Consider the following 144,179-nt stretch of genomic DNA (forward strand, 5'->3'; position numbering starts at 1 on the left):
ACATTTGGCATTCAAAGTGGTTTTTCAGAGGAAAAAGATCTGACATTTTTTTACTAATATTTTGTTTGCATTTTGCCATTTGTAACTCCATAATAAATTAAAGAAGCCTGATCTAAGCGAATTCACATGAGTCATGACACTACCTATCTTTTTTTCTTCTTTTTTACTTATAGTTGTGAAGACTACATTCGCCAACGTGTGCAAATCTATGAATTTAATAATAGTAGCATTTTAATATCTGATAATTAAATCATAGCGGTTGGATTTTTTAACAGGGTGTGGAGGTTGTGGACAACGAGTACTTTATCACACCTGACAACGTTGGCATGCTCAAGCTGGCAAAGGAAGCAAACACAATCCTGGTACGTAACCAGAGATCCTTTGTTCGAAATTGGAGTAATTAATTAATGGATTTTACCGAACACTGTCAATTAAAAAATAAAATAAAAAATTGTAAGTAAATGATAAGAGAATTAAAAAAAATTATGAGAAACATAATTTTGTATCTTTCAATAAAAAATTACGTTTAATTTCTCAATTAATTTAGAAATGAAGTGTAGATACTTTTTTTATAGTACTTTGGTGTATTTGTTAGTATTTTTTTAACTAATATATAAGAAAAAATATTTTTATTCAATGATATCATTTTAAAATATTTATGATTTAATTCTAATTTTATTTTTAATGATTTTTTTGTCACGTGTGTGATGATGATGCAGTTTGATTACCGAATCCCAACATCGGGGTACGAGACGTGCGGATCCGGTGTGGAGAGTCCACTGCAAATGAATGGACTCCCAATAAGCGTGTACGCGCCCGAAACCGTTGGGTGCGTGGTGGTTGACCGGGAGGGCCGGTGCGCGGCAGCAACATCCACGGGAGGGCTGATGAACAAAATGACCGGGCGCATCGGTGATTCGCCGCTGATAGGCGCCGGGACCTACGCGTGCGACGTGTGCGGCGTATCGTGCACGGGTGAAGGCGAGGCCATCATACGTGGCACGCTGGCGCGTGAGGTGGCAGCGGTGATGGAATACAAAGGCTTGAAGCTTCAAGAAGCCGTGGATTTTGTGATCAAGCACCGTCTCGATGAAGGGATGGCTGGTCTCATTGCTGTGTCCAACGCTGGGGAAGTGGCTTATGGTTTCAATTGCAATGGCATGTTTAGGGGCTGTGCCACTGAAAATGGCTTCATGGAGGTCGGAATCTGGGAATAGCTTCATTATTTTCCTTCATGGTTGTTTCGATGCAACTTTTGGATTTCTGTACCATGTTCCACTGTAGTGTAGGGTCTTTCTGCTGGTGCCCGATTTAGATAAAAAATGGTAACCTTGTTTCTAAGAATTAGAAAAAAATGTGAAATAATAATATGGTAACTTTGTTGTCTTTCTCTTAAATAAAGACTTGTGGTAGACCCTCAACAAACCCGTGTACCTTTTTACTATCACTTACTTAACTTCCTTCTCTTTTTCTTCAATTCTTATATTATTTGCAAGGATCTTAATGTGTACAAATTGTTAATAATTAGTAGCATTTTATTAATCAGTTTCTTTGAATATTAATTAAAGAATTAAAAGAAAAAAATAATTATTGAGATGATATTTATTATTGAGATTATAGGATAACATAAAATAAATCATAAATAATATAATTTTATGCATCACAGTAAAAATATTTCTTGTTTTTTGTTTTTTAACTAACTAATGCTATAAGGATATTTTAATATTTATCTTATTATTATTGAGACTTGTGAGTTGACTATTGAGAGGTTCTTATGTGTTGTGTCCAACCTAACTACCGAAGGTTCTAGCTAGTAATGCATGGGCATGCCATAGCAAAGAGACAGAAATAAAGAGACTAAAGACAAATTGGTAAAAAAATATGATAAATGATACAACGTGGTAAAAGAAAAAAAGTATATAAAAAATAAAAGATGTCAAATAAGTATTTGTAAAAATATTTATAATCATGTAATTCTTAATAAATTTTAATTAATAATAGAAATGTGTTAAAAAAACTTATTACTATAATAGCCTTCGATTATAAAGTAACACGAGTGTCTGTATATCATTCTTCCTTGTAAATTTCTTAAAAGCTTATAATAGGGTGCCAATAAAATAAAATACTGACTTGGTGGTGTTGTACCAAGAAAAACCTAATAAATGTAATAGGTGTTGGGGTTAAGCTGACGATGACTGGCGTTCAAAGAACATGACAAATATATAGCCAAATTCTAATATACTGCTGATATAAGAAGGTACTAATATACTATCAAGAAAAATGCTAGAGTACAATAATTAAAAAAATTTGGAGTGATTGACCCTTTTGGTGATCTAGGAATATGGGTCTGTTTTAAAATAGATAATTATATGGGTCTGTTTTTTTTTTTTCCATCAAAGAACAGGTGAATCGTTAATTTTGGGTAACTGTTTTATTTTCATAAAGAGATGGAGAATGTGACATTCATGTAAGCAAATAATTTCATTTTTTGTATTTTTCAATTGTACCAATTTCATTAATAAAGCTGCAATTATTTGACAACAAGAACCTCGTATTTGAACTGGTGTTAAGAACAGCTAAATGCAGTTACTGCGTCTGACGGAAGCAACAAAATGAAATTGTTGTATCATCTCGCCTAGGAATTCTTACTTAGAATCCATTTTATGTTGGAAAAGTTTAAAGCCTTTACTTCTTTCCAAATTAATTTTATTTACCACAATTAATTTTAAGAATCCAAACTCTAATCGACGTGATTATTTTGGAATCCAATTATTTTATCAAAACTGTTTTAATGGAAACAAATATATATTCGGCAATCGAAAGATACACAAGATTTGTTTTAAATAAGTTGAATTAAGCACATATCTTTTCATTTTATAAATATTTTTAAGATTTATGTAAAATCATTTTATAGCCTTTTCCCTCAAATTACTTTCTTTATAAATTTATTTAAATACAAAACAAGCTAATAAAATTTATTTAATATATGTTATGGACACAAAAGTTTATTTTTATGAAGTATCACATGACATTCTATTGCAAGTTTGCAACATGCAAGAGAAAGAAAAGTAGTTGAACTAATAATTCTTTTTTGTTGGTTCTTGTTGTGCGACGAAACTGCTGATTGACATGACATTTTATCGCACAAAATTGATGAGCCGACAATTTGCTTTTGTTGGTTCCTACTATGATGCTAATGTGGAAAGATATGTTATCAAATTTTTAGTATAATCTGATTTTTGATCAAAACAGGGATCCATGCTGATAATCAATTTTATAATAAACACATTTTAAAAATAAATTTGTAAAAAAGATCCAAAAGAGTCGATCACTAAAAAGAAATGACAGCATTAGCAGCTTGTTTGACCCCACGGAAATACAAGAGAAAAGAAGAAACAATGAACGAATCAAGTATACATTTCATTCAACTTATAAAATTGATTCAGGAAATCAGGAAAACTAAATGATTAAAATTAGTGGTATTAAATTAATGTTTTATACATAAAAAATTGAATAATAATGTTATCTCTTTTAATTTGAGATGTATTTTGAAATGTGTATAAAAAAATAATAAAAATGAAAATATAAAATATTGTGTATGATACTTCGGGTGTATATCAAGAGAAACTATATTACTGTGTAAGAGAATTACCACAGTTAAAAAAGTCAAATCACTATATTTTAACTAATGCACATACTGCCAACTTTTTAAAACATTGCCAAAGTAAAATATATATATATATATATATATATATATATATATATATATATTAACAGATAAATTTTCTAAGTTATTGTTCAAATATCATTTAACAAAGAGCAAATATTAAATATACTATTTATCTAAATTATTTTTTAATACTATCGCATCACAAAAAAGTATTTTTATGCCCTAAAAAAATGTTGTATTGTAAATATATTAATTTTTATAAAAATTATGCTTATCATAATTTTAATTAGTTCACAGTGAATTTGTTTACACTTAGAGCGAATAAAAAATAAACTTTTTAAACATAATTACACTCCGATGTATGGGCAAAACTCAAAGGTGTTAATGAAAAATCCATTCTCTTTAACAAAAATGTTTTTGGAAATACTTTTAAGAGAAAAAGAGATTTGGAAGTCCGTTTAAAAGGAGTTCATCGGCAATATTGGAAAATTCTCAAACTTCTGATGTTATTTAGTTTGAGAAACAACTGCAGATTCAATATGATGAGGTGCTTGCCTAAGAGGAGATTTTGTGATTCCATTTACAATCTAGTGAGCAAGAAACCAAAGTACCCATCACAGACTTGAAAGCAGTGACAGAATCAGAATGTGCCTTCCATTTGTGCAAGATCAAGTCTTCCATGGCCTCCTCCAAGGAAGCCCTAATAACAGTTTTCTACAACATCTTTATACGTCGCATTAATTCCTTTCTGCAAAGGCATCATATCCTTCATCAATTGTAATAAATTAAAATAAATTATGACTATCTACTCTTTATATTTTTGTTGTTCTTATAAATTAAAATAAATTACTTTTTTCATATTTTCATTGTCGGGGTTAATTTTAATACAGAGCTAACTAGTTACCTATGGGACGTCGGGAGATAAGTTTTTATACTTGGGTGAACTTTATGCCATTGGCCTTCTTTGGCAACTTTTGAGTGATAGTAAGGTTATATTTAAAGGTTTAAGGAAAGTCTAATAATAGAGACAATTACACAAACGATCATTCTAAGTTCTAACTACTCATTTATTTATGTATGATATTTGACTTGATTTTAGTTTGTGAGATGACACGAGAAAGAGATATTTTTGGTAAACTTGCGTTTAAAGAGATGTTTCAAATGTAAAGAAAATTTTCCTATGTGGGTGAAGACATCAATCAATTGCGTTCAAACACTCACATTTTTTTTCTTCTGAAATATTCACATTCTTTACTTAAAAAAATTAATAACATTTGTATAATGAATATTTATATAATTATATATAAAAATATATATCATATTTTTTATATATATATATATATATATATATATATATTTAAGAAAATTTTATTTATTGTGAAATATTTATTTATTATATATTATATGATATTATTCATTTTTAATTTTTGAAGAAATTTCGATGTGGACTAGCATATTTTTTCTTAGGGAAACCTAAAAACTGTTACTGGTATAATGAGAAAAAAAGCACGCCTCCTCTTTATGCAATTAAAAAAGATAATTCAACATTGTCGTATTTGGCCTTACAAGATCTTGGAGGGCATGTTTTTGTAAATAAAATAACTTGTAATTAAATTATACTAGCCGATTGGGAAAGCCTTCTTAAAAGTAAATTTTTAGTCCCATCAGCAGATATTTAAAACGCTATTTAAGCATATGCTTAAATTTCTAATTTGATTTTCTTTGTCTTCAAAAAGACGCACTTTTTCATGCTGTACGATTCAATTTAAAAAATGGGGACCGAAGTTGGTGTACATGCACCTTTGAGTTTTAATTATCATTGGACCGTATCCAGTCCATTACCAACTATCATTAGAATAAACATGATTTAAGCTTTTTTCGAAGGCAATAGCATTATTTAAGCTTGAAACTTTATTTGTTAGATAATATGTAACATCACTGGTTGTAATTGTTTATCAAATCTTAGAATAAAGAGAATATTCCATTTCCTTAATTTTTAAAATGAAAAAGTTCTAACTATTTTTTTTTATTGTTATTAGTAAGAAGTTTTTTTAATCTTTACTGAGATTTTTTTGTTTCAATCAATTTTTTTATTTATTTATAAAATTTTAATTCAAAATATTGTTTAAGAAAATTAAGTCGTATCACTTGGATTCACAATTTGTTGGTAAAATTTTAATTTTTTTTTACTAAAAACAAATATTTTTATGGTTGAAAGTTATTAAACTAATCCAAAAAACTTTTAAAAAAATTAAAAGAGAATTGTGTTCAAAATAAATAATGTGGGTCAGGAGCAAATTTAACCCCTGGGCAAGAAAATTGTACATACTACATACGAACTTGTTTACAAGTTCATTCCCTCTCACCAAAAACTTGAAATCGGACTCATTTTGATTGAAAAATGTTTGTCGGAGCATCATCTCCACCAAATGCTTCACGTTCTTTGTTGGAGCTACTTTACTTTCCCGTCAAAATCACCGGCCTTGACATTATTATCGGAGCATTATTATATTAGAAAATTAAAATAAAATAAAAGAAATAAATGAGAAAAAAATGTAAAGCCTTCAACTAAATAATAAAACAACAATAATAAATAACATGAATCAACCATATAATATATCATACAATAAGTGTTAGAATAAAAAGGAGAAAATAGCAAAACTACTTGTTTATTAAATTACTGAACGTTGGCTTATATAGCCTTACCAGATAAGAATGAAATGGTGCAGCCCACGTCTGAAAACGTGGTAACAGTTACAAGTAAATCAAATCCTATCCTACTTAATGGGTCCTAACAAATAGGAACTAACTGAACACAACTAAGTCAAATAATAAATCCTAATAATTCCTAACAATTCCTCCCCTAAACTGATTGCTGTATGCATTCAGTTTAAATTTGGAACCTCACGAACTCCAAGCTGGACTCTTAATTTCAGGAACACATCAAGTTTCAATGATTTGGTCATAATATCAGCTACTTGATTGCTTGTGCCACAATGAATGAGCTTCACCACTTCCTTTTTTGTTAGATCCCTCAAGAAATGAAACCTTACATCTATATGTTTGCATCTTCCATGCATGACTGGATTTTTGGACAATTTAATTGTTGAGCTGTTGTCACACATAATAACAGAGCACTTGCTTTGTGAGAGCCCAATCTTCTCCAACACCTTTCTCATCCACACACATTGACAAGCACAAACAGCAGCTGCCACATACTCTGCCTCAGTGGTGGACAATGTTACTACCGGTTGCTTCTTTGATGCCCATGAGACTGCTCCACCACTCAGTAAAAATACATATCCGGATGTGCTCCTTCTATCATCAATATCTCCAGCATAATCACTATCAGTGTAAGCCACCAAGTCTTTAACATCTCCTCTCTTATAAAACACACCTAACTCCACAGTTCCCTTTAAATAACGAAGAACCCTCTTTGCTGCATGCATATGCAATTCATTGGGGCTGGCCATATACCTACTCAAGAGACATACCACATACATTAAATCAGGCCTTGTTACAGTAATGTACATGAGACTCCCAATTAATTGCTTGTAGGCAGTAGCATCAATCCTAGCACCTTCTCCTTTCTTTGACAACTTAGAACCAGGCACTATAGGATTCTTTACTGAATTGCAATTTTGCAGCCCAAACTTCTCAAGTAATTCACAAGCATATTTCTTCTGACTTAAGTAGATGCCTTCTGAATTTTGCTGAATTTCTACACCAAGGAAATATTTCATCTTCCCTAAATCTGTCATATCAAACTCAATCTTCATGGACTTCTTAAAGCTTTCAAACATGCATGCATCATTCCCAGTGAAAATTAAGTCATCAACATACAAACTCACAATTAAAATTCTTTTACCTCCTCCTGTTTTGACAAAGAGAGTGTGCTCATGATCGCATCGTTCAAATCCCTCCTTCACAAAATAGGCTTCAATTTTGCTATACCAAGCACGTGGTGCTTGCTTTAACCCATATAAAGCTTTCTTAAGCTTGTAGACCTTCTCTTCTTCACCCTTTCGAACATAACCCGGTGGTTGTTCCACATACACGTCCTCTGTCAATTCTCCGTGAAGAAATGCGCTTTTGACATCTAGTTGATACACATTCCATCCCTTTTGTGCTGCTTGAGCTAAAACCATCCGGATTGTGTCCCACCTTGCTACCGGGGCAAACACTTCGTTGTAGTCAATCCCTTGTTGCTGAGCATAGCCTTTAGCTACTAGTCGGGCTTTGAGCTTATCAACTTCACCATTCTCATTTAACTTGGTTCTAAAAACCATTTCACTCCAATCTTCTTAGCACCTTTGGGCAAAGTTGTAAGCTGCCAGGTTTCATTCTTTTTGATTGCTTCAATCTCCAAATCCATTGCCTTTCTCCATTTCTCATCTCTTTCAGCTTCTTCAAATGAGCTTGGATCTTCATGAGAGGTAAACATTGCAAAATAATCTTCATCATCAGAGATAAACATTGCAAAATAATCTTCATCTTCAGATAATCCTTCACCAGTTTCATAATCCTGCAAGTAGTTGGGTGCTCTTTGACTCCTTCCTTCAGCTGTAGCATGTACAGATGCATCTTCATTAGATGAATCACTTGATGTAGAGGTTGTTGCTTCTGCATCTTGGTCTATAACTCCTGCTGTTTCAGTACCTTCCACAACAGCTTCTTCTTCATTTTCAGAGGAGGCATCCTCACTATCATTACTACCTTCCCAAATCAACACGTCATGCTTCACTTCTTCTGCAGTCCTCCCCCAATTCCAGCCCTTATCCTCTTCAAAACTCACATCTCTGCTGACTATAATTTTTCTTGCAACTGGATCGAACAATCTATAAGCTTTAGATTCATCACTTACCCCAAGCAATACACACTGCAGGCTCTTGTCATCCAGCTTTGTTCTTTTCTGATCAGGTACATGGACATGAGTTAGGCACCCAAATACTTTAAAGTAATCTACTTTAGGTTTGATTCCACTCCACATCTCTTCTGGAGTTTTATCTTTCACTGTCAATGTAGGACTCCTGTTGAGAACATGAACTGTCCATTTTGCAGCTTCTGGCCAAAAAACCTTTGGTACTTGTTTGTCACAAAGCATGCACCGGACCATATTCATAATGGTTCGATTTTTACGCTCCGCTACGCCGTTTTGTTGTGGAGTGTAAGATGTTGTGAGTTGCCTTTTGTTGCTATTGGAGTTGGGAGTAATGGGTCCACAAATGTCAGCATGTACAAGCTGTAATTTATGGGAAGCTCTCCATTGACTCTTCTTTGGAATGACATCTCTATGTTGCTTTCCTACAAAGCATCCAGGGCAACTTTTACTTGAATCTTTGAAAAATGGAAGACCTTTCACCATCTGTTTGTGTTGCAAAGTCCTCAAACCTTTGTAACTCAAGTGTCCAAATCTACGGTGCCACAATTGTGAACTATCTTCAGTAGCTAGTTGTAGAAATGTTGAAGTCTCTTCAAGCACTACACTAGCCAGCAGCACAAACATCCGATTTGCTGTCATTTCTGTTTGCATTATCAATCCTCTTCTAGGGTGGTACAACTTGCATTTCCCATCTTGTATAAGTAAAGCTAGTCCTCTTTCTTGAAGTTGGCCTACACTCAGTAAATTATTTTTCAAATCTGGGACATAGTAAACATCAGTGACTACATGAATTGCACCATTGATCTGAAGTCTGATGTTCCCTTTGCCCAGTACTTCCATTTTTGAATCGTTGCCAAGCTTTACCGAGTGTCTGAAAGCCTCATCAATGGTAGAGAACCACTCCCTATTTCCACACATGTGATTGCTACAACCGGAGTCGAGAAACCAAGTCTCTTCTTGTTGCAAGTTGTCAGCTTCGACAAGAGACATGAGCAGCATCTCTTCTTCTTCATAAATCTCAGCATAGTTTGCACTCTCCTTCCATCTTGGGCATTCGTATTGGAAGTGTCCTAGTTTGTGGCACTTAAAGCACTCCACTGTGGCTTTGTTTGGAGACTGCCTTCCTCTGCCTCTGCCTCGACCCCGACCAAAGCCTCTACCTCTGCCTCTACCTCCATTCTGTTCTTCATGTGAGACCTTCAATGCTTGCTCATCCCTTGTGTCACCACCATGAGAATTCATTCTTTGTTCATGAACCAAAAGGCTGCTTTGAAGCTCATCTACTGTCAGTGAATCCAAGTTGTTGGACTCCTATACTGAGCACACAACATAGTCAAATCTTGAGGTCATAGATCTCAAGATCTTTTCTACAATCATAACTTGAGTTATGTTCTCACCATAAATCTTCATCTTGTTCACAATTGTAAGTGTCCGAGCAAAGTACTCTTCCACTTTTTCTCCTCCTTTCATTTGAAGGACTTCAAATTCCTTCCTCAATGCTTGTAGTTGTGCTCTCTTCACTCTGCTGGTCCCTTGATATTTCTGTTTCATTGAGTCCCAAATGCTCTTTGAACTTCCCTTGTCAAGAATAGTCTCCATGATGTTTCTATCTATGGCCTGGAAGAGATAGTTTTTCGCCTTCAGGTCTTTCAGTTTGTGATCTTCAATTGACTTCCTCTGGGCCTCTGTTGATTGAATCCCCTCAGCTACTGTAGGAATGCCTGTTTCCACCAAATGCCAATACTCTTTTAACCGAAGAAAATTCTCCATGAGCATAGCCCAATGGTCATAATGACCATCAAACTTGGGTATTGCTGGCTGCACAAAGTTGCTACTTTCAGCCGACATTTCTCAGTTTCTCACCGTCTATTTTCTCTCTTTAGGAAGCTGTAGTTCCTATTCTCACTTTATCAGGCCCCTTAATAAAGCTCTGATACCAATTTGTTAGAATAAAAAGGAGAAAATAGCAAAACTACTTGTTTATTAAATTACTGAACGTTGGCTTATATAGCCTTACAAGATAAGAATGAAATGGTGCAGCCCACGTCTGAAAACGTGGTAACAGTTACAAGTAAATCAAATCCTATCCTACTTAATGGGTCCTAACAAATAGGAACTAACTGAACACAACTAAGTCAAATAATAAATCCTAATAATTCCTAACAATAAGCACAAAGGAAAGGAAAATAATTTAAGGGAGAAATTTTTAATTAACCTGGGTTGAAGCGCATAAATACTATCTTTACAGAGAAAACGCTCCTACGAAAATTTGATTGTACTCCTCTCCCAAGATATGACAACCCATTGGTTTCAATCATGTTCAACTAAAGGATTCACGAACCTTTTGAACATAAATGCTCTTGCATATATAGACACAAATCCCGTATGCAACACCGTTGAAAATTAACTTATAAATATCAAAATAAAACATAACAAATTGAATTGATCAATTACAAAAATCTTAAAAAAATAAAAAATCTAATTTTACGTAACAAATTCTAAAATAAATAATTTATTCTATAAAATAAAATTAATATAAATAACATATTTATAAATTTTAAATTATAAAACATATATTTACTAACATATCCTTCTTCTCGTACTGCTTCTCTCCGCTAGACATTGATCCAGTTACTTCACAGAAACACAAGTTAAAGAAAATATCAAACAGAGTCACATATATGCCTTACCATAGAAGCCCAGAAAAAGTTTTTTTTCCCCTTTCTTGTATGATAAAAATTAAGCTCAGTACCTTGCTGTTTATTAATGATTTGGAGAGGGTGTGATTATGATTTCACTATCGTCCTAATTGTATACAAATTGGGTAATAATGAAGTTTTTAATTTTTTTTAATGGTATCACATTTATTCCGAACATTATTTTTTTTATAAAAGCCACTGGTATCCAATGCAGACAATCTGTTCAAACAATGTAAAATAACAATTATAAGTAATAAAGTTCTTCCTTTACTTCATCCATCCACGCATCTGGTAGTTTTACACACAAACAAATAACCTAATTTTATATATTTCCAATTATAAATTTAATATGGTACAACATGACTGAAAATGCAATATCAAATTTCAAACATAACCGCAAAATGCAAAAATTTATCCTTTTTTATATGGTCTGAGAGTTGCTGACTGGGCTCCATAACACCCTGTTTATCTTTAATTATGTGATGCATATACGGTCTAAGCCATGCTGAGCTATGATTATCCAAACAAATTACTAGTGTCGAAATTGCATTAATGCTGTCCATAAATAGCACGTCACTGTACGGTCCCGCCCAAAGTGGGCTCTTATGTCTCTCATCGTCATTTCCATTTTTATAAGAATCAACAAAGAAATGAAGACATCTCATCATAGAGTTGATAGAAAAAAGAAATATGTTCAGGCCTTGGGAAAATGTATTTTTAAAATTTTCAAATATTTTTAAAAATAATTGTCTTTGAAGTAAGTAAATCCAAAAACTCCTTAATGCTCTTAGAATGATATTTTAAGAGTCATGGGTAACATGGTTTGGTGAGGAAGGTTTTGTGTGTTATTATTATTATTATATAGAGGTAGTTAAGAGTTTTCTTAAGAAACTATGCATCAGTCACAAAATTTGTTTTTTAATATTTGATGTAATTACATATTCAAAATTTAAACTTAAAAAAATAATCTTAATCATCTCTTGATCTATATACTCAATAGTGATAATAATGTCATTTGAATCTAAAGTCTTGTGCAAATTATCCAATTTCTTACTATTAAATGAACCCGTGTGGGGGGGGGGGCACTACCCTAAATTATTAGACCCTGAGACATTCATTAGAGGTTGCAACTTGTAAATGGTGTAGGATTTTTCACTAAATGATTTTTTTTACAATTTCAATGCTTCCAAAGATATCCGAAAGATGAAACTTTAAAGAAATTAACTCTATTCTTATATATGTTCCGAATTAGCTTAATGAGCCATGCTTAATCCAAACAAGGGCTACTATAGATGAGAAAACCAAAGCCTTCTCTCACATTGTAGCTTTCAAGAGGAGCCACGCTTTCTTTGCCTACAGCCAAATATACAAAAATGCATTCTCAACAAGCTAAAACTTGCGTATGATTAATGTTAAAATTAAATTGGTAGTGATGGTGGGTGGTGGAATCGAGATAGGCACGTGCTAACCGAATGCCCAATTGAACCTGAGACATGGTGGTAAGGTGAAGTTTATCTGGCTTCAGACGCAGTCCCTTTGCATCCACACACTTGACGTTAGGTAATGTTATTCCCATTTGAGCACGCCTCACCTTCTCTATAAACTTGCCTTCCCCTGATGCAAGTGCTACCTATGTAACAATATTTTACATCCCCACAGTTATTTGTTTAATCTCCTTCATCCATCAACATACCAAACTTGGCAATGAGCATATATGATTGATATTCATGTCAAATCATAGTTTTTCAATTTGTGCATTAAAAGACATATATAGAAAAAAAAGTATGAGAGCAAATTAACCTCTGTTTCAATTTTTATTTTATCCATAAGAATAAAAAATAATTATCAGGAGATTTACAAGTATGTGTTTCATATGCTATTTGTTACCTGTGTCCAGTCTTATTTTAATATTTCATATTTTGACAGCTCATTTCGATATTGAAAAGATTAAAGACCAGTAAATTGTTTTAATGTTTTGTACAATTAAACGAACTGGTATGGATTTTTTTTTGGGTCCATAAAATGGTACGGATTATAAAAAAGTTGTTGCAAGTTGGAGCGATGGCCCATTTACTGAACTGTTGGTTGTCATGATAATTGGCGAATCATTTAAACGAACGGTCATAAATATTTCCTTTGGTATTTATAGTGTGAATATTCATTATACGTATTATTAAAATGGAACTGTAATTCAGATTAAAATACTTCAAAAATTATTTATCCATAAATATGTGTGGTGAAACAGGCTAACGGCTAAAAATTTGAATAGAATGCCTCAGGCCCTAGACTATAGGTAATCACGTTTGTTTGAAATTCGAAGAGGTGTGTCCCCTTTTTGTGTTTTCTAAGGAATTAGGTTAGCTCATAAAAAGACATAAGTGCTATCGCTCGGAATAAAAGAAATTAATCTTTTCTAATATGAATTTTTACGTGACAAATATTATTTGCTCCTGTAAAATAAATTTTGAGCTTATTGTTTAGCATTTATACTTTTTTTTTAAAAAAAATTCACATTATCTTAATATCTTATCATATGAAAGATTTACATGACAAAATCTATTGCTGACAACAAAGTCGTATATATTTGAAAGCATAAAGATGCATCACAAATTGACATGTGTGGCTATAGTTTTTTAAGGATAATAGTTATTTTAAAAATTTTCTATAAAAAAAGTAATAAAAAGGATTAATTTTTTTAGAAAAATTGCATTTAGCTTCCTAAAGCTTTTTTTTTTAATTATATAACATTCACATCTTTAATCTATTATCTATTACTCCATGTGGTTGTTATTATTATAAGACACTTTAAACATTAATCACACAAATAAATAAAAAATAATTAATTCAGCTGATTTTTTTAAAAATATTACTAATATATCAATTACATCCCTATTAATAATCATGAACTTATTATGAGTAATATGAAAATATTAAAGTCCAAGAATATTATGCATTATTATCAATAAAAAAAATACAAATACTTACAATATTTAATAAGCACAACTAATAAAAAAATATTCTATAGAAATTAAAAAGGACCATCAATCCATTTTAAAGTATTGTATCTCTTATAATAAAAACTCGAGAGAGTATTAAATGATTCACAGAAATTCTAAAATATGTTATAAAAAAAATGTCCAACCACGTATCAATTGTACAATGCTTCACTTTTTTTTTTCTTTCATTTGTTGTTCAAAATGCACGGGACCACTCTTAATTTTTTTTAGAAACACAGACATATCCTATATAACAGCAAAGGAGTATGTAGATGAAATGAAAGAAGGAGTATGTATAACTTTATTAAATCCACAAAAGGAATGAGAATAGGAGTAAAAATAGTGTGAATTTCATTTAAAAAGGCATAGAATTCTTCTTAAAAAGAAGTAATTGAATGAAAGGAGAGTTTAATTACCTGGATAACAAGGAGAGAGGGAAGGTTGAGATCGGATCGAAGGTCCATAATAAACCTCTCCATCTTATCCTTATAACCCTCAGCATCTTTTTTTCTCACCGTGTCACTTTCCCCCTGATACCAAAGCACTGCTCGAATCGTGCCACCTCCAATCGCCTGCATCGCGCGTTGTACCAACTCATCGTACAACCTCGTCCCTCGACTCCACTGTCCAATCTTGGTCCCACCCACGGCACAAGGGACAAGGCCCACCAGCCCACCAGCTCCACGGGCTTTGACAACCTCGTTCGCAAATGCCATTCCGGGCCCAACGCCACATGTCTTGCCCACATCGATGTCCGCATGCAGTGGCTCACGCGCCTCCTCCCACTCCAGGCCCGCGCTCAGCCTGAAAACCCACGGGCTGGGCCTGCACTCCTCTGGGACATCACCGTCCCATTTTCCCCCGAAAACCCCTCCTCGTCCTGCCATGTTGCTCTGTCCTGCCAGAATAAATATGTCCCTAGAAACTGCCCCTAAACCTCCACGGGCAGCTACTACCAAAACGCACAAAAACCATGACAAGACCACAATTGAATCCATCTATTTCTTCACAATGCTACACTAATTTATCAACTTATAAAACAAAATAAAAAAATTCTTCTTCGGCTCTCATCTATGCTTGATGAGTGTGGGATAAAAAATCACTCCTAATTAGGTTTCTCGCGTGCTTCATGTGGGGCCCGCATGGAACAAAGCAAGTAATGGTGGATCATAATGTAGGCAACGGAAAATTAATTGATGTCTCCGGAGTTAGTGATGAGTGCATCTAACGTCGCTCTAATTGAGGTGTTACTTTAATTAACTTTAAATAAATCTCTGTCTTGTTGCGATTTCATAGAAGAATTTTTTTTTTTTTTGGCTACTGTGTATACAAGATAAATAGAAATGGGTACATTGTATTAGTCTATTAGATTTAGATCTTGTGTTACTGCCGTGTGTTCGTCTAACATCTGACAATCGAAGTGAATTTTCATCAGATTAGATGTAATTAGTGAGAGTGATGTACGGTTTATTATGATATTAAAAATATATAATTTAAATATATGAAAAATATGTTCAATTGACGTTTTTATTAGTTTATAGTTTATTAAAATGATTTTTTGTAAGTATATTTGTTATAATATAACAAAAATAATCACAACACTTTTGATAATATGGGCTTTACTATTCACCGTTTTTATCTTGGGTTTATCTATTTGATTTGGGCTAGGCCTGCCAACAACCCATCCACACTCTAGCCCTTTTGCTGGCAAATACATGCCCGTAGTCAGATTCCGACACTATGCTAATTGCAGCTGTTTTATCTTTCAATGAATTTGATTTTATTCCCCCATATTTGATGTTATTATTTGTTGAATTAGTATTTTTTTTATCCATATAAATCAAAAACAAGTATTGAAGTAGACGGGTTGATCCCGACATTTTATGGACCCTAGGAAAAATAATAAACAAGAGACCCTTACATGTAAGTATTTAAAATTACAAATGTATTTCGCATAAAAAAATAGACAGATAATTTTATTAAAATTGACGCAATTTAATATACTAAATTTTAGTTTAAATTTTTTTTTATAATTTAAGTTGTTTGTGTTTCTTATCTTGTTAAAAATAAATATTTGAGTTATTATAATAGATTCATGACAATGTTAATATCTTTAAAAAGGTGTGTCAGAGCGTGGTCTACTTAAAAACTCGTTTAAAATAAATTTATGAATATAACATTTTTGGAAAAAACACACTAAATCTCATACTTTTTAATCACATTTCATATTTAGTTTGATTAAGAAGACATAAAACCAGATAACAATCACAACTTATTTATAAAAAAAACATAAATAATATAAAAATTCATTACATGATTATTATTATATTAGGGGCGCGACGGCCCAGGGCCGGCACTAGACCTCCTTATTTTTATTTTTTTTGTTGAATTTGTGTAAATATTAAATAATTGTGCTATTAAGATACCATTCTATTTTATTACTTTTCTACGAGCATTTTATTTTAGTAGTTGATTTCACTGTTAGCATGTCATACTAATAATGTGCTCACATTAGACGAGCCCTTTAAGCCCAATAACAAAGCAAGGCCCAGGATCCTCATGCTATCCTCCCCCAGATTTATAAGCTACAAAAATCATATAAGATCCACACGAACGTTACATTTTTCACAGTCGTTACACACTCTAAATATTGGACTAATCTCACCCAATTGTGACAATCAAAGACAATAACTCTTATAAATCTAACTAACATCGTTATGGATGTATTTAAGATTGTATAAGGGTGATTTAGTGGGAAAATAATATGAAGAGATCAAAATAAATTAGTTTTTTTTACCGTAAGATTAGTGTGAAATATCTATCAGTTTTGTTTATGACTGATCTCTGTTGAGAAACTTCATTGGTAATCTTTTAGTGGAGTTTTTTTTTCAATCACATTTTTTCATTATAAAATTAGAATTTGAGACCTTCTTAAAAGAATCGAGTTTAAAATCACTCAAACTAAATTAATTTTATTTGTTTTTACTGAGTAAAGCTCAAGGAATAAAGATATGGCTAAACTGAGAGAAGTTCAAATGCCAAGAAAGGGATAGTAAGTGAAACTACCGTACAAAATCCTATGACCCTTTGATTTATAAGAGAAAACAAGATGGGTCTACTTCTTCCACAGTCACTGAAAATCGATCAGATTCAACCAAGATTGTAAAACAGATAGTGTCGACCAAAAGTCAATCAGATACATCAAGCAACCCTCAAACTGTTACTAAAGATGTTCCTGCTAGTTTTATCTCGCGTGACGCAAGAGGAGTAGGATCAAATACTCGCGCCACCAGGATGAAGTTGAACACGATGGAGCTAAATGAATGCTTATGGAGAATGGAGCAACTCAATAATTAGAAGAAAAAAAAAAAGTTGTCATGGGTTGGCCTACACGAGATTGACGAGGGCCTTAGATGGTTATTTTTGTCAAGGTAAGAAAAAACAACGGGCTTCATTGCTTTTTCTCGTCCATTTGATTATTTTTATTTTTTATTTTTTATTCTCATTTTTGGGATGCATATTCTGTCATGTGGTGTCCACATTTTAAAAAAATTATCTTACTTTCTCCTCTAACAAAAAGATATGTTTTTCATTTTTTATTTTTTTTCCGCTTTCAAACTTTTTTCTTTCATGTCAACCAAACAAAGGGTATTTTTTTTTTTTTTACTTTCAAACTTTTTTCTTTCATGCCAATCAAACAAAGTCTAAGAAAAATCTTACCTACTAAAATAGGTTGGAGTTGGACAATTACTTATAGACTTAGGTTTATTTATCATACTTATACTTATTAACACATTTTTGGACATATTTTTTAATGATGAAAATTTAGTTAAAATTGGACATATCAATTTAACCAATCGAACTGGAAATCAATCAAATGAATGATGTGGAAACTCAAAAAAAGCATAGCATTTCAAAATCGATAGAAAATGGTCAAGAATCAAATATACCGGTATAAAACCAACCAAAATAAGTGTAGAATCAACCTTTTATAATTTTTTATTTTTTTAAGATAAAAAATACATTCTTAAATATTTCACACAAATATCAACTATTTTCTCAACTATTACTAATTTTTATCTTATGAAACATATAATTTAATCCTTTATACTAATTAATAATTGTTTAGATCTTATTTTTATAATTTTATTGCTTAAAATACTATATAATATTAAAAAATTTAAAATCAATTCAACGTTTGAACCATTAAATCTTACATTAGTGTTTTTATTATTTCAATTTTAAAAATATTAATTAAAAATCATAAAAAAAATATAATGATACTTTTTAGTTAAGAATCTCAATCATTATTTCCAATTTCTTCTAAATTTTAACTATAACAAAGATAACGTGTAAGAAAGTATACTGTTAAATACTTCTTTATTTTAAAAAAAAAACTAGGAAAATAATATCCTTACTTTTCAAATTAAAAAATTGTTAAAAAAATTTAATTCATTTAATTAAATAAAGATGCCTAAGCCTTTGATACTATAATCCATCGTCACAAATAAAAAAAAAACTTAAAAATTCTAATTTGTACTGTAGAAAAGTCAAAATCACGTGATACGCACGATTTGTTTGAAGTCCGATGAAGGGGACGATCAGATCATAGGATGAGTTAGTTGGACACAAAAATAGTACGGGCAAAGGATGTACGTACGCATCCAATCCAAGTTCTCTGTATGATTTATTTATTTATGTTTTAAAAAATGAAATGGTTTGTGGCACGTGAGAAATTAATCGCAAAAAATTGTGAGGGTAAGTCACATGCAGCTGTTTCGCTTTGAAAAAAATGTCCACTTCAGATTTTATTTTATTTAAATACTTCAACACTTTAATGTTATTATTATTTTTTCTCTTTCGGTGGATAACAACATTTTAAAGGTTACAAGTTGAGTTTCTTTTTTCCTTAAATACTTTTTTTTTTCTTGTAATTTAATATTATTTTTGTAATTTTTTTAATTTTATTTTTACAAAATACGTTATTTTTGTTTTTTATTCTTAAAGCGTTTTAAATAATGTTCTTAACAATGAAAAATACTTTAAATAACATAAAAATACTATCTAAAATGTTTTAATAATAAAAAATAAAACAAATATATTTTAAAAAACAAATTTGTAAGGAACAAAATGAAAATAAAATCACTAATTCGTGCTCCACAAAACATGCATGACTCATAGTCAATGTCATAATTCGTGCTCACGCACATTATTGCCTACGCGCCGATTATACCTCCTGGTAATTTTTCTTTTGCTACGTATAAATGGAACATTTCTTCAAAAATTACGGTCAAGGTATTCCCCAATTACATCGATCGATTTGATCTCTTTTTCAAAGCACATATTATAAGAGATATATGCTGACGACTCTTATATAAAATTAATTGTATCCTATTCATTTTTCAATTATAAAAACAATTTATATAAACACTTATTAAATAAATATTTAATTAAATTGTTTACACAAAATTTCTAATTATTTTATGTATATACTCTCATAATACCCCATTACCACTCATATCGCACGGCCAAATTAATTGTATCCTATATGGCTTTGTTGCTTATTCAATATGCATGTATAATGTATTATCATGGACAGCTGTTATTGCTTTTGTTTTTTAATCGTGTGTGTATGGTATACGATAAAAGAAGACCTACTATCTTATTATGACCACTTTAAAATTTATGATTGAAAAATTAAAATTTTTAATATTATTAATATATTTTTCCATGATTTTCTTAAAAAGGATTATTAATTCTTTAATTGTTTCCCTTTTAATATATGTTTTTTTTTTTGTAGTTTTGTCTTCTTATTCTATTTTTCTAATTTCTTTCTTTCAACTTTTTCTCAACGGTTATTTCATTAATGGTAAGACTATGTACATTTAAGGGAACCTCTCTCCCAGGCTAAATTAAGGCCAAAATAAGTGTGTATCTAGTTAGATAATTGATTTTGGATTGGAAATGATTTTAAATATATTTTAAATGTTTCATTTCATTTTTCAAAAACCTTAAAATTAATTTCAAACTGAGATAACTTTGAATAGTTTCTGTCTTAAATTATCTTATAATGAAAGCATCCAAATATAAATCATATCATTTTTAAATCAATTTTAATCAAATTAAATTCACAAAATCAATTTGATTTAAAATAAATTTTAAGAAGACTCACTAAAACATGTACTAAATCACTAGCAGCTTTGATTTGTCACCCCCGACGAGCCACATAACCCTAACACGACTGCCATCAACATACACCACAACTGCAGGAGAAGATGGGAAGATGCACTTAGCAATCCCCATGCCATCATTTCGAGCCTCCACCCCATATTTTATAAAGAAAACAAATATCTTTTACGTTAATTATTTAGAGCAAAAAATTACATCAGTAAAAATATTTCATTATTGACCTAGCAAAATCTAATCATTTTAATTAGGGAAAGAGCTTTTCATTATTTGTTTATGGATCGTGATAAAAGGTTATAAATAAAATTTTGTTTGAGAAAGCTATTATATTTACTCCAACACGCACTTTCTCCTGTCTCACTTATTAAAAATAAATAAATTTCATTAAATTATATTAATTTCAAAAACAAAAATATTTCTTCTTCTAAACTACCTTTCACTAAAATTTGATACCAAGCATAAAAAAATCTTTAACCTTATTAAATAAAAAATATTTTTAAAAAAATTATTAAATAAGATAAAATTAGTTAAATTTTACTTATATTTAAGGGAAAAAAATAATTTTTGTTGTTGATAAATGATTCTAGAGGAGTAATATATAACAAATTCAAAAAATGAAAAATTATTTAATGGTTATTTTCAAAAAACATTTAGTCTAATATATATAATATTAATATTTTTTATAATGAAAAAAAACCCGTAATATAATGCTTACATGTTCCTAGATAAATTTAAGAAATCCACATAATTTTAAAGGTTAATAAAACAAGAACTGCAAAGTGAGGGTAATGTGGGGGAAGAAGGGTGTTAGGAGTGTGACTTTTGGGTTATGACAGGCTGGATTTTAGTGACAGGATATTAGTAGCGTTCATCCCCAGATTGTGCTACTTCAACAGTTCAACTTGTCCTTTTCTAAGACAGCTCATGGCTTACCTTTCTCTCTCTTTCTTGTTACATGTTTTTAGAAATGTCTTCTCTTTTAGTAACTTGTTTTTAACATAATTTTTAATTCATTTTAGTACAACTTTAAAAAATTAAATAAAACGAAATTTTTGAATATTACGAATTTTTTATTTAATCTTCCATTCTTAAAACTTGTTGTTAATATGTAAAAATATATGAAAATAAAAAAGTAATGTTTGATTTATAGAATTAATAAAAACGTAACAGAGGAACTGTATGAAAAATGAAAAGAATTATAAAATACTTAAATTGTTTTTTGTTACAACGAGAAATCAAATGAGAGACATAATAATTTATCTAATTTTAATGAGAAAAACAAGAATTTATATTCTTTGAAAAATGAAAACAATAGAATAAAAAAATTTAGTTAGAATTACCGATGATGTGAAATTTTGTATATTATGATTCAATTTTAAATTAATATGAATCTTAAGTTTATAATTTTTTATAATAATAATTATAAAAATTATACTTAAAATGATCAGTAATTAAAAACATTTAAACTACTACTCAAAATATAATCATTAAATTATTGAGGGTTCCTTTATAGATCCATTCCCTACTACGGAAAATGCTTCTGACTTTCTCGGTGGGTTCCTTCCTAGTTCTCAAACCTGAAAGGAGTCAAAGGACCATATCCTCAAGACAAGTTGGTATTTACACTAGTACTTCTGTTTTTTTTTCTTCTTCTTCCTGTTTTATTTGTGAGTTTAAGAAGATAATATACAGATTAAAAAGTATATTAGTATTTTATGTATGTTAAAAATTAATTTTAATTTCTCAAGATAATTTTATTATCATTATTATATTATGATAAATGTGTAAAATATTAATAAAAACTAAGTAATATTTAATAGTTTTTAATTTTTAAGTGGTAAATAAATATGAATAAAATCTTATGTCAAAGAGACATTTCCTTAAAGAATTACTTAATACATACTAGTATGAATATTTTTTACAATTCTTATGTACTTTGTATTAAAAAAAAAAAGGTAAAATTGTAAATTTGATCCCTTAGTTGTTTTTAATTTTGATTTTAGTTCTCCTTTAAATTTATTCATAGATTTAATCCCCTTTTATATCCAATCACGCCATTTTTGTCCTCCAGTCCGAATTTGGACGTTGACCGTTACAAACGAATATTGATTATCACGTGTTACGTTCTAATTCGTCCGTATATGGATGCGTCATTTTAAAGAAAATTACTTCATCCCCTCCGACACCTAGGTTCTGGAGGCTACGTTGACTCGGGACATTCGGTTCTTTGACACCGAGGTTCAGACATCCGACGTGGTTTTCGCCATCAATACCATTGTTGTCATGGTCTAGAATGCCATTGGTGAGAAAGAGCAATACCATATTCAATAAGTTCTTTTTTTTTTTTTCTGTTACTAGATTTGGACTAGTTTTTCACAATTTTCATTTTTTTTATGGTTCTTTTGCAGTTGGGGAATTTCATTCACTACATGTCCATCTTTTTTTCTGGCTTTGTTGTGGGTTTCATTGTTGTGTGGCAATTGGCTTTGGGGACTCTTGTTGTTGTCCTTATGATAGTTGTGATTTGAGGCATTCACACTGCCACCTTGGCTAAGCTCTCTGGCAAGAGCTAGGAAGCTCTTTCTCAAGCTGGCAACGTTGTGGAACATGTGAGACTTTAGAGTATAACAAAGTTAAGAAACTTTGTTAATTGCATTTTATTTGAATTGGCATTGCATTACCTATCTCATTGTTTGTGCATTGTAGACGGTTGCGCAAATCCGGGTAGTGTTAGCCTTTGTTGGGAAGTTCAGAGCATTGCAGTCTTATTCAATAGCCTTGAGGATCGCACAAAAGATTGGCTACAAAACTGAGCTTGCAAAGGGAATGAGATTGGGTGCTACTTACCTTGTTGTTTTCTGTTGTTACACATTTCTGCTATGGTATGAAGCCTATCTGGTTAGGCACCACGCCACCAACGATGTCGGAGGGGATGAAGAAATCATTTGGTTTATAAATGTAATTTTTTTTAAAATGATATATCTGTATAAAAACAAATTAAAACGTAATACATGACAGTCAACTTTCATTTTTAATGATCAACGTCCAAATCTGAGGTGGAGACAAAAAATTATGTGCCTGAATATAAAAGAGGGATTAAAATTAAAATAGGAGACAATTAGAGGATCAAATTTGTAATTTTGCAAAAAAAAAATTACTATTATAATTATATACTTTTGGAGACAATTATATATGTGGAGGATCGACTCACCCCAAAGCATTGAGCCGCAAGACTTAATGCATGAAGAGCTATATGCCATTTGGTGAGATATCGTTTTATTGAGATTGACTAACATTAAAGAATAATAGATTGATCATAGTATAATAGTTGAGTATGAGACCTTGGCTCTAGTCACATTTGATAAATAAGGATAATTCCTTTTTATCATCTTACGTTCGCACAATTTAGAATTTTGTGATGCTTTTAAAATATTTGACTGGAATCCAAACATGAATGATAACTAAATTTTTTATTTAGGAAATACTGAGCCTATGTTGGAATCTATAATTGATTAATGATTCCATTAGGTGTTAATCTTTAAACAAATTCAATCACCTACCATAAAGAGTTTGCACTCGCGGGGGTAACAAACTTACATTCAAATTTCAATCCGTGTAACTTTGATTAAATACTTTGAATAAGGTCAACAAATCATGCATAAATACTTTGGATTAATTTGAGAAAGGTCATTATTATTTTATATACTATCTCTTAACTTCGATATATACTGACCAGGACATTGAAGCTCTTGTACGTAACATCCCTGACTTAGACATTGAAATTTTTGTAGGTAAACACTCAACCATTAATGAACACAGAACACCACCATACAAAAATCAACTCATCTTTTAAAACTACAAGGTACGATATCATTTCCCTTAAGCTAACAAAGAACATATTTTAAACCTCTGACATTTATTGCTTTCTTTCAAATTTGCAAATCTAATAAACATTTATAAGACTAATTATTAAATAAGAATTGTTTCTTATGAGAAAATTGTTTTCTCTAACTAATAGTTATACATTCTTTTGTGTTATTTAAGGTATTTCCAGCCAATAATTAAAGACTATAATCTTTTCACTAATACAAAGCTCGTTGAAATAAATTTTATCTCTTTCAACAAAGCTTTTCTGTCTACGTAATTATTAATTAAACACTAATCTGCATGTTTGAAAACTCAACTATTTAATTATTTTGAGCTTTATTGGTTAGCAATATGCTCTATTTTGTGTGTGAATGTTAATTAGCAACATGCTCTTAATACACACACTTTTATTATTACCCGAAATTTATTAGATGTTACAATTATGAATTACACCCGTTTAACAAAAAGTGAGGCTTACATAAGTTTTTTTTTTGGTAGATAGACTTACATAAGTTAATCAGCCTAAATAAATTTGAGTTAATAATGATTAAGCATTTCATATTTCCTTTTTAACATACAAAATATCAACCTTCAGGGTTAATTTTAAACAATTAAAATTAATAAAAAAATCCAATACATCTCAAAGGGGAAAGTATAATAACTATTTCTTAACAATTTTCCGACTTTTAATAATGAAAATCAGTCTTAGGCATTAATATTAACGATTTCTTATTGTATTTTAACACAAAAAAAATCTAAAAGCGGCCAATTAACTTAATGTTTAATTTTAGATTTCATCTGTAACTATAAGTAGTTATCTTCCAGCAAAAACCGTCGAGTTTTAAAAGTAAAAATTTGATCTGATCACCGAAAAAAACGAACTAACTTCATTTATTTTAAAAAACTAAACAATCATTAATAATTTTTTAGAACCTAAATTGGTATGTATTTATCTTTTAAAACTAATCATATATACTTTAAAAATAGAAACAATGACTGAATAATAAAAAATATTTCCTGTTTAGTGTATAACTCTAGGAGGTTATTTAATCTAAATCAACCCGTATAATTTTTTATGCAATAAGTGAACAAAACCAATCTAGATGTCTACTCTGTTCCCTATGTCTATTTATTTTCTCTCGTCCGTTTCTTAGTACTACTCCTTGGTACTTAGTAGTACCATCATGGTTTTAAGATTCATTCATTAGTTTTTTTATTTTTTATTATCAAGGTACTGCTGGAAAATGGAGTTACCGTTCTTGTCTCGGATTTAATTAAAGATAAGATTAGATTCAGCAACGGTTCAACTAACTGTCATAGTCAATAAAGAGGAGATATTCGTTAATGGATGCGTGGATTCTCTTAGCTATTGGTTGCCTTCTTTCTTAAGATTTAAATATGTTTTTTTTTTCGGATAGGTAAGTTAATGTTTTTTGTATTTTCAAATTTTATAAATTCATTTTTTTTTATTTTAGTTTTTTAAGTTTGTATTTGTTAAAATTTGATCTTATAGGATATTTTGTTTATTTTTATGTCTGTAAATTTATATATTTTTTTTAATTTTGATTCTTATAAACATAAGTTTTTATGAACTAAAAATAAAAAATTAAAATTTTTGAAGCACTAAAACCAACAAAGATTAAAAAAAAAACTTACAAAAGCATCAAAATTAGAAAAAGTCAACTTAACGATACTAAAATTAAAAAAATAAAATAAAAATGAAAAAAATACTAATAATAGAAAACATATCATAATAATTTTAATTTAATACTATCTAATCTAATGGAGTTTAATTATAGCAACCAGCGGAAGAGGATTAGTTAATTAGTTACTGCTTTATCGATAATAATAACTAACACAGCACCGTTTGCGTGATCTTACGTGTAACCGTCAAGAGCCTCCAACTCCCACGCGTGTTGGTTTGCCAGCTGTATGCTAGTAAGTAACTGCTTCGCCAACCGGTCACATCCACCGGTCCATCCAGTCATCCTTATCGCCTTTCACATTTTTTTTATTTCTCTCCCCACTCCTCATTCTCAGAGTCATAACCAAACCACAAAACAACACACCTCGCTCACTTCTTCTTCTTCCTCCTCCTCCCTCTCTCACAATTTTTATTTTTTAATGATACTATTTTGTTATTGTTATTGATGGTATCATCATCGGGAAAAAGCAGAGAAATGGATAGGGTGAAGGGTCCATGGAGCCCAGAAGAGGACGAGGCCCTGCGGGCGCTGGTTCAGGCCCACGGGCCTCGAAACTGGTCGGTGATAAGCAAGTCCATTCCGGGGAGATCCGGGAAATCGTGCCGCTTACGGTGGTGCAACCAGCTCTCGCCGCAGGTGGCCCATCGCCCCTTCTCGCAGGAGGAGGACGAGGCCATCATCATGGCCCACGCCAAGTTCGGCAACAAGTGGGCCACCATAGCTCGCCTGCTCAACGGCCGCACCGATAACGCCGTCAAAAACCACTGGAATTCCACTCTCAAGAGAAAATCCTCCGCCGTTAGTGACGACGACGTCGTCACGCATCGTCAGCCTCTTAAAAGATCCAACAGCGTCGGCCCGGCCCACTTGAACCCTGCCAGCCCATCAGTCTCCGATTTGAGCGATCCGGGCCTTCCCGCTCTGTCAAACCCCTCACCTTCGGCCCATTACATGCCCAATCTCATGGAAACTGCTTCTTCCGCTCCCGATCCAGCCACGTCACTTAGTTTGTCTCTCCCTGGGTTCACTGTACCTCAACCAGTGTCTCCGCCGCCGCCGCCACTGCCACTGCCGGCGGAGACGGTGGAGGAGCGAGGGAAGCAAATGTTCAACGCGGAGTTCTTGAGAGTGATGCAAGAGATGATAAAAAAGGAAGTGAGGAGTTACATGTCAGGGATGGAAGAACAGAAGAATGGGTTCAGAATGCAAACCGAAGCGATTGGGAACGCGGTGGTGAAGCGCATGGGAATTAGCAACATCGAGTGAAGAAAAAGAAAACGGTGTCGTTTCGAGATTCGAATCAAGCCAACTGGCACATGAATGATGATGAATCACAAGAGTAGGAGAAAAGTGAGAACCGAGAATGGGAAACGGTGTTTTTTTTTTTTCAATTTTTTATTTTATTTTGTAGTTAACTTTAAATTTTAAGTTTAATTTCCCTTTACTTAAGGGTAAAAAATAGGTAATAATTTTGGCACTGTACAGAACCTCAGAACAGAAGTAAAGGATGATAATCAATCAAATAGTGCTTTTTCCTGTTAAACAGTAGTAATCTATATCTTCTTAGTAACAAAAGAACTACCACTTGTGCACACGTTACGCTTTCTCGAATTTTTATCAATAAAATAATCAATTTTCCTTTTGGTTTTGCGTTTCACCTTTTTGGTCTTCTTTCTTTCAGAATTCTTCCTCTTGCTCTTAGCTTTTCACATTTCGCACGGGTGCTTGTGCGTCCAATTGCACGTGCTTTCGTCCACTTTTTTTTTTTTTTTTTCAAAATCCTGAATTTACGTTTTCTTCTTCCCGCGCTACCTATACTAGCCCTACAAGTCTGAGCTACCTAGACTATGAGGTCAGACTTTCTGTGATATTTACAAATGTTACAAGAATTAACACTCATTACCTTAAACTGCTCCTTAGCATAACCAAATAGACAGCTGGTGGTGTGTAAATGGAGAGATTTCTAGCAGGTAGAAAGCAGAATGTTTATATAGGGAGGGTGTAGTGTCCTGTGAGAAGCTGTGGAGAGGGGAAGTTTTCAGGGTAAAGATGGTGGTGGCCTTTGGCCAGGGTGGAGATTGTTTATTGCAGTCCCTTAATATCTTTCTTTCTTTTCATCTTTATGTTACTGAATGTTTGTGCTAGAGGATTTTTCCTGTTGTAAGGAAATAAACATTTTCAGTTCTTATCAAACTATAAGGAAATAATATGATAAATTGTTAAATAATCTATAATGGAAGCAAATTAGAAAGATATTAGATAAAGAGATAGATTGCCTTTTCTTTTTTGTTTATTTTCTTTAACAAGGATGTAACTTAATTTATAAACAGCATGGAAGATGCTGTGGAAAAAGCATGTGACAGCAGGATCAGTGTTATTACAGAATCAGGTGGGAGTATCAGAGACCAGGATGTCATAGATTGTTGTAAAAAGTATGGTGTTTCGCTACTCTTTACCAATGTGAAGCACTATAGACACTTAGTTTTTTGCTTCGGAATAACTTCCTGCTTCCGTTATCCAAGCGGTATTGCTGAAACTTGTGCTTCCAATAGGAACCACTGAAACCTGTTTTTGAAATCAAGTGACCGTATGAGTAAGATTGTACTATCCAATTTATATAGAAAAATAAAAATTGATGTTCTGCTACTTTCTAATGTCTTATGTACATTAGGATAACGTGATGGAATAGTCTTTTGCAATGAAATGAATCAAATTAGACATTCATGTTGTAACTATTCAATTGTGCTCAGATGGAAGAAAAAAACATGTAGGGATTTTGAATGTGAGAAAGTCTATCCTTAGATTCTGTTTGGATAAGTTTCTCATAAGTGCTTACAAGGGAATAAAACAACAAGAAACAAAATAAAATAAGCTTCTTCCATAAGCTAAAACTAGCTTGTGCATATAATCTTCAAATTTTATTTTCTTGTCCTAGTGTGTATGGAAGAACTTATCCAAATAGGACCTCTTAAAGTGCTTCCTGATTTGAGAGATAGGCACATGTCAACCAGATTTGATCAGTTTGAAATGCTTCCTGATAATGTTGTGATAGATGATGGTGATCTAATTCACTTTGCTTTACTTGCTGATATTGAACTTGTAGACTTCAAAGAAGCTACTAGAGAACAAACCTGGAAACAAACTATGATTGAAGAGCTACAATCAATAGAGAAGAATCATACATGGGAACTGACAGAATTACCTCCAAAGAAGAAACCAATTGAGGTGAATTGGATCTTCTAGCTCAAACTAAACTCGAATGGATTAGTGGTCAGGCACAAAGCCAGGTTAGTGGCTAAAGGATTTCTGCTAAAGGCTAGAATAGATTACAAAGAAGTTTTTGCACCGGTGGCCAGAATTGAAACAATCAGACTATCTATGGCTCTAGCTAGCAAAAGAAATTGGTTTGTGTATCACTTAGATGTGAAATCTGCTTTCCTGAATGGATCTCTTAATGAAGATGTATATGTTACTCAACTACCTGGGTTTGAAATAAAAAGGAAAGAGAAGCTAGTCTTCAAGCTAAATAAGGCTATATATGGCCTAAAGCAAGCACCTAGATGTTGGAATCAGAAAATCAATTCATTTCTGATCAAGCATGGATTCAAACAGTGCCCAATTGAATATGGAGTGTACTACAAGGAAGAGTTTGAATCAAATTGAGTACTGATTTGCCTTTATGTAGATGACCTATTGGTGAGTGGAAGTGACTCCAAGTGGGGTTGGAAGATTCAAGGAGTTGATGAAGAACAAGTTTGAAATGACTGACCTTGGGATATTGACATATTTCCTTGGCTTGGAATTTTTGTACACTGATAAGGGAATCCTTATGCATCAAAGGAAGTATACCACTTATATGCTAAAGTGGTTCAAAATGATGGACTACAATCACACAATTACTCCTTTTGAATTAAACTTTAGGAAGGAAGACACTGAAGATGAAGAAAGGGTGAATCCTACCCACTACAAGCAACTCATTGGCTCACTAAGGTACCTTTGCAATTCAAGACTTGACCTTAGCTTTGTAGTAGGAGTAACTAGCAAGCATATGCACGAACCAAGGAAGTCACACCTCATACTTTTGATTTGTATAAAAGGAATTGTGTTGTAACACTTGATATAGAGATTTTTTTAATAATACACTACACTCTTATTAATCTCTCTTTCTCTCCAAAAACAACATTTTCTTTCATTCCTCTGTTAAAGTACAAATTGCTATTAGCCATTTCCTTCAATTGGTTCTTACACGATTGAGCAGATTAGGCCATAAAAAATCATACACAAGTTTTTGAAATCAAGAACACAAATTTTTTTGAGTTGTAATACTTTGTATGCTTTGTTTGTTTTTTTATGTTGGAAGAACATTTGTTTCAGCGTCTGGGAGTTCAGTGTGTGTTGGGTGAACCTTTACAAATTGATTTTGAATTTTTTTTGGTTAAAATTGCTTTTCACGTGAATTAATTTATGTTTAGATAATTTTTATCGATAAACTTTATTTAGTTTTTGTCACTTGTAGTTAAATTAAGATCTAGAGCAAAAATTAATTTTATCTAACAGTAAAAATATATGTATCTTTTCTAAAATCACATTTGATGGGAGAAAAATTAATTATAATACTTCATGCAATGAAACCAAACACGTTCAGTGTATATTTCATATGAAATTGGATGAAAAATAAAGGAGAGAAGAATATAAAGACAAAATCCATGTTTCTATTATATCTTATTCATTATTTAAAATATTTTTCTCAAAATCCATGTTTTTATTATATCTTATTATTTAAAATATTTATCTCAATTTATACATATGTTTTCCCCCCGCTTTTTACGCAATTAAATAAAAGCAATTTTTTTCATGTAAAATAATTTTGAAAAATATTTCACTCATCATTGTCTTCATTGCTATCTAAATCAAACATAAACAGTTCATTAGTAATTAGCGCTAAAATGGGTTAATCAGAAAAACTGTATGGTGTTGGCGTCCTTAAAAAAAAATCAGAGAAAAATGGAAAGAGTAAAAGAAGAAAAACTTGGTATTCGTCCAAAACGGTCAATGTTCTTCACAAACCCAGAGCCGAAAGATAGTTCAGCATACGGAACACAGAATAGTGCGCACAGATGCGACAAACCTCGTGCCTTGAGAAAAAAAAAATGGCTTTTGCAGGACCCATTCGACAATAATGCCAGAAAAACTTAGGCAGACCCAGACATTTATTACAACAAAGCCCTTTGCTTTTGTCCCCTTCTATCCGTCACAAAATCACAGCAATGAACAACCCCATCCCTTCTCAATCTCATTAATTCCATTCCCACTCCCAATTCTTATTCCCCTTCCCTAGAGAATAATTCAATTCGTTCGTTCCATTATAATTATTATATAAGAAAAAAATTATTTTAAAATAATTGTCCATTTAACTTTTAAACGTGATATTAACTATTTTTTATTTATATTTCTATAATATTAACGATTATTAATAATATAAAATTATTATTCTTATTTATTTATTATTTTTCAGTGCTGTATATAAAATAAATCAATATAGCAATTATTTTGAAACGAAAAAACTAATAAATATCTCTTTTTAGTCTTTCCAACCACATAATATCCAAGCGCTAAACTATTTTGCAAACCACACAAAATAACCAATTCAATTCAATTCAATTCATTAAACATTGTATCACACAGGGATTTCATACGGTATAGTAAAATTAATCAACCTAAGAATTTTCTTTTTCAAACTATAATGCTACGTCCATATTGGACAATTCATTAATTTCTCAATTTACACAACCAGCTTAGCTCAATTGCATTCAATAGCTAATAAAACCGAAAATAAAATATCGCACAAAAAGGCCAAACCTGAAACAATGCCAAAAAAGCAAAAACAAATAAAAGGAATATAAGATTGCCTCAATAATTGGGAAAACGTGAAGGAAAAGGAAAGCAAGATTTTGACATTTCTAAAAAAACTAACCAAATTAAAATTTGCCGCCAGAGACAGACAAAGTCATGTGTTTTTTTTGGTGCTAAGGAAATTATTCATCTTCTCGAAGTAACGAATAGAGAGGAGGGAGAGGGAGAGGTGGACCTCGTCCTTGCCCCAAAGAGGTTTGGGAGGCGCGTGGGGCTTGGAGAGAGGCCAGAGGTAGAGCGCGTGGAGGCGACGGAAGCCTCCGAGGGCGAGGATCAGCGATCGTAGCTGTTGCTCAGCACACCCTGTGTTTACCCACTGCTTCGTGCAGATCAGTTCCCAGAGCCTCTCGTCACGCGCCATCTTCTGCCACTGCTTGCTCACGCACCCAGCCATCGCCAACGACCGCGCGTCCACGTGCCGAAGCACCTCGGACAAAACGTTGTCGTCTAAGTACACGCTTCCGCCACGTGTCTCATCTTCCTCTTCCTTAATAATAAGCTTTGCCTTTTTCGTGTTCCTGTTATTCATCTTTGCTGTGTTGGTGATTGCAAGCGGAGAATAAGAAATAAGAAAGGCTTTTTTGTGATTGAGGAAGGTGATAATGCAATGGGATTTGTGAGTATTGTGTGAATGCGGAGATGTTTGTTCTGTGGAAACAAGTTAAATTTAGGACTTAGGAGGAGCAGCTGTTCCTGTTTCTCAAATCTGAAATGTCCTTTGATTCTTCTGCTTTTTGTTTTTTTCATACGCAGATAACATTATATTATTATTAAATATAATTTTTTTTACTACTGTCTTGCTGGTAAATATTCGTAGTAAAAAAATATTAATCCGCGTTAAGAATCGTAAACACATGCTGAATATTTTTCTACCAACATAATTTATACTCAAAGTCAGAATTTTAAAAAATATAAATAACTATCCCTTATATCAATAATATTATTACATGATGAGAAGTGTTGTAAAATTTATAAAAGATAAAACTAGCAAGAAAAAAATGGAACATTAAAGTTTAATAGTTATATTTATGAGAATTTAAAATATATTTTTAAACTATTTTTCTTCTTCGAAATCCTTTGATTCTTCTGAGTAATTGAGGAATTTGTCATGAGCTCCTGTTATTTGTTTTTATCTCCACTCTCAATGGGACCACATCAAGGGTGCTTGCCTTTTATTTTTATTTCAACTTTTGTCCTTTGCCATCAATTATTCTAGTATATTTGGCTTGAATACCGACACATATAGAAAACACTTTACAATGGGAACAGAGTTTTCAACGCTGATATGACTCATCACCCTTCGAATTAATAATTTTTTGCGTCAATTAAAAGTTACACAATAGTAGCAGTTAGTAGTTAAGCAATTTTTTGTCAAAAAAAGAGAGTAGTTAAGCAAATTGATCTACATTTTTTTTTGAACTCCAAATTGATTAATATGGTACTATGACAAGTAATTTTTAATAGAAGTCATTAAATAACAATTGTTGTTAATTTAATTATAATATACGCATAGTTAATTGTCATCTAAACAAATATTCACATGCATGGTCTAATAAAAAAATATTCCAAAATAATTTAATTAACATAAATTATAGTATAGATTTTTTATATATTATTATTCAATCACATATTATTATATATGCTAAGTTTATTATTTTTTAATAATTATTTTAAAAAGTATACTTGGAATCATTCTTTATATTGATAATACATGAAAGTTTAATAAAATACTATTGCAGTTTGAATTGGAAGTAGTTAGGTGGTTACATTTTAAATTTTAAAGAATTGAAAAACTGCAATAAGAGCTTTAAGTGACGAAGATGAATTGAAGCTGTCAGTTGTGGCACAAGTTTAGGTTCAATTTTCTTGACAAAGAATGGGAAAACAATGAATTGAACACAGTACGTAGGGAACAAAATACATGAAATTTTTAAATTTTGCAAACTAGTTCATTGGGCTATTTTATAAATATGTAACTTTTATGAACTCAATTTTAAAAATAAAATATTAAAATAAAAAAGTTAAAAACATTTTGTACATATGGCAGTATATTATTGGTTTATTCAATGAAGGTACATGAACCTCTCAACTTGTAACTTTAGGTTATTCCTCCGTTGATACAATGCATTGAAACCCCTACATTAACCAATTTTTTATTTTTATTTTTCTGGTGTTCTTATAAGCGGATTTCCATTATGGACAGTTCCTGTTGCCCTTTGGTAGGAACTAAAAGGCATGCAACCACAAAAGAAATCTAATTCAATTAATTAAATAGAATACATGAATATTATAAATTTTTTTCATACTGTATTCAAATTCCTATGTATATAAAAAAAGATATGTAATGTAGTTTGTGCTATGTGCTACTTTTTATTTCCAGAGCTAGTTCTTGTACATTTGTTGCGGGTAATTGGGCTAAATAAGGGTTAGGGGTAAACACTTAAACACAGCATGTTGGGTAAGTACCCAGTAATTTATTGTGTTTGCACAGCAAAAGAGTATTTAGATTAAAAGCAAGGCTTTGTCACGAGGAGTGCAAAGATCAAGCAGAATATTAATAAGTTGCTTAACAATAGCAACAACTAAAAAGAGATAGCAACCCTTCACGTAAGTACCCAGTAAATATTCCAACAAAATAAGTACTCAGTAAATAAAGATACACATATTATGATGGAATGTTCGGATCGGTCCATGTTCTCCTTCTACTATTCTTTTTTTTCGTTGCGGGATTTTTGGGAATTTATTTCTTAAATCTGGTCTATTTTTCTCACGTTCAATCCTCATCTCTGTCACGTTCAATAACAAACTCACATCCCTATCTCTATCTTCAAATCCACGTTCTAGTACAACTCGGTTGAGCTCTGTGATAGACAAACTCTATACATAAGATGAGGTGTTCTTAGTTTTGTATCAGGAAACCTACTTCTCTATTCATTAAAATAGATCATTTATTCAGATAGTGAGTAAGAGTATGAAAAAACAAAGTTACCTTTGGGTTCCTACTTGCGCCACTTCGTGTTTGATCTGCAATGGCTGCAGGTATGCTTGTGCTTTTTTTAGCTTCCGTTGTTTGATCTGAATATGACTTAAATTCATTTGCATGTTTAGATCAGTATGTATAGATTTTACATTTAGTATCAGAGCCTTAAAATGCCTCTGTCTTGCTTTTGTTTTGGTATTATATGGGGTAACATTGTTCTGCTATATTAAATATGAAAAGAAAAGTAGAGAAGAAAGATGAATAGTGTAATGGTTCTTTAGAATAAGATACATTATGACACGGTTGAAAGCCTAAAAAAGAAGTTTGAAAGCGTAAACTTTTATATATATATATATATTAAAATAAAATAAAGAGGAAGGAAGATTCTGGATCCTCTCCTTCTTGAAAGTGAGTTTAATATTTTAAATATTAAAAGCGTAAACTTTTTGAAAGGGTAAACTTACATATTAGTGTGTTTGAATTATTTATATGCAATATTAAACTAAATAATTTATGCACATTAAATTTAATGGTTAAGAGCCTATATGTTTTAAATATTGGATAATCATATGCATATATTATTTATTTACTTTTGAAGTTTTGTGTGTATGATTTTATGATTTTATACATGTGAAGTTATCTTGAATATTTTTATGCAATGTTATTCAATTTATTTACATTATTTATAATATTATGTAAATATTTAGTTCTTATTAAGAATTAATGTTAAGTGATTAATATAATTTAATTAATTAAAGAATAGCCACAACATCTTTAATTAATTAGGTCTATATATTAAGTATAAAAAAAATCACATTTAAAAATATTAGTTGTGATTAATCATATTTAATGTGATAAAATATACCTACGAGAATTTTGTTATGTTTATATGATTAATTAAGATAAAATATTAGATTATATTTCTTAATTTACTCACAGGAATGAAAAAATGAACATAATTTAATAGTTTTATGATAAGTATGAATCTAATTGAGTATTACCTTGGCCCACAAAGGCAAGTTTTGATCGGTGATATTTTTTTTTTGTTTTTCATCATCAATGTTGTTATTGTAATGGTGTTTTTTTTTTTTTTGAGTGTACATTGTAATGACATAGTTTATGAAATAAATACATTTAGAAATGTTATATATTAAAGTTACCCGGCAATTTATTTTTTTTGCACAGCAAAAGAGTATTTAGATTAAAAGCAAGGCTTTGTCACGAGGAGTGCAAAGATCAAGCAGAATATTAATAAGGTGCTTAACAATAGCAACAACTAAAAAGAGATAGCAACCTGCACGTAAGTACCCAGTAAATATTCCAACAAAATAAGTACCCAATAAATAAAGATACACATATTAAAGATGTTATTTACACAAGTATGAATTTGAATCTGGGTTTTTTTATTTTAGTACGAAAACAGATATTATATTTTATCTTCACCCTAACATTGACATTATATTCGTAATAAGTAATAACGTGTAATTTACATAGATAGGAAGGCAGACTCTGGAATGCTATATTTTTCTCTAATTATAACTATAGAATATAATGAAATTAAACAAGAAAATTCAGAACATTTGTCTTTTTTTATCACTTTTATGATATTTCATGTTCTCTTGAGAAGTCTCATTGCCTAAAAACAAAGGAAATCCCATCCCCTTTCAATTCCGCCTCTGTACAGCGTATAGCACGTGCATGTCTTCACCTTGATCGGGAGTAATCTTATTCTAAGAAAAATGTTTTAAAAAAACTTTCAATCAAAGTACTGTCATTGATAGCATGTTCAAATGCATAATAATCTAAGAGTTGTTTTAACCCATACTTGTTAATTTTACACAAGTCACCACTTATATATAAGAGATAAATAATGATGGGTATCTAGCGGGTAGATCAAATAATATGTGATTGATGTAATTTAAGTAATGGTCTTAAATTTAATTTTTAGTATATAATTATATTAAATGGCCTTCCACTCATCATTGCATAGAAAAGCGAAGAACGAATGTAACCGGTAATTTTTGTTCAATTTTTTTTGGTACACATGTTGTTTTTTTTATGCATAATTTTTGTTAACTTTAATCATTCGTTGGAGTGCGTGAAATGATATCTGTATATTAAAATTAGAAATGTGACATGCATTATATTGGTTATTAATATTTGTGTTGCAGTTTTTTTTTTCTATTGATGACTAGCTATTCATTTTGTTATTGAAGAGTTAGACTCCTTAATATTCAATTGAAATAACGTACAATTCTCTTCTTTTTTTGTGAAATTTGAATTATAACAATTCTTTGCGTTAGATGCACCCTGCACGCGAAGCATGCTCACTAGGTAAGCTTATGGCTTCCTTACTTTTTTCTTTTTCTTTCTCTTTCTGAAATTTTTTAGAAGTGGAAGCATACTGAGTTCTATCGATAGTTAATTAAGTGGGGCAAATTCTCAAGTTGATTAAGTCAGACCATTATTTTTAATTAATGCTTATCAAGCTAAAGTATGTACACCTCTTAGCTCACACTCTTCTACATCTGCGTCATTTAGATGAAGGAAGAAAAGAAGCTCGCATTTGATTTGGTACAAATAATTCTCTTTTTATTTAATTTAGAAGGAGTATTAAGGAAGGGAAATAAAACACATTCACTGTTATATATATACTCTTAGAATAATAAATAAGGCTCTAGGTTTTGAAACACAAATAGGATAAGTTTGTTAACATATTTTTGGTGAGACAGGTCAATTTGAGAAAGAAAGGACACTCCACGCGTGATAACATATTTAAAACATGGAAAATGCTGGAAGGTACCAAATATTTTTCGTGAAAACTACACGAACAGTTCATCAAATTCCATTTTTTTTATTTGCTTTCTTTTTCAATCAATATCTTTTTAAAAAAGGTTAACTGTCCGATATTACTGCTCGTGCTATTCGTGCAGCGAAGTTTCGTACCAAATAGCAGCTGTCTTCAAACATATGTGATCATTCCACCTTATTATAAATAATGTTATAGTTTTAAGATTAGATAATAAACCCTTACCTAATACCATGGTTGCGTGGTTATTTTAATCTATTATATATCAACATATCAATGTATTAAAGTTGAGTTGTTAATTTTCAAGTTGAAGATCGACCAGTACGCACGTCTTGTGTAATTAGAAGACTTTGCGATTTATTTCCTTTTGGGATAATATATGTAACTAGATGCCTGATAATTCTTTCGGTTCTTCAGATGTAAATAGGCAAGAACACACCCTGGTGCAGCGGTAAAGTTGTGCCTTGGTGACTTGTTGGTCATGGTTTCGAATCCGGAAACAGTCTCTTTACATATACAAGGGTAAGGCTGCGTACAACATCCCTCCCCCATACCTTCGCATAGCGAAGAGTCTCCGGGCAATGGGGTACGAAGTTTTTTTATATATATCATACACTCTTATCAATAGATTTTGCTTATAAAAGAAAACCCGTATCTGTTATTATTATTTTTACAACTTTTGTTCGAACAAATTTACAATCATCATGGCAAGAACATTCTTGTACTCTTATGCTGTTTGTTGTCTACAGTAATAAGCCTAATTTCTTCTCTCTCATTCTTGTATCTTAACAAACTTCTAAAAATCTACTATATATAGATATCCATGACCTGCAAATGCAAAAGAACAGAAAAACTTAACCAGCAAGCATCATTCTTTATAATTTTTCTAATTTCATGTGAGAAAAACAAATTTTAAACATCTTTGGTATATCTATCAATATCATATAGAAGTATATGTTTTTCAGCTATCTTGATACATTACAAACTAAAAACAACCAGCGATCCTACGGTCAAAACATAGTGATCGATACAATCTCCCCGTCAGATCAGTCCCCAGTTATAAGCATAACTCACTATTCAGATCATTACTTCTAAAACATAAGACATTAATAGCCTTTCCTGTGTTTAATTAATGTCAATACATGGTAAGGACATTCCAAGAGGTATATAAACTTCAATACATAAGAAATTCACATGCATGACGATGTACCTTTTGTTCCTTCTATTCCAAATATGCATTGCAGATGGTAGAATTTTTGCTTTTGTTGAACTTGGGTATGATCTCTAGCTGAAAGAAAGACAACAACTAAGATTCATTTAACAGATTGATATGTTAATTCAACAAATGCTCTATTAGATTGGAAATTCAATCTTTAACAACATCCTTAAGAAAAATAGTTATCTATCTGTCAACCATATCACACCTCGAGGGTAGATTTTTAAGCATAAGCACTAAAGTGGAAGACGATCGAGAAGCCTCGAAGAAATCGTGTTATTGTCTGAAATTAATGAAGATGTAGCTAGCATTTTAAGAAATTAGTTTATGACCAATTCCTCCATGACTAGGACCCGATAAAACTCGAGCCATGTGGAAGTGGTTGATGGGGACAGAAACAGGTGAACGCTGAAACGCTCGCGGTTGAGGCCTTGAGGCTTCCGCAAGCAATGATGATGTGAAGAAAATCAAGACAAGAATGAAGATAACGAGGGAGAGTGCATGGTGCTGGGTGAACAAGGTCAAACTCGGAAGATACTTCATCTCCGTTTTGTTCTCTTGATTTGGTGATCTTTGCGGCTGTTTGGAAAAGATTAAAAAACTTGGATCTATATATGATTCTCTTTCCACATTCCATGTTTAAGAAGCTATGAGTACTTCTAGCTTCTGATTCACGTGAATCGATTTTGTGTAAACAGGAAAGCAACATGCTGTTAACTACTATTTGTTTGTTCTATTTGCTAGTGACACTTACTCTAATGCGTTTAAAATTGATTATGAACTGCTTAAGCAATTTTTGAATTAAATCAGAAAATTTATACTCAAATTTATTTTAAAATTTATTTTAAACAAAATCATTTAAACATGAATATTAAAAATCAATTTTACCAATACTTATCTAAACATACGACACTTATATATTGGAGGAAATTGAAGAGGAAAGATGGAACATCTAAAAAATAACATAATCTGATTTAAGTTTTCATAATATCTTTTTAAATAAATCTTTATTTTTTAATTTCTTTCTATTTCGTTATTTATTTTTTCCTGCAGTTTTTATATCTTTTTTGTTGTAGAAAAATTGTGATAATTTCAAATAAAACCAACATCATTTATCTTATTCTTGTTATTTGTTAACATTTTGCTCTTTCGGTCCTTTAAAGTTGTAGTAGTGTTATATTTTTTATTAATTTTTTAATAATTTATTTTATAAAAAATATGTAAAAGAAAGGGCACAGGTGACAAGTTATTATCATTTATTAAAAATCTATATAATTACCGTATAAAAGTTATATAGCTAAAGTTATATGTATCTACATAAATTCCTATATATTTACACTCGTTGAGTTATATTATTTAAACACGTTTTTATAATTTTTTATTATATTAATTATCAAATTTGATTTTTAATTTTTTTTAATAATACAAAGTTGTACGAAGAAAGCAATATCTTGATAGTAATGTATATGATCATCTCGTTTAATATTCTTATTTTGTCCTAAAATATATTTCGTATATTTTGAAGATAAACTTGAGTTATATTTTAGATCATTTCAATAAAGAATATTTTTTACAATATTCATATTTTGGTATTAGATTTATATTAATATTATTTGTTTTAAAATATACATTAATTGTAATTTACATTTTAAATTATATAATTTAAATATCCATAATATTAAATTAAGAAATCAAGTCGACCTATTTTCATCAAATATTTTATAGGATTTTAATTGGATTAGATTTAATCCAAGTAAATGATAGAAGCAACATTTTCTTTTTTGAAATAGAGAACAAGACAAGCTCAAATTATGCGCTGACCCTAGGTACGGCTTCAGGGATTTGTTGGTACAAATTATAACACATTCTAGCATATTTTTTAAGCACTTCAATCTACCCAAGTAACCCATCCACTTCCAACAATAATCAAATATTTGGTTTAAGATTAAAATATCAGATAAGGATTAAGGAATATCGGATTATTTTTTCTATATTAGCTGGTATGGGGCTTTACACATTTTACTTGTGAGTATAGATGAAGATCTGGATGGGGAAGCACTTGTTTCAGAAATTTAATAACGTCACCAACTACCCTTTGATTCACACAAGTCGCAAGAACGAGTTATTCACGTTTCAGAAGCCAAAGTCACACACAGAATATTTTTTCGAGAAAAGTCACACAAAGTATATTAATTACGTACATAACATATGCCTATTTTATTAACCAGCCTGTCTGTATTCGATCACCACTTCTTTTATAAAACCAAAAATCATTATTAATTAGTAACACTCCTTGATAAGAAATATTGTTACACTAGCCTCACGAGATTGCATGACTTCAACTTGAAATAGTTGACAATTATTTATTGTCGACAACAACAATTTTTAAGGCCTCCAAAGAAACACATTGCGTTGACGTACCATTAAGCTTTTGTCTTTTAGTAAACTAGAAAACAACGGGTTATAAAAACCCAGTTTATCAATCTCATGCTTCAGAAGGGCTCATAAATTAAACATGATAATAAATTGCATCTTAATTTTCGAACACGATATGGGCTCATGTGGAGTCAATGGCTTCTTCATATAAGGTAGTCTCTCCCTTCCATTGTAATCATCGTTCCAAATTATTTTATACAGACCAATGAAATCTAATAAATAAATAAAAGAAAATAATAATTTTAAAAAATTAATCTTATTATCATTAATTTAGTTTTAGATTTTTACTTATAAAATTAATATTATACAAGATATAAGTAAAAAATATAATTATTATTACATTAAAAAATTAAAATAATTATTATTTTAAGACAATTTTTTTTTCTTGAGATGATTATTATAAGAGAAAGGGAGTATATGATAATTTAACAAATAACTTGTGAAATATATAAATATAGAAGTACTCGGGGATCAAATAGACGAAAATTAAACTAAAACAAAGATACAGAGCTTCTTGAATTAAAAAAAAGGGCATAGGGCTTGCCCTATATATGCTCAAGAAAATAGAAATTTTGGGATATGCTCTATTCAAACGTTTGACTTTAGATTGTACCAGCAAAAAAATTCGAGTGTATTGTAATGCCCCCGTGTGATCTTTTGTAATATCTTGCCGAGTGGTTTGTTAGGTTGTGCGAGAAGCTTGGGTTGATTTGGACCTTCAGAGTCAAGTGGCAATTAATTTCTTTTGCACGTGATCTATGGATGCAAGTGCTACGTCTGAATTGTGTAAATGACTTTTGTGTGCGATGAAGGGTATCCATGGAGGACAATATTTGGATACGTTCTTTTGTTCTTTTTTTGAAGTTCAATTCTAATTATTTATACTAATTTTAATACAAATCCTAACTATATAGAAGAGTGAGATAAAAAGTATAATTTTAATTGGTGATAGTATCAAAAACACCTTAAAATGTAACTAAAGTTTGTTAGTTATAAATAATTGGGAGCATGGGTCACCCAAAACATAATTAAGTGACTAAAATATGAAGTTAGTATATATTAGAAGAAATCAATCCTTAAATGAATTTTAATATTTTGAGAGATTAGTTCTTGGTTTTTAACGGAAGAATACCAATGGTTAAAAAAAAAAAAACTGTAACTGAGTTAAGCAAGTATTAGTTGCATGCATGATTGCCCCTAATTAACAACAGTGCAATCAACAATATGATCTAAGAATAACAATTGGCGCAGTATATATTCATGTCAATTGCAAATTGATAACACAATATGATTAATAAAACAATTCGAAGACCTTTTCGGATTTTCGAAATCGCCTTTCTAAAGAATAGGAGAAGATAAAAAAAGCTTGGGGGGTAGGCACGGTTGTGTTCCCTGATTATGCAACAATTTTGTAGGTGAAGATTGTATGCATATTTTGAATTACATAAAACGCAAGGGAGTTGTTATTCAAGTTTTGCGGCACTGGAAAGGTCGAAGGTCAGATTAAGCAGGGAAAATAGATTTCGTTGATTTCGTGGTCCTTCACTTCATAGTCCTCAATGGCTTAATTTCTATCTTTATGTTACCAAAATTGAGCTAGCTATGTACCAACGCACACGACGCCAGGATCATTCCTCCATAAAAGTCTTGTATTGAAAACATTTCTCATGTGAACATTCTTCCAAGTTGTAACAAAACTAAACTACAAAGCAAGCTAAAATCGGATATTGTTGAACTGTAAAGGAAGGTGATCAATGCATAGGTACATTAAGGACACATGTGAGAAGAAGAGTGAGATTTTGACTAAGAAATTAAAATCAGAGATAGATTTTTTCTTCTTCTGGCTGGTGATTCATGGTATCATAAAGTACTTTTCTCTAGATTAGAAAAGTACATAGTTTTTGCTGGCTACACTAGATATGCTTTGTTTTAATTACTTTACTAATGCATATATATAACACTAATGTTTCCGGATAGAAAAAACATTAATCATTTAATACACGCGCAACAGATAATAGGGTGTCTGCCATTTTTTTTATTAGTTATGATCTATATGGCTGTACAAAAATAATATATCTATGGCTAAAACCAATACGCTTTCCTTAGACAACATCTTAAAAAAATGATAGGGAGTGAGACTAGTTTTAATTTATTTTTCTTATATAAGTTTGAGAGGTAGGTGTAGTAATTATAAATTAAAATTTTACAACCATGTTGTGAACTGTATTTTGATTAGATCCATAAAGATTTAACTAAATAGATTAACTCGTGTTTCAAAATTTAAGAAATATGATTATGATTTTTTCCTCTTAAATACAGAGGCTCTATATTTCTACTTTCCTTATATCTGTAAAAAGACATCTTTTTTGTTATTAAAGATTTTACTTTCCTAATTTTATGAAAGAGTTCTAGTTTTCATTTTAGTTTCTCAACTATTTAGATGTAAAATCTCTTTCCTAACTGTATTAGAGTTTCTTTACATATGATATTGAGGTTTAATTCTTGGAAAAAGATTGTCTCTAACAAATTAAAATATGGGTTTATTTTACACACATAAGTATTATCTATCAGAAACAATCATACTCAATTTAGATAAAATTATTATAAATACCAAAAGTTGATGATATTACATTTTAGAAGATACTTATAAAATATCAATAATCACCAAGAACATATTACGTTAGATTATCAAAAAGAATTTTAGGGATATCTGGATCCATAATGATTGATTAAATAAACGTACTGAAATCTGAATCCATAGATAATCGGTAACTTCATGATTCTTCCTCAACTAGAACCTCTTTATTTCATAATAAAATCTTTATAACTTTAATTTGATCACATAAAATAAAATTCTAAATAAATAATATAATTATCTTATAATATTAGTCCACATTAATTATTAGAATAAAAAATTTCAAATGAGTTATTAAATTTTTAACATGATTACATATATTCAAAACTTAAATTTAAAACCATTCATTTATGGATTGATCCACACCCTTGACGGTAAATCATAACATTGGTAATAACAATATCTAATAGGAAACTACTAAGTCTCTCACATTAGGTTAGGACCTTTGAGCTCGAGTATTGTGATTGTGATCCGATAAATTTGCAAGCCTTGCTGCATCTTTTGGTGTTAAGCACACATATATCCGCGTGATTTTCATAGGAATAGCTACACCTCAGGTGCCCCAAGCACCGCCGTGAACTCAAAGGAGGTGACAGTTCAACCAAACGTGTATGTGGCTTTTCCTATGGCACCAAATTTCAGATCCACCTTGTCATTGTTTTTCAACCATCGTGACATGAAAAAATGGAACACAAGCATTAAAAAATTACAAAAAAAGTAGTGAGCATGCAAGGTGTAACAAATTGTACATAAAACCATAGAATCATAAAAACCGTGTGAAACAATGGATTCAACGTGGACATGCTAAAGCATGTTTTTATGCTAGTAGACTATATTTCACTAACCTTCCTATTACTTTTGTTTCTATTACTTTTGTTTCTATTCATTGAATAGAAAAGATCAGATTATTACTTTTGTTTCTATTCATTGAATCTGTATTAAAATACTTGTCATAGCAATTTCAATTGCAAACCGGACATCTACGTTCTGAAAATTTAACATTTTGAGTAGTAGCATCAGTGTATCGGTAACAGTGTAAAGTCAAATTTTAACAATATTGGAAGAATTCAAAGCAACCAATTCTTTCTCTGCAGGTGGAGCCTTGCGGCAAGCCGTAATTAACCCCACACAAATAAATTTTCAAATAGCTTTACACGAAATACATAAGAAGTTGGCCAAAGTCAAATCATCTTGCAGCTTTTAAGGACCCCACTTGGAAATAGCTTCACTGTCTCTGCCAGAAAATTTCTATATATAAACTATGTAGCATCTCATAGTTTAGGACACAACTCAACACAAGAGCAAAAACTTCGTACACTGTTACATTTCTTGGCTCAAAGAGAAGGAAATTAAATACTCAAAAGAATAGTACTTGTTTGGAAAAACTAAGATGCAGATGAAGAAGAGTAGTCTTTGGATTGTGATGATTATCACAGTGCTTGTGGTGTCATCGCAATTTTGTTCTGTGCATGGAAGAGTTCTTCGATCAGAGGTGTTAAAGACACCGGTAGGTGACGGTTGTGAGGATTTCAAAGGAGAAGATTCTTCTCTTGGAATGGCAACATTTGCTGTTGCTTCTAACAACTCCAGCACTCGTCAATTTGCACGAAGCTTGGCGTATAAACTAGCTTCTGGACCTAGCAAAAAAGGCCCTGGACATTAGTCTTAATTGCTTGTTACTATGGCTTAATTTCTTCCACTTTTTTTTTTCTTCTTATTTTCTTCCATTTTTGGTTCTGAAATTGTTCTTTTCTTTCTAGGTCTTTGACTCATAGATGTTGAGCCTCTATCTTTCTCTACGTTTTTTATGTTTTGTTTCTGTTTTCACTTCCTCCACATACATTAATCTTGTGTTATATATATATATATATATATGTAGAAGCTGATTGTAAAAACAACCAGTTACACTTTTCTGAATATTGGTAAGAGTAATGATATATCAACTCTCAGTTATAGTAAAAACATCTTATTGATGTGTAACTTTTAACTTTTTTCTTTCGTTTTTGTTGCATTATATAATATATCACCTTTATACTTTTCTCTCTATGTGTGGATGAACAGTACTTGACTGTCTATCGATCAATTTTGTTCCACTATTAATATTGAAGTCTTTATTATATTATACATCATGAAGGATATGCAAAGCAAGCGAGTGTTCTTTATGATCTCCAACTCAACTCATAATAGGTGGTGCAGGTTGTAATTACGCTTGAAAATATTAAAAAAAAATATGAGATGAATACAATATATATTACTCTAATATCCTTTAATGTTTGGAAATATTTATATATACTAAGCCCCTCTTGTATATTACCCTGACACTCCCGATGAGGGAGATTGGTGTGAGCATTGAATTAACAATGGGGAATATTGTGTGTACATCGAAATCAAATAAATCTAAGAAAATGTCAAATATAATTTGTTCTTTCTAAAATATATAATATGTAAAAATCAATAAGTTGTGGATACGAGTGATAATGAACTCGATTTTTAATTTTGAGTTTGAGTTGTATAGATTAAAAAATATGATTAAGGAAAAAGTTCTAAAAAAATGATTGGTCAAGTTCTTAAACACATATTAATAATAAAAATAATGGATACATATTATGTACCAATAAAATGATTAAAAAAAATACATAACATCTCAAATTATATATGTACATGGTTAAAAAAAGATATGTATCAATGATGATTTATGATTGATTAATAATATAATTTTTTTTACACTAATAATGTTTATATACACACTAATAGTGTATATATCCCTTTTAAACTGTTTTTTTGTTTTGTCTCTTTAATCTCCGCCCATAAGCCTTATGATGTTAACAAAATGATTAAAATGATGTCACATGCATATATTAAAATGGGCAGTTTACTCAATTTTAAAATAAGTTTAATGATAGCTTTGATGGTTAAGTTGCTGCTCATATCATAATTTTAATTTATAGTTTTTTATCTTTAAAAGATTATAATATTTATTTTAATAAATTGTACGATAGAAATAGAAACAAAATGAAAATAAATAAAAAAGAATCCAGAGTTTGGATGAAAATTGAGTAGTCAAATTCTTTTTGGTTAGTATCTTTACTAAGCAATCTCTAACCTGGTTAAACCCACCGGAATCAAAGTCAAAGATAAAATCACAAAGTCAGGTATTGAGGATGACATTCCCCTGCGGCCATGCTTGAAAAATGAAAATGTTGACCCCGTGTAACCACTTTCTTGTGGCACGAAAGGAAGTCTATATAACATTATGTACTCTGTTAAAAAAACAATATTTATTTTATATAAAAATAAACAATCAATGGTATTTTGTTTATAAGTGAAGCTTGTGTTGACATATTGTTCACGAGTAGTTTTAAAAACTAAACCGAATTAATTAGCTGATTTCAGAGCGTGTTTGGTTATGCGTTCTCCACCCTCAAACGTGCATCTCTATTGGTCAAACGTGAAAAAATGGTCCATCAACATGTTTGGATATTCTAGTAAACATGATTCTATCTCACAAAATCGATTTTGTGGTGAAACTACTATGGGTAGCTTCTGCTTCAAGGGATAATCCATTTTTAACTTTGAATTTGGTTTTTTCTCATTTTGTCCTTCATTTTTCTCATGCTGCGTGTGTTTGTGAGTTGTGTGAGGGTTTCATTTTTTCTCTGCTTACAGAAAATTGCACTTGACACTCTGCCTACAAAAATTATACATTATCAATGAGATGGTACCGGTAATACCTTAACAGCTTACATAATTATACAAATCACATAACAAAGTTCATTACCCCATATCTTAATACCCTTCCCATTTAATAATAATCACGAACAAAGAATCAAAAAGAGCTAACAGTTTTTGCTTGCATTAGTTACAAGTCACCCCATGACTTACATGTTTGGCATATGAAAATCTAATGGAGCACTCCCTGCCTATTATGGTTTCTTCATTTGAGATGGGTCATGTTGGAGATTCAATACAGAATCAAATGAGACAATTCAAGAAAATAAATTAGTATTATTATTGTATGTTAAATTAAGTTGTTTTCTAATATGAACTATTTCTCTTATTTGTATTTTTTTTATATATATACTTTGTATTTGTAAAGAAAAATCAAGTTACTGAATTTTAAATTATATATGTATACATGGATACTAAAATCCATTTTGGTAACTATACACTCAAAATCAATTTTCTAATATCTATTATTCAAATAAAAATCACATTATAATAAGCTCGTGTTTATTTAAAATCAAATATGTAAAATCACGTTTATTCATAATCAATTTTACGTATCCTGAAAATTGGTCGATCACAAATATGGATAACTTATAAAAATTGATGAAGAAAAAATCATTCGAGAAACGGTCAAAATCATATATGAACGCGTACTAGTTAATTTAAATAGTTTTAAGAAAGCATTTTTTTGCTATTTGTTTTAATATTTGTTAAATTAAGTAAAGGCTCATTTAAGATGTATATATAAATTACTATTAACTATTTATCATAATACGATCCTTTTGCTTTTATTTTTTAACTCAATATGATCCTTTTATGTTAATTTAAAATTATACTTAATATTTTATATATTAAAATTTGATTTATTTCTGTTTTAGATCAATTTATTAAATTAAGCACAACTTATTGAAAAAATTGTAATAAAAAGGGGAGAATCTCACTAAAATTGACAAGTCAGATCTTTTCGATATATATTGCACTAATAACATCATATATAACAAACAAAAAAAACAATTTATTGATTCCATCCTCCATGATCGATCGAATATATAGCTTGGATCCCACCTTATTTTAGGTGAACCATTATATATATATGATTGTTAATACACTCCCCTGTTTGAGACATAAACTCCAATATTAGAGCTCTTGCATTGGTTTGAGTATTAAGTGCCATTTTCAAGAATCTACTCTTCTACTCCTTAGTGCTTAGGAGCAAGAAGACTTAAGCTCACTTGTACAGAAAAAAATAAAAGGTGATCAACTATTCAACTTACTGGATTAATTTCTCCTAATTTACTCCTTGTGGTTATGTTAATCTTATGGACGAATCACTTTGCACCATTTATATTAATTCTCTCACTCATACATCTATCTATCTTTCTCCTAATTGGTTAAACGCATATTCATAATGCTTTCCATGAAAGGTTGTTCGTAACAAATACCAATGCTGGTTGTTTTCAATGTCCATCCTTTTTTCTTTCTTTTTTGTTTTTTTTTTATCTTGTTGAGTTGTTGTATTCAATTGTCAAAGTTACCCACGTGTAAACGTTTAGATACATGATCATTCCTGGCAAATAGCTTTCAATTGTACCAAACTGATCCTCGTGTGTCAAATAAGTGGTACTAGCTAGGCTACTAGCATATTCAAATACGAAGTTTGCAGGTAAGTTTACTGAACATTTTAGTGTAAAGACGTATGGTGTCGAATGGTGCAAACGTTACCGACAGTTTGAATCAATTACGTGTGTTTAAATTGACAGTGATAAAATTGATTTTGAATGAAATTAGTTTTATAAAATTGATTTGTATAATTAATTTTAGTAGAAGTAGAAGTTATTCTTATTCGCTTCAATTTTATCATATGATTTTTTTATATCATAATTTTGAAAATAATCTAAATATGTAAAATTTAATTAAAATCAAAATCAACTCATTTTATCATAGTGTACCATGATTTTAAAGGTTAGTCAAACACACCTTACATTATCTCCTATCCCATCCAATTGTTTCTAACTTAATCGAGCAAGGAAGTCCATGATATATACATCATAATCATGACATTAATTAATAATCAACATACGATAATGAATCAGCATATTGAAGGTCAAAGACTGGCTGTGGCAGCATGTGAAATTGGTGAACGAGTTAGTAACGTTGAGGTTTGGGTAGCAAAATCTTCAAAGTCGAAGCATATCCGCAGCGGGCACACGCACACACCACAGTCCAAATTCTTGACTGCCTATATGTCAAAAGTGGTCCATAGAATTAGGAGGAACAGTTATCCCAACATTCAGTTTGCTTGTCAACATGTGTTGATGCAAACATAAAAGACATAGATCATACTCCGTTATTCAATCACGCTATTCAATTATAGTTTATCAGATAAATTTATTAACTTTTATGATAATTATTTTAAAAATTACATCAATAATAATTTATAATTTAATGATAATATAAAATTGTTGTATCATCATTGAACTATAAAAGTAATTAAAGTATTCTCTTTTGAGTGAAAATCTTGGTTGAGTCAAGTATAGGATCTTGATAATAAAGTTTTTTTTAAAAATATTAATATAACAAATAGGAAAAAATATTTAATTTCAATTTAATTAAGAAAAAATATTGAATTTTTTAACTGTGTTTTTTATACTTACAAAACAGTTTAATTATGATATTCAGTTAACCTAAAGGTTTTTCTGAACAAAAATTGCGTCCAAGTACTTTAGTCAAAGTTCACTCATCCGTTTTCATTCTTCCATTTTTCCCCCACCTTGGATGAGCAGTATAAGGAGAAAAAAAGAATATAATACGCGTATAATATTTTGCTTTAGACAGAGTAATTTAGTCTGAGCTAAGAGTTTAATGGTCCGTTGAATTACAATCAAAATCAATTCTTCATGACCCATATTTTAATGTAAATTAATTTAGACACACGTCTCAATTACATTTAATAGTTTGAGATCAATTCTATCAAAATAATACTGTCAAAGTTAAAAACAGACAGACTTTAATTTTGAAAAACAGTGTAAAAATATTAATTCAATTGCATGTTGTTAGGAAGTGATAAAGGAACCAAAGACAGCAGCAAAGAACATATTCACAAAGCCAGAAGCAAGGGTGCAAGTAGCGGTGCAAGAAGTAAACAAGCCTAAAAGAAGAATTACAAAACCTTGCGTACCTTAAGGATTTCGTATGAGCAGCGTGGCCATACGGGTAGTATAATCTTGCTAGAATAAGCTTTGTCTGCCAATAGGGGACAAAGATAACAAACTTTGTTATTTGTAACATTCCTGCAAGCTAAAGGACAAATTTAGTTATTAGGAAGCATTATAAATAACATTGTATATAAAGCAAGAGCAATGAGAAATATAGAATCATTTCCTTTACTCTTCTTCTTCTTCTTCTTCCTCATGGAGGCCCTAGTCCTCGAAACCAGTTCTTGAGTTACATACCCGTAACATTTAGTGCTTTCATTGAGCTCCAATGGTTGCCATACCAGCTCCAACCACCACAACCCACACCACCCGCCAAACCACCTCTCCTCATTGCTTCCTTTCCACACTACCCTCCATCAGCAACCACCTTCCATTCTATTTCAGCCAACACCTCAAATGGCGGACGCCGAACTTTCTCCCGCTAGCATGGACCGCCTCGAGGCCGCCTTAGCCAAACTTATCCTCAGTCAACTCAACCTCGCCACTGCCGTCGACACCTTGGCCACCACCATCGATGACCTTCTTCAGTGACTGAGTCTTCGCAATCCCACTCCACATTTTTCATCTTTCGTCCCTATGTAGGCATCGATACCAGCCGCCATCATATCGACTCCGTTCATGTTGACTCCACGGCTCATGCTGACTCCGCCACCCATGTCGACTCCGCTGCCCATGTCGACTCTGTCACCCACGTCGACTCCGCCGCTCATGCCGCCTTCGATTCCCATGCCGACTGGGCCTCCATGTCCTGCACCCGTGCAACCATTCCTTCCACCATTGTTGGGTCCACTTCCTATGCCTGCTCTTTATCTGCCTAATCTCGGTCTCGTTCGCACCGCCATTTCCTTCAACAAGCGCATCAACACTATTCCTCTTTATGACCATGCAACTGTTTCGAATGACAAGCCTTGGAAAAATAAAGACATGGCGCTATTTGAGATGGGACATGTGTCCTATGAGACTTCCATGGTCGTATACAAGCTCCAACCAGTTGCCTTTGCACTATGCACAACTGCTAAACAAGGTGCAATTCGCCGGAATAGACCTTGGGATCCCGGTATTGTTTTTGGAAGCCATAGTTTGAAGCCCCAACACCTTGAGGATAAGGTGTTTTTGATGGGACAGAGAATGTTAGGAAGTGATAAGGAACCAAAGACAGCAGCAGAGAACATATTCACGAAGCCAGAAGCAAGAGTGCAAGGAGAGATGCAAGAAGTAAACAAGCCCAAAAGAAAAATTACGAAATCTTCATACTTTAAGGATTTCGTATGAGCAGCGTGGCCATGCGGGTAGTATAATCTTGCTAGAATAAGCTTTGTCTGTCAATAGGGGACAAAGATAACAAACTCTGTTATTTGTAATATTCTTGCAAGCTAAAGGACAAATTCAGTTATTAGGAAGCATTATAAATAACCTTGTAAATAAAGCAAGAGCAATGAGAAATATAGAAGCACTTCCTTTACTCTTCTTCTTCTTCTTCCTCATGGAGGCCCTGGTCCTCAAAACAAGTTCTTGAGTTGCAGACCTGTAACACATGCAGAGTAGAGAAATTATTCTATTCAAAATTTCACTTGACTTAAGTTTTATGATTTTAAGTTACTTTACTAGTACTTTATATATAGAGACATTAGGATTAAACTAATTAATGAACAATAAATCAATGCCATTATTAATTGATGAGCTCTTTAAAACATTGTTGAATACCAAGAACATAAGGATAGGAAGGAAAGGCTATGAGACTTTCATGTTTCTCTCCACCTAGTAATACTCATGTAGCTATTCATTCATATAGTGAGTTTAAAATTTCATAAACTAAAAAAATAAAATTTTATTATATTAAAATATGAAAATAATTGAATTTTTTTAATATAATTAGTTTTTAATCAAATATACTGGACACTAATTGTCCAATATGCATTGTTCATATTGGTAAAAGAAATACTCTCTTTTTTCTGTCAACCAATGCATAGCATTGAAAGCCCAGAAAAAAAAAAAAAAGCAAAGGCCATATAAAACAGGCAGCCCAAGAGCGAACGCTATGGCAGTTCACTAGGGAGAAATGCTAAATGGTACGAATATGAATTTCGTAATGGAACGTGATTGGTGATTTAATTAGTATGATAGGGGATTTGAATCTTGCACTCCCATATTTATCCTACACCTCCTCTCCCCGATTTCTATTTGAAAATACCAAACTACCTTTCCCCAACCCTAACACCTTCCTATTGGTGCGAACTACTCCCGCAACGACACCTTCTTCGCCCGTGATGACAACTTTTTCTCCCACGTCTTCACCTCTTCACGACAATCTTGCAACCTCCTCCTCATGAGTCATGACACCACAAAACGTCCTCCCCCCTCCTCCTTCCTTTGTGTGTCGCCATTGAAGGTAAGAATGCAATCCAAAACATGGTGTTTTGTCTTCTGGAACGATAATTCTTGAATTTTTTTTATTTCCAACCATTATTTTGGAGACACGATTCCAAAAGCTATCTAATAACCTTATGGAATGGACATTCTAGAACATGGATTGAGTTTCATAATAGGTTTTTTGGAATACATAAAGCATTTTTTATTTTCAACCATTATTTTTTACTGTTATGGAACAGACATTTTGGAAGTTATTTTTTACTATTATGGGACACCTATTCTAAAAGCTATTTTTTAATGTTATGGAACACCTATTTCAGAATTTATTTTTTAATTTTATGGAACACCTATTTCGGAAGGCAGAAGTTACTTTTGACTGCTATGGAACATCTATTCCAAAAAATGAAAGCTATTTTTTACTATTATAGAACACTTATTCCGAAAATGATTTTTACTGTTATGAAACACTTATTTTGAAAACATATAATATGAAAAGGATAATTTAAGAATTTTAAAATTTTGGGAGACGCATGATTCGATATGAGAGGTGCAAGATTCAAATCTCTCATGCCAGATTGGTTTGGTCCAATCTACGTCAATTTGCTTAATGGTTTAACGAATCCATACTTTGTATTTTTCCTTTTTTAACTTTTACATAATTTAAGTTATGGAATAGTTTAGTAGAAAAAAAGGGTTGTAAATTGACAGTATAATTTTTTTTATATAATCATCAATTCATAATTCATTATGCATGATAAATTTGTTGATTTTTTAAAATAATTATCTTAAAATAATTCAAATAGTGATTTGTGATTGAATAATAATGTAAAATAATTTTACATTTTCAACAAATATGCATTCAACTCATAGTTTAAATGATTTCAAAGCCAGTCCAAAATAAAATCATCTTCTAAAACGGTAAAATAACTAGAAGAACTTTAATTGTTTTTTTTTTAAGAAAAAAATGAGTATAAGTGAGTTGGTCTCAAATTAAACCCGTTTAGCCAGTAATTTTTTCAAACCATGAGTAATCAAACTAAACTTGGTGGATATAAACCTTGCACGGGTTGGTTGAGTCACGCAGACCGATTCTCGAACCATGATCTATATACTCACCCCTAGCAATAATGCATGATGCATTAAATTAAATGTCTCGAGTATTGACTAATACTCATAGGTTAGGTTGAGAGACATTTGCTTTTCGAAAAAAGGAGTGAAATTTAAGAAATTCTTTAATCCAATATACTCATTTCGTTGATATGCTGAGTTAAAGGATTTTTTTTATTCAAGTTAAAATGATTTAAACCCGTGGATTTATATATGTACCAAGAAAAACCTTGCTTTTGAGGAAAGAGAAAAGAAAAAACACTATGGATACATAAACAGATATATACATGTTAAAATAAATGTCAAAATAGAAATGAACTAAAGCCCCACTAAAGATCATTATACACAAGTCCCCACTAAAGCCAATGTAAGTCCCAAATGTACTAAAAATTGATAAAGAACTCTAATATGCGTCAAATAGACTAAGGTAACATAAATATTAAGTTATGCAAGCTAATTTCAGTTAAACGTCATTGCAAGTAACATTTGAATTGCTGTAATTATTTACTTAATGTGATAATTATTTCTTTTAAAAAAAAACTCGTCTTCCAAGTGATTCATCAATATCAATTTACAATTGCTCCATATATGCTTTATATTTCTCATTTCTATTTTCTTCACATAACCACCATTTCTTATTACAATGGTTGTGCTTTTCCTCAATTTATGATCTCTATTTTCTTTGAGAACATTCTCAGCTCTCGACATAACCAGAAATTCTTATCACGATAGTCCACCAATTTCTCATTACAATGGCCCATAAGGTGCTTCATCATTTTCTTCAAACATATTTTTAACCACATTACCAGTACTCAATCTTAAATGGCATGCACAAAAGTAAGGGGAAAACAACTTTTACAGAAAATAAATGTGGGTTGAGTTCTGTTGTGTGTGTTGATAAAACACCCACAACCAGACCCATTACCAATTTACCAGTGACTTGTATAGTAAGTTTGGATTGAAGGGAAGAAAACAGAGAGGAAATAAAACAGGAATATCAATGCATTTTCTTTTGTTTGAGATAAGTTGACTTGTAGAGACAAAGTTTTAAAATTTTCTGTCCTCTCATTTTCTTCTCAATTTAAATTTAAAATTTTTCTTTCCTCTCCCATTTTCTTTCCATCAATCCAAATGGAGGGGTAGTTCCAACCTGACCATAGCACTCAATTGTGTTACTTACATATAACAAACCACACATTGGCGTCTACACTACCAAGTTCAGACGGTGAAGCTGGTTCTCGTCCAATTGATAATATTTCAGCAATTCAGCCAGAAAATCAAGATCAATATAAATGACAAAATTTGAAGATACCTGTTTTTCTCTACAATAAAGACTCTTCTAACTTCCAAATCGCTCAGATCATGATGATGACAATCACAATTCACAATTGCTTACAATTCTACTCAATCTACAGGCTCCAAATGCGATCACAAGCAAATACTATGTCTACAAGCGAATTTCAACTTGGGTCACGTACTAGTCCAAATTTGCCCTGACACTTTACATTTATGAGTTATGATCCTCTCGTTTATATATTTTTTACTTTTTTTTTCTATTCTCCACCCAGACTGTCACCAAAACTCCATGACAAAAAATTCAAAAAGTGGGATGCCTTTACCAATATCAACCACTCAATGGTCTATGCTACCTTCCTTAATCACACAAAAATACCCTAATGATATATTAATCAAAGTGTTGTTGTGAATACGGGCTAACACTGCCCTGTCACTTTGATCATCTTCAACATGGAAACTAAAATCTCTCAACAGGAGAAGGATTATGATCCAACCAGGCGTATATGATTGTAGACTTACAAGGTATAAGAAAATAAGAAGACAACTTGTAGTCAGACATGCATATGTCAGTTCAAGATTGCTACATAGGTAAGAAGTTGCAGATCACAACTTACAGAAACAACAAAACAAAGTTAAATGGGATGTTAATCAGCCAGAATCGAAGGGAGAAATAGTTGCAATTAAATAACACAAATGATTAACACAATAAACTCTAACGTGCTTGCAGAACAAAAGAAGCACCATTGGTTGGAATCTTGGCACATGGTTTGATTCAAACAAACGGCAAATAAATCAGAACATTTCAAATAGCGGCTAATCAGTAAGTTCATCTGCCCATGGAATTAAATATTATCACGGATACACTCACAACATCACCTGAAAGTAGAAAGCATAAACATAAATATTCAATAAGAATACACTCTTCTTTACACTGTCAACCGATCCTGAATTGCCATATCATTAAATTCTATGATAATTATTTTAAAAGTAAGTCATATTTAGGGTGGTATCTAATTGGTTGACCGTTGACAAAATGACTGTATCAAAATTAAATTCTTCTGATCACCACTCAGGAAATCCAGCCAAGTAAACTTCTAACCTTCAAGGAAACAGTCTTGAAAATATGAACAGGTTCAGAATAATGATTCAATCAATCTACATTTTTCTCCTAATTCGTGAGGTATCTAAATTCTAAAAGGCTACCACCACCGAAACAGAATAAAACTTAATCGGCACATAAGAGAGAAACCAACATCACTATGTAACTATTACTAACCTGAGATAAATATAGTTTCAATCGCGCACAAAATCTGAGAAGCTCAATTTATAAAACTCAACACGCAAACACTACATGATGAGAATGAAATTGATGGATTAATATTATTACCACAATTGGATGCAACAAAAACCTACACGCACACAAGAGAAAGTAACTCTACATCATCGCAGAACACACAATTAGTCGGAGACGGAGGCGGCGACGCCCTCTTCGGCGGAGGGAATCGGCGCAGCTCTGGCCTTAACGGTGTCGAGCATGCGCTTGCTGATCTCCTTGGAGTAGACCTGGAGGGTCTCAATGCCGTCGGAAGAGGAGGCAGCGGAGAAGGCCTCGTCCTCGATCTGGCGGGCGGCGGAGGAGGATTCGTCGGAGGAGAGAGTGCCGTAGCGCTTGGAGAGGACGGAGGGGGCGGAAAGGGTCTCGATCAAGCGGTTGACGACGGCGTCGCGGGTGCGCTGAGTGGGGGGCCATATGCTGAAGGATACGGCGGCGGAGGGGTCGGGCTGCGGCGGAGTGGAGGGTTGCTCGAGCGTGGTTTCCGTGTCGGACATTGTTACGAGGAAGGAGATTTGTGTGGTGTGTGTTGTGGAATAGTGGTTTTTAAAGTGCGGAAAATAAAAAGAAGAAGGATGTTTGGACCAACACGTGACCAGTGGGATGTGTTGCCTTCCAAGGAAGAAAATCTATGGGTGGGAGGCTTAACCTTTTTATCATTTAAAATCATATTTTCTTTTTCTCTCTGTTTTTTTTTAATTCAATCAATTGATATACTTTTTTTTTCTTTTTGGATATTCCCTGTCTATTTTTTGAACGAGGATAAGGATTTAATCTTTGACTAAATTATATAATTAGCCCTTAATTATAATTAAAAGTTGAATAAAATCTCTCAAATATTAAAAAATTTAATTAAATTCTTTAATGATTTAGGACATTATAATTATATTCTTTTGGACTTAAAATTAGTTTGATAAACAGAAATTAGGTAACTAGATATTTTTACGAGTTATATTTACAATAATTGATTTACATTGAGTTTATTTGCGTAAAAATATATATATTTTAATAATTAGAGAATTTGATTAAATTTTTTAATAATTAAAAAACTCAATTGAATTTTTAATTATAATTAAAAGATTAATTATATAATTAAGCAATCTTTCATAGAAGTATCATTACTTGAATACTAAGGACTTGAATATATGATACTTTTTAAGTTGTGATTGACACAAATAAGACAACAAAAAGGAGTGAAACAACACAATTTGAAATGAAGGTGTTGCCTACTGCGCTGAAGTAAATTTTCGTGCATGTGGTATAAAAAATTCATCTCATTTCATTAGATTAGGGTACACTCTTCACACCTTATCATTATCTTATTTCTTCTCTCCCACTACTTTATCACACCGCTTACCCCCACCAGAGACTATTTCTGACAAGCATGCACCCTCCGCACCGCTGTCTCGAAAAATCTAGAAACTAAGCTACTTGTTGACGATTTCCGACACTTACAAATCTTCATGGTTCTTCGACTCCTTACACCGAACACATAGTCCCCCTCGAAGAAGCAGCAATGCCTCTCTCTCCTGAGCTTGTGTGGTTCCATGGACCACACCGACATCATCTCCTAACTAATCTACTTTTTCTCCCTCTCTCCCTCCAAGAACCTTCGCCACCCAGGCGCACTTGCCCACCACGTTGCCGCCCCATCACCCATTTTGTGGAACATTCTCATCTGAGGCTACGCGGCTAGCAGTTCCCCCCTCCAAGCCTTCTCGGTGTTTCATAAAATACGAGAACGCGATGCCATGCCCAACAAACTCACCTTCTCTTTCCTTATCAAGTTTTGTGCTACGGCTTCTGCACTTTCGGAAGGGAAACAGGTGCACGCATAGGCTATTAAGTGTGGTTTGGACTCTGATGTTTACATTGGAAACAACTTGATTAACTTTTACGGGTGTTGTAAGAAGATTTGGGATGCGGGGAAGGTGTTTGACCAAATGCCCGAGAGAACAATTGTTTCTTTAAAGTTGGTTATGATTTCATATGTTGAGAGTCTTATGATTATTATTTTAGACTGTGGTGCGGAGGGTGGACCATTGTCGAAAATTGTCTTCATCAACGGTGGGTGACTAATGACAGCTTAATGAGAGAAAAGAAGAAAAATAATAGTAAGATGTGAAAGATGTACTCTAATATCATAAAATAAGATTAATTTAAAAGTTATTTTTTTAATTTATATCACACATAAGAAAATTTACTTATCCATCATAACCTATCTCTCAAATGAGATAATAAATTCTTTAACTTTTGGTAGGTAAAAAGAAGAAAAAAAGGAATAAAAAGTGTATAAAGAAAAAAGTGTGTTTGACATAAGAGAAATATGTGAAAATAAAAAAAAATTGAACACTTTTTTCTCATGATAATGATAGTTGCATATCATGTTTAATGCCGTGACTTTTTTTTTATTATTAAATCAAACATCCTTATTTTCTCCTTAAAAAAATCACTCTTATTTTCTATGTATTTCTCCTCTCAATTTTCATTTATCCTTACCATATTTCGTTTCTCACTAACTCATTCTAAAGGAAACCTATTGGTCTAAACATAGGAAATAAAGGAAAAATAGGAAATGGTGTTGTGTGTTTTAGGCAAAGAAATGACGTGTCTGGCTGAGTCAAATTGAGGAAAGAAATAAAAAAAAGTTGTACACTTTTTTTTAAAAAATCGCACAATATTGAATAGAAAAATGTTTCATATTAAAAATAATTTTATTATTGTAGTTGATAATATAGTCACAAAGATTAGTCGCGATTTCACGTGTTTATTGGCGGTAGTTTTAAACAGTCAAAAACACATAATTAATTTTCAAAAAATAATAATTAAATGTCAAAATACAATAATTGATTTTTAAATCTAACAATAGATTGTCAACAAGCTAAAATTGATTTTTCTTTTTTTCTCTCTTTCTTATGGTTTGTGTAGTCACGGTCTATTAATCATGAATCGTTGGAACAATTGCTTGTAGCAAAGCATGTTGCAACAAAAAGTTGTTCATTTTCTTATCCCTATGTGATCACCTTTGCCTCTTGTGGTTTAGACTTGTAAATTTGATCTACATGTCCCAACTAACCACATTTGTGACATTTAGCATCTAGCCTCCACCAACACTTGTTATGTGAATGACTTTTTTTTTCTAGTATGGATAGGAGGAGAAACGTGTGTGTTGCTATTTTGGTTGTTTGTTGCCTTTGTAGTTCTTGGGTTGGAAAACTCCCTCTACATATCCTTCTTGTCTTATAAGTCTTCTTTGTTCTTGTGTTTGTAGTGTGTGGTCACACCTAGATAGAGGGATGCGTTGAAAGTTCCACATGATAAGTAGTCATGAGAAAAATGAAGCATGTTAAAGTCTCACATCGAATAAGAATAGTGCCGAGATAAACTATATAAGTGAAAAGTAATCCTCAACTTACAAGTCGATTTTGTAGGGTTGAGTTAAGCTCATAAAAAATCCACTTTCTAACATAGTGCATTCACCAATTTTCACCAATCCTACTAGAGTCATGCTTGATAAATCCATTGAGTTCTCAAGAGATGCAATTGTGGCTTCAAATTTTTTAGGTACTATGAATAGAATTTTTTGAACAATTTTATCATTTGAAAAATCAATACCAAGGAGCCTTACATTGTTAACTATGTCAAGATGCTTGTCAGAGTGAGTGTTCCTTAATTGTTTCTAATTTCTTCATTCTTTGCATCTCAAATTCTCAAATCAAGTTCAACACTTGCATCTCTTTCACCTTTTCATTTCCACCATACCTTTGCTACAAAAACTCCCAAATCTCATTGGGTGGTTTGAGCGCCATTATTCTTATCAACATAGTGGATGATACTGCTCCTAATAAGCTAAGGTTGCTCTTGCCTTTGACTTTCTCTATTTTCTCTCTTTGTGATTTTTTATTTGAGCAACCATTGGATTATCGAGTAGGGGTGGAACTTCATACACATCTTCAACGGCTTCTCATAGATCACAAACATCAAGATAGGCTTCCATTCTAACAGCCCAGAGGTAATAATGTTTGTCATCAAACAATGAAAGTGAAATTGGAATGGATGAAACTTCTCGATTCATTATGGTATGTGTTTGTGTTTTAGGTATTTTGGATTGACTCACTCGATCTCACATATCCCTTGGATGAGAGCTCTAGATATCAATTTATTATTTTTTGGGGTTTATAAGAAGAAGAAAAATAATATGCCGTATCTATTATTTTATTGAAGCATCTCTATGTAAAGAGCATATAATATAACTGATACATCCCTTATTTGTAGACATAACAATATAATTGTAAATAATACAGAATCATAAACTCCTAATATCTTCTAATATTTGAAATTTAAATTTAAAATTAAACTCATGTTATTGGGAAAAAAATAAAGATCAACAAAGATAATTAATCTTTTCCAATTTCCTGAGTAATAAAAAATCATTCTCAACCAAGGAGTTCTATAACTTAATTGGTTCAATAATGCATGAATTATTATAATATATAAATCTTTGTCTCTTATGAATAAAAATAAGAATATCATTCTCATTTTGTATTATTTGCTTGGAGTTTGGAAGCTTATTTGCTGGCTGGGCGACATAAAGGAAAGAGCAGGGCAGGTATAGTTGATTGATTATATAAAAGAAAAGAATACAGCTGCAGATGGAACAAAATGAGGTCTTATCCGTCGTATCCCAACTGATCACAAAATCAATTGGCATGCATATATGGGAATATTGAGAAACTGCTACAGTTCAGATCGATTGACTCGCAGAATCTTCCCTTTCATATATATATATATATATATATAATCCATGACTTTGATTGTGCAACATGCAGGTTGAAAAATTCCATGCATAATACTTTATTAAACATTTTGTTTGCTAGTGGTTTGAAAGGATAACCTTGGTGATATATCACCAATGTTGGTGATACATAAAAGAGCATATTTTTAATTGTGAGCTTGTCAATATCTCACAAATATTAAAAAGAAGACAATTAGTTCCGTTAATTACAACCTATTTTTGGTTTTTTAAAATACTTTGTCAAAAGGTCGAGTAATAAGTGTTTACGGAAAAATAATGCTGTTAACTGTATTTGGAACATATAACTTCTGTTAGCATCTTAAACTGAACTTTTACCTTCAACTTGTTGCAGTAGAAGGTTTCCTTTTATATATAGGAACATTAAATGACGCACTCAAACGATAGCATTCATTCTTTCCTCTACGGTGTGAAAATGTATAATTTCATGTGTTGGTTTACGTGGATGATCTTATGATTTTGGGAAATAACAATGTAGTCATCAAAGCCTTCCAATTACGCTTGAATACATGGTTTTATATGAAAGATCTTGGAGTGTTTTGTTGAAATATTTTTTGGATATTCAGGTGGTTTGTAACTTTATTGACATTTTCTTGTGACAACATAAATGTGCATTGGATATCCATATCCTATCTAAAGTATGATCATTTGGAAGCCAAGCATGTTTGTTTTCCAATGGACCAACATCGTCACCTACATTTGGTCGAAGGTACTCTCTCTCTCTCTCTCTCTCTCTCTCTAGATGTAAAACATTATTACAAAACTTTTATTATTTGTGTGCATAAACTTGGTCAGTTTGTTTATGCAACATCCGAAACAGGAAAATTGGAACATTACCCTACGTGTTGTACATTGTTTGAAAGGTCAAACAAACCTAGAGAAGGAATTTGTTGCATGTTGATTGTGATTCATCGCAATATCCTTAGTGTGATTTAGAATGGGTTAGTTATCATTTGACTGGGAGATCTCATAGTGAATGGTCTCCTTTCTCTCGAAAAACTAAGAATCATCAAATAGTATTGTCTTGCTCTGCTAGTTCTGCTGCACAAGCAAAATGTTAATCTATGCTACTAGTTACTACCACTTGTGAGCTAAAATTGTTGAAAAAAATCGTTGGCCCAACAAATTGTTGCCCAAATTTTAGTTTTCCTGATGCGGCTGACTTGCAAAGGTTAAGATATGATCAACCTTTATTTAGTCGATTGGAAAAAAAACTATACATCAGTCCAATTTTATTTATTTATGTTTTTATATTCATATTATACCTTTGAATTTAGAGCAAAATTAACAAAAAGTGTATTAGAAACTAGAATTTGAATTAAAAATTGAAAACTTAACTCTTTGAATCAGAGCAAAATTAACACATTGAGAGCCTTAATTTTTTAGGCAACAAAAATCTTGCTAAAGAGTAAAGAGGGTAGTCCATGTTCTGGAATATTAACAGAGAGAAATGATTCAAAACTTTAAACCTTCAAATCTCTTTGATTTATAATTTCATAATATAAAATGTGTTCTTGGCTTTTTTTAAAAAAAAAATCTCTTAATATAAAATAAGCATTGACTAATCCCCCCTGAAAACACCTAGGAAGAGTATGAAATACCCATCAAGAACCATACTTGATCGTTTGAATCTTTACAGGCTTATAGAGATGCTAGTGTTTATTGTTTAATTAGAATGAAAGAATACCCAAATAAATATGCTCAAAAGTTTAGCTATGAATGGTCAACGTAAACATAACCAATAGAGTTTCATAACAAAACGAGAAAAATATATTTAAAACCGAAGAAGTAATGCTTATAGATTGCTCTTACGCGCGTGAATTATTTTAGAAACTGGACCTTCTTTGCATGATATGACTCCAATTAGCTTTTCCTTTAAGAATTGCCCTTTTACTCTGTAGAAAACGTCCTCTAGGTAGCAACATAGCTACAAATTAACAAAAACAAGTCTGGGTCAATGGGCGCCAAAGATAGGCATGTGTTTATGTTGCAGCATGCCTTATTTCTTTGAGTGAAACACGCAATTGTGAATTTAGTATTTATGCCTCGAAATGCAATATATGTCGTGTTATAACAAGGGTTGAAAAGTAGGCCTTTTGAGCTTGTAATCACACCATTGTTTCTTTCTTGGATCCTTAACCATTCAGGACTCTAATAAACCTTTAAAAGCATGCATTGACACCAAAAAACTAACATAAATGTAGCCATTGAATCTCAAAAACATAATACATGAAAATAAGGATAGAAACACATCATTAAACAATCATGCTCAAACAACTCAAATTGTAGGAATTATCACTCACTCTCATATTACATAAGTTATGTTTTGTCATCACCAAGTGCGATCTCTCACTCATCATTGAAACAAATTCTATGGGTTCCACCTATGTTCTAGATTTTGTTGTTGGAATCATAACCAAAGGCATAGAGACCCGCATCGAGCCACAACAAAGCACTACAATCACAAGACCTGAAATTTATCCATAACAGTGGACTACAACACATTATGGTATTTCAGATATTAAAATTGCCACCACAGGCTATGACTTCATCTTATTACACCAAGTCCTAGTTTCTATCTTTAGACATTCTGTGATGCAGAGTGGGCAACTGATCTAGATAACAGGAGATATATACATGTAGATCCGGTATATTTTTTTAGAACTAGAACCACCATTTCATGGTGGTAAAAAAGGCTATCTGTGGTTATTAGATCAAGCCTTAAAGGTTGAAGCTGAGTTTCAAATCAATATAAACAGTTGAGATGATTTGAGTTCAGACTATGCTTAAGTGCATGTTTGATTTTGTGTTTACTAAGTGAGACAAATACATGATTTTTAGAAGCTACAAATGTCTTTTTGGATACAAAATAGAAGTGTTTTTGAGAGTTTTTCATAGAAATACTTAGGCACTTATGACTTATATCCAAATAGACAGTGGCTTCTCTGTTATAGGGGAATGTGGCGCGTTATAAGTTTGTTCCAAATTAGAATTCAAACACACACTAAGGAACTCAATGTCCAAACACTAATGGCAACCATACACTGCCATAATCATAGTACTATTATGTTGACATAATCCAATTCTACATATATGGACAAAAAAATATAGAGAATTCCACCAATTCTTTCAACAGCATCCAGAAATTTGTCATATTTCTAGTATATGGACCAAAGGGATGATGCACTTACAAAACCCCTCTCCTATATGATTATCATGGTTACTGTATAGTCAGAGTAGAAGCAATTCTGTTGGAATGGTTGAGTACTTGAATGTTAGCTACACTATTAGCACTGTTTATAATGTCCATGTATGCAATGAATTCAATAAAGCAAGCAAAACAATATTCTTATTGAGTACTTTTCTTTCCCTTTCCCTCTCTTCCTATCATTCAATCTTTTCACTCTTCTTATTCTTTGCTGTTCACTTTAGTTTCGGCAACTAAACTACTATTGTTGGTTACCCCACGGTATGATATGAGACTAAAGTATCATTCAAAATTTAAGGAAACATAATAATATAAATGATCTCCTAAAACATTCAAAAGATACAAAAAAGGTTGGCCTTTATCACTATCCATTAATAACACAACAAAAGGCTAATAAATATTAAACTTGTATGATATATATATATATATATATTTAATATTATTTCGACCAAAATTAAACAAGTAAAAAAACAAAACGCGTGCTAATGGTATTGTATAACGTTTTAAGAATATCTCACACTAGGGACCCCGACACCAGTCAGACAAGAATTTTCTATCCGTGCTTCTTGTCAAGTTAGAAAAGAAATTTGGAATCGATGCTAAAGAAAAAAGAGAGAAATACAAAATCGTGAAAGAACAAAAGAAAGGACACTCACCAAAGAAGAAAAAAAAAAGGCACTGTAAACATTACTATATGTTCAAAATTTACATATCCTGTATAGATTGCAATACAACATATGAAAGAAAAGAAAAAAAAAAGTGCTAACTGAAGAACAAGCTAAGTAGTACTAAGCACTAAGCATTGGCGTTTTTTTTTTTTCAGAAGCAAACAGCACTCTTCATTTCTTCCCCCCATAACATCCAATCATAGTAGACAAAATGCATGGAAAAATTTTAATTTGCTTAAAGTACCTCTACACAATAAAACCAACCTCAAACCTCAATCTTAATCTGCTCATTTTTTAAACCTTGACTCACTCAATAAATAACTAAACAACACATGACTCAACGGTTGTGGAGAGGATCTGATGCATTGGGAACCTTTCTCTTCTGTGAGAAGTAAACACCAAAAGGGTAACGTGGATTGAGGTGTTGATTCGGCTTTTCTTGTTTCTCTGTCATATTGTGTGGCTGGTAGTGCTGATCAACAACAACTGAAGGCTCTTCTTTTTCACCACAGACTATGAATGTGAGCAGAACAAAAACCATGAACCTCTTCAACCCCCCAACAAGAGAGCACTGGTGAAAGTGCATGTTTTGGTGGCTTCAGAGGAGAGGAGAGCGTGGTAACACTGATGCATACATATATTGGGTGCAGTGCAGGTTGAAAAAGTTGGAGGAATTAAAGGAAAGCAAAGGGCACTTGGAGATCTGAGATGAGAGAAAAAAGCTAATAGGCTTTGTTTGAAGGGAAAAGGTGATGCAGTGTTTTCAGGAGAGGAACATTATTTTCACAACAACTTTTTTTATTATAACAATTTCTTTTTTTATTAATAAATGTGATAGAATAAGAAGTCAGTATTGATATCTATTGAATGACATTCTGAAGCTCTGAGTAGAAATCATTTAAAAATTTACTGTACAGATTGAATTATAAGCATTTCTTTTTTTAAGAGTTCGTACTAAGTCTTCAACCACTTGTGACTACCAGATAAGTATAATGCTATTTGTAACAATTTCATCACGCTTAACATGTCATATCTGAAACTGTTATCTTTTTGTAACGTGTATAAATAATTGTTAAACTTTACTGGTATAAAAATAGATTACTACTGTGTTTCATAATGCACACACTGGAAACAAGGGGGGCACATGTTACGAGAGGACTTTTTTCTTACAACTACATGCTTTTGCTTTAATATATTCTGTGTGTTTCACGAGAAGTATTTTTCTCTCGCGCCTCTGATTTTTTTTTCTTTCTCGCTTTCAGTCCCCAAAATAAGGGTCACTCCAAGTCCAATTTCTATGGCCTATGTATTCAGATTTTGGCTCTTGTGCTTTTTCTTTATTTCCTTGTCCTGACCTTGCTTGTCGGATATGTAAAGGAGCCAAGTTTTGCTTCTTATGGCCATTTCTGCTACACACAGGACCCAGTAATCCACTGTTTGTCACCTAAATATGAGCAACTTCTTCTCTTCAACTTCCGGGTCCCTTTTGCCATAGCTGTTTTTTCCCCTTTGAAAAAATGTGAATGAATGACACAGATCCTAATACTCTCTTTTTAATATTTTATTTAGATTTAAATATGTTTTTCCTCTCTCTCTTTTAAAAAAAATAAAGCTAACACTTTTTATAAAGATTAAAATTAAAAAAAAATATAAGGACAAAATTAAAAAAAATATTAAATTATAGAGACAAAAAATATATTTAAACTTTTTATTTATTAATAATTGAAATTCATTGAAACATGCAAAGTTATAAGGAACAATTTGTTTGTAGAAAAAAAAAATAAGGAAGTGTATCTTTTTTTATCATGGTATTAGTATAAATTGATGTCTGTTAGAAATAATAACTTATTTTTATCAAAGATAAATATTTTTTAATATAATTTATTTCATATTTAATAGTTACTCAAAATTAAAATCTTAAATTACTTAATTAAGTTAAGGGATATAAATTGTTATTACTTGCATCATTATTAATATTTTGTGTGCATGAATTAGAATGAGTGTTTACATTAAAATTGATTTTAAAGTAAAGTAATTTATACTTAAATGTTTTTATTCTTAAAAATATAATGTTACGTTAGTTGTAAAACTTAATATAAAAAATTTCAAGATAAAATTAAGGGTGGGTTTGAAAACTCGTAAACAGTGAAGCTACTTGTGAAGTTTCTGTATTTTTTTTCTAATTTAATGAAAAAATATGGATATACACGAGTTGCAAACGTCACTTCAAGTAATATTAAATATGTAAATGTTTATTTAAAATCACATTGGCTAATATTTTAATGTTATTTTAGATGATACAACATAAATTTAAACACACTTAAATTTTGTCCAATTATACTATCTATTAAACAAAATAGCATAGTTTCGTAGGTTTTACTTACCTTGTTTCGTAAGTTTTAACATAAAAACATAGTTACGTAAGCTTTAATAGAAAAAAACATTGTTTGGTAAGCTTTCTTTTTATTATTAATTCAATAAATTGGAACTAATAATAAAAATAAAAAGAAAAAGTGAGGGAGAATGCGTATGTAGCATTTTTTTTTTCTTTATGGTTATGGTATGCGTAACACTAGCAGGCTAGCATGTCACTGTCTGAGCTCAGCCATCATCCATAATTGCCCTCTCATTCTTTCAAGGGCTTTTTATTTTAGTTTCAAATTGTTTTTCTATTGCATGGCATATATGTATTGGCATGCAAACGCAATTACTCGTATGTTGCAGACTCTTTTTAAAGTAAGTATTTGTTTAATGTGAGTATTACCATAGTGAAAATAAATAATTAACAATGCAGGCAATGTTTGCTTAAAGTGGACGTTTTTGAGTGGTCATGTCATGCGCGCGAGACCAATCAATTTAGGGGGATTCACCCAAATGCCTGAATAAATGGTTTGATTGTGGAGACTATCTTTTATTGAGAAAATTAATTTTTAAGTTATTTAATGAATATTTAAATATTTTTATGATAAAATCAAGTTAATAATATAATTTAGTATAAAATTTTAAATTTAAGATAAAAGTTATTTCATTCAGAATTAATTTTGATTTGTTTTTTTAATGTGATATTAAAATATATCTAAAATCAATATTAAACTTAACATCGATTGTACATCGTGTAATCAAATACACAGTAAAACCCACAGGGTATTAGACACTTTGATTTTCTCGTGTGGTTTCGTGACAGGTGGTGTTTTCCCAAAGCAATGTTTCTAAACTTAATTAATTATGGGACATTCACAGGAATCGTAGCACTCAGCGGGCAAATATGTCTAACATGTGCTAATCGTAGGTTTTGGATATATTCTTATTCTCATTCTTTGTGTAGACTACCATTGGCTTCATCGCTATCAGAAGAGATACTCTCTTTTCAAGAGAGAAAAAAGAATCCTTCAATTTTGTTTTGAAAAAAAATTAATTCCTCCAAACTTCCGTAGTTAGTGGGCATTTGAAGAAATTTTTAAGTAATTGTTGGCAAATGGTAAAATGAATGGTAACAAGAGATTTATAAACTAATTTAATCCGATAACAATCGGGAAAAATATCTAAAAAATTTAGAATTGAATAAAAATAAGGGAAAAATAATTGTTTATTAAATTAATATTTTGGATTTAATTTTTAAAACTTCTATATATATATAAAAGGAGGAATCAAATTATAGCATTATGCCCATCAATAATCAATAACTTCACATAAAAGGTAAATTTTGTCAATCCAACGGTTAAATTAAGTTTGTATTATTTGATTGTATATATCAAATTTTATTAAAATTAAATAAAAATAAAAAAAAGATAATTAAATTATTCATAATTCATTAATTTTATAAATATATATTATATCAATGTTGATGTATACATTGTATGTACAAAATTTTGTACATATAATATAATAAGTGGAAAGAAATTTCAATGTAAATAAGAATCTTGAAAAAATATTATTCAAATATGAATTTTAAAAAAATATTATTTAAATGAAAGTTATTAAATATTGTAATAATTGATAAAAGATATATTAATATAATTTGATCACTCGAGTCTCGTGTGTATATATTTTTTATTTACAAGTTTATGATAACACTCTTATTTGCATTTATATTTCTTATTTATTTGTGAAATTATCACATAATTTATATATTTTTAATAAGTCAATAAGTCATCATATAGTTTATAGTACTTTAACTCTTCAGATATATTATTAAAACTAAATTTACACAACTTAATAATTAAATATACGAATAAATAATAGTTATGTATGTCTTTCCTGAAAAGATTTTATTCCGTGAAGTAAACAGTAGAAAAGAAACGAAGAATCGAAGGTCATTGAACTGATTGAAGAACGGGGAGAATATTCTAAATTTATAGTTTTGCGTGAGTCATAATTATTTGCTTTTTTCTTGATTTATTTTTTTCTCATAGGTAGAACCTCTCTCCTTTCATTTATTTTCTCTTGACTTGAACAAATACACATTTGCCTTTAGTGAAATATAGAAGAAAAAAATATATAATTAGCTCAAAAATCACGTTTTACCTTATTAACAAAATCCATCTTAGCTTCTAAGCTCATAAGTTTGGTTTATTTTTTGGTGTATTAATGTCTTTGGTGTGCTTCAGTACATGATGAGTGTTCCAGGAAAGGACGGAAAAAAAAGGATTAAAGTAAAAGTATGAATGCCTCTTAATACAAAGAATAATGCATGTTTGTAACACATTTTGTAGAGTCACATCACTTTATATTTGAGATAATAAAAAAATTCAAATATCATCAATATGCCAAAGAAATGAGATAAAATCAGTCGTAACCAAATAAAGCGATGTGTATGTGTTTAATACCTATCTACCAATAAGCGTTATTCTAATAGAAATCTCATCTTTATTTACCCTCAGATTCTTACTCTTCTACAGTTTTTTTTTTCTTTTTCAAAATACACTCCTGTCCAACCCATGATTGGGCTTCTTTCCAGTTTTTTCTTCTCTCTTCTGATTCGTCTGTGTTTTTTTTTTTTTTTTCTTGTGACGGTTCACACTTTGTTTTTTTCTTTAATGGTTCAGATATGCCACACCAACCTTTGAAGTTAACCTTATCTGCCAGAAGCTCGCATATGAAATGCTTCCTGCACCTTCAATTTTTCTTCTTGCATCCTTTTAAGCTTCGGGAACACCTATTCTGGAATTTAGTCTTTCTAGAATGTAAATTTTTACATTCTGGTTTAGGTGGAAGAAGCAATTTGAGAGGTGGAAGAAGTAATTGCCATATCATAGCCTAACGAAAACCCAATAATTAACCCAAGAGCTCTAAGTAACCAGGCCCACCTATAGGCCCAAAAAATGGCCGAAACTCCATAAATTGCTACCAGCATCCCATTACGAAAATTCAATACTTAGAATATCCGATTCTCAAGCTTAACCAGGCCGAGAGTATAGGGGGGATATCATTTGTAATTTAAGATTTAACTAAAATTCAAAATGTTAGTACCCGTGAGTCACGTGAGCAGGAAGTAAAGGCTTTATTCCTTTAAAAAGAAATTTGAAGTGAAAATATATTTTTTTTAACAAATAAGAAAATTGTTTAAGTTTAATAGTCATATATTAACTGTGTAAAATAATTGATACAATTTATTATTAATATGACTTTTAAGAATATATTTAAATAAGTTTATTCATAAACACTTCTAGCAAGAAAATAAAATGATTAAATGAATTTCTCTGTAAAATAAAATTTGGTATTAATTAAATAAATATTAACTTTTATTCATTTTATCCGGAAGCATTGAATAAATGTTACATATGTGAATTAATCCACACACATCTGTATTGAAAATTCATTTGTTGGAAATTAAAATTTAGATTCCCTTTATAAACTAAAATTTAGAATAACATCAATATTTTTTTAACATAAAATCTTACTCGATGTGAGTAAGAGAAAATTACGTGATATAATCCCTATTAATAAAAATAGGATTACATTGTTTTGATATTAGAGAATCTCCCAATTATGTCACCCAAACAAATATGATTTACAATATAAAGTCTCTTTTCTCAAACGATGTTTATGGTCTAACGTATGTCTTTACTTCTTTTAAACAACTTCTATTGTCTAGGGTATATTAAAAGTCAGCTCAAATGACCTTTTGATTACTAAAATAAGAGAATTTGATTTTAATTCTTTAAAAAATGTTTTGATTTTAGTTCTTTAAGACATTTTTAGTCTCTACTGTATAGTAGAAATAACATACTGTCTTGTGGATTTTTTTCTCCTGATGTTTCCAACAGTCTGTCTACAATTCCTGTATTTTATAGGTATTTTAGGGGTTTTGAATTCCCTCCCCTCCCGTAGTGGCCACTATAGATTCCCTGCTGCCATTTCAGACCAGGATTGTGGCCACTATGGACAAATCTTCAGTCTGCAACATAACAAGCTCTGAAAAGGGGCAAACTAAGTTATATTCTATCACCAACATTAGAATGAAATCATGGACAAACTCAAATTAAGGATTCATAGACACCACACAAACAAACTCATCAAATGGCTAGTAACCAATCCATTACTACTTTAGCGTGCTATAAACAGAGTCATAGACTACACAGACATTTGTTTAGACCACGGACAAAAATGGTTGGGTTAAATTAACCAATCCAACACTTGTTTACTGCTGAAAAATTGATTTCTGAACATCAGAGTTTGGACATCTTAGAATGGAACAACTACAATGAAAACATATGGCACTGCCCTATACATTGAAATTGTAAATCCTTCAAGGAACTCTTACAAGGAACTGCTAATTGTCAAAAAAGAATCTAATTCTCAACTAATGGTATTTATCTCATTTTCACACAAGCTCGATCACAAAGTCAGTGAGGCCAGCATAGTATATTGTCACTGCATTTCATGGCAAGCACCTCTCTCTATATAAGCATCAACAAGTGCAACAGAAAGTCTGGAACTCTCATCTCTAGTGTTAGGAAACACTTTTCTGCCAATAGTTGAAAACAAAGCCGTATCAAGAATAGCAAAGTTACAATTGCCAAAGAATCTGCCCCCCAAATTCAAAAAAAGAAAGAGGTATCTTGGGAGGAGAAGCTGTTGTTGCCACACATTTGAACTGTACCAAAAGACCCAATGCAACTGGAATCAGTATGTTTCTCCAATGTGACAAGTATCATGAAATTAAAAATTCAAGTTGAAAAAAAAAGTTATTCAAGATGAGATAGATTACATCCCTTCAATAATCAGGTATGAAGCAAGGAAAAAAAATAGTGCATAATATTACCTTATGCTGTTTGTATTTCTCTCTCACAGCTTGCAAGGAGGCCCCTCTCCTACTGAGGTACAAGTCATGTAAGTTGAGAACACATTCCTTTAAGTCAGCAGGTTTATATCTTGTGAGTTGATGGAGCGCCAAATTCTGCAAACAAACAATTTAGCAACTGCCACCACAATCCATATTGTATATCAAGTACACATCTACAAAAACAAATCATTACCCAAGGATGTGTCTTTGTGCTAAACATAAATCTCGCTAGGAATACAACCGATGCAGCCACCAAAGACGGCAAAAACTTTATACAATTATAATCCAACAAACTGAGTTCAGCAAGGTAGCAGCTAAGGAACTCAAACTGGAGATCAGAAGTCTGCACCACAGGACAAGAATATTAGTCAAATGATAAAACTCCCCACATTTTGGACACACAACAAATGAAAATGTCTGTCATTGTTATCAATTGCAGATTGCAGAAAATGGCAGAAAGAAGAAATCTGGTGTATCATATAACAGATACTATTGCAGGCAAATAACGGAAGTCACACAGTTAAAAATAAGGTTATCATCAAGATAATTCAAACCATGAATCACAAAGCTAATTTTTGAATTGTGAATCATAATTACAACTTGTATTGTATCATAAGATTCAAAGACAATGAAAATTACTTTGAATGTATCATATAGACAATATGATGTTTAATATAATAATTTTAAACTTGAAATAGATAAAAACAACTTGACCATTAATCTTATAAAGCAAATTTATTAGTTAAATCAGAGTTCTGGAAGCCTTTATTTTAGATGGATAGAAATGAAGTAGCAAAATGATCAAATAAGTTAAAAAATGTCCCTTCAATTCTTTTCCATTTAAGAATTTAAGCTTATATGACTTTTCAAATTTTTCATGAAAATTGGAGAAACAAGAGAAAAAATGCAGAAAAAAATAATAAAATCTGTAATCTTGTGATTCATATCAATGATACAAAATTACATAGATTCATTTGTGTATTATAAGATACAAAGCCATTTGAGATTGATTTTAGAATAAGAATTAATAGGTAATCAAATTGTATTGAGTAGTAGATTGGAGATTGTAGAATATAAATCATAAATTTATATCAATTATATATGTATTAGAAATTAAGTTGTGTGCAAATAAAAATAAAATGCACAAAAATTGACATCATAAGTTTGATTGGCCAAAGACCTGCCAGAGATGACAAGAAAACGCAGTACTAATGCTGCAACCATGACACCACTAGCAGCCAAAATAGCAGGCAGAGTCGCAATCACAAATCACATCCAATAAATTCCACAACACAATAGCACTAGAGCACCACAATAGCAGCTATTTAACAACACTGATGTGTGGAACTGTGTACATTAGAGATAAAATCTGAGGATATGGTTTTCTAGTTCTATTGAATCGAGCAACTAACCAAAACTCATTTCATGGCAATTTCACCTAATATAGAGGAAATTAATGCTAACAAATCACTTTTAAGCTTACGAATAACAGTTAACAAATGGGTCAAAACAAATGTCAACTTACATCAACACCCTCTTGAGCAACTCTGGAGAATCTCCTGCAAACAAGAAGGCCAAAGCATACTTCAGAGTGAGCCCAAACACCAAGACAAAAACAACTAAAACAAGCAAAATTAATGCAACATGGACATAGATTCAACAAAACACACACACAAACCTCAAGAATGTCTTCACTGTCGGACCACCCAATTCAAACTTCAAAGCCTTCAATATATCAGCCTCCATGTTCACAACCTTCATTACCATAAAATCAGTTATAAAAATCAGCAAAATCAAAATCCAAAGCATGTAGTAACACCAACAACAACAAATAAAACACAAGAATCACCTCTTCCTTAGAGTATGTGTTATCCGTAATGTAACAAAAATCCTCCACATCAGGCGGCTTAATCTCTTCGTATTTCCTATTTCCAAAAACAAGATTACTTAAAATAATTCGCACATTACACATAAAATAAAAACTTGCACCCCAGATTTCAAGTATTTGGAAACTCACGAAGCAATGAGCATTGAAGCGACCCCGAGCAATTGCAACTTCTGCCTCGACAAAGCATTCAACGACAAAAACCTATCTATATAAGCAACACAAAAATAAAGCGTGTCCGAAACAAGTTTATATTCTTCTGCAACTTCCACCAACCAATCCACAAGAACACCACGCATGTTAGCATTCACATCCCTCTGAACTTTCTGAACATAATCCGGCAACGGTCTCTTACTAGGATCCACCTGAGTCACACAAAACACACACTTCATTCCCAAAACGACTAATATATTCTAAAAAAAAAAAAAAACAAAACCTAATATGCGAGATTGAAATTAAAATTAAAAACCAAAAGAAAGGGGAAAAGAAACCCTAGTTAGTACCTCCATCCCGCGAAGGTATTCGTATATATCCGAAACGTAGGGCCCACAGAGTTGCGGGTCGTGTCTTTCCTCTACCTTCTCCGGCGTGGAAACCGGCCGCGCCGGTTGCTCGCGTTTAACCTTTTTCTGTTTCTGAATTTCTTTTTCCGTAACGGCGACGTAGTTTGATGAAACGTTAGTGAGGTCACCCAAAACGACGCGTTTCCTCTTGGCGGCGTTGCGGTGAAGTTCGCATATTGCAGCTGCTGCTCTCTTCTTGGCCACGCGTTGGGGACGCGCGTTGTTGTTCTCCGAAGTTGCCATTTGGAAATTATTCGAATCGGAAGGAAGAGAGTGCAATAGAAAGAGAGGGGGAATGAGGGGTTTAAGAAGAAGAAGAACGGAAAATTAAAAAATATTAACGCTGTGTTTGTGGTTTGAAATTTTAGCGGTGAGTCTTGTTCCCGCTTCCCATAAAACTCATATTTTGGGAAATCTTTGTGCAATTGCTTGCTTGCTACATTTTGCACGCTCTGGATTTTAATGCGTTTGGTTTGCCTATTTGATCTTGGGTTTCTCGGATTCCCCTTTTCATTTTGTATTTTCCTTTTTAATAAGTAATTTATATTTTTCCTTCTTTTTTTTTAAATTTCAGGTACAGAATTGGGTGTCTGGTTCCCTCTTTTTGTGTGTGCACTTTGGCTTTTCAAGTTTCACCCGCGGGACTGTTTGGGGGGAATATATTTTCAGTGCGGTTAAAGATTTTAACCAAATTTCAAATGGTGGTGATGATGAGTAGATACATTAAAAGGAAATAACTGATAAGGAATGAATATCATTTTTTTCTTTGTTTATATAATATTTATTATTTATAAATATATTTGGGGGAAATATTTTGATGATATTAAAGATTTAATCAAAATCCAATTATTATTACACCTGAATCGTGAGTAAATAAAAAAAAATATTTCAGGATGGATAAAGATTTAACTATAATTCAATACTTTCAACAATCGAATACATTATATGATTATATGATTGTAATATCTATATATAGATATATTGTAGTATATATAATTTATAGGATTGTATTAAGATTTTAATTATTATAATAAAATTTAATAATGTATGATGTTATGTAGATCATATGATATATTTTGATAAAATCTTTTTTTTTCTAATCAATAAATTAAATATTTTTATGCAGAAATATTTAATTAAAAAGATATATAATATGGTCAACATAATATCATGTATTGTTAATTTTTATCACAATAATCAAAATCTTAATATAATCTTATAAAAAACTAAGATTCAAATGAGTTTTAAAGAGTTGTGAACGGTGAGTCGTGAGTAGATAAAAGGAAATAAGAAATTAAGATTAATATTTCTTTGTTTAGACATTATTTATAATAAATCTGTTGGAATTTTTATTATACTTCCATGCTGTTATAGATTTAACAAAAATATAAATATTAGTAGACTTGAGTTCGTAGGTAAATAAAAAGAAAGAAGAAATGAAAAACAATTTTTCTTTCTTGGGATATTATTTATAAATATGTTTGGGTGAAAACTTTCAATGTTTTAAAGATTTTAAAAAAATTTAAATATATTTTTTGTGAGAGAATTTCATATTGGGAGAGTTGTGAGTATCTGAAAATAAATAAAAATGAAAATCAATATTTCTTTTTAAGATATTATTTATAATTTTATACTGACTAATATTTTAGTCTTTACAATGTAATGGATAAATGCTTATTTTCATTTTCATGTAGCTAAATTTATCATAAAAAAATATTGTTTATTATATAAATTATATATTTCTTCACTTTCAAAAGAAAACCTTCCATTCTTCTAAAAAGTTAGTCAATTTTTTATATTAAATTTGAATCCTCACATGAGTTTATTTAAAAATAACCTTAATGTGGTCATTTGATGTATATTTAATTTAGCCATTTAAAATTATCATTGTTATTATTATTATTATTTATTGTCGTAAATTGTGACAAGTTTTTTTTCAACTCAATTTACATTCATATCTATTTTAAATGTCCTTAAATTAATTCAAATAAACCAAAAGCATATGAAACTGTCAACTTAAATATAAATTTAAGAAATAAAATTTTTATTTTTAAGATCACTAGATACAAAATAAAATTTGTATTTTTTAAGAAATAAAATTTTATGATTAATAATAATTACATATTATTTTTTTAAAAACTTACATATTATCAAAACTAAAAAATTTAAAGAGGACAAAACCAAAAAAAAAAATCATAAACCAATTACTTGCAAAATAGAGTGGAAGCAGTGTAAAAAATTTATTTAAGAGATGAGTGTGTAAAGAAAAGTGCATTTTTTACACCAAAATAAATTTTTATTTCTGTAAAAAAAAAGAATTCGATTAAAGAGATACAAAGGAATCTAAAGAAAAGTTTCTAGCCATAGTAACATTGCATCAGTAGGTAAGATACAAAGGAGATTCATTTTGTATTAGTAACCAAACACATTAAATATAGCAAAAATACCCCCTTTCAAATTCAATACCATATATCATTGTCCCTCTTTCTAGATAAAACATCATGTAAAAAGAGTGAATTGCTAAACCAATGCAAAGTAATGAATGCAGAAAAACAAATGGATGAAAAAATAATGATATGAACAAAATCAATTCTAAGAGAGATTAAAAAAATTGGGGGGACGTAAAAGAAAGGATAAGAACCATTTTAATAGGTTAATTTTTCCAAATCATAGACTAAATAGACCGGGGTCATCGGCGTGCATTATCTAGCTTGCAGCAATGTCTTCCAATGATGTCAAACAACCACTGTTAGCGAGAGAATGGACAAAGGATTTTGCAACATGATTCAAGCTTGATGCAAGTTTGTGATGAAACCTCTTAAAAAAACAAAATAGCAAAAAAAAAATCAAAGATGTAAGAAAAGAAATTGAAGAGAACTTGAGTTTTTTCCCAAACTCATTGAGAAAGAGGAACTTTCAGATAATGTTTTTGTTTATGCGTCAAAAGCATTAGTCTTATCAAAGTGGTATTGCCTATTCAGTTCTCAAACATTTTGAGATAAACGTTTAAAACTTGAAAAAAAAATTAGAGAATTAATATTCCATAAATTGTTGGACAAAAAATACCAATGCATTAACTATTAAACTAAAACATATTTTTTCATTGAATTACTAATTAGCAAGAATTTATGCAATGCATTATTATTAAAATAAAACATTTTTTCATTGAAATACTAATCATAAGCATATACACAAAAAATTATATTTTAATATATATATGTATGTATATATATAATGTCAATCTTAACGTTGTGTATAATTAGTCGGATGCATTAGATTAAAATTTAAAAAGACTATTTTAGCATAAGAAAGTCTTTTGGATTTTAAAGATTATGTATGGATATTATGACTTATCAGATTTTCTTATAATACTTTTGTGATAGTTTAAAATTTAATAGATTTATATTATATATTTATAAGTGTTAACTCATTGACAAGTGTATCAAATTATCACAAATAATAAAGTTAAAACAGGAGTCTGAGTATCGAGTTCACATGAACTTTGTTTATACTTATATTGGTTTATATCCAATTTTCAAGCAATTAATTGAAGAGGAGGGGTTAAGAGTAAAAAGTAAAGTAAAATTATTAAGGACGGGAATATTTGAAAATAAGAGAGACTAAAAACAAACACTTTTAAATGCTAAGGTTAATTCAAAATACAAATGTGTTTGGGCCTAGCATACCAAACTATTTGTGATGTAATGTTAATAATATTTCTTAATTTAATATTATCTCAATTTTTACCCATATCTACTCTGATACTCTAACATTGGTTCCTTAAGTGAAAGAGCCTAATTTATTTATTTTGTCTCCCAAATTCATTTGCAAAGATAAAACAGTAAATCGCATTAAGAATAAATATGCATGAATAGGCTAAACAAAAATCATTATATTCCTAGACATGATTCGTTTAGATACCATTTTCGAGTTCTTTAGAAAATAAACATTTTTCAATACCTAAATCCTAAACAGATGCATGAATATGGGTGATCAAATCACAATCAATGACAATAAGCACAAAAAAGGAACAATAAAAATTGGAATTACATTAAATAGATAGTATGAAAGAATTACATTGCAAGAGTTTGACCGCTAGACTCCCATAATGAGGGGTTTAGCCTCTCATTGTCACGAGAGGCTTTACATTTTAGGAGTTAATGGGGATGGAAGAAGAATAATAAGGTTGGAGATAGGGAAAGAATGGTTATAGAGATGAGGGTTTTCGGCTTTGGGTGTATTCAGTAGAAAGCTCTGAGTCTCGTTGTGTCTTTCTCTTTTGTTTTCTACTCCTTTTATAGGCCTCAGTTAGCTTAATTTTCACGTAACCATGCGTTAAGGGCGACAACTACGCTTAGCGAGTAACGCGGTAATCACGCGCTTAGCGCGGAATTCTCGTTGAACGCGCCTTCAGGTTTCTTCGTGGGTTTTCTTCGCGCTAAGCCAAGGCTAACCACTGAACAAGGTGTCGCATCGGCGTGTCTTATGCGCTAAGCGAGATGCTTTTTAACTCCAAAATCTTCTTTGGGGCTCTTCTTCAAGTTTCTTCATCAATTTACCTCCAAAACACTTGTAATTTCCTTTCTTTTGAATCTTGCTAGTCACAAATTAAAATGATATTAAAATCCTCGTTATTATCTTAAAAACAAACGGAAAAGTTGATGAATCTAATCATTCTTGTCTGATTTGACTATCAATTAAACCTAAATTTCATAGTTGTCAATAAGATTTGAAAAGATTATGTGAATTTTTAAAAATATATTCAAAATTACAAAAGTTAATAAAAAAATAAGAAATGATGAAATTTGGATAAAAAAGTAAAACCAAAATGATTTATTTTATCTTTTAATAGTTATATTGATTATAGCTTCATGTCCTCCTATATTAATATTTCTTGCAATAACATTTTCTCATTCTCACTCTTGGATTTGAACAATAAATATAAAACTATATGTTTGATTTTCTGAATTTTTTTAATTACTACAATTATTTTATGATAAAACTAATAACATGTTTAAATGGGATGCAATGATAAGCACGTACCATGACATCCTTCATCTCAACATACATATAAATAAATAAAATATATAAAAAATACTGAAAAATAAAATTACATGGATAAAAGATTCACATTCACTTTATTATTACCAAATAAAACTTATAAAAAACATATTTGACTCAAAACAAGACCGTCAAAGTTTACAAAAGAAATTTTGTTAAATTAGTGAGGTAAAATAACGTCATACAATTGAAATAAAAACTTATCTCTAATGTCACATCCTATCAGAACATTGTGTCTCAGCATCCTCTAACAAGAGATTCTTTAAATTCATTCACCTAGTCATTTGCTCCCACGAACATAGGGTTCGAGATCATCACAGGATTCAAATACAAATAACACACAGAGAGTGAGTTATCACATTTCTAAAAAAAATACAAATAAACAAAGACGTAATCAAAATAAATTATGGAAGTAATTATAACACAACTCAACTTAATACAATCCATCACGTCACTTCACCACTTTATCATTTAAAATTCATTTTTCAATCACCAATCACACACTTGGGTCAAGATGAAATAACACTTACCAATTTCATAATAAACAATTAGCAATCGTTATGCAACAATTATACTAAGACTCAAGTCTATATGCAATGTGGTACCATGTTTGTGAAAAACCACCTTGGGGCGCTTAGGAGTACATAATAAGACACACCACACAATAGATATGTCAGGTCACTCTCACTAAGTAAAATCATAAGGTGACCAGTCAGGGTCACTCTATTTTGCGAGAATGCTCAAACCATATGAAATCAACATAGACTTAAAGGAGCACTCAAACCAAGTGTCTTTACCCCCAAGGCCTAGACTCCGAAGAATCCGTTAGGGTCTCACCTTCCTGATTCAGGTTCAACCCCTAAAACAATTTTTGCATGCAGACACTGCTCATGAATTATACCATATCCTCGACCTCACACTCGTTTTTCAAACACGTTTAACACATTGCGTTATAATTTAAAACTTTAGGTTCCTCACTAGGAGTTCTACGCTTTCCCTTTAACACTGCGCATAAACACTTTTCTCAAGGTAAACACAAGTCGGATTATTGTATAATTCACAGCTCACAACACAAGTATTGTCACATCAAGTATTAACCACACACTTATTCACAACCAAATTTCATGTACACAATTTGACATCTCATAATGTCACAATCCATTATCACATGTTCAACTTTGGACTTGTGCACAATCTCAACAACAATATTATATTCTCATTATAACAATTTACCACTCCTCATAACTCATATGCACATCACACAATAATAATATTTGCATGACATAAGAACACACACACACACACACACACACATATATATACTAAATCAAGCTACATTATTTTCAATCAAAAAGAGATTCTACAATAATTAAATTAAAATTACATAAAAAAAAATACTACAAGGTATTAACTTTACAACTTTCTTTAAGATTATAGCCTCCATTTTATTGTCAAAGTGTGAGACTATGTTCTCTCTGCAAAAATATTATTTCACAATTCCCAACGGTGAGAATGTGCGAAAGTGGGATCCAAAGCAGGTGTCTAAATTTCATGACGATTCAACGGTTGAAGAGTCTAAGATTATAATTTTACTCAGACAAGTTTTGGGTGGTGTGGAAAAAGAGAAAGCTACAATGCAAAGGGCATTTCTCTCACCAAAAATAGATTTTCGCAAATTCCAATGGTGAGAATGTTCACAAATGAGTTCCAAACATGGTGCTCAAATTTCTCAACGATCCAACGGTTAATGAGTCTGATATCATCATTTTACTGAGATACGTTTGAGTGTATACGGGAAAAGAGAATGTTTTAGAAAAGGAAGAAGGAAAAAACGAAATTGAGAGGAAGAGAAAACATAGAGACTATCGTCAGTCTAAAAACTGACCTAACATGTCTCTATTTATAGTTAGGGTACTCTCAACCTATTATTTACTCTATTTTTTATTTATTATTTTATAAACAAATACTCTATTTTATTTCCTATTAAATTAATAAATCAAATATCCTTTTTATTTTCCTTCAAACTATTATTTTAATAAATTTATTTTTCCTTATTTATTTAATTATAAAAACCTCACCATTTTATTTTTAGATAAAAAACTTTTTTAATTTATTTACAAAAAGTGGGGTGTTACACGTACGATTAGAAGGGAGTAGTGAGGGTTGAAAATTGGTAGATGATTATTCAGTTATGTGGATGACGAAATTAAGAGTGACAGTCATGAAAACATTATATTGAGCAAGTTATGAGCATAATCAATATATGAAAAACATAATTAGTCTTAACACATAAAGTAAATATTAATTTAATTTAAAAAACAAAGGAAAAAGTGCAAAGGAGAGGAATATATTTGACTTTTTTTTATTCCAAAAAAATAAAAGAAATATATATGACACATGCATCTTGAAGAATATTAAAAAGAGAAGAGGATATGTGTAATGAGAGAAAATAAAGTCTGATAACCAATAGAAAAAGAAAGAAAAAAGTCTAACAAAATCTCAAGGGTTTGAATGAAATTATTTAATAGATGTTTTATACTAAAAAGTATGATAAAATTCATATAAATTTGTATATTTTTTAATTTCAAAATATTTTTTATAAGTTATAAAAAAATCATAATTGAATATCACCAGATTTTGTTATCTTTCTTAAAAAATATTAAAAATTTTAATTGAATATCACAAAACTTATTTATACTATTTTAAAATCATGATTGAATATCACAATTTTTTTTTTATAAAAAAAAAGTCTTTTAACCTTGGATCAGGTTGAAATAACTCGGAACATAACTCATCCTTAAAATACATTCATTAGGTTTAATTTGTAAAATCTAAACTGTCCAAATTAATTTTGTGTTAGGTTAGGTTAGTTTGTTAGGTCTTGCTTATCCCTAGCATATTTTCTTGTAAGTATTAAGTCTTGGGATTCAAGTCCTCCACACAACATTTTGACCTTCACACCTTCACCCTGTTTTTAGTTTCAACAAGTTAAAAAAATTATAATAACTTTTTTCATTTTTAACAAGTTGTTATAGATTATAACTATTAAGTATCATTATAAAAAATCATAGATCTCACAAGATTCAAGTTCATGTGCGCGAAATTTCCATCCCTGAATTACTTTAAGATCAGTTTATATCCCAGGATGATAAATAAATACTTGATGCAAAATTTACTTTTTGAAATACTCTTTCAAAACTTAAAAAACAAAACATTACACAAATATTATATTTAAGTTTAATTGTAATTTTAGTTTCTTACTTAAAATGTGTAGAATCCATTGTTAAAAATAAATAAGTTAAAGAACATAGAGTATATTATACCAACTTACCAACATTTAATGGGAATCGAGATTTATTAAAATGCATATAACTCGTGAACAAGAAATATATTGGGACTAAAATGTGTAAAAATTAAAAATTGAGATCGATGAGACCTGAGATTGAAGTCACAAAGCTAAAAATGAGGGAGAGACTTAGTTATTAATCTCTCCGGACCAGAACTGTTGATGTTCAAAAACTATATTTTTAAACTGGATATTATTCACAAATATAATATTAAGTCACAAAGCTAAAAATGAGGGAGAGGCTTTCAATGCTTTTTCAAGCTGGAAGAACAAAAAATTATCCCTCGAAATTAAAAGGTGAATTTTCACAATTTCCAAACAAATACTATCAGGAGAATTCACTTTTATTAAGACAGACCAAATTCACAGGTGGACAAAGAAGACCACGATTTATTCCCACTCATGTATATCATGCATACCCGATTCAACTAAAGTGACCAAATTTTTCTCTTTATATAAATACACAAACACAATAATAATAAAGGTAGAAAACTTAATCAGCTAGCAAGAGTGAAGGATTCAAAGGTTTGAGATTGAAGTTGATGCATGGTGAAATTAACAATCAAGGGCATTTGGGCTTGCCCTTGGAGTTCTTCATGTCTCTGTAGCAAGGGCACTCGTGCTTGTTCCCATAAGTCCCAGATGGCACACACCTACACTTGCTGCAGCAAATCCCGCAGAACCTCGTGCACCTGTCCTTCATCCCAGCCCTAGAACACCTCTTCGCGCACTTGGAGGAGCAGAAAGCTGATTCCAACCACATAATAGTACATATAAATGTTATGTCAATATCAAAAATAAAGTGACACAATAATTATAAAATTGATTTGATGATGAAAAAAAAAATTTAATGATAGAAAGAAGGAAGGAGAGGGATCTTATAGCTAGATTTAAATCCCTCTCACTTATAAAAATTTAATAATATATTAATATATATCACTTATAAAAATTTAATAATATATTAATATATAAAATAAAATAAAATGATACATCAAAATATAATTTAATTTATATATTGTATCTAGCTAAGATAAATTTGTGCCTAAAAAAAGCTATTGCAAATTTGTTGTTTTTTTTTATAATAGAGTTATTATAAAGATAATTTCAAATTAACTGACAATGTATTTACACTTATATTTAGTTGAGTGGAACGAATATTTTTTTTGGTTACAGAATTGAAAGAATATAAAGATGAAGAAAAAATTTCAAATTTAAATTAAAGAGAAAATAAATAAAAAATTGATTTTTTTTTTATCCCTAAAAGTCAACTTTTCTCTTTCATTTTCGTCCAATTCTCTTCGTCCACAACAGAAAAAATAATTATTTTTCGTGTTTTCCCTCATCTGATTTTTCACCGACCAAACATTCCATTAGTGCATCTAATTAAGGTGAATGTTCTAAACATATGGATCCTATCATGTCATATTAGATTTAAGAATTTTAACAATTTTTTATTTCAACAGTGCAGTCATTTAAGAACTTAAAATGGTCTCATATATAATAATCTTACAAAATATTTGTTCAATCATAAAAATCGATTGCTTATATAAAACTCTGTTCTTAATTATAAACTGGAAGTCATGTGTCAACCTCCTCCAATGATGAATTTGAGTAAGAATCTGTTCTTAAATTTAAGAATCTCGCAAGAACTTGCAGTGGAGATGTTTTTACAGTGCATATGACATTTAAACTTATAATATACGAATACAAACCCCAAGAAATGCTATCATAATTGAAGCAAGACTTAATAATTAAGTACTACTAATTGTGTACTAGTACTAATTAAGGCTTAAGGCATACCAGAACCGGCCATTGACACCTCGAACAAGGAGGAGCTTAGGACAAGGCAAATAAGTAGAACAGCTACAAATGCTACCTTCATCTTGGTTTCACAGTGTAGAATAGAGAACAGAGGGAGAAGAACTATGCCTAGAAGGGGGTATGATAATTAACCAGAGTGGCATACACTAGAGCGGAGGAAGGAAGGAAGGACCGAAAGACTATGAATTTATGATGCTTATTTAGGATGTGTTGTGGGAGAGTGAGCCACTGAGTGGGGTTATTTATAGTAACAAAAGTTAAGGGCATGTGAAATGTTAAAACGAGAATTTATTAGAGTGTGTTTGGTTTCATTTTTATTTTCTGTTTTCATTTTTTTTTTTATTTTTTGAAAATTATTTTCATTTTCAAAAAATTAGAATTTTGAAAATATGTTTGATTTGACTTCTTGTTTACTATTTTCATAAAATAAAAATACTAAAAAAATGTATGATATATTGATTTCTTATCTTTTTGAATTTTTGGATTTGTTTAATATTATATCCATTGTCACCGCAGTTATATTTTACCCGAAATGGAATTTTCTATTCTCAAAGAAACAAGATTTTATTGTTTTTATTTTCGGGTTGTTCTTGTTTTTATTTTCACTGATTTTCAGTGAAAATAAAAACAAAAAACAATCAAATCAAACACCCCTTAATTATTTGTACCACGATCTAGTTAAATGGCTTATCATCACCAACAAATCATCTGTAGGTAATTGGTTAGATTTTTTAAAATAAGATTTTGGATTGAAATATGAATGTGAATGGGAATGAAAAAAATATAATTAAGACAAAAATTCTATTTAAAATGACCGGTCAGATTTTCTTACATAAATTAATTATCAACAAAATTAATAATACTTTTATATTTAATATATGATGATTAAAAAATAAAATATAAGATTGGTTTAATAGTTTGAAAAGGAAAAAGAGAAAGAAAAAAGATCACAAGTTCAAGTATTTCTGATTAACATTTCTAAAGAAAATAATAAAACTAATATTTATCCATAACAAAAATTTTAAAAACATTGCTTTACATCAAAATTGCTTGGCATCAAAATTGCAAGCGGATAGACAGCTGGCTAAGGTAGTGGTTTTGGTTTTGGTTTTGGTTTTGGTATTATTGTGAGGAAGCCGCGTACCTTTTGGCTTTATTAATTCTTAGATTTTAATGGTTATTTGTCCCCTATATGTATGATGGACATGGACGTAGCATTGCATATATTGATATTGGCAATTTGCCATATTCATTGCATTCTGAGTTGTTATTTGTTCCAAGAAACAGCACTAAAGCTTTGTTTACGTGGCTTCTACCCTGGTCCCTCCCTCCTCAATTCTCTCTCTCTTTTTCCTTAAAATATATAAGGGAATAATAATACTTGGAGCTATTTAAAATTTTAAATGTCACTCGTCCTATTTGAATGACAGATTGTGGCAGCAAACTGGCAAAGGCTTAAAGAATTTTAAATGGTTTTTCTACAAAAAAATTCGAAGCAATAAACTTTTAAAACCATTTTTCGTCTAAGTAACACTGTTTGATCCGGTTAATCATCACTGACTAATTAATGGATAAACCGATAAAGCTGAAAGTAATGATAATGCTGATATACTAGTACAACATGTTTCTTAAATAATTTAGGATAAATATTAGTTCACACCTTTAAGGAGTTTATATGTTCATCGAGAGAGATCGAGATGAAGAATAAAAAGAAAGAAAATATAATAAATTCGACATGTGATTGCAGAAAAAGAAGAGGAAACATAATTAAATGTAACAGGAATATAAAAGTTAGGGTATAAAAAAGTTAGAGTTTTCTATTATAAAGAAATATAGAAAACAAAGTATAAATCTTTTGGTGTGTAAATATCACAGTCCTAATGCCAAAGGCCACTGCTTTAACTCTTTAATTTGTGAGCCTCTCTTAATCTTTTTATTACGTTAGTTAATTACAAAATATTCCACATTATACATAATAAATTAATAAATTACGGGAAAATAGAATATATATTGGCCATGTAATTTCTTTTACACCGAGAGTACATAAGTTAATCCGATAAATTATTCAAATAGTATTTTTTTTTTGTCTCTACTATCTAGTTAAATTTCATAATAAATATCTGATATTTCATCTCACTTTCCACATAAGAGCATAAAAAAAATATAAACAATACAATTTTACTTATAAAAAATATCATTTTAATTTTTAACGAATGTGCCAATTAACGACACTAGTCGGCATTACCTTTAATATATACATGCTTTTTTCCCTCATGGACTCATTGTACATGTACAAATCTTTTTATTCTAGATTAATTTAATTTCTGTCTAAAATTAACCTTACTAATAATCATGTATAAAAAATAATTATAAAAAACAGTAAAGAAAATTTTTAAATGCAAATATTATATTTTGTATACTATATAAGTAAACAAAAATGTTAAAATTAATTTTGTTATGAGCCACCAAATATCTTAATTGGCCCACCCCAAATAAACCTGCTCCCGTATTATAGATGTCAAACCTATAAAATATTCATGTCTCAAATGAACCCAACATGCCATCCAGTTATTGAGCGTTTCATTTGCATGCGAAAAAATAGGCTATACAGGAGATCCTATCATTTTTTTCAGATCCGAAATTGGAATTAGGTTATCCCCACAACCAAAAGTTATAAGACCAATATCTTGAGAAAGTAAAATATGAGTTAATGGACAATACTGAGATGGTTCAAATTATTAATCACATGCATGTATCACGTTTTGAGGAGATATATATAAAATTGACTTATGCATATATGAAGAGAAGAAAAGATGAGGGATTGACTGTGGATTTGAGTCTCTCCATTAATAATAACTATTTATTGTCGATGTACATCTTGTAGATGTAGTTCTTAACTAGCTATTACATATAAAATATCATCTATTGCCCTGTTGGTTTCCTTCCTAGATAAGCCCCCAAATTAAGTTAGTATTTGGCAGCGTGACACCTACCCTAGAGTAGAGGTCCCTTTATTTGTAAGGTTAGTAAATTAGTAATGGTGGAAGTGGTAGGGCATGGGTGCATTTTTTCCTCTTTGGAACTCTCTCGAACTCCATAGAAAATGGATAATGGTTCCACCAAAGGATACGATGGTCGCTAGTACATTGTGTTGGCTATTGACTCAGCTGTTTCACGTGATGTGTGATGTGTCGGTGCATGCGTATTGCCATAGTCATTTTACCACCTCCTCATATGGCTCTATCACCAAATCCACCTTCTTGATTCTTATAGTATATAGTACGAAATTTGCCAGCTCAATGGGCAAGTCAATTTTAGTCTCTTTTTCTCTAGTTTTAGTCCAGGAAGGACCAGTTGATAATCGGATTCTTCTTATGTGTTCTTTTCAACAAACATATATAACAGAGATAAAACAACTATTGTTAGCTTAATTTCCTTCATTAAATATTTGGTGATTCCTAAATTGAAGCTCAGACTGAAAAACTATATTTAAGATGTTCATTTCTTGTCATGCACAAAATGTAATGTTTGCAAATATCTTTTTTTTTTTGTTAGATCTTTTTCATATTTATTTGGTAAAGCATGCGTACTGTAAAAAAATGAGTACATGTTAACTTCTTGAAAATATACGTGTATTCTTTAAATCTTTTTGCTTCTATATAAATTAGTTTATCTATATCTTAGTGTCTCAATCTATTAGGCATATTTGTATATTAGATTGAATTGATTTTGAAAAGTGTTCTAGGCCAAATCCGGATGGACTTGACTCATCTGATGTATCATGCTCATTCATGCAACAACTCCACTCATTTAATCTACAAGAAGATGGTATTAATTAAACTGACATCCAATATCGAAATATATATATATATATATATATATATATATATACTCAATTCTCAACTTGCTTGACATGCAATTTGTGTGAGTCTAACGACTTTTCTTTATCAAATATCTATTATATAAAGTCAAACCCAATGACCAAGTATGATATTTCTCATTCTTTTACTAACTTGAGCATTGGAGTTACTTCTCATTAGAGTTTGTTAGTTATCGTTAAGACCTTTAGTTTTGACACCTCACTACTATAGTTAATTCCAAAAAAATTTCCCATCAGAAAAATCATTCGATGTAATCACTTCAATTTCCCCCAATTCATCGTCTAATCGGCTTGGTATAAAATTTAAATCCAATCTTACCTAAAGTGTTTTGGATTGGACAACCTTTGTAGCTACAATTGTACTTCTAGTACAGATAGTGTTTTTGGCTTTCGGCCAACAACAGTGAAATCTTTAACTATTAACTGGTAAAGAACTTCGGATAAAAAAAAGTTGGCAATTATTATTTTCACTTTCCTCCTTATTATTTGACTCTCCTTTTCTTTTTGTTTTTCTAAAATACCCTTGTAAACGCACACTCCTCCCTCACGGTCTACTAAAAAAAAAAAAACCACTCCCCTTATCTATAAATTTACCAATTACATCCTACTGTCAACGTTTTGCCTTTTGTGCCTAGAACCCTACCATGCATTTCAACGTCGACAAGAGCCATGTTGAACAAAATCTCACTCCCTTGAACCCTCAATAGTCAATCTTGTTCTTAGTTGATTTCAGCAAACCCCAAATGTAATTTTCAATCAAAGAAACCCCTCTTTTCTCCCCCTAGATTTGTGCTTGCTCAAAACAACACCAATAATCTGAGGGAATTTTGACTCACGGTATATGAGTGTGCTATGATTTGGGTCTTCTGGATATTTGGGATTGGATAAGTGGAGTCTCTGTGCAGTTTTTCGTTTGATATGGTTTTACTTTCAACACTGCAAACAATGTGGTATTCAGTGCACGTGGACGGTGGAAACACTATTTATGGGTGACAACTAAAAAAGGGTACGAACTTAAATGCCTAAAGCATTCTATGGTTGTTGTTGTTTATAGGTGTCGTATAGATGTGGCCACGGGTGGAAATACATTAGCAAGAGGTGGATGTTGAATATATTGTATGATCTTATTAATTTTGGTGGGTCTTGTAAGTTGATCCCTTACGTTTGTCTCACGGTTTTAATAGGGAGTAACCCTTGGAAGTGTGGTTTGGGGTCTCTTCTTGTTTGTATGCTGATTACGATACTACTTGTACCTTATATTAATATATTATTATTGTTGTGTTGTCCCCAAGAACATGAGGGGGAAAGTGACGAGGGAGGAGGATGCATTTACAAGGGTATTTTAGGTACATAAAAAGAAAAGTAGAATGTACTAGTAAAGAATTGGAGTGAAGATAGCAATTATCAAAAAACTAATAAAGAAGAGCTTAGATAGTGGGCGTCGCATTAGGCCTGCTTGATTAATCTAGTGAAATTTATTGGGCTTTTTCTTAGTTAGGACGTATCTAACTTGAAAAAACCTAAGAGTTCAAATGTTGTTTTGTTGGGCTTAGCTGCTTAGTATGGGCTTAATTCAGCCTCCGATTCGTTTCATTTAGTTGGTTCCTAGTCCTAATTACGATATGTTCCGGTAAAAAGGTATATTTGCAAATTTTTTAATTTTCCTTAAATGCACTTTTTCAATGATTTTTTTTAAAATAATTCACTAAAATATTAAATAACCAAATTATATTGTAAATATACATTTTAGAATAATTTACAAAGTCAATGACTTTATTATGTAAAGTATTCATTAATTGATTTTAGGGGAAATATTAGAAATGATTATATATATTTAACCTTTTAAGGTTATTTTCCGTGATAGATTTCTATGATGTTGAAAAAAAAAACACGCGATCCACTAATTAGCCACATTACCACGGTAAGATTACCCCCAAGATTACTAATCTGCATGCATTATGGCATCAATTCTCGATTTCGATAATCTCCAGTATTGTAGGAAAAAAGAGAGAAATAAATTGATAGAACACGATTCCATTAATTCCAGGTCAAATTTAACCATTAATTACTGGCCTATCTGATTCTATCATAATTCAACGTTTTTTTTCCCCTTTTGTGATTTGCCAGCTTCATCCTGCGAGTAGATTTTGTTTTATTCTTTTTGTAGAGGTGAGGTTACTTCCATACGAAGCATGTCCATATGCAATAGGTTGGACTAGCATGTCTTCAATCCAAAAAGAAGAAAGATCAAAGAGTATATATCTTTGTCAGACTGCCAAATCAATCAAGCCATGTACATGGAAAGATGTAAGAGTTTGCAAATTTATTTATTCTGCATCGTATAATAAAGCCAATCCAATCAATTTTTTTGGGGGGGCATATTGAATTGACGACACAACTTTAGAACATAAGTGATTGTTAGATATACGCTCTTTTTTAAGTTGAAGACTTTGTAATTTAAACTGTTAACATTTTTAAATTTTAAATAGGATTTTCACAAAGTATTCCATAATTCCTTTTACTCACCTAATAATATTTGTGTGTGGAATAAATGTGATTTTCATGAACAAAATACATTGATTGAATTAAGGAAATTTATCCTAATGGAATAAAGTGGGTGAATTATTATAAATATTTTGATATATATTTTTTTTTATCTTAATTGGTTGAGTAGAGGTTATTTATGATTGATCAAGTATTTCTCTTGATATTTATTAGTAATCTATTTTGGGTGAAATTGATATTTATTATTACTCAAAACCCAAGTATGCAAAAAGAATGGATGATTGGAGTAATGAAGTTGACGAATGCATTTTGGTCTTAATATCCGTTAGATTTATTTGAATAATAATCAAAACTGTCAAGATTTGTCATCTGAAACCCTTTATACTAGTTTTAAGTAATTAAATTAAGTTTTTATGAGATAGATGTATCTTATTTGACCTTTTGTTATTTTTTATTTTATTTATTTTCTATTTCCGTCCAATCCTTCTTCCTCCTATTTTTCTCAGTAATCCTATGAGATAGATGTATCTTATTTGACTTTCAATGTTGTTAAATGGTAATTATCTTAGTTATCCAAATTATAAAAATGTAAATTAATTTATATTTAATAATTTTAAAGTTAAAATGCTACTTAACTTAACTGTTCAGTCTATTCGAGCTAGTAAAGTTGTCTCCAACAAAAGATAATTATGATTAAAAAAACTTGAATGTCTTTCATGTGATGGGGTTGCAATATATTGGACTTGGTTGCAACTGCATCATGCCATGTGGTGGATTATATTAGCCCATCAATGTCACATTACAAACAATCACAATACAATTCCAATCATAATGAGGTGTAACCATAATTTAAAATTTTGATCAAGATAGGTTTATAGATTTCAAAAAGTCACAATTCACATCTAGAAAATAAAATGGCAAAAAGAGAATAAAATTGCAAATTTTACCGTATTTGTAAGTACTTTTTATCACTTCACATCTTCGCGACTCCTACATTCAAGACACCGATGATAGGGAAGAATAGAAAAAACACATAAGGCTTTCAACGACAACTCTGTTAGGTTGTTACGACTAAAGATCTCATTTCTCTTTGAGAAAAGGAAAATGAATAAGGGACAGATAAGAATCAAAGTTATTAACAGTATGCGGCAGTTTCACCTTCCATAGATTTGTCGCCTTACTTATACATCTAACATTCCAAATTACTTTTTTTTTTAAAATAATTTTTTCTTAACCAAGTGATTAGACACATAAGTTAATATGCTCAAGTTAAATACAAAAATTAATATGCTGAAGTTAAAGTTGAATATTTTGAATAACACCCAAATTTAATCCTTCGCAAAGATTATTCTTGAGAAAACTTTACTTACTTTTTGGTTAAACTCTCAATTAGTTAAAGTCCTTTTTTATGATGAATTAAAGAATTAAGACAAAAAAATATAACACAATATTTTTTATACCATTTTTAATCTTAAAAATTCGGGTCATAGTCCATATAAATTTTGACTTTCTAATTTTAGTCCTTATAAATTTTTTAATTTTAATTTTAGTCTCTAAAAAAATTATTCTAATTTTAGCCTTTAATTAATTTTCTCTCTTACTTTAGTCACTTTTAAAATGTTTAATATTTTCTTTATTCGATTTCATCTCACCATTATGATTACACAACATGGTTCAACCCATTATTTGGAAATAATAGCAAATAATAGCAAAGATAGAAGGAAGTGAAACCCCTTACTCATGCACAAAATTAAGAGTCTTCTATATAGAAGCGAAACCCCTCATTCCCCTCAATGTCCAACCCACTATTAAAAGTTTTAAAAAACAAAAAATGTTACAAAAAAATATTATGTAATGTGACATCTTAAAAAGACATTGTGACACACTCACAATATTAACACTTAATACTTTTCCTGTGATGAGGAATGATATAAGATTGAATTATCATGTGTCATCTATATCTTCTATATGATCATAACATATTATGTAAAAGTAAATTTTGGTTGGATACATAAACATATTTAATGAATTCAATTTAGTATTAGGGACTAAGAATGCTAATAAAAAATAAATAAAGAATTAAAAGTATACAAACATTTTAAAGGAACCTAAAATTCAAATTTTAAAATAGTTGAGAGACAATTTTTTTTTTTAAATCGAGGTAAAGGCACGCTAGATTTCAAATCAACACACTTTTATGCTTCGGTCTTTTCAACTTCAAAATATTTATGTAAAAAAAGTAACAATTAACAACTTCAAACTATTTATGTAAAAAAAAATATGGTTAAATTTTAAATTATTCGATGATTTTTAATTAATTTTTTAATTTTTTTTTTCAATTGAGTCTTTAAACTTATATTTACATTTTATTTGGGTCATTTTATGTACTTGTCGTTATAAAAAATTAATCACATAGACTTAATTAGTTTTTGAATTCACTGTTGTTATTTTTGCAGATATGCACTTAGTATTCTCACATCTGGAAGGTTAATATTCTCATCTCTCTAGACCAATATTACCACCTCTCTAAATTATAAACTCAACATTATCGAACAAAATCTTCAACTAGTATTCCCTGCAAGTTAACTCAATATAAGTTTTGTTTTTTCATAAGCCTCTTTAGACTTCACCCTACAAGAAACTTCTTGCAAGCTTACATGTTTGATTCAGACAAATAATTTTTTCCTAACAACGGTTAGAACAAAATGACCCAATTAAAAAGTAAATACAAGGACTCAACTAAAAATATATTTCAAAATTCTAATTAATTAAATTGCCTTACTATGTAGTAATTTAACCAAAGATTATTATTGGTGAAGTTAGTTTTGGAAATAATTCTGTGGGATTTTTTAAAAGTAAATTAGATTTTTTTCCATGTGATTTAATCAAAAGTTTTAGATGCTTTTAACTCCTCAAAATTTGTCCCGTCAACATATACTAAGAAATACCTCAAGTATAGCAAATGCTCACCATGGTTTTTCTAATTCGTTTTAATGGAAACCCAAAAAACAAAATGCATTCGAGAAATTATTACCAACTGAACTGATTTCTATACAAACTTAATTTTATTAATTTTAAACACTTACACAGTTTCACGTATACAATTATACAAACATCATAGCTTCAAAATTACACAAAGTTACATAGCTTCAAAATCTAGTGCAAAATATGTAGCATTGACTAGTTTTGAAAAATTTAAACCGAAAACTATTTAGCTTATGAATTTAAGTTGAGAAAAGACGCCAAAATGCATCAATTTCGCAACGCGTATTTATTTTGATAATATTTCTTTTTTATCAAACAAATATACTAAAGAGATTAGCTTCGAAATGTGCCAAAAAAAAGAAGTACTAACCCGAAGTCTAAGGAAGATGAATTTTACTAAAAAGAATGTCTTGATGAATCAAAAAGGTATACTCTGCCCTTTTTGTTTTTTACAGGTTCAATAATTCGTTCTCTTGTTATTTAAGTACTGAGTTTGCTTGTAGTTTTGCCTACACTATATACTTGACTGGGTCTCTCAGACTTCATTCTACCTTCAAATATCATGGAACATTATAATGAAGCAATTTTTTTTTTTTACATGCAGATATATCTAGCTATTATTATTACACGAAGTAATTGAAAAATTATTCTCAGCTTTTATTGATTTCCAGATATGTTATAGCTAGCTTTCATTTTTATCATATTTCTTGGCACTTTTATTTCTATGAGAAAAGATGAGAATGTGATATTCTCATGAGAAAAGGGAAATTATTTAATTCCTAAAATACCATTAACTTCTTTTCCTACACTTTTATTAAATTATTTTAATTTTATATTCTCAAGAACATTAAAATGTAATTAATGTAACACATTTTTAAATACACTCAGGAATAATATTCTTAGTCATATGTTATTCTTAAGTATATAACACGATATCTTCAAACAAACACTTCCTACTATATTCATGAAATTTAGTTTAATGTGTGAGTGATTTTAAATCTTCTGAAATGATCTTTGATTTGTACAGATAAAAAAAATACTCCCTAATATATTTGCAATACAAAAAAAACACTTTGTTGGATAAGATAATTCTTCCTTTCTTTAGTACCAAATCTTCCAGGTAAGGGTGGGCCGAGGAGAAGCAAAACAGAAAGTTGAATTCATACTCGTAGGTTGTAATTGTAATCCACATTGTTACAAAAAGACAATGGAAAACAAGGGTAACCTTACCAGCCTCCGTGATGAGCGATGTGATTAAGAGAAGTGCTTGGGAGAAAGCAAAAGCTTGGTAGTAGTGTCTGTTGTGAAGTGCATGTCCTTTTGCCACAATGCAAATTTGGTTGGTCAAAAGAATTAGGGTTCTTCAACGGCCTCACTCCCACCTTACAACCATTACCTTGCACTCTAACAATATTTCATTTTTCCTTTCCCTTTTTTGGAATCCTAAAATAAAAATTTATTTTTAATAAAATAAATAACGTTTTATTTTTTTAGTATATTTTTTAAAATTATTTTTACTTAAAAAATAATTCTGTTTATTTTAAGAAATAAATCTTATTTGTTTTTTTTTAAATTATATAAAAAATATTTTTTTAAGTTTAAACAAATTCATCCAATATTTCATTCTAATAGACTTGATACATCTAAGTATATCTATTCGCTTAAAAAAGTTTATCTCTCTTTTGATAAAAAATGGAATTGACCTTACACCAAGTTGTTGTCATATCAGAATTGGCTAGCTAGACGTCGTTCTTCGTTATTTAATTTCCATTTCCTTGTGATCGCAACTTGTTAATTATTAATAGTGAAATGGTCCAATATTTTTCAACAATGACCAGTTACTATTATTGAAAGCCAAGAAAGAAAAAGGTTAGATAAGGAAATTTAACTTCCATTTTGGTTTTTCTTTACATAGCTCAGCGACCTACCTATGGCTATCAACCATAAAATTCCGAAGTAGTTGGTGAATGGGTGATGGCTACTGACTTCGATGCAACTTGAATGGAGAAAATTGAGCATCTTTGTATGGGAGAAAAGATCAGTAATTCTGGGATGTCGTGCTTTTTTTGAAATGCAGCTTGTTGTTTTAAGGCCAAGCTATGTAATGTTAAACACAAACGTTCAAGAAATTTCTTATTTTGATGAGCAATATTGTATATTTCCTAACCTGTGGTAAATTCACCACATGCACGACACATTTAATAAACTTTTTATGTTTATTATTCACTCCTTTTCGTGGATATTGATTGGATTCGTGAACTATGCTTTCAATGGCCACTGTGTATTATTGGCTGGCCTGAAGTTTTGTGATGCGAGCTCGAGCTTGTGTTAAAGTGAACTACTCTCTCTATCTCTCTCTATGTAACATTAGCCATATATTGAGATATACATATTCGCACGATTAAGATACATACAAACCATGTCCGGCAATATTGACATATAATAATCATATATACATATATATGTACCCACCTAAGTGATAATATGATAAAAGAAATGGAAATGTTGGAAAAAATTGAAGTCTCATATCGATTAAAAATAAAATTAAGTTAAAATATATAAGTAAATAATAATTTTAATTTCTTTTAAATTAACTTTTAAAATTGAATTAAATCTAAACTCACATTCTAAAATTTTAAGATAGAAATATCCTATATAATTAGGTAAGGAAATTTTTTTTCATTATCTAATCTCCCCCTCCGTCTCTATATATAAGCAACACTTACCCATCATAAAGAAAATTCATTGTGAGGATTAAGCTCGCATATATCTTACATATATATAGTTGAAATAATAATTCTTTTGGTTTCTTTAAAAATTTACCAATTATAATAGGTATATCATTAATAGAAATAAATTGTTTTTTTTTTACAAAAGACTGTTGTATGAAATTATATAAGAAGGCTAATAATATTATTTTTTTCACTTTTAATAAGTAACCAATAAAATATGTACATATAAACTCGTGTAAATTCGTAATGTATCTTTTTATACGTAATGACATAATTGTATTGTTATAGATGGTTATAAAATCTGTTTAATTTTTATGTATCATCAATTTTTAAAAAATAATATTATCAACCAACTAGAAATCATAATTAATATAACTTTTAAAATAATTTATTTTAGAAATTAATAAGCTTATCATACACGTATAAAGGTTTGCTAATTTATATTTACTCATTTTATTAAAAAAAAGTAAGTTAACAAGCTATATATAACACTAATTTCTTAAAATAGTACACCTAAACTATTTTTTTTTATGAAATATAGCCATAATATATATGTATATATATATATATATATATATATATATATATATGTGTGTGTGTGTATATATATAATCTCACCGTTCAATTTTTTTAAAAAAATTTGTCTAAATTCTTTTCAAGTGTATAGCACAACTCCTTCTCAATGAATATTGAAATATCATAATCTTTCTCTTTCAACAGCTATTTCTAACTGTCCAAATTGATTTTCTCTTTTAATATAGTATACATGAAAAATTTCCAATCTAAGTTGATATTTGGTCTTTCCATGTTGAATAAATAAAAGGCACTAATAGCCTTCGTTCAAATAAGTCTTAATTTGGTGGTTTCTGTTTGAAATCAAATAGGAACTATTTAGACTATTTCCTGTGTGTTAGTTGTTTATATTTAGATTTGGTTATTATTTTTTTATTATTGGAAATGATTTCTGTGTTATATTAGCTAGATTAATAAGCTATAGTTATTTGTTTTTATAAGTAACAGTTATTTATGAGTAAAAAAATATTTTTTTATTATTTAAGTGTCATTTAAGAGATATCATTTAAGAGTTGTTTAAAATATGTATAAGTTCCTGATTAACTAAGTGACACATTATAGAGTCAATTAATATGATATAAAAAATAAAAATTATAGGTTATTTTAAATTATATTTATCTGAGATACTCTTAAAAGGAACAATGTGTATCTTTAAAAAAATAATTTTATTGGAGGCACGATCATTGTAAACATTTATCTGAATTGCCTGATAAAAAATTTAACGATAATTCACAACTTAAAAAAAAAACTAATTGCTACTGGTGGTTTTAATCTCGTTAGCTAAAAGAAGGGTAACGTAATATGCATTATACTATTTTAACGATGTATTTTTGCAATATATTTCACGATAGTGAGAAGAATTCATTTTTTCATGTAATATTATTATAAGCATTTTCATACTATTAATTAATTGAACTTGCATGTATGCTATCATGTGCAATAGACGGAATCACAAATTTTTATTTTATATAATTAAAATTATAATAGATATATAATTTCAAATATATAAATTGTATTATAATTAAGATTTATAATAAATATCATAAACCATATAAATTATATTTTAGATGTATGATAAATAATATTATGATACCAAATTATTTTTAAGTATTTATAATTTAAAAAAAATTAAAATACAATTTAGAAATAAAATATGAAAAAGATAGATTGAAAACGATAGAAATTAAAAAAGCTCTTAAAAATGTTCTCATTGAAAGAAAACACTTCTAGACTCTTTCATTGAAAATAACTCATAAAAACACCTTCTTTAATATAATTATTTTAAAAGAGGATAAACAAATTTAACAACTTTTAATTAAATTTTTAATCGATTAATTTTTTCAGTTTTTTCTTGGATGAACTTAGGATATTTTTCAACGGTAAGTAAATGACTAATTGCTAAAGGAACTAAGAATTAAATTTATGATCACATACTACTTAAATAATAATATTATCCGTTAAGGTCCTAATTATGTCACACAATGTTGATGATTAGCTTTTCAAATTAATTTTAACTAAGTTTTACAGGTTTAAATGAGCTTATCAACTACCCTCGCAAAGCATGGCTTAAATTATTGTGTAAAAATATTACAAATCGGTATATTCTAATTACATTATAAAAGAAATAGAAATATGTAATAGAATATAACATTTTTCATGTTTGAAAAATTATAATCACTCAAACATTTTATCCTCTAGTTCCTCATATCTTCATCACTTTTATTTTCATATTTTTTTATTACATCACTTATATATTTATTATTTTCTCTCTGCACTTTTTCTTTTCTTCTCATCTTTCCCTTCTGCCAACCCCATATATATTTATTATTTTCTCTCTGCACTTTTTCTTTTCTTCTCATCTTTCCCTTCTGCCAACCCCATAGATTTTCTTTCATGTTATATAACACAAAAGGGTGTGCGTTGGTGTTGATAATAATTAAATATTTGTGAAATGATAGAAAGTGTTTTAAAGATATTGATTAATAAATTTAAAATAAAAATATTTTTATTAAAAAATAAAAAATAATGTTATTTATGATTGTTTTGATTCTCCTAAGAAAATTAATTATATATATAATTTCCTTAGAATCCTCATCAGTAAGATCTTAAATATTTTAAACTGGTAAATATTTATTTATTTATATATTGAAATAAATAAAGAAAGATGTAATGTTGTGTCATTTTAAAGCGCATGCCGAGGTTGGTGATGTTTTGAAGATGTCTCTCATTATGGATCTGCATTGATTAAAGTATTCCAAAATGATGATGCTTGGTGGAGAGTGCAGAGGATACTATTATAAAAAGCTCTCGTTACTACCTCTGCTTATCACTTATGAGTCGACTTAAATCATTCTTAAATTCTTTTTAAAGAAAATTATTAGTATATTTAAAAATTTGTAAAAGAAAAATAAATCTGAAGCAAGTTAATTAGTTTTATTTTTTCAGACAAATATTTGAATTGATGGTGCACCAAACACATTTTAAATTGTAACAAAAAGAAATACATTTTAAATGTACAATTGCTTTAAGAAGATTTTTTGGTTCGTTACGTTCCATAAAACTCAAGCAGCAACACGGATATTTAAATCATGGAAGCTTAAGTAATAGTCTCTAGTTTGAGATTTTGAATATACGTTTGCATTAAAAATTTCTAAAATTTTTGCCTTTCAAAATAATTTTGCTTGCAAAAAACTTAGATATAATACTTATGATACGATTTTCCAATTAGATTTGGAATTTCAATTGCGTATTTTAATTGTGGATTACAAAAGGTTAAACTCTAAATATAATTCAAAAATAATACCAACAGTATCTATCTTATCATATCTAAGTTTTTTCCTTTTACTCTATTATCTGACAGAATTACTTCCATGTGTAATATAAATAAAAAACAAACATATTAACCAATGATTTTAATTGATCATAATTACATAAAAAAAAAAATCCGCTTATGGGCAAGTCTTTGTCGTTGTCCCCTTCCCGTCCCCCAATCCAATTCCTCAGAATCCCTCCCCAGATCCATACTCAAACAATGAGCCACCGAAAATAATTTTTAAAATAATTATTATAAAAGTTAGTCTTTAATTTATAAATGTTATGAATATAAATTTTTTATTTATTTTAAATTTTAAAAAATAATAACAATAAATATGTTTTTCAAGATAATTATAGTAAACACTAACAAATTTACTGTTAATATATAATACAACTTATAATTAAATGTCAATGTAAGTTCTCTTTACATAATCAACATATATGTTATTGAGTTTAATGGTGTGTAAAATATTTTTAAATTGTTCTTTAATTATAATTTATTGTTGATATAAATAAATTTATAATATATGGTGTATTATAATTAGATGATGGTGTAAATCTAATCTTTTTTCTTTATACTATTTCTCTAAAAATTATCGTAAAAAAAAGACTTTTAAATTGTGTTTATTGAATGCCAATTCCAACTTTAGAAAAGGGCTCTGAAATTAATTAAATTATAATTATAATTAAAAAAGAATAGAAAAGAAAGAAAGTTTAAGTAGGTGAAAAGGTGAAAATGTGGTGGTGTGAGAAGCAATCAACCAATCTAGCGGAAGAGTGTTTTGTGTGTAGAGCAGAGTTTACTCACTTAACTTGTCTCGCGGGAACATCGTTCCGAATCGGTTGCTTATGACACACACACCTTTTCTCTCTCTCACTTTCAACAAACCATTTTTTATTTCTTCTAAATCCTAATCACTTTGCATTGTGTTGTGTGTGCTCCCTTCAACTCACTCACTCACTCACAATGGAGCGGAAGCAAGGGTTCTTCTCTGCGCTCAAAGACGAGGTGGTTCGCGGCCTCTCGCCGGCGCGGTCACGCGCCAAGAGCCCCGCCAGGAGTGCATCGCCCATGTCCTCGCTGCTCCGCCGCCGCAGGAAGCACCACGCGCCGCCGCCTGAGCTCTTCATTGCGAGATCGGGAAGCCTCAGGCCCGCCGAGGCCCTCTCGCCGCTCAAGGAAGGTCCTGACGGAACCGACGGCGGCCAGGACTCCTCGCGCGGAGAGGGAAGGTGGGGCCAGTGGATGAAAGGACCACTCGCTAGAGCACCCTCTGTTTCTTCTTCCTCGTCCTCTTGCAACAACAAAAAGTCCGATCTGAGGTTGCTTCTTGGCGTGTTGGGTGCTCCACTCGCTCCCGTGCACGTGTGCACCACGGATCCCTTCCCTCACCTCAGCATCAAAGACATCCCCATTGTTAGTCCCTCTCTTCTTGTTATCGAGGTTTTTAACATCGGTCGTTGTATCGATGCGGTTTCGTCGCGTTTGTTGATTTTTTAAAACTTGCTTGTTATATTTACAGATCATATAGACCTAGTTTCAGAAATTGTTTCATTTCTCTTAATTTTTCTCAAACCTAAGCTCTGTTGTCTAAGATCAGTAAATATTATATCATTTTAGGCGTTTTGGTAGGTCACATTTGGAAGATTGAATGGAGAATGTGTGTGAATGAGTGTGACTTTTGATCTTGCAGGAGACTTCTTCTGCTCAGTACATATTGCAGCAGTACATTGCTGCCTCTGGAGGGCAGAAGCTTCAGAATTCGATTAACAATGCGTATGCCATGGGGAAGGTGAGGATGATAGCCTCCGAGTTCGAGACCGCAAACAAGGTCACGCGGAGCCGGAACTCGTCCAAGGCCGCGGAGTCCGGTGGGTTTGTCTTGTGGCAGATGAACCCAGACATGTGGTATGTCGAGCTTGCTCTTGGTGGCAGCAAGGTTCACGCCGGTTGCAATGGGAGATTAGTGTGGCGGCACACGCCCTGGCTTGGTGCTCATGCGGCAAAAGGGCCGGTTAGGCCTTTGCGACGCACCCTTCAGGTGACTGTTACCTGCCTTGTGACATATATGTATGGCTGCAATTGCACTATTTGGATAAACTTCTCTATAAGTACTTATAGGAGAAGAAAATAAGACTAAAATTAATTAAACTTTTCCCATAAGTTATAATCAACTTATTATAGAAGTTCTCTCTTCTAACGTCTCCGGAATCAGAAGTTTATAACAGTATAAGTTGTTTTAACTTGTGGAAAAAAGTTTGATTCATTTTGCTTTTTAATTTTTCTTCTGCAAGTGCTTATGGAGAAGTTTGTCTTATTATGACCTAACTTTATGCCTCCTTTTGTGTCTACAGGGTCTTGACCCAAGAACAACTGCAAGCATGTTTATCAACACAAGATGCATTGGGGAGAAGAAGATAAATGAAGAGGACTGTTTCATCCTCAAGCTTTGTGCAGACCCCTCAACATTAAAAGCAAGGAGTGAGGGTCCAGCAGAGATCATTAGGCATGTTTTGTTTGGGTACTTTAGCCAGAAAACAGGACTCCTTGTTCACTTGGAGGACTCCCATTTGACACGCATTCAGAACAATGGTGGCGAGGCAGTATATTGGGAGACCACAATAAATTCATTTCTTGACGATTACAGGCCTGTCGAGGGGATAATGATTGCTCACTCGGGTCGATCCGTGGTGACGCTTTTCCGGTTTGGGGAAACAGCGATGAGTCACACTAAAACCAGGATGGAAGAAGCTTGGACGATTGAGGAGGTTGCGTTCAATGTCCCTGGCCTTTCTGTGGACTGTTTCATTCCTCCGTCTGAGCTAAGGTTTGCTTCTATGAGTGAAGCCTGTGAGCTTCCCCAAGGTCAGAGGGTGAAGACTGCTGTGGCAGCAGCTGCATACCATGCCAAAGTCACTCAACTACAAAAATCGCACGATAGCCACACGAATAACATTAACTGGACAGTGGATGTTTAGTTAAGAGGATGTTTGTGGATTAGCGTAGGCGTCTAGTTTTTATACATTTTATGGACTATCTGACAAATTACTGCAGGTAAATGGTAATATTGCAGCAGGGTTGTCAAGAGTTTTCTGCTGTGGGTCATTGCCTCATCGAATTTGTAAATAGAAATGATCAGTCATGGATCCTGATAAGTGAATTTCTGTTCTCTGGGTTTTTGGTGGATGATTATGTGCATCAAGGTTTGTTTTTCCCACTTGCTTTCCGTAAATGTGAAATTGGGAACATGCTGATCCGTTTTATATTCTATAATTCCTGTAGAGTTTTTTTTTTCTTCCTGTGAAAGCATTAACCATAATGCTTGGAGATCACAGTTATAACCTTGATTTCGTCACTGAAAAGTTTTGGCTGAGTTTCAAGGAGCAGCATTTGTCAGATTTAATATTGATGTTATCGTTGGTATCCGTAAGGAAAATTCTTCCATCTTTGAAGGAAACTATATAGGATTGAAGAACTCTAGATGCTTTTAGTGCTGGTTTTTTTTATTATGAATTGTAAACCAAGTAGCCAGAGTATGTAGAAGCTAAATTATTCCTAGGATTTTTATGCTTTTAAGGACATATATATATTGACAATTATCACAAGCTTGTATCAATATTTAATTGTAGTTGTTAGAAAAATGTCAAGATTTCCTATATATTCGAGCTGTTCTTTTTTAATTTGTTTTTATTTGGGAAAGAAAAACTATTATCTTATCCTTTAATGACAGTTTTCTCATGTAATTTGGTATAATGAATTAGTCTCGGTCCCTTGTGTACCGCAAAGTATGAAATGTGAATTATAAATGCCTTGGATAAGCTTGAGATGTTCACATATCCCTTTCAGGATCTTTGCATGTGGAGATGATTTTTCCTTGGTTTGGGTTGTTTATTCTACATCTGCTTTTCTCACGGAAACCTTTTGGGAAGTTTATATTCTTTAACTTGTTGGTTGAAATTTATTAGGACCTACCAAATTTTGAGTACCACCCCATGTTTATTAATAGTGTTTAGGAATTGGTTTTAGAAGGGAAGGGAGAGTAAAATTTTCATTTCAAATAAATATGTTCTAAATTGATTTTTCTATAATAAAAGTAATAAAATGACAAATTGACAAAAATTAATGTCTTAACCTTTTATTTCTATAAATTGTAATTCTCTTAATTTAAAAATTAAAATTGTTTTTTGTTTAAAAAAAATTGAATTTCACACTTTAACATTCAAATTTCAAAGTAACATATATGATTTTGTCAGTCTCTGGAAATTTAAAATGAAGTTCAATTTGAAGAGTGTTAACAATACTTGTTAGCATTTCTCACATTTTAATCCCTCAAAAGACTTTGAAGATGACAAAGTACAGTCAGATGATTCTATTGGTAATCCGTAACATAAGTTGGTTGAGCTATGCGTGTTGATGATTAGGTTTTTACAAGTAAGCTACCACAAAGTCCTCTTTGAGGCAGACCTTCTATCCTCCTAAACTTTTTTATTAATAAAGGTGCAAAGTCCCTTACTCCTTGCAAAAAGAGTGGTGCATTTACTTTGTCTCCTTTTTCATCCCTTTTTTGGATCGTAGCCCTAGCCTTCCAAAAGGTTTTCTTAATGTTTTCTGGAGCTTCTTAATGCTAGCAACACACTCTATTCTCTTTTGGATAAAATCTTTTTTATGAGGTAAAATTTATGTGAATCTTGTTAATTGTCATTTATTGCAAAAACTTGTTTTAATGGATAAGAGAGAGTGTTAAAAGAGTATTTGAAAGTATATTGCTAGCAATTTTCATTTGATAAATTCCCATTCCAAACATTTGTTGCAAGTGCATGAAGTGAAGACATGTCTAATAAATGCTTTTGAATGTGTCTTTATCAGTCAATACTAATACTATACGTTGATTTCCAACTTGTCAAAATAACATTGAACTTAGAACAAGTTAGAGCATCTTTAATGCAATTGCTTATTTTGGTTCTTTAAGTTAATCAACAATGTTTAACTCGAGAATACTACCAGACAAATGAGCTGGAGTTCTTATAGAACAACGATTGCTTGTATAAGAAATAATTAGAGTGAAAACGAGTGAGTGTTTATATTTTATAATGACAAGGGTCAATAAACTATTAAACTGTAGTAGAGAGATACAAAAATGCATTAGATTGGAGGAAACATTTATTAATCCACACTAACACTAGTATAAGTCCATAACCAATGTATCAGTATTAGAGAAATTACACGATACGCAATGGAAGAAGAAAACAGAAGGATAAGAGAGATAAAGTTGAGAAAGAGAAATTACACGATACGCAATGCCTCTTTTTCTTTTTTTGTTTCACTCCTTCCCTTCAATTATATTCTCGCATTCTCTTCCCTTCTTTCACTGACCAACATAGTCCTGTAAGAATTTGTTAGGCTACTTCTATGCTACTTCAACACCTAGCAATACCACGCCGTGCCACTAATTGACTCATCCACATTCACTTTCCCTCTAATTTGTAAGTGTTTTTAACTTCTAAGCAGCAAAAATTCATTTTAAAAAGGGTTAAGAAATTAAATTGAATTTTTGTATTGAAGAAGCTTGTAGAATGTTATTTTGAAGGTTATAGTAAAGGGTCAAGGTTAGGAATAAAATCCGCTCCCTACTCATCTAATTGCCAACTCTAGCTAATTCTCTTCTTTGTCTCGCACTATATATATTCAAAATTGAAATCACCACTCTATCATCAAATTGTAGTTAATTTGCTTTACGTGATCTTTTTGTCTGTTTGTTGTGGGGAGAGAAGAATATTTCATTACTGAAAATAAGAGAGGCAATAAACAGCGCTGAACAACCAAGATTAATAAGTAATTAAGGAGTATAACCAAGATTCAAATTATGAATAGAATGCAATGGAGGAAACTAGAGAAGAAGTACGCTTTGACCCGTTGAGGAGGCGAGACAATGAGAAAAGGTCCTTTGTTTGGTATTGAATCTACTGATATCGGTAGTAAATTAGTCCAAATTGCAGCATATTTGGTAAGTTTCTTTAAAATCACTTCTAATTAAGAGAACAGAGTAAGAAGAAAAAGAACGAGATAAACTTTTACATAAGCTAAAATAATTTTTTTATTAATTAATCATTAATTAATTTATTGAAGTTTACTGATATAATATCTTTAAGAGATGAAAGAATATTTACAAATTAACTTATGGTTAGCTAATAAAGAGTTAACTGATTTTAACTTATGAAAAAAATATTTTTTTAATGTTAAGTGCTCACTAAAAGTGTTCATTGTAGTTTGGTAAATTGATCAGCTTCATTTTAAAAAATAAATATATCTTTTTTCCTCTTTTAATTACAGATAGGACTAATTTCTGTTTTCTTTTCCGTTGTTGGTAGTATTTGCGTCAAAAGACAGGACTAATTTTTGGGTAAAACGTGCAGATTATTTTTTTATGCTCGTTCCAGAGGCCATCAGTATACGATATATGAGTATATACACACAATATTTCACAAAAAATATAACGATTATATTTGTGTTTAACAAAAAAAGCTGATTTCTTCACTTTAGAATTTAAAAGAGGAAAAACATAAAACGTCAAACATCAAAGAAACAACTGTCTTTCTTGAACTTCATTTTTTTCCTTCTTCTATTTGAATTTCTCTCCATTACTAGAATCGTGTTCATTGCTGCCCACGTAGGTGTTTGATAGGAATATAATAATAGAATGCAAAGGGAAAAGGGATATGAAAGCAAAGCTCTTTCATGCTAGTAATTAGCATCTTTCGGTCGTACAACATGCGTTGAAAAATATACGAGACATCAAGTTTGGACTTTAATAATGGTTTAGAGAACTTTTCCGTTACAAAAAGTCATTTTAGTTGGACAATCATCATAACACAAAGAAGAGAGACACTGTTAGAGTGATAATATATTAATGCTTATTGTTTTTGTTTATCTCCTTTTTATTCTATCATATTGCTTGTTATATTTACTCTTGACTCATTTTTCTTTAGGTGTTAAATAAGCTGAAAATGGTAAAAATCCATCCCATTTTGAGGTGGAAAAGATATGAAAAAAAATATAAAAAAGAAAGTAATATATATAATAAATGATGTAATAGGAAAGGTAGATATAGATAAAAAAAATGGAATGAGATAAAAGAGAAAAAATGAATATACATATATTCCATAAGAAGAGTGTCTACCATCAATTTGCATATACAAATAAACGTAAGAAGTGAAAAAAGTAACATGCATGTGAAGGATCGACAAATAAAACAAGTTATTAAGATGAAAGAAAAATAAGATTACTATATAAAAACATCAACATCATACTCGTAGAGATATAATGTTAGTATAGATATAATGATAGTTTAGCGGTGAAGAAAGAAAAAAATTGCTAGCAAGTAAAAAAGCTAATAATATTTTATTAATAATTAATATTTATTCAATAAAGATAGATTAAATATTGACTAAAATATGTTTTTTATTTCTATAAATATTAAATATTTAAATTTTACTGTTGCAAAATTTTGAGTTTTTTTTTTAGTTTTCACAAAATTAAAACCCGTTACTTTTTTTTTCGAACTAGGTTCAGATATGTGTTACTGTTTCAATGGCCACCGTACTGATTTTTGGTGTTTTGGATCTGCGGTGGTTTCGATTGGGTATGAGTCCTGCAATATCTGTTTTTGCTTTCTTCACTCCGAACAACGCCCTCAGCTCCCTCTGAACGCTCTCGATTATGCAGTGCGCCGTCATCATCGCCTCTGGATTCGGATGCGGCCACGACCAGTCTGAGCACCACACGGCTGCCGGCGGCGGTCCGGTTCACCAGAGTCGCCACAAAGTTCTTCGTGGTCGAACTCATGGGAGCGATGGCGGAATGCACCACGAGTGGAGCCGAGATCTTGCCACTGCGGTACAGGTTTGTTGCTTGCTTAGGGTCGATGGTGGATTCATTTCTCGTAGTGACGGTATTGGTGGGTTCATTTCTAAGGACGAAAAGGTAGGATTCGTCCTCAACAACGACAGAGATGTGGCCATTTCCTATTCCGGTTCCGCGTTGTTTTGGTCGTTTCAAAAAGTTGTGACGGTTTTTTTTCAACTGTATTTTAAATTTAAATTAAAAGTCATAGGTTTAAATTTATCTTATGTATGAGATAAAAAAAGTAACATATTTTTAATTTTGTAAGAACGAAAAAATTACTTAAAATTTTTACAAAAACTCTAAACATTTCAAATCTATAGGGATTAAAATCATATCTTTATAACTTTAAATATTTGTACAAATACAATTAATGATAATTATAGTATCTGCACTGTAGATGTCATGGCTCTAGTAATAAGAAAAAACCATTCAAAGCCGTAAGTTGCCATCTCTCGCGACATGCCTATATTATATGAACGAATGTGAAATTTAAAGTATGATTGTTGATGAACCGGTCGGATCCAATTCAATGATGAAGGGAAAGGGTGCAGCGTGGGATCGAGGAGAATGTGTTGCAGCGAACGTAAGCTTGAAGTGTGGATAGCATGAACTCTGAGACTTCGTTTAAGAGTTGGATAGATAGGACCAAAGCTTCCAAGATTGTGGCATGAGTGTATTTGGATATTGTGATTTACGTGCGAGCTAGAGTTACTTGTGTGTATCCATGCATGTTTATGTATGTGTCTTACGCATACTCTAGTTTTTTGTCATTTTTAGTGTCTGACATGCACGGTTGTCAATGTTTAACCGACACCGACATCTGTATTATGTTTTATATTTTGGACATTATAAATATCTATATATCCGTATTCGTGTTGTCCGTGTCGATGTCGATGTTTCATAGATTTGTAATAATGCTGCATGCATGTGGTTTCTTTGGCTGCTACATGTAGTTGGGAGAAGAGTTTATATATGTCTTTAATTAAGTGACATTTGTGACCCTGTCTATTAATTAGTTCGGACTTCAGAGTCTGCGCTCTGTTGAATTGTTTGTGGCGTGATAACAATGACAATATAGGACAAGGAAAGTATCATCTTGAATTTCTGCATTCCCCCCCCCCCCCTCACAAAAGTAAAGATAAAAGACAGAATATAAATGTGATACATACGATGGAATAATAAGGGAAATAGAAAAATATTAATAAAAAATATCATGAAATGTTTATATATTATCATACATTATTCACCACAATATTTGACTTTTATCTTATTTCTCAAGTACGTCGCCTACAATTTTCCTTCCTGAAGTCAAAGATAATATCCAACATTTTTTATTTATTTTAACATCAACTTGGTTCAAAATAAATTAGTAAATTAAAACTAAAATAATAAAGTGTATTAAATATATGAAAGCCAATTTTTTAATAGTATATAAAATTGTATAACTGCACCTGAAATTGCCTCCCCAATTTTTAACAGTGAATAAAAATATGAAATCACATATATAAAGGTTTACTATTAATTAAAATTTTCAAATCAGTTTATCTACCCCTATTTTTTAAAAAAAAACTAAATGCAGGAGGAATTATTAAATCATTAAATTTTCCTTTTGTGATTTGATGACGTTTTAATGGTCACTGATAACTATAAAATTTGAGTTAATTTGATAGTTAATTTTGACTAAAAATGAATGTAATTTCTTTATTTTACTGTTGTTTTTAATGAAATAATAAAGAAATTAATATTTTTGTAGTTTTTTATTACAGAATTTAAAAGAAGAAAATTTTAAGTGTTTTGAAGAAAAATTGATGCAAAAACTTGAAAAAAAAAGTTAAAAATTAAGACAGTTCATTTAACGTGCAAGACAAATCCAATGCATCTTCTTGCTTAGTGATCAGCTCACGCTTAGTACGAAAAAAACCCACGAAGAAGCCTAAAGACGCGCTAAGCGCGAGATTGCGTGAAAATTAAGTTACCTTAGACCTATAAAAGAAGTAGGAAGTAGAAAGGAAAAGACACAACCTACACACGGGGACAACACCACCCTAGAGACTCAACTCTCTAATGAATACATCATAAGCTTCAGTATCTCTAATAGGAAAAATCATTTTTCTATGTCCATTATCCACTTCTCCTCTATTCATCCCTCTTCTTCTATCTACATTAGTCCCTAAATTATAAAGTCTCTCATGACAATAAGAGGCTAACCCCCTTAGTTAGATCTTGACAGGCCTAAAAAGTCAAAAGATATATTATATGTTTCATATCTATCAATGCAAACAAGTATTTTCTTTCATATTATCCTTTCTTATTTTAATTTCATGTATCATTTATTCTTGCATCATCTTTAGGGTTTAGACGGTTGAAAGAGGATAATCCTTAGTAAAAATACAAGGAAGGTCTTATATGCATCAATTTTAGGAATTAATCGCTCAAAGAGGGATAATTTTTAATAGAACTCAAAGGAAGGGGTATTTTAATAAAATCATTACTAGACATAGAGTGATTGTATTATGTCAATTCATCAAAGCAAACATTTAGAATTAAAATTTCATGCACTTTATCTATTGAGTCTTTGCAAAGACATTTGGGAGAGATAGATAGGTAAGATAGACTTGTCATTGTGAGACATGAGGGGTAAGTATTCAAATAGACGTGGGTAGGAAAAATTCACCAAATTGATAGAGAAAAATATAAAATAATACATCTTAGACAAATAAGACATGTTAGGTTCCAACATATTTACATTTTGAATTTATCTTTTTTTATCATCATCTTTATCTTTTACTTTTCTTATCTTTTGCATTAAAATTTCTTATCTATTTTATCTTCCACTTTTTTATCTTTATCATCTTTTAATTTAAATCTTTATCTTATCTTTTATCTTTTTTTATCTTTTATTTTAAATTTTGTCTATTACTTATAAATTAAGTTTGTATCAGTCTAAATACAAATAAAGTCCCTATGGATTTGACAATCAAACTTCTAAATATTTTACTACTTGAGATAAATTGATACACTTGTCAACTAGTTAATAATCAGTTGTTTCAAAGTAAAATAAAATTGTGCCGTGTGGGCTTGGAGGGCTCTTGTACTTTGAGGTTTCCTTTAGTTTCTTTTAAATGAATAAAACACGAGATCGGAGTAGTTAGTTTCCAAGTGTTAATGTTCTGTTTTATTTCTGTCTACTGTAGTTGGAGATGAGTTTATAAGTGAGTGTGTGGCTCCTTTATCCGGTGTAGCCCAATTTTGCTACCATATGTGCTTGTGTTGGTATTACAAGAACATTTTCAATGTGACTTTCTTTTGAGGGTTGAAGAAGACGATGAAGAGAAAGTGAGAAAGTGGGAAAGTTGTAGGAAAGGTTCTGAAATCTGGATAACTGGAGAAATGGATCAAATAGGTTTTTTTTTCATATATACTTAATTTAAGAGTAGCTCATAATAATTTATGTAAAATAGCTATTAAACATAGAAATTAATATATAAATTATATACTCTTTTAAGACTATAACAAACATGCTTCCACTAATCAATATAACAATGTTGGTTCATTTTATAATTTGCATAACAATTAATTCACACGAATTTTATAACTAAAATAACATAATCAACCATAACGTAATTTCTAATTAACAAAGATTCGAATTTAAAATTAAAGTCAAAATCTAAAACAAAAAAATAAATAAAGAGAACCCTAACTTACTCTCTCAGGCAGCGTGTTGATAAGTGATGGAGTGAGTTTTTTATTTTATTTTTTATAAGTATAAACATGTAATGTAAAACTCTAACTCATGGGCCAACCTGATCCGCAATAACTGCTGGGACAAATTTTTATATAAATGGATTGGGCTAAAATCTAACAAGCTAATCTGACTTAAACCTATGGTCGATCGGGAGATCCATGGATTTTAGTCCATCTCTAAAAAGTGTAAAAAAAAAAACTCTAAAAAGATTGGTTAAGAAGCATTAAATTCAAGATCCACTTAAGGATAAAATAATTAAAATTCAAACTTAATTTTTTCAATTAAAAGGATTTCATTAGACAAAAAGATGATATATATATATTAAGAAAATGCCAAAATAAAACCTTTTCAATTAAAATAAATAAAATAAATAAATAAAAATCAAAAAAATTGTTTTAAACATTTCTCACTGTTGGGCGAGTCGTGATTAAATGTCTATTAAAAGAATATTAATGCTATTTCACTTTATCCAAAATACAAATTTGTCCCTCACAATATTTATGTTTGTATCTTTCTTTTAAAGGACGTGACCCACCTAGCTTTCTTCTACCAAAACATTTCTTTTTTTTTTTAAGCCACAAATAATTTTGGACATCTTTTTTTTTCTTTCATTTTAATATCAACTGTTCAAAATAACTTGGTAGATTAATAAATCCTCTAAGAAAATAAAATAAAATATAAAAAACATAAACAAATTAGTAAATTAAAAAATAATAAAGTATAAAATATTAAAGCCAATTTTTAAACGGTGTATAAAAATATGGAGCGAATATATAAAGGTGTACTATAAATTCAAATTTGTTAATCAGGTGATAAATCACTCACTTTTTATTTGTTTATAGAAAAGCAAAATACAGGAAGAACTTAGATCATTAGATAACGTTTCCAATATTTTTTTTCTTAAAAAAACATTAGATTACGTTTGTGATGTGATAACGTTTTACTAATATATAGTCACTTATTTCAAAGTAAAATAAATGAAACTGAATAATTTATCATTCCTTAACTAGTGTCTTTTAAGTACCTGGTTAACGTTTGTCATTCTATTTTTTTTTTTGGTATAAAATCAGTACGTGTTATTCCTCCCAATGAATCAACCTATTATTGACATAATGTGGTACCACAACCACTACTGCTGACAACTTTTAGTACACTTATATTTTTTTCACGTGAAAAATGTTCGTACCATAAAGGAAATTGAGGACATAAAAAATATCAAATCACTTTCGTACCTATTCGGACCCTCTTAACAAGATCCTTAGAATATTACGCCATTCATAAAAAAATTATATAAAATATTTTATTCCAATGCAAAAAATTATAAAAAAATTTAAAAATTTAAACATTAGAATTTTTTATATAAAAAACTATTATGAACCACTTTAATACGTCAATATACTGTAAAAGAACTCATAAAAAAATTATTCCTTAATCTAAAATTCATGAAAACACTTTCTATTTAGAGATGCTCTTACAATTCACTTCATGCTCGCCACTAGCAAATATACTTCCTCTTCCTTGGTACTGACTTTGTTCTCATTCTCTTCTAATTACCTTGACGATGTCGAAACTCAACGAAGCACCACAAAGCGTGGCACTGGTTTTAGGCGTAACCGGCATCGTCGGCAACAGCCTCGCTCAGATTCTACCTCTCTCCAACACACGCGGCGGTCCATGGAAAGTTTACGGTGTGGCTCGTCGCACCCAACCAAGTTGGAACGCTCTAAACACCGTCCACTACATCCAGTGCGATATCTCCGACCAAAACGACGCCGAATCCAAGCTCTCATCTTTAACCGACGTCACTCACGTCTTCTATGTCTGCTGGGCCAGAAGGCCCACGGAGGCCCAAAACTGCCAAGTGAACGGTGCCATGTTGAGGAACGTTCTACGCGCCGTCATCCCGAATGCTCCCAATCTCCGCCACGTGTCACTCCAGACAGGCACCAAGCACTACCTCGGACCCTTCGAACTGTTAGGAAAGATCGAGGTCGCCCATGATCCGCCCTTCACGGAGGACTTGCCACGTCTTGACGCGCCGAATTTCTATTACACCCAGGAAGACATCTTGTTCGAGGAGGTTCGTAAGAAGGGTTTAACGTTAACGTGGTTCGTTAACCGACCACATTTTATCTTTGGTTTCTCCCCTTATAGCTTGATGAACCTCGTTGGGACCCTTTGTGTTTACGCTGCTATTTGCAAGCATGAGGGTGTTCCGTTGTGGTTTCCAGGGACGAAAGCTGTGTGGGAGTGTTATAACACTGCTTCGGATGCTGATTTGATTGCGGAGCAGCACATTTGGGGTGCAGTGGATCCACGCGCGAAGAACGAGGCGTTTAATTGTAGCAACGGGGACGTGTTCAAGTGGAAGCATGTTTGGAAGGTGTTGGCGGAGAGGTTTGGGATAAGGGAGTATGGGTTTTTGGAAGGTGAGGATTTGAGGTTGTCGGAGATGATGAAGGAAAAGGGTGCAGTGTAGGAAGAGATTGTGAAGAAGAATGGGTTGCAGAGAACGAAGCTTGAAGATGTTGGGGATTGGTGGTTTGCGGATCTTATTCTGAGAATGGAGGCTGTGTTGGATAGCATGAACAAGGCGAGGGAGCACGGGTTTTTTGGATTTAGGGACTCCAAGAAATCGTTTATGAATTGGATAGATAAGACCAAAGCTTGCAAGATCGTACCATGACGTGAGGGTTTGGAGGGCCCTTTACTTTGAGGTTTGCTTTAGTTTCTTTTAAAGGAATAAAACACCAGAGGAATAGCTACTTTCCATGTTTATGTCCTGTTAATTGTATTGTTCTAATAGTGCTTTCATTTCTGTCTACTGTGGTCGGGAGATTAGTTTAAGTGTGCCTTTGTGATCCATTTATCTAGTCTATAGACCATTTAGCTACCGTATGTGCTAGTGTTGCTGTTAAAATATTCCGTGGATAACAAATGAAAAAAAAAAAAAAGAATAATGAATGCATCATATTGAATTTGCTCAAGCTGGACTATCAACTTTGGTAAAAAAAAAGAAAAACAGCTCTAGTATCAAGATGACATGTGTGATACACATTACAATATCAAATAGGCTAATCCCCTTTTATCATTTCCATCTTACTATTATATAGTACAACAGAGAGCTCTTCTTCGACTATTTTTGAAATGGGAGGGGAGAAACAGATTGAAAAGCAAAAAACAAAATGAGGAAGTGCCTATGGTAGACTCTAACTGTAGTACCAAAGCTTAAGTGAGAATCCAGAAAATCCATTCTATCTCTCCTGCTCAAGTGAGAATCCAGAAAATCCATTCTATCTCTCCTGCTCAAGTGAGAATCCAGAAAATCCATTCTATCTCTCCTGCTCAAGTGACAATGTGGGACTATATGAATTTGCATCAAAAACTTGTCTGTACCTCGAGATGTCTCCAGCTACAAATTGATAGATCGGGCATCTATATCTTCATTTTACATTTCGTGGAATGTAATTAAAGCTGCAGATACCAATAAGTGTAAGCAACAGCCTATATCGCATATAATAAAAATAATGCAAGCATGTGATGAGGCATGTATTGTATAGTGGGCAAACAAATTTTCAAACAGTTATCAAGAATGGACTAGATGTAACTTGTAAGCTTAAGGGTGTTCAGGGGAAAAAAAAGTTGGTAAACACAGCCAAAATAATGCAAGGATGTGAGGCATGTATAGTGTGGGCAGACAAAATTTCAAACAGTTGCCAAGAATGGACCAGGATATCAGCTTAAGGGTGTTTAGAGAAAAAAGAAATCAGTTGGTAAACAGGGCCAACATAAAGTGTGCATGTGAAGAATGTACGATAGCAGCAGAGAAAATTTCAAACAGTTACCAAGAATGTGTACCAAGATATAAGCTTATGGGAAAAAGAAAATCAATTGGTAAATACAACCAACTAGGAAAATTTATTCGTAAATTATTGAAAAGGGGCAAAAAAGTAACCAAAGCTACACACTTCAAATTCACATATTTGGAAGCCCCCCATAAAAGAATGCCCCATTGCAAAATAAAGTTTAGTAAAATTCAAAATAACCTCTTGTCCACATGTGAAATAAACAAGCAAAGCAACAAAGTAATGAAAGAAAAAATAGAAAAGCAGAAGAGAAAGCAACAGGAGTAACTTTTGCAAACAAAGGGAACAATTTTGGAAAAAAAGAATTAAAAAAAAAACAGAAATATAAACAACAGCTTAGGATGAGGAGATGCAAAAGCATTAGCAAGAAGGCCATACAAATGATTGAAATAAATCATATTAAATAATAAAAAGAGTAGCAAAGTAAAATTCCTCAATTTCTAAAGTAGAAAGAAATTGTTCATAAGAAATTCCGCTGCATGCCAGTACTTACAATGTATGGAGGGGTACAGTATAGTATACATACAATCATACCAACAACTTACCAATGAAAGAAAGGAGAACAACAATCCAAACAGCTATTCGAACAGGCTGACTGTATTGCATTTGGTATTGAGATCTTTGAAGTTGTCTCCCAATAGCACAATACCATCCATAGAGTTGTTTGTCATAGGTTTCATCACAACTATCAAGGCCACTCTTACTTCTTTCACAGCGTGTATTGTTTCCATGTTTTCAATATAAAAATCACTCAAGCAAGTTACCGTTATGAGAGAGAGAGAGATAGAGAGAACAAGTGCAGATTAAGAACACACCCTATTCAATCCAACTGTTGGAAGTAGTTCCCTATCAGTTTCTTTATGATGATCCGCTGCTTTCAGCTTTCTATAACCATTCCTAGGCCACTTTAACTTGGACACGGATTCCATGTAACTTAGAAATCCTAATAAACTCGGTACCTTGTGCATTGGACCAGAAGATCCACTTGAGGAACTCCACTGCTGTGCATCATCATGAACTGAAACTTTCCAAAAACCAATATCAGCACTAGCACTGGCTGCCCGACGATGCCCATGTGATATCTCCTCATTTGAGTCGTCCCATCCAGATGAAACACGAAAATCCTTCAAACAATTACTGGCTGCAACGTTTTCACTTGACTGTGGATCTTCAACATACCTGTTGTTAGCTGCTGGCATTCCTGAAAGAAACAAAGCAAGCTCAACCTGTTCGCCTTCATCTAAATGCAACCAAGGTAGAGACGCCTTGCCTCCCGGATTGACTGATTCACTTAACGAATGCTCAATTTTCACAATCTTATCCTCAATGGCAGTTATAAAGTCTCGGTGCCTATTTCTCACTTCCTCACTTGAGACTTTGCCATAACTTGACCTCACTGCACGTTCAAATTCCTCTAACTGCATTTCCCACCAAAGATGCAATCATATCCCCATTTCAACAACAAAAAACTATCAAAGGAACTAGCAGTTTGGCGGCATATTTACCCGCAGTAGTAAGAATTACCTGCCATTTGATGGATTGTTTGTGTAAGTGATCAAAATGTTTAAGGATTATATTGTCTCATATTTGACTTTAACTTAACTATTATGAAGGATTGTTTGTGTTGATGGGAATTTGATGGATTAACAATGTTTAAGGTTGTTCAAAAGTTTAGTATGGAAATTCATTATATTATCTCATGTCGACCGGTGTAATTACATGGCTAGAGTTGGCACTTATATTTGTACTGAAATATAGTTGTCAAATATAGGTGAAAAGAATTACTGAATTTTGTTTGCATGTAAAATAGATGAAGCGGTTATTTACTTAAATGGTTACATATTTCTAAAAAAGAAAGAATTTACACAGATTGTGTTTGTCGCTTATAAACATGAGTTTAATTAGATTCACATTAAAATTGTTTAACGTTTAATTTTTCTCATGTTATTATTTTTAATTGCGTTACTCGGTTTCAAAGATCACCAAAGTACTTTGTCAGAAATTTTGCTACAAACATCAAAATATTTGCTTACTGGTAAGTTCCGGTCAGTTAAACTTACAGAGTGAGTTTGGGAAAAAATTAAAGTTACCTCCAAAACGCAAGTCCAACGAAGAAGACGTAGAAACATGCAGGCAATCTAACTACCGGGATAGTCCTAGTAGAGAGGATTGGAATAGGTACATGAAGACTTAGGTTAGATTTTTATTGTCACCTTTTACGCCAAAATAAAAACTTACTGAATCTTTTTTTTCTTCCTTTTCTTTTGGACATATCGGTTCTATTGAATTGCCTCTGGGTATTCAAGTTATTTGGAAGATTGGATAAGTGCTAGAAAGAAATTATGGATCCTAATAGAAAAGCAGGCTTAAGATGATGTGGGAAAAGCCATTCATGAAGGCTTGTGCTGAAGTTGTTTGTTCAAGAGCTGGTCAGCTATTTATCAATTTTCACATGTGACATTTGCCAATTTTTAGGGCCTTAAACATGTTTTTGGTCTATGGGAATTAACATTTTTTCATTTTTGATCATTTTAAATTTATTTTTTAAAATTTAGTCTTTGTATCTTTTCAATTTTAATTTTACAAGATATTTTACTTATTATCAAAGCATGTTTGGCACAGGAAAGTGGCAGAAGGAAAATATAAAGATAATTATTTGGTTGTTGTCCAGTTGGCAAGATGTTCTGTCTCATCTTGAAACATATGACGATGACTGCTGACTCATATATGTATAAACATGATCAGTTCTTAATTTCAACATTCACTGCAGTTGATTGAATTGTCTTTTGTTTCATGTTGAGCCATCAAGTGGCTAATATTTATCCAAATTACTGTCTACTAGTGAAATGTCCAAAAATTGTTCAAATTAGTTGTTCTGTAAAATATTTTCCAAGACTACAATATTTGTTTCAGTGAAAAGCATAACAAAGTTAATTATTTCTTTTTATTTATTTATTTGATTCTGATGCCTGATAAACTGTATCTGCTTTATGTCTGATACTAACTCTCTTTTGTTGTAATGGATGGGATTTCGTTTTTGGAATGTTCTTTGACAACTAGGTCGAGTACATGAAGACCTTAGAGTTCCATTGGCATCATTTTGTGCTATTGAAACCTAGTGGAATCCATTCAATATTCAATTTAATGGCCTATGTGGAGGTAGTACAAATCAATATTAAAATAATAAAATTTGTTGAAAAAATTCGTAAAGAAGTATAAAATACATAAAAAAAAAGTCTGCATAAAAACTTATTGTTTTTTTTTATTTAAAATTAGCTTGTTAGGATTTTTTCCCTTTGCTAATGGGAGGTAATGGGATCATATGTCCAGTGAATTAATGCTAATTTATTTGAACAACTAATAATTTTAATCGTTGAAAGAATATTTGCTCTCCAATTCAAATTTTTATATGTTAATAATTTATATGCAACATTTTATTTATATAAAATATTTTTTTGTTGAATGATTTATATAAAACAATTATACACAACATTATTTTATTTCATTCTATTTAACTAATCACTTACTGATTGAAATTAATAATCATTAACTCAATATATTAAATGCGTGTTTGAGTGAAGGTTTGAAAAACTATCTTTAGTTAAAATAAATTCTGAAATTATACTATTTATATTTGATCATTTTTATTCTAAAAAGAAGTTGATAATAAAATTTAATATAATTTTTCATTTAACTCAAGAATTATTTAAAATTACTTTAATTTAAAATTAATTATCAACTGAGAATCAATTCTTTAATATAAAATCAAAATACAGATATATATTTAGAATCATATTAATTAGTATTTTAATAAGATTCTAAATTGTTTAATATAAATCTAAACATATATACCGAATTCAACAAGTGCATACCCATTTTTCTTTTTCTCCATAAAAATAAGTTAGGTGTCATAAAATTTACATACTGATTAACTAAGCTAAATCTTAGTACATGCCAAATTTAATACTATATCCTCTCTGTAAAGTAATCAACTCACGCACAAATAGTGTCGGTAGTGTGCGTACGAGTTAGATACGCGTGACCTACCGATCTGTTTCTATATTACATAATATAAACTACAATGCATTATTTGGAAAGGTAATTACAAAAATTAAACTCAATAAAATATAATTGATATTCGCATGGGATAAAATACTATTAATTTTAGAATCTCTGTTGCCTCGTGAAAATGAGAGAACAAGTAAAGACCAAAAGATGCAAAGCTGGGAAGATATGTGAATCATTCATATTGAAAGCCATTATCATACATACATACATACAGATGCACCATTACCTTTTTCTATGTACAATTATTATTCCCCATATATCGATATATCGAAGTGTTCTCCTGAATAAGTGAGGACTATTGAATCCTGCACTCTCAAATGTTGCATCCTTTAATATATTTCGTAAAGTTCATTTTAAAATATAAATTTATATTTTAGAATCAACTTTTCAAAATATAATAATGAGAATGCAGAAATCAAATGTTATAAGTGAGATACATAATAACAGCAAGCTCTATTGGGTTAGAACAAAGCCAAACCATGAAGAGCTGACGACACTTAAGTGGGCCTTTTAATTTGGGCCAGACATTTTCCATAGCCCATAATGTCACGTCATGTCCAGCTGAACGCAATTGGACTTCCAACCCTATGCTTTCCATCTGTCCATTCCAAACGTGCGAAGCTGGTCGTCCCAGACGGCATCGAAGTGTACCTAAACGACACCATATAACCCTTCTTCTCGTACAACTCGGTGAAACTCAGCGTCTCCGGTTCCACCACAATTTTCACATTCAAATCCCCTAACGACACCACCGAAGCTTTATACGTTCCCGGAGCTCCCACGTTAGTTAAAACCCTAGAGTACTTCACTGTCTTCGGAGCATCCGAACCTCCCCCAATCCCCGAAGTTGTCTCCAAAGGAACCGCAAAAGAAGGATAATTAAAATCCTCCACTCTGTAAACCTTCTTCGAGTCACACGTAAAGTCCCTCCTCGCAGCAAGTTTGATCTGAAACGACGAGTAGTTTAAAGCGCAGAAAAACCCTAAGTAATCGTCCACGTTGGCATCATATACAAGACCAGGATCAAGAGCGGCCACAGGGTCCACGTGTCCTGCTCCGTAATCAAACGGTGTCGCAGGTTGTCCTGTTGAAACATCTTGAATCGTTTCACCATTTTTGTAACTTGTGTATGCTGTTGTCATGAGGGCAGACCTAATGGCGGCAGGGCTCCACTGAGGGTGCGCGCCTTTGAGAATCGCGGCTAAGCCACTCACGTGAGGGCATGACATGGATGTTCCAGAAATTATGTTAAAGCTGATGTGGCGGCTGTCAACGGTTAAACCGGTTGGTCCAACCGCGCCGGTCCAGCCAGCTAAAATGTTGACACCTGGCGCTATTAAATCCGGTTTGAGAATCTTTGGGGTAAGAGCATTAGGTCCTCTGGAGCTAAAAGCCGCTACAACTGGAGAAGGTTGAACCTGCAAATGAGTCCCTAAGAAAGCAATCTTAGCCGTTGGATTAGGAGATGACGAAACGTAGTTCTTCAAAATCTCGCTTGATTTTTGTCCCAGAGACGCAGCAGGGAGAAGATGAGAGTCAGCAACTAATTCTTCTCCGTAGGCTTCACTGTTAGCCAAAATCATTCCAGCACCCCCTGCGAGCTTAACCACCAAACCCTTCTCCACTCTCGGATTCCCACCTCTTTCGCATATAACAATTTTCCCAGATACCTTTTCAGGAATCAGAGAATCTTGCAAGCAAAGATACCCTACAGAAGAGTTACTCGCATTCCCAGCGTAAACAAGAGGAAGCGGCGAATCCGACAAGGGTTTACCTCTGTAAAGAGAAGCTCCGGTGTATGTTTTCCCTGTTCCGAGGGTTATGTATGCTGGAAAATCACGGTCGATAGTTCCCGCTCCCACTGTAGTTATCCACGGTGCCACGTTGGACAAACTTCCTTGGCTGGGCCCACCGTTTCCTGCTGATGTGGACACCAGAATCCCGTGTGACGTGGCGGTGAAGGAACCAATCGCGATGATATCTCTATAATACTCCATCAAGCTTCCCCCAATGGACATGGACAAAACATTCACGCCGTCTTCTATGGCCTTGTCGATTCCCGCGGCTATGTCGGAGGTAAAACATCCGCCTAGCCAGCACACTTTGTAAACCGCCACGCGCGCTTGCGTGGCCATTCCACGTGCCGTGCCCGATGCCAAGCCGAAGAGGCTAGCCTCGGGTACGACCGAGCCCGCCGCGGTGGTTAACGTGTGACTCCCGTGCCCGTCGTCGTCACGCGCTGACTTTGACTCCGTGGTTGTGTCGATGGGTCCAAGTGCGGCTTCGTAGCCTTTCGAGAAAAACCTCGCTCCGACGAGTTTTCTGTTGCAGTTCGATGAGTTCATGTTGTTGCCAATTTCGCACTGGCCTTTCCAGGTGGAAGGGACCGGGCCGAGGCCCGTGTCGTCAAGGCTTTTGAGCTCGGGCCAGACGCCGGTGTCGAGGACTCCGATGATGACCTGGCTCTGCTGCTCCGAGGCGGGTAACAAGGTTGTGGCTTTGTCGAGTCCGAGGAAGGAGGGGGTTCTTGTGGTGTGGAGTTTGTATTTGAGTTCAGGGATGACGGAGAGGATTCCGGGTTGTTTAGAAAGTGTGTCTGCGTCCTCTGGAGTAAGCCTAGTGGAGAAGCCGTGGGCCACGTGTTTGTAGGTGTATAGAATCTCTGCGGAGGGGGACGCTGATTTGAGGGAGGAGTCGAACCAGCTAAGGTGGTCGGTGAAGGTTAAGGGCATAGTGGACTTGTCCATGTGGATTATGTAGGTCTTTTTGTTTGCATGGTCGTGGGTTGTTTGCTTCTCTGCTTTTGTGTTGCTGCCATAGAAGATTAGTAGGAGAAGGAAAATTTGAAGAGGTTCGAAAATCGGTGGCTTCTTCATCTTGTTGTTTGTTGTGTTGGCTTTGATTCGGAGGGAGATGCAGGGTATGAGTGAGAGTGTGAGGTATTTATTGTTGATTTGGGACTGTTGAATGCAAATTGGCAATGGAGGGGCACGTAATAACGTTATCCTCGAAGCATAATATAAGACTATAACGAATTATTAAAAAAAAAATTAAAACTTTTGCTAAATTGGAGCAATAATGTTTGGCTTTATTATAAACATACATATACTTTATTTTATATATGTCTCTTTATTTCTAACTAATCATATGACTTATTTCATCTTTCAATTTTTTTTTTTATCTTTTTTCTTTCATCCCAAAGCACTCAAAATGGGGTAGATGGACGTCTGTTATTCTCCTTAATCTTTTATTTAGCGTGTCTACAAAAGGTTTATGTTACGGCCTCCTTTTAAAAAAGAAAAAAAAAAAGAACAAGTTAGTTCTTCATGAAAAAAAAACACACTCGTACATGGTGGTGGTGCAAACCTCTGGACAGGGAAGGAGACAAAATAGATTTTTGGCTGACGTCATCATCGTACTTTTATTTATTATATAAAAAAATTAAGACAAATATTTATGGTTTTATGAAAATAAATCGTTGAATTACTATCAGATCTGAAATGAATTTTCAGAGGATCCAAATTCTCCTTTTTTGAAGAAAAACTTTTTTCTCTTCCAGAGAGAGCAAAAAACAAAAAAGTTTTAGCAACTAATAATGTCTTTTGAACATTCCCATACCACCCCCAAACATATAGTATGCTAGAGCCATTGAGTTGAAGATCGATGACCTATCTTAAACATGCAACACCAATAAGCAGATGTGGAGGTGCAGTAATTATGTTAGAGATTAATTTAATGATAAACATTTTAGCTTAATTATTTTTAAAATCTTTGATCCTGTAGTTTTAATTGTTTATAATCAATTCGCATAGTTTTTAAATTGTTAAAATTAAGCTTATTATATATTGCCTCTAAAAAAAGGCTTATTATTCCTTCTTTTGTCAAATAATTAATAGGGATATAAAAGGTATGATGTGATATCGATTTGTCAAAATCAGTGATTGAAAAATTGGATAAAATACTAAAATATAAATTAAAAAAGAAAAGGCCTTTCATTACATTATATATATATATATATATATATATATATATATATATATATTGTATTTTATTTTTATTTGAATATTTTATACCTTTATTTTTTGTTTATTTATATAAATCAATGTTACATCACATTTCTGTTAATTATTGGACAAAATTTGAGAAGATACACTTAACTTTAATAATTAGAAAACTATAAGGACTCAGTGTGTGAAAATAAAATCAAATAGACCGTAATTATATATAGATTAAAACATAGGGTTAAAATTACGAATAAGCTAAATTGTCGTTCTTTTGATAAAACATAATAATTGGATTCTATCATAAGATAAGTAAACCTATTTATCATAATAATATAGAATTGTCTGTGTGTATGAGTGTATCCTTTATCGAACAACTAAATTTTTTATGATAGTTAGTTTGATGACATTTTGGGTAAACAATCGAATTAATTCTATTTGCTAGCTTGGATATACTTCACATATCATGTTTCCCATTCTTAATTAAACATTATTGGGCTGAAAATCTTTCAGCTACTTAACACAAATTAGCTAAACTAAGCCAATGAGAGAGAATACCATTTCAACTAGCTAGATTTGGTAACAAAAGCAATGGTTAGATATAGACAAAATTTGTCTGTATCTAGCAATAATTGACACTTTACTGTTTTTTATTCAGTTGGCATGTTCACTTGGTCTATATAAATTATGTAGAATGACAAGCAATAATTATACATAAAAATCTCACCCATATATCCTTGCACTAAACTTTGGACAAAGAAATTTAAGCAGTACCGTCCAATCAATTAGAAATCAAAACACAACTTTTTGACAATTACTATGGTCAGGTCGGGCGTGTCAAAGTTAGATTACGTCCCTTTCATCTATTTAACTGGTAAAGAAGAGGTAACGACGATTAAAAACCCTAATTCATGTTAATGTAAGCATTTTCTACCAACAACCCATTAGTTTTACACTCAAAAAAGAAGCTTTCCAAGCGAAAGCTCTATTTTGAAGGAAAAAAAAAAAAGAATAGCTTGTCTAAAACTAAAATGTATTGATTCCCCAAGCACGTACATAATAGTCCTCAAAGATTTATAGTTGGAAGAATCCTCTTTAGAGAACTCATATTCTTCGTTTAGTAACAGTGAAAAGGAAATAATAAGAGAGAAAAATAAAGAAGAAATAAAAAAATTTATTTATGTTTGGTTGAGTGAAAATAAGAAAAGAGAGAAATTAAAATATGTGAGTCTCTCACTTTTTTAATTCTACACAAAATTGCATAAAAATTAATAATTAAGTACAAGACGATTCTCATCGAAAATAATAGTTTATCTTGATTTGATCGATAATCTATTAGTTAAGAAATTCAATTACCAATGAATTTTTTTTGTCTTTCTCTCTTTTATTTCTTCCCTGATTCTCTTATTATATTTCTTACATATTTTTCATCAATTTTATTTTATATTTTTTTTCTCATTTTCATTCACCCTATTTCTTTTTCCGTCCAAACGCACCATATATTAGTTATAGTTCAGACTTCATATTATCTCGTACAGTCCTTTTAGAATTGTGCAGGATTGTAACCGTAATATGAATTATTGAATTAAATCAGAATCTGCTAAGACACTGTTCATAAATCATGTATAAGTTTAGAGAAGAAAATGGCTTGCTAAATATACAAAGCGAGAAATTCGTTTAATCATTGAGAGTAGAGACGTATGAGTGATGGTTTCTCCAACTTGTAAACTTGTTTGTTCTTCTTTATTAGGGCAGTTAGCTGGAGAGGACCTACCTCTTATTAATGCTAACCACGTAGGTTAAGCAATCTTCTATCTATACTTAATGATTTGCTTTCAACCAAGTTTAAACAATCAAACACTGTTCAGTACTCAAGCACTTCACCAATAATTGGTAGGTAATAATATTTTACTTATTGGTTCTCTTGCTATTAATTAATTCACTTGAACATTTCATCCAAGTATAAATACCTTTGGGTCCCAAATTGCAGCAAAAAACAATAAAGATCATCCGTGAACACAATAAATGTGTGCCTGGTTGGCAAATAGCTAAAATAAATTTTTGACTCTTATTGTCCTAAGAATATTAATTAAAGAATTAATGGTAAAAAGTTTTTATTAAAAATTATGTTGAAAAATTTGTCATCAATGTTACTCGTATAAAATATTCTTAATTTTCAACGTTAATTATTTATTTTTTTCATTCAAAGTCTAAAATTTGATATCTTATTTAAATGGTCAAAACCTAATTATACTATATGTATATTTGGACTAAAGTTCACAGGCTTAAGTTTAGGTCAAACTTAAGTTTGTAATTGAGTTTGTAAAAATATCTCAAATATAATTTTTTAAAAATTGAATTTACAGGTAAAATTTAATGTCAAACATACTTTTAGAGAATGATCAAAACATTACTTTAAACTTATTTCTCTTTTAAATATATTTTCAGCTCCTTTCACCGAAGATCCAAAAGCACACCTTTAGACCTTGTTATACTTCTCATTGCAATCATTTAGTCAGCATTGAGTCTAGGTGAACAACAAATTTTCTACACAACGGACACATTGAGTCAATTCTTACTTACCATGCTGGATTTATTGGAAGTCAGCATCATTTCAAAAATAACCACTGATGAGTGAGAATGATGTTAACGCTCAGACCATTCTTCCCTCACGATTTCACATCTCTTTCTACAATGGTCAATAGTTGTCGGATAGATGAGTTTCAATCACAAACAGGGGAGTTGCTAAAGAAAATGAAAGAATCTCACCCATTAAGAAGGAAGGAAAAAAGAACCAATAGTTGTAGGAAAGCATTCTGTATAATAGCTGGCTCAGACTCGAATTTGACTTTTTTTATTGTTTCTCATCATGTTGTTTATGTATTGTCCCATTAAAATAATATTACATAACAATTATATTAATAATTATATTAATATTTAATGGTAACATTTAATTTTAAAATTATATAATTTTAAAAGAACAACACAAAAATATCATATGAAAAAAAACAATAGAAATATCAAATCCGTTCATGCTCATGAAATATGAAATCTGCTTTAGGACTCTAAGCTAAGGCACATACACATGACACATCCATCAGGAAAATGACTTGAGTGTCATGTCCCAGCCAAATTACATCTGTATTTGAATTTCAAATGATAGATGTGTCACTCACTTTATGGATTAGCTTCTGCCGGTAGAGATTATAAGTGCTAAAGCTAAGTCATTGATTAAAACAATATCAATCAATCTGTCTATCTATAATGTAATAAAAATTTATCAAAACATGATACAAATTAAGTAAATAATTAAAAAAGTGAAAGAGTAAAATAGTTATAAAAGTTCTTTTCAAGATGAACAAAAAATAATGCTATTTAACATAAAAAATTATCACTAAGTTAACAGCGAAAAAAATTGGATAACAATACATGGATAGAAAAAAAAATTAAAAGAAAACTTCTCACACCTATCCTATGTATCCAACCAATCATAATAGTTTGTATGACTTTTCAACAAATCATTTTTCATACAAATTTACACTTTTCCAAATTTCTCTACATAAATTACAACAAATATTTTGAATGAAAATATTTTTAAAAGTCACTCTTCAATAAAAATTGGTTTTAGGAGTTTTTCTTTTTATTTTATTGTCAAAAGTTAATTTATTAATTTCGTTAGAAATATCAATTGAAGATTTGAATTCATAATTTCTTCCTTCACCATTTCTCAATCACTAAATCAATCTCATATCTCCTTTTTATAAGTTTTTCTTAATCTATCTTTTTATCTTTGTCTTTTAGTTAAATGCCAATTTATTTTTGTTTAAACACTATTTTCGTCTTTCCAAAAAAAAATTATTTCAGTTCTTACAAACTATGTTTGTTTTGTTTTTTCTTCTTAGTGTTTTAGATAGTTCTTTTTTCACTGTTTAAAACACTTTTTTTATTGTTCAAAATAAAACAAACACATTTTACAAGGATAAAAATGAAAAAATCGTTAAATTATGGTGATGAAAAAAATCTTTAAGCTTTTTTTTTTAAAAAAAAAACTTTCAATATAAAAAAGGGGAAAATGAAATTTTTCACGGTGAGTTGTTGTTAATCTTAGTTACACAGAACTCCAATTCATTATTAAATAAGATATCAAATTCGAGTATTGTGAATAAATAAAATATGATTGAAAGAAATTTTTTTTATAAAAATAATCAATCAAATTTTTTAGTAGAAATTTTTTACTGACAAAGTAAGTAGATATTTTGCATCAATATTTTTTTATTATCAACAAGGGTTAGTTTGTTAATTTTATTAAAAATGTTAGTTGTTCTCCCTTCATCCTTCTCCCTTCACCCTACTTCAACCAACTTGACTAACCTTATATTTCTTTTTTGCACCAATATTATGTTGGCCCAAAAATGGAGAAAATATGTCATGTATTGATGATACAATCATAAATCATCATACATGATAAATTTGATAATTTTTATAATAGTGTAAAATTGTTTCATACTATAAACTCAATTATAAATAATATGGTATCACAATAAATTGTATGTGATATATCAAGAGTATCATTTATATGTTGAAAATATTTAGAATGTTCATTTTGAAATGCACCATAGATTCTTTTTGAATTAATAAATAAATAAAATAACATACATCATAGTAAAAGAATATCAATTTAATGAATATAATTTAGTTGATAAACATGTTGAATTAGAAAAAATTTAAATTTAATTCTCATATAGAAAATTTTAAATGTGACTAAATCTTAAACTAAACTAAAGGTTAATTCTATAGCTATCCAAAGGGCACTTGGAATACCAAAAAATTAGTAAAAGAATAACAAAATAAAAAACAAACCCATAAAAATAACTTAGTATCTTTGATAAATTAACCCAGTAGATAGATTGGAACATACACAAACAGTAAGCACATTAATTGAGATTTCAGAATCTATGTTGTGTAATACACAGTCTATATATTCTAAAATTATATATATGGTAGCTAATAAGTCACATTCGTACGTCGAAAAGATGGACAAAACCATTTTTCTCATTAATAGAAGTCGTCTTTAGTTGAATATAGTTACGTTCATCAGGGACCTCCTTCTTAATAGAATTGACAACCAACAAAGCTTAACTGCATGGATTATAATATATCAACTAAACACAATTCAAAAAGCATTTGGATATGCTATGCATAACGACCTGTACACAGTTTGCATTTACCATACGTGCTGTGCTATATAATATACAGTAGTATTTTCGAGTCATACAACCCAATGGTAGTGACCCAATCAATTAAGGACAAGAGTTTGATAGGACAGAAAGGTATTGTGACAAGGACAACGCCAAGAAGACAAAAAGATATGCACTTTTATATGTAGTTATAATACGTTAGTTTTTCTTCAAGAATTTTACTGGTTAATGGTATTTTTTTTAAGCATTAACTAAGTTTTAATTTTCTAATTTTTTTCGAAATTTAGTTTCTTTTTTTAAAAAAATTTTTTTTCTGGTTAAATTTTTTAATTTTTTTATCAACTAAACTAAAATTTTGTTTGATTAGTAAAAGTCCTAAATTTTTTTAAAAAATTAAATTTTTTTCTTTGAATAAAAATTTAAAATTTTTATTTTTATTTATTTATTGAGATTTCAATTATTAAAAGCTAAGCTTTCAAAACTTCAAAGTTTAGGAAGTAAAATCTTAATGAAAAAAATTAAAAAATATTAATGTCTCATAAAAAAAAATTTAAGAATTAAAAATTAAATTTCAAAAATGTTTCGGAAGTAAAGACTTAGTCCTATTTTTTATTAAATATTTATAATTACTCAAAATAAAAGTTAAATATTTTAAACATAATTCTTGTAATATTTTATTTATGTTTTTAATAATTATTTAAGAAAACACGTTAATATTTTGTTTTTAATCAATACTCTTTTATTTTACTTGTTTTTTTTATATTTATTTTAAGAGAATTTAATTCAATGAAACAACTATCATTGACATGGACTGTTGGAAATCCGTTGATTGAACCTACGAGAAAATGGAAATGAAAGAATAATATAAATTTAAATATGTTTTTAATCTTTTAAAATTGAGTTTTTTTAATTCTCTAAATTTTTTAAAGTTTTTCTAAAATTCTTGAAATCCACAAAATATTATTCTTAATCCTTATGGAATAAAAAATTTATAATTTGTAATAATTTTTTACCCTCAAAATTTGATTTTTTATTTTATATTTTAAAATACACTTCTGCTAATTAAAAATCATCCTAATCAAGTCAATAAAAAAATTATAAAAAAAACTCATTAGTTACTTTAAAAATCACTTTAATTTTTTATTGACTTGATTTTAATAATTTCAAACAACCAAAAAAGTCTTACTTTAAAATATAAAATAAAAAATCAAATTATCACAGTAAAAAATATAAAAAATTATGAATCTTTAATTTTTCTATTTGGCCCACAATTTGTACAAGGACAAAAAAAGAATATTATGTGAATTATAAGAACTAAAATAAATAACTTCAAATTTAAAAGATTAAATTGAAAATGATTTATATTTGAGTGACTACAAACATATTTAAGTTAAAAATATATTATGATTTAAATTAATATTACTAATAACTAATAAATTACTAGTTTAAGTGATTTTGAAGTGAGTCCGCATAAGGAATAGTTGAAACACTTGATATATTTAATTTAGATTAATGGTCAAGGGTTTTTCATTGTTTTTTATTTTCTCCTCTCCCTCTTTTCTCGATTTACCTTGTTTTTCTTCTTTATTCTTCCCCTCATTCTCCACCCCCTCTGCCTCACCTATTCTACCCTTTCACTACTGGCAAACCCTTCACGGACTGATGCAAACATGAGAAGCAGAAGGGCGAGCCTCTTTGAGAAGCAAAAACAAAACTCAAACAAGTACGAACCTCTACACATAAATGGAACACAAAACAATGTGTCTCCCTATGTATTCAAGAAGTATAACTTGGGGGTGACAAATGACTGGATAAGATAATCCTAATCCGTATTATAATGAATTGGATTGTTAAAGTGCAATAAAGACATTCGAAAAGTCTCTTTAAAAATCAATTCATAAGGGAGTAATCTACCCAGCTATATCATGTTCATTAATCACCCGATATGGGATTCTTAACACGGATTAAAATAATTCATTAGGTTAATTTATTTTATTCAATTCATTAGGATATAAATTAAAATTGATTCAATCCATCTATTTGTCACCCTTAATTAGAGACGATGAAAAGTTTACTTACAGCTAAGAGGTGGAGTTGGTGAGAGTAAAGAAAGAGATGAGAAGAAAAATAAGAGAAAAGAAAAACAAAGAGATAAATTAAAAAGAGAGGGATAAAAGGAGAAAATAAAAAATGAATTCTCAATAATTAATCTAGTGCAATTCAAATATATGCACTATTAAAATCCATATGATTGATATCCCAAAATTTATAGATAATAAAAAATTAGTATTTAAATGAAAAATATCAAAATTGATATTAAGTGTGCAATTGAACCTTGATATAACTTTAGAATGAATAGCCAGTTAACAATAATTTTAAAATTGAATCAACCATTAAATTGATCAAAATATTAGTTCTAAGGTGTAATAGTTTAATAGTGATTTAACTTATACTAGTAAATAAGAGTGTAAATGACTTAAATAGGATTGAATTTAGTTTAATTAAAGACCCAACTCAACGAAACACAATTGAATTCAGTTGGGTTGGATGATTTTTGTTAAGCAACTTAACCCGAAACAATCTAACCTTAATTAATATAACATTATCTCTGGCGTAATCTTATAACGCATTTTTTGTTTGGGCTTGTCAAAATGGACAAGGCTTAGAGCCTTTAATTTTGTTTATCGAAATGGTGGATAAGGGTTTGGGGTTTATAGATTTCTCTTTAACCAATGGTGTTAATGCTCTTGGCATGCTTGTTCGTTATAAGGTCAATAGGAAGACTCAAGGGTTTGCAGAGAATTGGTTGAAGTTGCATTGTCGTCAACTGTTTTATCACCTTTACTGCAAGTTTCTGAATCTCGAAGTGTTAAATTTCCAATACTTTCAAATATTAATTTCCAAAAATGTGTTAAAACATTAATACATTTACTCATTATTAAAATCATTTCTGAAATTTTATTTATGAGAAAAATATATTTTTTAAATAAAATTAAAATTAAAAGAAAACACAAAAGTGTGCATAAGTAAAAAGGAGTAGTACAAATAGCAATTGTCTCAAGGACACCATATCGAAATCCAAATAATAGATTGATTTTGTTTAGGAACTATTTTAAATAGTTTAAATTTTTAAATTTAGTTTATCTTAATTTTTTTAAATTTTTTTGTACAGGCCTAGTCTCATTGTTGTAGAAGAACCTGAAAGATGTAATCATGCTAGGCAGAAACACTTGGTCTATATAGGTCCTTTAAGTATAGGTTTGGTTTAAAAGATGAAAATAAAAAAGAAAAAAATATTTTTTAAAAAAATTAAAATAGAATATAAGAGATGTAAAATCTACATGAAATTCACACAATTTTTTCTTTATTTCTCTTCTTCTTTTTCAACCAAACACATCCTAAGGCCCTAGCTAGACTAAGGTACCATTTGTCGGGAACCCTTCATCCCCACCATTGAAGGTAAGCTACCCCTCCTCTCTGGCTCTAAGGTAATTTCCCAACGTTGCTAGACATCTTTCATGAGTAGCCTTGATAGTATGCACGCACTAAAAATTGGAAGGTGCGAATACTAACATAAAATTATGGTAAATATTGTTATCTTAAACAATGCTAGAGTATTATATAGTTGACCCTAATTACCATATTTTTAAATACTCTATGATTAAAACGGTTACACCAATAACATGAACCCCGAAAAATCTAGCGAGCAGTTCTAGTTGCCGGTGCGTGGTATCAATTTTGATGGTGGTTTAAGCATAAGCCTGCCAAATAGTACCATTCATGAATCTGTGATCAAATTATCTTCCGTTACAATCATATCCCTTAAACGTGTTTTGTTTTGGATGTGTTTTAAGGATCAACATATTAATTTAACCAAATTAAACATATGCATACATTTTTGTCCATGTATTAAAATAAATATTTATTTTATGTAACTAAAATTTATAATAAATAAATATTTTAACTATATAAATTATATTTGAGATTTATGATAAAAAATATTAAAATTCAAGGTTTTTTTTGTTGTGAAATTCAAGTTAGAATTCAAAATATTAATAATAATGGATTGAAAGAGATATTAAGAAAAATCCTTAAAATCACTCTTGTTTTTGTTGAAGTAAAACTCCTAAAAATATTCTCATTTAATATACTAAAAAAGCTATTGTTTAAGATAGTTGTATGTACCCTAGCTTCATAAAATACCATGATTTAAATTACTTCATCTCCATATTTGTCATTTACATTTATCAATCACTTCAACAACTTTACCAAGTCTATAATTTAATAGATAAATATTAACCAATATCCTAAGAGCATGGGTTAATATTATTATTGTGAGACCAAAGATTGCGTTCCATATGATTTTATTTATGTTCTCTTATAATTTACACAATAAGATTTTTTTTTTAGTTCCTTAACCAATATATTAAAAACACTAACTAGCAAGACCCAGTCTAGTAGGCTAACTTTATAACTTTCAACTAAAAACTTCTAGTAACTTTTCAGATATTTTTAATAAACATAATCTTGAACCCAGTTCCCAAGTTAAGAATAATAATAGATTGTAGTAGAGAGATTTTTTTCTTCGAATGAACAAAGGGGCCTAAACTCAAAATGCTTTTGAGATTAAGTGTAGATTTGAAATGGCGGTAGAGTTAAACTCACCATGATTTTTGAAAGTAACAAATAGATAAAATAACGGTAAATTCACCACAGAATCAACTATTTATTACTTTCAAAAATCATAATTAGTTCAACTAACCACCAATCTAAACACACTAATATTGCAAAGCACGGAGTGCTGGAAGAATACACACTAGGAACCACAACATTTTTTTTATCTACTAGCAGACTTCAATACCATATATAACCAAGACAGTAGAATGAAAAATCAAAAGATAGTAAACTTAACGATAGTTTGGACTTTGGTGTAACCGGATTTCACGTTACTAAGAAATTTATAAATACTTAAATAGGTAGGTATCTTAGATAGTTGGTCAAATTGAGATATTGCACTAGATAGCATAACATTCTGAAATGCCACAGGAGTGACATGATATTGATAAATTAGTTTTTAACAACCATAAGTACGTAATCTTCGGCTGCGCATATGATCCTATACACACATTTATTTATGTACAAAAAATATATTAACAACTTGAGCATATTGAAGAACAATAGAACACATCATGATCAACAAATAATTTAAGGAACAAAGCAGAAAACAAACAGCCCAAGAATCTCTCGTACTTCCTTATATACTTGAATCACTCTTTCTTTTTGACGAAATAAATGCAGGAGAATGTCCCGTTGCGCGGGATATTAGCAGAGAGATGCCATCATTTGTTAACCTGAAAAGTTTCCATGTTAAGCTAACTAATGTCTATGCAATCTACTCATGAATTTCAATTTCTGAAATAATTCTAACAATGACATAGATAAAAAGAGTAGATGGTAACATATGGCATGGGAAATTTTGGAGCAACATCAAATATTTTCATCCAAGATTGCATTTACAAATTTCATATGATCAAATTTTGTTGGGTGACATCTTTAAAAAAAGAAGAGAATACTAATATATATATCCTTAGGATATAAGCTAAGGTTTCAAAAATATTTTTTTATATATATATGAATGAGTAATATTTGTTATTATCAATGCCCCCTACCGTGATTTAATAAAAAATATTTATTGATTCTTTAAGCAATGCTTAAAGGGTATTTGTGAGCAAAAACCAAGATAAAAAGGACAGAAAATCAGACTGTTAGCCAAGGAAGAACAAAATAAATCATTCTAGTTGTTTGCAGTTGTCGAAAAAAATCATTCTAGGTGTCAGGTAGAAGCCTAAGAATGATACAGTAAGAGAAGGGAAGCGACACAAGTAAAACATACAATGAAATCCCACATTTGCAAGATGAACAACAGTCTCCAACTGTTTATGTTTTCTTACATTTTCCTTCAACAATTTTGTATGATTATTCACTATGTGGCTCCTCATTTTAGTGCAAAGTGTCTAGATTAGAATTTGGTCACTAGAATCTAGATAGATAGATAATGTTTTTCATTAAGATTCAACATTATGTAAGTTATGATTGTTCGTCAATGAACAAGTCTCTGAATAATATTAAAATCTTACACTGTTCTCCAAATCTGACACTGTAAGTGGGCTACGGTCCTTGGAATCAGACTCTTGTTCAAGCTCCCTGAATGAGAGATGTAACCATCATAAAATCAGATAAACCAAAATCAAACTACACAAAATTTGATCTAATAATATTGGTCAAATGAATAACAATAACAAGTATTAAAAATAGACTATCAACTACCTTTCAGTTGTGATCATTTGTTGTTGATTAGACAAAGTTGTGCTCAAATCAGAAGCAGCAGACTCAGAAACTTCAGGCCTTGTGGTTTCATGTTCACCTATTCCCTGCGAAAGGGTTTTGCTTCAATTCCATTGCCATGTGAGTTAAGATATTAAAACACAATATGCCTCAACAGCAAAAACTCACAGCAGAAGTATCTTTCATCCATCCGGGAAATTTATCCGAAAGAAGGCTGACATACTGCTCCATTGCAACCTCTGGATTCATGTTCCCCAGTTTTTGCCAAGCATTCCTTGCACAACGGAAGCAGTACTGTCGATCACTCATACAAAGCAGCTCTCAACCCTGTTATTATAACTAGCAATCAAGCTATGCCGTGTAACTTGTACAACACGGCCCCATGGGTTGTTTACATTGATTTACCAAGTTAGAGCGTTTGACACAGTTTTTCTTTCCCTATTGAATAATAATACCTGCGTCTTCTATATTTAAATTAATGGAAGAAGATGGAAAAGAGAATATAAATATTATGTTTCATTATTTGGATTGATAAAATGAAGATGAGATATATTGAAAACTATGGAATCTATTCCATCATATTTCATTATTTACCTTCTTTTTTTATCCTCAATTTGGGAGAAATAAGATGGAATGGAAATTTTGTTCCATTCCATTATAGCATATCCAAACAAATGGAATTGAAGTTGTTATTAATTATTTCATTATATTTCATTCTTTCTCATCTCTTTCCATTAATTCAAATATTGGCATGACTAAGACAGTCTTATCATTCACATTAATGATTGATTTCTTATCTGTCCATTTTTCATGTATATATGTCTTGACGGAATACCCAACCAAATGCATGAGAATTACTAGGTGACCATATTCGCTGACAACATCGCAGCCTAAGGGTATGTTTGTTTACACGTTGCAACCAATTTTCACTCTTTCCAATGAATGAAATGCATAAGTAACAAAGACGTGTCTATTGCGTTTTAAGCCTTGGGATGATGCAAAGTCCGTTGGAAACGTTTAAACAAACATACACCAAGTGCAATTATGGAATTATGTACACAGAACTGGGTTGTGTTTCTTGTCTTTTGGGGGAGTGATTGAAACCTATCCTCTACCCATCAATTTCCACATTCACAGCTTATTAACAAGGGGATTTGAATCTCCATGTTCCCATCTTATAAATAACGTTGTAGTAGAGATTAAAAGAAAACTTCAATTAATAAAAAAAAAAAAGAAAGACAATTCAACACCCAATCAGGTAACTTCTAAGCACTAGAAAGAATTAGTCGTCTCTTGCCATCAATTCAGAAATATCTTGGTGCATAAAAAAAATAATCACACACACATGTTTAGCACAATTGGTTGAATAATCACACACACATATTATAAACTCTTTGGGACGGTCTTCGATTCCTAAGAATAGAAAAAAAAACACAAGCGCGCACACACTTCTTTCCAATATAAAAAAAGTGAATTCTATAGCTAATCACGGCAAGTCAAAAGATTGTATCTCTATTCAACAATGCCCAGTCTATCACGTTATTTAAAAATCTAGAAAGGGTAAAAATTTAAATCCTAATATCCTATTAGTAATAATTGCTTCAAAACAAAACCAAGCAAGTAGAGTAAAAAATAAGGCAATGCAAAGTTAGGCAATTCAACAAATTAAACAAGGCATGACACAACATAACATAACACGAAGCATTAATTGATACCAAAAAAGGGAGTTACGTAAGTTTAAAATTGATACCACTTGGCACGTGCGGCGAGCTTGAGAGCCATTGGTTGAGGTTCACGGCATGGCCCTTCGGTGGCAACCTTGTGAAGCCCATACAACTCCATCCTCAAATTGCTTCCAGCACCCCCCAATCGATTTTCCTCGCCACTAACAAATTTCGTAGCCGCCATAAACTCTTTCTCCAACTCGCTCCTTTCAATCCCTTCCCAATCATCATCATCATCATCGAAGTTCTCTTTTACGCCGCTATCTGTAACAGAAGCTTCAATTTCAGTTGAAGGTTCTACGCTGATTTCTTCAACGCTTTTCACGTTCCTCTTCTCCGCAGAATCATCCAACTCTTGTGTTCCTTCATTGCCCTCAGCGATTTCCTCTTCAACGTTTTTATCGGATTCTACCGTAGTAGCCTCTTCTATCTTCTCTGCGGTTCCTACACACGTGTCATCTTGAACCGGACTAATTAAACCAACAGTGACCTCGGTCTGAACCGGAACCGGTTCGACCACAGCCTCTTCTATCTTGCGTTCCGGTTCGACTGCAATCTCTTCTCTATTACATTCTGTTTCTACGCCACTCTTGCTTTGAGCGGGATGAACCGTGAACCGTTTCCCACGAGGACGAACCGGTTTGACGGCAGCCTTTTTTTCTATCTTGTGTTCGGTTCCTACTGCACACGTGGCAAATTCCTCCTGAACCGGACTAACGAAACCGACCTTGGTCTTGGCTGGAGCGGGCTGAACCGTGAAGCGTTGTTCGGCATGAGAAACCGGACGATCCGGTTCGCGGTGGACGACGTGACGTTTTGGTATGGCGTGAGTGTCGTTGATGACCTCAACGAGCTTTAAGACGATGAAGGTGAGAAGAAGCGCCAGGGAAGCCGTGACAAAAAAATCATCCACCACCGTCAGAAGCTCCATAACACAATTTTTAGTGGAAAAAAAAATCACAAAACTATGAACAGTTTGGTGAGTAAGGGTTTAAAGTATAAGGATTAGGTTTAGGGATTAAATGGTGGTTGTTTTGGAGAAGAGAAAATTAATGAGAGAAATGATAAGAAGGAAGGAAGGAAGGGATAATCTGTGCAACAGAGCAAAGAATATTCTGCGGTTATTTTACTTTATGCTTTGGCTACACATAATTCTAATACAACAACAATCTCTATTTTTTTTAGATTTTTTTTTTGTATATAACATTTTCGAATTTGTAACTTTTTGGATTTGGGAAGGGTAGAGTGAGTGGGTCCCGTTGTTGCGGAGACAACGGGGAAGGGGTCACCGACGTGTGTGACAGAAAAGCGCAAAAGGACGTATGTCCGTGACCACGTTGATTATGCTGACTCATCACTCGCTGCCACGATCATCATCGTTATCCAACTCCAACATCCTCTATCTTCTTATTCATCACATGTTTCATTCATTTTACTCTTTTTTTTTTTGTCAAAATCGAAAAAGTAGTTTTTCAATTAAACATCTTATTTTTTAAGGCTTAAATAATATAATCCCTGTAAAATAAGGTATTTTTTTTATTTGTCTTTTAATTTTTTTTAATCCTTTAATTTAAATTAAATTTATTTTATTATGATTCCTACTATTAAGAACCGCATTAAATGATGATAAACATCAATAATCTACTACTTGTCATATCATTATGAGTTTAACAAGAACAATTATATGTAATTCATTTTATAAATTATATTTTTTAAATCTCATCTAGTCTAACGTAAGACAATCAAAATCTCAAAACCAAAAGACTATTTAAGCATATTTTTAACTATAATAAGTAAATTCTGTCAGTGTTGCAAACATGACATTCTCCACCACAAAGCACCATAAAAAGAAAAACGAGATTTAAAGTGCTCATGTGCTCATTATTATCAACATTTTCATAACTTTTTATCAATTAATACAGTAGCTTATTGCATTGCTAGTTCTCACATGTAGGTAGTGTTTTATTTAATTACACAATCTCATCCCTCTACATTCTACTTTGATTCAAATATTTAATCTCTTTATATCTCAATTTGCACCTTTTTCATTTCTTTAAACGGATTGGAATCTCAATTTTAAAACACTCGGCCTAATTTGCCAGCTAAATGAAAAAGCTAATGCTAAAATTTGAACTGCAGCAAATAATCACGGTACGATAGTTTACATGGATAAAGTTCATTAAACAAATCCCCGATCCTCCTCCTTTGATCGTACTTCAAATCTTACTAAGCTCATAACTACAAAGCAACCACCCTATCCACAAAACAAAAAGCATGGACTATTTACCCATTGACTTTTTTCAAAATTTGGGAGATTGAAATAGCATTTTGAATTACCCTCGAGTTAGCTCGATTAAGCTGCCGGACATAAATTGGGAGTAAACACATTCGATTTTCCACAATTTATTTGTCCCTTTCCTATTCTCTTATACCCTCCCCCCTCCCTCTTGCAAGTCTAACCTCTCATTGGACCCAAAAAAAACACCACAAATGGCATTTTGAATGTTTAAAAAGTCATGTCGCTGTAAGTAAAAGCGCCTCATGCATGGATGTCGGGAATTTAAAGACTCGGCTAAAGAATCATGCTACTTTCGATGGCCTGCACTTACAAATGTATTGAGCAAAAAGCTACAACTCTGGCTCAATATTAGTTTAATAGCATTTAAACAACAATGGCACAAGGCGATAGGGGTGCTGTTGTGTTAGTAGCATCACTGTAGCTAAAAAAGCCTGCCCAGTGAGAGGTTTCTGTTTAATTGCACTAATTTCCAATTTTACCGAGTGACTATACAAAAGAATACACACAATGGAACCAAAAACTAGGCAAACCTCTGACAAGGCGATCACAAATAAAGGAGAAAAATCAAATTCAACAGGTAAACTATCCAGGGTTGTATGAAGTGGAAGTCAAAACAGCCGATTTCAACTTGAGGAAACCTTTCAATTTCTGTCGGCAAGCATTAGAAGATAATAACTTAACAAGCTCAGCAACAACATTAAAAAACCCAGACACCTAGGTACTTTGCTTAACCTTTGTTAAACTGGGGCATCCGAATGAATTCTCTCGTACAAGCGGTGCATGAGTGGAGATTTAGACATCTGGGGTTCCCTCTCCAGGACTGCAATCACATCCTTGACAGAGATGCTTCGAGCTACCCTAGTTTGAAGTGCCATGGCATGACTCCTCCCAAGTTTTCTAGCCACTGTTGGAGGAATCAAAAGAGCAAAACAGCAATGATAAGTGGCACAAACCAATAATAATAAAAAAAAGGCACCAATTTACTTGATTCAAACCAACATAGCATCTCTGCAACAAAATGTTACTTGAAACCATTTTGTTGGAAACATTAATCATTTAGTAACAAGACAATGGCAAGGCCGGGGAATCTGAAGCACAATACAGTCCCTTCAGCCCAAAGAAGCGGAAAGAGTAGGATACTGTACAATCTCTAGATATTTATCAAAACATTTTCAACTAAGTATAGAATATCACGCAAAACATATGCACTAGTGACTAGTTTTTTATTCTATATGAATGAGTTTTCTGACAATGACATAGTCCACTTCCTTCTATTCTATCTTAATTTGTTTTATCCACATATATTAAGAAACAGCATTTGGATCATGAATAACTAAAATTGATTTCTATCTTGCAATCGAATAATTTTACAATGGAAATAACAGAAAAACAGCTTAAAAAAACCTCACCTGAACTTGCTATAAAAGTAGATGAACCTTTTTTCTCCCCTTCTTGATTATCCTTTGTACTTCTTCCAGATGTTGATAAAAATTTGCGGTTCACATCTTTAGCTGGTTGAGAACCAGATAACACGTCCACCCCCCCTTCGCGTTTCTGCTTGGCTTGCTCAGCCATTAGTTGCCACTTTGACAGCATGTCATCTCCTCCATAAGCAGCACGGGCAGCAACATTTGCAGCATTTGTCCTCATCTTCTCATCCTCTTCCTTGTTCACCTGCAGCGTATTATAAATCACAGAATGGATTTCAAATGTTGACAAAGGTGAAGTATAAGAATGAGATATAAATACCTTTATTGATTTACCACGGCCGTCGTCCTTCTCCTTGTCACCATCAAGTCCAGTATTGCTGTCAACCTATAAATGATAGGCACACAAGTTACAAATGAAAATATACACAAGACATGCAAGGATGGGAAATGTGTATGAACAAGGTTTTTATGTAGTCAGTAACTCAACAAAATTCCAATATTTGGAACTCACATCATTTAGTTTCCTAATCTTCTCTGCTTCTGCCTGTTTTTTATCCCACTCTTCCCTTACTTTCCTATTTATTGTCATGATTTGCTGCCGAACATCTGAAGTGACAACAGTCCGATGTCTTGTTTTCTCAAAATCAACCCTCTATTAGAAAAATTCTTGTAAGTACAAAATTTTATACGATTATGAAAAACTATTCGCAGGAGCACCTAGAAAAATCGACTGACCTGTTTTGATATTCTAATCAGGTTACTTATCAGCCCACGCATCCTTTCCTCTACACACTGAACATTTACTCAGTCATAAGATTACATGCAAACCAACTGCAATGAAAAGTGAAAAATTGCTTGAATCTCACCAGTGACAAGCATTTCTCCACATCATTGCTCATACCCTTCAAGCCACACTTGGCCACTGCCAGAGTAACAACATAAAGTAGCCATAAGGTTTTGTATGTCTAGCACATATCTAGATCAGCTCAAAAGGAAAGAACTAAAACAGATGGACAGAGGTATGACACAAATAGGACACTGACTGATGTCAATTAATTTTTTTTGCAATGGAGCTTTCTGCAAGATCAGCCTTTCCTCTTCTTCTTGTACAGCCTTTCGAGAAGCTTCTGACACTCGACTATCCTCTTTGGGCCCTGAAAATAACTGCTCTTCCTCTTCCTGTAAAAACAAAGAAATATTAGAAATGACTCCCAGATTCTGAGGTAGAGGAGTAAACATTCCCTACTTATTGAAACTATCTGATTTAGTTGAACATTGGCATAGTATCATACCCTGAGGTCAACTCCACTAACAGCAGTGACATCATTAAGTTGTTCAATGCTTTGTTCTACAGATCCCCCAGAAGTTTTTTGTTTTTTACTGTAGGGTAAAGGAACATTATGTATATATTGAAATGAGTTAAGAGATTAAGAAATTAACCCATAAAATAAGTTATTCATGATCCAGTAGAGTAGGACATGTCTCACTTTGCAGGAGGAGGTGAGGAACCAAGTGCTTCATGTGGTTTCTTTTGGGCAGCAGCAGGCTTTTTAAGAGATGTCCTTGCACCAATTCCAGAAGCATTTGATGGGATCTGAGAGCTTAGCTGATCAATTTCAGAAGTGGGCCAAAGGAAATTAGGCATCGACAAATTTGAAGATATATTTATAAACATGGGGCATGCTCAGTGTAAATAATATTTTGGAATTTTTAAAAAAATGCATTGAAAAAGCAAGATGAGTTAGTATTTCCCAATAGTAGATTCTATTAAAAAACTAAAGTTGGAGCCCAAAGACATGAAATAAAAAACAAGCACAACATTATATCCTTGTCATTCTCCATTGAAGTTTGCAATACATTTGTGATGCACCTCATAAACTTGCTTAAGAAAACTGATCAATCAGAGGTTTCTTAGAGGTGAGCAATTTTGCAAACAATAGGTTAAAGAGTCAAATCTCAATGCTAGTAAAATTGGAAATCAAGGTTGATGATGGGTCTAATAGTACAAATTAAAGCAATCAAGGATTAAAATAAACCTAGCAATCAAGGTTAATGAACTGACATAACATACACATCTTTAGAACGTATACATTTATCACAAATTATTTGTCATGAACCCAACTATCCCAAAAGCTTAAGTTGTTAGGTAAAATACATGAATGGTTTTATATCTAACATGCCCCCTCTTGTAAGGGCTTCCATGCTTGAAGCATTAATAATGCTCAAACACACCATAACTTGTGCTAAAATTTAACTTCTTATTTAAAAGATTACGGACATCAAGGATCAAACTCATGACCGCTTGATCATACAGGATTTGATAAAATGTCATGAATCATCTATTCCAAAATAAATCACCAGGTGAAAGTACATAAATGATTTTCTAAAGTATATAATAATAGTTTTTGATCCATTGAGT

General features: G+C 31.4%; 13 protein-coding genes and 1 long non-coding RNA gene across 15 annotated transcripts in view; 4 read left to right on the forward strand and 10 right to left on the reverse strand.

Annotated features, from left to right (window-relative positions):
* ASP1 (L-asparaginase) overlaps window positions 1-1,425 on the forward strand; it is a 2,794-nt gene extending 1,369 nt beyond the window's left edge. The window contains exons 3-4 of the mRNA NM_001249677.2: window positions 276-362; window positions 720-1,425. Coding sequence (NP_001236606.2) covers window positions 276-362; window positions 720-1,217 — 585 coding nt within the window. The 3' untranslated portion in view covers window positions 1,218-1,425. The remainder of the gene's footprint in view (window positions 1-275; window positions 363-719) is intronic.
* A 10,952-nt stretch (window positions 1,426-12,377) lies between these two features.
* On the reverse strand, window positions 12,378-15,563 carry LOC100793278 (probable carbohydrate esterase At4g34215). Its single transcript, XM_003545281.5, has 2 exons — window positions 14,664-15,563; window positions 12,378-12,881 (listed from the first exon to the last, which is right to left on the reverse strand). The coding sequence occupies exons 1-2, from the start codon at window positions 15,243-15,245 to the stop codon at window positions 12,633-12,635; spliced, it is 831 nt and encodes a 276-aa protein (XP_003545329.1). The 5' UTR covers window positions 15,246-15,563; the 3' UTR covers window positions 12,378-12,632.
* A 10,801-nt stretch (window positions 15,564-26,364) lies between these two features.
* Window positions 26,365-27,529, forward strand: MYB81 (MYB transcription factor MYB81). Its single transcript, NM_001250780.3, is given in 1 exon segment — window positions 26,365-27,529. A coding segment is annotated over 1 exon segment (822 nt). The 5' UTR covers window positions 26,365-26,450; the 3' UTR covers window positions 27,273-27,529.
* Window positions 27,530-31,637: 4,108 nt separating this feature from the next.
* Window positions 31,638-32,722, reverse strand: LOC100794333 (F-box protein GID2). The gene has a single exon (XM_014766622.3). The coding sequence runs from the start codon at window positions 32,446-32,448 to the stop codon at window positions 32,014-32,016; it is 435 nt and encodes a 144-aa protein (XP_014622108.1). The 5' UTR covers window positions 32,449-32,722; the 3' UTR covers window positions 31,638-32,013.
* A 1,651-nt stretch (window positions 32,723-34,373) lies between these two features.
* LOC121173485 (uncharacterized) lies at window positions 34,374-35,202 on the reverse strand. Its single transcript, XR_005888490.1, has 2 exons — window positions 34,909-35,202; window positions 34,374-34,796 (listed from the first exon to the last, which is right to left on the reverse strand). It is a non-coding gene; the product is annotated as an uncharacterized lncRNA (long non-coding RNA).
* A 21,818-nt stretch (window positions 35,203-57,020) lies between these two features.
* Window positions 57,021-57,655, reverse strand: LOC100791162 (MFP1 attachment factor 1). The gene has a single exon (XM_003544430.5). It carries the CDS (start codon window positions 57,537-57,539, stop codon window positions 57,168-57,170), a length of 372 nt encoding a protein of 123 aa, XP_003544478.1. The 5' UTR covers window positions 57,540-57,655; the 3' UTR covers window positions 57,021-57,167.
* Window positions 57,656-72,370: 14,715 nt separating this feature from the next.
* Window positions 72,371-75,971, reverse strand: LOC100791691 (putative cyclin-A3-1). The gene is made up of 8 exons (XM_003544431.4): window positions 75,405-75,971; window positions 75,034-75,266; window positions 74,866-74,941; window positions 74,695-74,771; window positions 74,542-74,575; window positions 73,210-73,359; window positions 72,996-73,130; window positions 72,371-72,827 (listed from the first exon to the last, which is right to left on the reverse strand). The coding sequence occupies exons 1-8, from the start codon at window positions 75,705-75,707 to the stop codon at window positions 72,741-72,743; spliced, it is 1,095 nt and encodes a 364-aa protein (XP_003544479.1). The 5' UTR covers window positions 75,708-75,971; the 3' UTR covers window positions 72,371-72,740.
* An 8,083-nt stretch (window positions 75,972-84,054) lies between these two features.
* GASA22 (gibberellin-regulated protein 22) lies at window positions 84,055-85,906 on the reverse strand. Its single transcript, NM_001250055.2, has 2 exons — window positions 85,672-85,906; window positions 84,055-84,618 (listed from the first exon to the last, which is right to left on the reverse strand). The coding sequence occupies exons 1-2, from the start codon at window positions 85,751-85,753 to the stop codon at window positions 84,434-84,436; spliced, it is 267 nt and encodes an 88-aa protein (NP_001236984.2). The 5' UTR covers window positions 85,754-85,906; the 3' UTR covers window positions 84,055-84,433.
* A 16,092-nt stretch (window positions 85,907-101,998) lies between these two features.
* Window positions 101,999-104,840, forward strand: LOC100792748 (uncharacterized). Of its 2 annotated transcripts, XR_417914.4 has the most exons (4): window positions 101,999-102,598; window positions 102,876-103,223; window positions 103,537-104,385; window positions 104,465-104,840. XR_417914.4 is itself a non-coding variant. In XM_003544433.5 (3 exons), the coding sequence occupies exons 1-3, from the start codon at window positions 102,149-102,151 to the stop codon at window positions 104,158-104,160; spliced, it is 1,422 nt and encodes a 473-aa protein (XP_003544481.1). In that variant the 5' UTR covers window positions 101,999-102,148; the 3' UTR covers window positions 104,161-104,840. The 2 variants fall into 2 exon arrangements, 1 of the variants encoding a protein (XP_003544481.1); XM_003544433.5 differs by having other exon boundaries at window positions 103,537-104,840.
* Window positions 104,841-114,276: 9,436 nt separating this feature from the next.
* LOC100793273 (3-oxo-Delta(4,5)-steroid 5-beta-reductase) lies at window positions 114,277-115,816 on the forward strand. The gene has a single exon (XM_041009308.1). It carries the CDS (start codon window positions 114,391-114,393, stop codon window positions 115,306-115,308), a length of 918 nt encoding a protein of 305 aa, XP_040865242.1. The 5' UTR covers window positions 114,277-114,390; the 3' UTR covers window positions 115,309-115,816.
* A 19-nt stretch (window positions 115,817-115,835) lies between these two features.
* Window positions 115,836-118,145, reverse strand: LOC100794853 (uncharacterized). Its single transcript, XM_041009321.1, has 2 exons — window positions 117,516-118,145; window positions 115,836-117,426 (listed from the first exon to the last, which is right to left on the reverse strand). Exons 1-2 carry the CDS (start codon window positions 118,117-118,119, stop codon window positions 117,224-117,226), a joined length of 807 nt encoding a protein of 268 aa, XP_040865255.1. The 5' UTR covers window positions 118,120-118,145; the 3' UTR covers window positions 115,836-117,223.
* A 2,782-nt stretch (window positions 118,146-120,927) lies between these two features.
* LOC100793808 (subtilisin-like protease SBT1.7) lies at window positions 120,928-123,825 on the reverse strand. The gene has a single exon (XM_003544434.5). The coding sequence runs from the start codon at window positions 123,637-123,639 to the stop codon at window positions 121,315-121,317; it is 2,325 nt and encodes a 774-aa protein (XP_003544482.1). The 5' UTR covers window positions 123,640-123,825; the 3' UTR covers window positions 120,928-121,314.
* An 11,105-nt stretch (window positions 123,826-134,930) lies between these two features.
* On the reverse strand, window positions 134,931-139,159 carry LOC100794328 (acyl CoA binding domain-containing protein). Its single transcript, NM_001255824.3, has 5 exons — window positions 138,058-139,159; window positions 136,476-136,581; window positions 136,290-136,393; window positions 136,100-136,166; window positions 134,931-135,313 (listed from the first exon to the last, which is right to left on the reverse strand). The coding sequence occupies exons 1-5, from the start codon at window positions 138,960-138,962 to the stop codon at window positions 135,302-135,304; spliced, it is 1,194 nt and encodes a 397-aa protein (NP_001242753.2). The 5' UTR covers window positions 138,963-139,159; the 3' UTR covers window positions 134,931-135,301.
* Window positions 139,160-140,636: 1,477 nt separating this feature from the next.
* LOC100795389 (transcription initiation factor TFIID subunit 4b) overlaps window positions 140,637-144,179 on the reverse strand; it is a 10,124-nt gene continuing 6,581 nt past the window's right edge. The window contains exons 7-15 of the mRNA XM_006595924.3: window positions 143,248-143,366; window positions 143,053-143,140; window positions 142,804-142,939; window positions 142,627-142,682; window positions 142,496-142,552; window positions 142,272-142,412; window positions 142,080-142,145; window positions 141,740-142,004; window positions 140,637-141,234 (exon numbers count right to left, since the gene is read on the reverse strand). Of these exons, the coding sequence (XP_006595987.1) occupies window positions 141,068-141,234; window positions 141,740-142,004; window positions 142,080-142,145; window positions 142,272-142,412; window positions 142,496-142,552; window positions 142,627-142,682; window positions 142,804-142,939; window positions 143,053-143,140; window positions 143,248-143,366 (1,095 nt within the window). The 3' untranslated portion in view covers window positions 140,637-141,067. The remainder of the gene's footprint in view (window positions 141,235-141,739; window positions 142,005-142,079; window positions 142,146-142,271; window positions 142,413-142,495; window positions 142,553-142,626; window positions 142,683-142,803; window positions 142,940-143,052; window positions 143,141-143,247; window positions 143,367-144,179) is intronic.

Source organism: Glycine max, chromosome 14, assembly GCF_000004515.6.
Source record: "Glycine max cultivar Williams 82 chromosome 14, Glycine_max_v4.0, whole genome shotgun sequence".
Lineage (NCBI taxonomy): Eukaryota > Viridiplantae > Streptophyta > Magnoliopsida > Fabales > Fabaceae > Glycine > Glycine max.

Coding starts and splice junctions, on each gene's coding strand:
- LOC100793278 (XM_003545281.5), bottom strand. CDS start 15,245: ATGGATTCAATTGTGGTCTTGTCATGGTTTTTGTGCGTTTTGGTAGTA. Junction 12,882..14,663: donor CCTCTCTCCTTGTTATCCAG/GTAATTAAACTC, acceptor ATTGTTACATAG/GTAGCACTTGCATCAGGGGA.
- LOC100794333 (XM_014766622.3), bottom strand. CDS start 32,448: ATGAATAACAGGAACACGAAAAAGGCAAAGCTTATTATTAAGGAAGAG.
- LOC100791162 (XM_003544430.5), bottom strand. CDS start 57,539: ATGTCCGACACGGAAACCACGCTCGAGCAACCCTCCACTCCGCCGCAG.
- LOC100791691 (XM_003544431.4), bottom strand. CDS start 75,707: ATGGCAACTTCGGAGAACAACAACGCGCGTCCCCAACGCGTGGCCAAG. Junction 74,772..74,865: donor ACACATACTCTAAGGAAGAG/GTGATTCTTGTG, acceptor ATGGTAATGAAG/GTTGTGAACATGGAGGCTGA. Junction 72,828..72,995: donor AGAAATACAAACAGCATAAG/GTAATATTATGC, acceptor CTTTTGGTACAG/TTCAAATGTGTGGCAACAAC.
- GASA22 (NM_001250055.2), bottom strand. CDS start 85,753: ATGAAGGTAGCATTTGTAGCTGTTCTACTTATTTGCCTTGTCCTAAGC. Junction 84,619..85,671: donor GGTGTCAATGGCCGGTTCTG/GTATGCCTTAAG, acceptor GGTTGGAATCAG/CTTTCTGCTCCTCCAAGTGC.
- LOC100792748 (XM_003544433.5), top strand. CDS start 102,149: ATGGAGCGGAAGCAAGGGTTCTTCTCTGCGCTCAAAGACGAGGTGGTT. Junction 102,599..102,875: donor GCATCAAAGACATCCCCATT/GTTAGTCCCTCT, acceptor TTGATCTTGCAG/GAGACTTCTTCTGCTCAGTA. Junction 103,224..103,536: donor CTTTGCGACGCACCCTTCAG/GTGACTGTTACC, acceptor TTGTGTCTACAG/GGTCTTGACCCAAGAACAAC.
- LOC100793273 (XM_041009308.1), top strand. CDS start 114,391: ATGTCGAAACTCAACGAAGCACCACAAAGCGTGGCACTGGTTTTAGGC.
- LOC100794853 (XM_041009321.1), bottom strand. CDS start 118,119: ATGCAGTTAGAGGAATTTGAACGTGCAGTGAGGTCAAGTTATGGCAAA. Junction 117,427..117,515: donor ACTTCCAACAGTTGGATTGA/ATAGGGTGTGTT, acceptor TATATTGAAAAC/ATGGAAACAATACACGCTGT.
- LOC100793808 (XM_003544434.5), bottom strand. CDS start 123,639: ATGAAGAAGCCACCGATTTTCGAACCTCTTCAAATTTTCCTTCTCCTA.
- LOC100794328 (NM_001255824.3), bottom strand. CDS start 138,962: ATGGAGCTTCTGACGGTGGTGGATGATTTTTTTGTCACGGCTTCCCTG. Junction 136,394..136,475: donor GGATGAAAGATACTTCTGCT/GTGAGTTTTTGC, acceptor ACCCTTTCGCAG/GGAATAGGTGAACATGAAAC. Junction 136,167..136,289: donor CAAATGATCACAACTGAAAG/GTAGTTGATAGT, acceptor TCTCTCATTCAG/GGAGCTTGAACAAGAGTCTG.